Source organism: Meles meles, chromosome 11 (assembly GCF_922984935.1).
Source record: "Meles meles chromosome 11, mMelMel3.1 paternal haplotype, whole genome shotgun sequence".
NCBI lineage: Eukaryota > Metazoa > Chordata > Mammalia > Carnivora > Mustelidae > Meles > Meles meles.
The window spans coordinates 57,176,730-57,320,908 of record NC_060076.1 but is presented as its reverse complement, the minus strand read 5'-3'; the positions used below and the strand labels follow the sequence as shown (position 1 = coordinate 57,320,908).

The 144,179-nt window shown below is 34.4% G+C and overlaps 1 protein-coding gene across 1 annotated transcript; it reads left to right on the top strand.

The window, feature by feature from the left end:
* The first annotated feature begins 54,112 nt into the window (after positions 1-54,112).
* On the top strand, positions 54,113-108,948 carry LOC123952586 (60S ribosomal protein L10a-like). Its single transcript, XM_046021847.1, has 3 exons — positions 54,113-54,239; positions 57,134-57,250; positions 108,406-108,948. Exons 1-3 carry the CDS (start codon positions 54,113-54,115, stop codon positions 108,930-108,932), a joined length of 771 nt encoding a protein of 256 aa, XP_045877803.1. The 3' UTR covers positions 108,933-108,948.
* The last annotated feature ends 35,231 nt before the right edge of the window (positions 108,949-144,179 follow it).

Genomic DNA, 144,179 nt, shown 5'->3' with positions numbered 1-144,179 from the left:
TCTCTGACTCTGGGACTCACATTAAGTATATGTTGGGATTCTGTTATTTTTTTCTTAATCTTTACCTGTCCTATTCCTCAGATTCAATCTCACTTGACCTATCTTAAAGTTTGCTTATACTTTCTCCTGCTCTGGAACTGCTGACGACCAACATCTCCAGCAATTTTTCCCCCTTTCAGCTTTGTAATTTTCAGCTCCAAAATGTCTATTTCATTCTTTTTTACATCTCCTTTTTGATATTCTGTTTGGTGAGGCATTATTCTCCTTGTTCCTGTTAGCTGTCTGTGGGTTGCTTGACCAATCAGAGTATATTCAAGATAGGTTATGTAAAGCACTTGTTTATTGAGTCCAACACCTAGATTTCCTCATGGATAATTTCTACTAATTTCTTTTTTCTTGACTATAAGCTGTACTTTGTGTTTTTTTTTTCTTTTTTCTCAATTTTTTTTGGTGTTGTTGAAAACAAAATATTTGATGGTTGTTGCTTGTGTTGTGACTTTTCTTAATAGCTTTTGAAATGTGTTTCTTTTTTATCTAGCCACTGAAGTTTGTGTCCCAATAGTTTAGTGATGTGCTAGTATTTTGACAGTTTCCTTATATATATGGATCCATAATTATTTTTTTTTAATTAGAAGACTTAAAATGGTATCAACTCTTGATCTGTGCTTGAGGCAATATACTCTAGATGCCGTTCAGAGCATCTAGCAGTTATGTTTCTTAAACTATAAATCAGATCATGGCACTTATCAGCATGAATCCACTTGGAGTTTCATATTAACCTCTGATACTTTAAATGATGCCTCTATCTACCTCCCAATCACATTATAACCTTCTTCATTTTCATCTTTTAGTTATTCAAACATACTGACCTCTGTGGGTTCCTTGAATAGGCAAAATGTGGAAGCATGTTCATAGTTGATTTTAAAAAATAGAAAACATAACAAATAATAACAAAAAGTCAAATTATCACTTGCTTTCACAATTCCAGATCAAAATATGCTTCATCATAGGCATTGAATTTAAATTGATCTTTTATAGAAGGTTAATTTTTGACCATTCAACAAAAGTGTTATGGAAATAAAGTTTACAGCCCCCAAATTTTCAAGTACTTATCTGGAAGAATGAGTTACAAATGCTCTGGCTTCCTTATTCTTTGCTCTTACACAGTATCATTAATCTATCACAGCAATCTTTTTAACTGTATACAACCTCATAGTCCTTCTCAATATAGTATTCTGGGCATCCATTACCAATTGATAATGATATTAATTAACCATCTTTAATTAATAAATTATGGTAAATGGTTTGATTGATTTTATGTTAGTGATGTATAGTAATCAGAATAACTGCAAAAGGTTGATTTGGAAAAAAATATGGAGAATTTTGAAAAATCAAACTTTTAACTGTAAAAGACTACATATTATAGCTTACAGTACTCGGTAAAATGAACAGATACCTTTTATAAAATGTTATGTATGAAATTTCAATGTATCATTGAAATTGGAAATTGATTTTGTTAATATATCTTTTGAGTATCAGAATCATTTAAAAAAATAAATACAGGATAACAGCATGGCACTGGGTAGTTTTAGAGGCTTCATATTTACACAGTTGGAAAATAGGAAAAATTACCTTCATGAATAATTATTTATGTGAAAATTTGGAAACTTTAAATTTCAAATATTTTTATAGTATCTTTTTAGCAAAGTGAAGTGCAAAGCAAATTTCTATTAATTCATTCATATTTTACCATTGATTATCATCATGGGAGGAATGTTGTACTGGGAAAAATATTTCTCTAGTCCAAAATGTCTATGTGATGAGATGATATTTGCTGTAAAAATAGCAGCTAAACACATTGTGCTAGCAAATATGTCAAGAAAAGTGAAGTTACCTTAATATGGGGAATACTGGAGCATATGATCCTAAAAGGAAAAGGAAATTATTAGCTGAGAATGAATGAAAAGTCAAGCCAGCTGGGTTTGAGAACCTCATGATCAGAGTCACGTTCTGTAGACAAGCATAGACTGACTTACCAACCAGTAGATTTCATGAATGAATTATCATACTATATGATTCTCTACTGCTTCTTCTGCTTATGTCTGTTCAGCAAGGCTGAAACTCCCACTCTTGTAAAATAGCTACCCACTTTTCCTTTAAAATTTGCAATCTTATTTTCAGTTAATACACTTTCAAATATATCCTAGTGAAGTACTGTCAAATCGAGATAATTTCTATTTTGGCCTAAACAGTATAGTATGATGGATAAGATCATCCATTCAAATTGGTTCAGCCACTTACTTAATATTCTACAACAAAGATAATTTCTTTTACTAGCACTTTTCTACTGTGAAAATGTGGATATCAATATCTTAGAATGTTAAGTTGTTTATAGGATTCAATAATAAGTAGAGAAACTATGTACTGTAGTGACTAATCTATAATAACCTGTAATTATCAGGAACTATATAACTATAATAAATGCAAGCAGGATATCTATTATCATTTTTGTTACTTCTATTAACATAGTTAAAAAAGTGAACTCGATAGTATTATTATATAGCTAAGCAAATAGTAACTATATATTTGCTTATACTTTAAAGTTGTAACATTCAACTTCATTCCAACATTACTTTGATTTGTAAATCAAAATTTGTAAAACAAAATCCTTTTATAAGTACTAAATATATTATTAAAATGTCAGTAAATATAGAAAATCTATTCTTGGAAAACTTGTATCTTTTATTTCTGCCAGGTTTTTGGAAGAATAATAGCTGTATTAAAGAAAAGATGAGAACCACTGTTCTGAAGCATTCCCCCATAGTGGAGTATTTGAAACAACTTTATATTTGATATTGGAAATCCTGAGGTATAAATCCTGTCTTAGCTATTGCCAGTATTGTGGCTTTGGAAACGAGCTTAACCTCTTCAAATCTCTTTTGTATTATTTCTAAATAGGAATAATAATTATTGCTTACCACGCAGGGTTGTGAAATCATCAATTTAATTAAGAAAATACATTGTGTGCTTTGATACAATGTTATTTTTTTTCTTTTGATGATGTAATTAGATTAAAAAAATTAGAGTCAAAACTGGCTGAGGTTCTAATCTTGACTTTAATTACTTACTAGTTACCTAAATGCGAGCACATATTAGACCTAATGATTTAATGTGTAAACTACAGTTAGTTATATGTTCTTGCTGGGTTACTGAGAGGATTAAATGAGATAAATAATATATTAAAAGGTGTGTCTCTTAATAAATAGACATCATTGCTATAGTTGTTTATAATTGTGATTGATAATATTGTTATTACCCACCTGTAAAGACTTTTCACTTTAATTTATATTCCTACTATTTGATAATTGGTTGGGAATGTCATTTCAGTCATATGTTTCTACGCAAGCAGATAAAGGTTAGGCAATGTCCACTGTTTTGTGCTTTATTCCTCATTTGTTTCACTAATGTAAAATGCAAAGATATACATCCTTCCCATGTACTTAATGACAAAATAATGTGGTATTATCAGCTTAAGGTCACTCAGTTCTCATAGCTACATTTTACTTATATTGACAAATGTTAAAAATAACCTTTATATAATTTATAGAATTTGGCTCAGGTTCATTATTTTTACTTGCTCACCATGCAGCGCAATATACAAAATTAATCGAAATGTTTATTACTATCTCTGCCATTCTTATTTTCTCTTGGATATCCTTTAATTGGAATCCTGGCTAGGGATAATAATAGTTTCCTACTTGAAGTTAAAATTATTCCCTTTTCAGTCTTATGTGTGAGATTTTTGCTTTTTAACACAAACCACAATAACATATTTGTGAAATTCATATCATCTTTTGAAAAGCTCTACTTGGTGAAAGCATTGTAGGTTGTTATCTAGAGACTGTCTTCTTGTCTTCATTGGCAATGGTAAGGTTTAAGATGAGCAATTATTGCTCGCTCATGAAAGCAAATGTACTGAAGTGTCCTTAAGATCTCAGTAGAAGTGATTTTTACTTATAATAAGGGAAATTGTATTCATTGTGTATATCCCAGTTTTGATACAATTTCTTTAAAAATATAGAATGTGGAAAAATGGACTTGATTCTGGAGGAAGTTTCCTAAAACCTGGAAAACAGTAGCATCCCTGTTATTTTCTCAAGGATCAAAATGAAAAATAGGCCTTTTTCAATACCACATTCTGCATGTTTTTAGGTATACAACGTATTAAATGTACCAGAATGCACCAGATAGTGACACTACTGTTCATTCTGCCCTGTCTGTTGTTCAGTTATGGGCACTTCTAATACAACAGTGGTATTTTAGTGCTTTTTTTTTTTTTAATTGCATGGTGTCCTGGTATAAAAATAATGTTCTCTCGCCGGAGTATCAATCCCTATGCCTGTGTGATTAGTGCTTCCTGAAGGGTAACTTCACTGTGCTTAGAGATTAATTGCCAAGTTTTTAATTTAGCAGAGAGATACCTGAAAGTGTTGTACCACATATAGGTCATAGATTATTTGTTCAGAAAAAAATAAACATTAAATAATAAAGATCTATAATAAAAGTACTCAGGATAGTATTAGACTGAACTAATAGTCACATTAGGTAGTCTGGTGAAATTTAAACCAGAGTGAGACTGTTAAAGTTCAGGAGTCAGTATCTTAGCTTCATCTTGATTTTAAGAAAAGATGCTCCTGTTGAAATGATATGCCATTTCTGAGGTTTGTGGCATTTATGGTGCCCATAAAACTGTACAACCATAAAATATCAAAGAAATTTTACAAAATTAGCCTCAAGGAACAATTTTAAATCAGCTGGTTGAATGAAATTATCTTGGTGATTTTTTTTTGTTGTTGTTGTTTTTAAGACACACAAGAGCCAGAGAGGAGATTAAATGGAGGTTCAATTTCTTTCTTAAGTCTCTAAATGTCATGATTCCTACCTAATTGTCTTCAGGTTTTATTCTCCTCTGTATCACTCTTCTAAAACAAGTAATTCATTTGGAAAATACATTGTAAAAACTACATTTTGCCAAAATCCTTGGCCATCCCTGCTTTGCAGGTAGTTAGAATGACTTTATTCCTTTCCACCAGCCTGGGAAACTTTCAATTTGAGGCGAGACAATAGAGGGAAATTCATATCCTCTCAAAGCTTTGAAGGCATTTCCAGTTTACGTATTTCAGGGTTGTTTTAAACTTTTGTTTATACCATATATATGGTATATAAATGGTATGTGTATACATACACACACAGTATATATAATTACAGTACACATATTTTATATTATATATATACATGTATACTCTCTATCTACATATGCATTAGAGAAAAAATATTTATCAGAAAAGATAAACTCCATATACAAATGCACATCCATTTCACAAAGGATAAGAAGTTATTTCACCTTAACTACACATACCAGTGCTAATTATGAAAGGAAAAACTTAAAATATACTAAACATCTTATAATAAATTAATAATTAAAATGACATATTCAAATGAATACAAACATTCATGGCAAATTTTCTATAAAATTTAATTGTAGGAGGGTGCCTGGGTGGCTCAGTGGGTTAAGCCTCTGTCTTCAGCTCAGGTCATGATCCCAGGGTCCTGGGGTCGAGTCCTACATCGGGCTCTCTGCTCAGGAGGGAGCCTGCTTCCCCCACCAACTCTGTCTCTCTGCCTACTTGTGATCTCTCTCTCTCTCTGTGTCAAATAAACAACAACAAAAAAATCTTTACAGTTTAATTGTAGGAAAACAAATTAAATGCCAGATAAAGGGTTTATTTGATATGATGTTAATTTTGTTTAAATTTGTTTAAGAATGTGTAAATGTAATAATGATTGCTTTTGACCATAGGAGTTATAAAATCAATTTTCTTACTTGTATTTCTATTAAGTTCACAATATCATGCATTAAAAAATGTTTAAAAATCTAAATAAATGATTTCATTGAAAGAAAACTCAGAAACAACTAATAATGGTAAATGTAATGTTATTTTTAAGTATTTAAATTGTATGGATGTCCACCAATTATATGATTGGATTAAGAAATTAAAGTTATATGTGTTGCTTTCTATATATTTATTTGAAATTGTCTTTTTTTTGTCATTACATCCTGTTTCATTAATTCTACACAAATATTACTAATTAAATTTAGTTGCAAATTTGTTTCTATTAGACATTAAAATTAATATAGCCATGATTCTATAGTACAATTTTTGTGGTTACAAAGTTTTGTGGTTACCGACTCAGCTGCTTATTAGGAAAATCTGGTACATTTTTACACACATATTTTACATAGATGGTGTTAAAGAAATGTTGCTTAGAAGTTATTTAACTTCAAATTTAGTTTAAAAATAACACATGGTTTTACAGAAGTGTCCTATTTTGTTTGTTGCCAATAGCTATTTTTTCACTAGATTGGATTTTGAATCTGTCATGAAAATTGTACTTTGAAAGGAAATTCCAATACCTAGAAAATAACTTACTCTACATGAGATGTCTATAATTTGGAATGCACTGTTGTGTTATTCAGAATTAAACAGTGACTAAAAAAAAAAAAAAAAAAATATATATATATATATATATTTTTTTTTTTTTTTCCCCCCAGATGGATAGCTGCACAGGCAGGAAAGACAAAATTTTGCCATCAGATTTGTAAAATGATAAGCATACCACTGGACTGGAATTAAAGAAAATGAAAGAGTAAAGGAAAAAAAAACATTTTTATGCTAAAATGCATCTATAGAAAGTGTTTTACAACTATTTCAAGATGATTTATTCTAATCAAGATTCATTTTTCATTTTATGAACTTTAATGTCACTGGTGACTAGGAATAGATATAGAATATATAAATCATATTTTACTCACTTGAGGTAAGTTTAAATTTCTCAATTATAACACCATGAAAGAAATTTTAAGTAAAAAGCATATTTAATAGCATTGAAAATGTTTTAGCACTTTAAAATTTGCCTGAAATATGTTGTGTTTAATTTCCAAAACATCTCTTTGGTGCTTTAGGGCAAGTGTTATTTTCACCATTTCACCAATGAGAAAACCAATAAGGCACAAAGAAGTTGAAACTTGTGGCTTCAAATGAGGAATGTTTTCATATCTATATCACTAAAATTCTTGATTATTCTATTATTATAAAAAGTCCAAAAGGTAAGGTTGCTGGGGGGAGGTGGTGTTGGGAGAGGGGGAGGGGGGTTATGGACATTGGGGAGGGTATGTGCTATGGTGAGTGCTGTGAAGTGTGTAAACCCAGCGATTCACAGACCTGTACCCCTGGGGATAAAAATACATTATATGTTTATAAAAATAGAAATAAATTAAAAATATAAAATATATATATATATATATTAAAAAATAAATAACATAAATGGCATGCAATGGTTGCTTATGTATATGAGAGGTAGTTTGATTTATTTCCTCACCACAGGGGAAGACAACACATGATAATCTCTAAGCTATTTCTAGTAGAAAGCCTAGAATAAATAATGGAAATAATGCTTGTTAAATGAATTAAATAAGTGTTTTCCCATAACTTGGAGTAAAAAATGGAATCCTTTCATCAAAATTCCTTTTTTTTAAAGATTTCATTTATTTATTTGAGAGAGAGAGACAGTATGAGAGGGGGCAGGGTCATAGGGAGAAGCAGACTCCCCACTGAGTGGGGAGCCTGAAGCAGGATTTCATCCCTGGGCACTAGAGCCATGAAATGAGCCAAAGACAGACCCTTAACCAGCTGAGTGACCCATATATCCTCAAAATTCCTTTTTTCCTATATTCTGGTTCATTCAACTAGATATCATGAACAAAACATTGAGAGCCCAGATACAAGTTCAAGTTGTATATGGTGTATAGAAATTTGACCCACCTACTCTGTATGACAAGTATGACTACTATAGATCTCAGGATGCTCTTTAACCATCAGCCTACAAAATGTGGGCTAAGGATGGGGGGACAGTTCTCCAGCTCTACAGCTATTATTCCTCTTTTGAAGCATTATTTTGACATTGGTAACATTCAATTATGTTTGTGTCCTTTGATATTGGTAGAATTCTTAAACATAAGTTGCTTATTTTTAAAGGAAAAAAATGGCACACAGTATGCACTAGGAAACTAACTTTGGGTGTTGAATGGATTCTTTGAGAATACAATGCAAATAGAAATATTTCAAATTTAGGGGAAATAAAGCTTTTCCACTAGAACTGAATTTCTAAAACTAAGTTTAATAGAAACTGGATTTCTTACAATGTTAGTAAATGTCAAGTTCTCTGGGAAAATTTACAAAAATTTCACAGAATTTTATTTACAATTATTTTCATGATGCACTCAAGCCATTTTTAAAGGTTCTGGGAAGATATTCTTCATGTAACTCAGTTAAATTTAATTTTCAGCTCTTCAAATTCATTATCTAGGTATATACCTCTCCTCTTTGCTTTTGTTTTTGTTGTTGTTTTTAAATGTATGGAATTCCTTTTAGTAGCTTCAGAATCCACTGCTGCTTAGATCATGGGTTGGGAAGTGCGGCTCTAGCAGCATTTATGATATAAAACCTCGGTTTGAATCATAACTCTGTCACTTAAATTTGTTCTATGGCTTTGACCAAGACACAGCTCTGAATATCAAATTAGAATATTACTTTCTCAAGATTTTTTTTAACTTTGAAATTAATTTCTTTAAACGTTTAACATATGCATGTATATGTGGTAAATATATATATGTATATATATTTTTTTCAAGTATTTTATTTACTTGAAAGAGAGAGCATGAGTAGGGTGGTGGGAAGGGCAGAGGGAGAGAGAGAAGTAGGCTTTCTACTGATCATGGACCCTGAGGCAGGGCTCAATCCAGGACCCCAGGATTATGACCTGGACTGAAGGCAGATGCTTAAGTGACTGAGCCACCAAGGTTATATATTTGGGATCTATATTTATATATCTACACACTCATCTATAAATGCATACACATTGTATATGTTTATATGTCTTAATGTCTTTCATTCTCTTTTTAATCAACATATAACACTGCATTAGGTTTAAGTGTAGAACACAGTATATAAATATATATACCACATGTAGAGTTGACCATTGAACAACAGGGGTTTGAAATACACGTAGATACATATATTTTTGATAAATACCGTACTATACTATAAATGTATTTTCACTTTCTTATGATTTTCATAACATTTCTCCCTAGCTTACTTTATTGTAATATAGTATGTAAAAAATATGTCTTAATTGACTTATAGGAAAGATTTCTGATTAACAGTAGGCTATTAGTAGTTATATTTTTGGGGAGTGAAGAGTTATACATGCACTTTTTACTGTACTCAGGGTCAGCTTCCCAACCCCTCCACTTTGTATAAGAATCAACATTGCAAAATGATTAACATAGTAAGTTAATATCTATAATTACCACATGTATTTTTTCTCATGATGAGAACTTTTAAGTTCTACACTCTTAGCTATTTTCAAAAATACAATGTTAACTGTACTCATCATGCTGTACATTACATCCCTGAGACTTATTTATTTTATGCTGAAAGTTTGTACTTTTTGTCTACTTTCACCCATTTTGCTCCCCTCCCATCCTCATCTCTGGTGATGACCAATATATTTTTTATATCCATGAGTTGTTTTGTTTGTTTTGTTGTAAAGACTCAACATAGAAGTGAAATCATACAGTATTTATCTTTTTCTGATTCATTTTATTAAGCATAATGTCCTCAAGTTCTAACCATGGTGCTCCAAATGGCAACATTTCCTTTTCCATGGCCAAATAATATTCATTGTATATAAATATATATACCACATCTTCTTTACCCATTCATCCACTGATAGACACTTACTGCTGTTTCCATGTATTGGGTATGGAAAATTATACTGGGAATAACAGGAGTGCAGATTTTTTTTGAGATTCTGAGTTTGTTTCCTTTTGGTCAATAACCAGAAGTATAAATGCTAGTTCATATGTAGTTCTATTCTGAAATTTTTGAAGAACTTCCATATCATTTCCACAGAAGTTTCACCACTTCACTTTCTCACCAACAGTGCAGAAGAGGTTGCCTTTCAATACTTGTAATCCCTTGTCTTTTTTTTAATTGTATATTTATAGATTTATTTTTTTATTTGAGTTTTGTTGACACACAATGTCACATTACTTTCATGTGTGCAACTTAGTGATTTGACAAATTTACACATTATGCTATGTTCACAAGTATAGCTACCATCCGTCCCATTAATTTACTATTACAATATTGTTGACTGTATTCTTTATGTTCTGCTTTTTACTCTCATTGATTTACTCATTCCATAATGAATGCAGGTCTGTATCTCTCTTTCTCCTCATTCATTTTGCCCAATCCCTTACCCCCTCCCTTCTTGTAACTGTCAGTGTGTTCTCTGTATTTATAGTGCTGATTATGCTTTTTGTATGTTTGTTCATTTTTTTATTCCATTTATGAGTGGGATAATATGGTATTTGTCTTACTCTGACTTATTTCACTTAGTATAATACCTCTATGTCCATCCATGTTTTCTCAAATGACACAAGCTTATCCTTTTTTATGGCTTTGTAATATTCTAGTCTATATATATGTTCTAGTATATATATTTGTGTGTGTATAATATATATATATCTGTGTGTATGTGTGTGCATATACACACATATATATACATGTTTTATATATACATATGAAAATACAAATATATACATTATATATACACATATATTCATCCATTGATGGACACTGAAGTTGCTTCCGTGTTTTGGCTATTATAAATATTGCTTCAGTAAACATAGGTGTGGGTGCATTATATCTTTTGGAATTAGTGTTTTCATTTTCCCTGGGTAATATGCAATAGTGAAATTATTGAATAATATGGTATTCCTATTTTAAATTTTTTGAAGAACCTCCATACTTTTTTTTTTTTTTCTACAGTGGCTACACCAATTTAGATTCCTACCAGCAGTGCACAAACATTCCTTTTTCTCCACATCCTTACCAAAATTTGTTTCTTATCTTCAAGATAATAGCTATCTAAGAGCTTCAAGATGATATTCCATTATGCCTTTGATATGCATGTTCCTGATGATTAATGATGCTTAGCATTTTTTCATCCACATATAGGCTCTCTGTACCAATTCTTTGGGAAAATGTCTATTTAGATCTTCTGTCTATTTTTTATCTAATTGTTTCATTTTCCTACTGAGTTTCATAATTATATATTTTGGATGCTAATGTCTTATCAGGTATATGATTTGCAAATACCTTCTCCCATTCCATATTTTGCCTTTTATTGTGTTGATGGTTTCCTTTGCTATGCAGAAGTTTTTAGTATAATGCAGTCCCATTTGTTTGCTTTAGTTGCCTCTACTTCTGGTGTCATATCAAGAAAGTAATTTTCAATACCAGTATTGAGGAGTTAACTGTCTATGTTTTCTTCTAGGATTTAATATAGTTTTAGGCCCAGTAATTCTTTCATCCATTTTTGGTTTTTCTTATACGGTATAAGATAATGGTTCATTTTCATTATTTTGCAGCTGTTGTCTATTTTGCCATTACCATAGTATTCTGATTACCATATGTTGTAATTTAAGTTTAAAATTAAGAAGTGTAATTCTTCCAAATTCATTATTCTCTCTCATGATTGTTCTGGCTATTCAGTGTCCTTTGTAGTTCCATACATATTTTAGGACTACTTTTTCTGTTTCTGTGAAAAATGCTATTGGGATTTTGATAGGGATTGCGTGAGTCAGTGCAGACACCGTGACAACATTAATTCAACAGTCTATGAGAAAAGGTTATTTTTCTACTTATTTGTGACTTCTTTAAATTTTCTTTCTGATAGTCCATTGATTTTGTATCTTAAAACTTTACTGATTAATTTGAGTTTTTAAAATTATATTTATTTATTTAACTGACAGAGAGACAGTGAGAGAGGGAACACAAGCAGGGTCAGAGGGAGTGGGAGAGGGAGAAGCAGACTTCCTGCTGAGTAGAGAGCCCAATGCAGGGCTCAGTCCCAGGACTGGGGATCACAATTGAGCCAAAGGCAGATGCTTAAAGACTGAGCCACCCAGGCAACCCTAGTTTATGACTTCCAACAGTTTGTTGTTGTTGTTTTAATCATTAGGGCTAGATAAAGAGATAGATACACAATTTGCATCTTTACAAATCAATATTACACAACACAGCTGTAGCAAACAAAGAGGCAGTTTTTACTTGGCTATCTGCCCAGGGTTCGATGCAGAAGAAGCAGACAAAACCATTCATCTCTCATTATTTCCCTGAAAATGCTTTATCTAAATATTTTAAAAGTTGCTGAGAAGCTAGCTGTAGTCTTTCCCAAAGACTGGATGTCATATTTCCCACCTTTTCTCTTTATCCAGCATCTGTGGAAGGAGCTTGTGCATATGTTTGGCATCAAAACTTTTATCACTGCCATCTGAGAGACAGGCCTCTGATCACCAGCTTGATAGTCAAAAGGGTCTACATTAACAAGTCCCACAACACTGTAGAAAACTAAGAAGCAGTTCTAATAGGTGCAGGAGTACTACTTCTGTAGCTTTATATCTTAGCAGGCAAAAATTTCCACCTCCTAATTTCTTCTGGGTGTTAGTGATATCTTTCCTAGCAGGTATGAGGGTCCAGCCTCTAATCAGTTTTATAGCAAGGTGCTGATTATAATTATACCCTAATGGATACTGATGGATCTTAAGGCACTCTTACCTACTAGAAGCCTCTAAGAACAAAGGAGCCACTTAATCACAAAACTTTGAGAGGTGAGTAGGAGCTCAAGCTAGGCTAACTAACACAATTCATCTCCAACAAAAGACCATTCTATCAAGACTGGGGGAGATGAATGTTTTATCTAGTACACAGAAACTAAACCAGATATTTAAGGAAAATGAAGAAACAGAAGAACAATTTCTAAACAAAGAACAAGAGAAAACTCCCAAAACAGATTTTAAAGAAACAGATAAGTGATTCACTTGAGAGCGATTTCAAATTAATGGTCAATGAAGGACAGGAGAGTTGTGCCTAAACAAATTAAGAATATCAACAGAGAAAAAATATTTAAAAATACCAAACAGAAATCACTGAATAGAAAAATACAGCAATTGCACTAAAAATTATAATAGTTGGATTCAAGATCAAGCTAGACAAAAAAAAAAAGAAAGGGTCTATGAATTTGAAGACAGGGCACTAAAATTTGTTGAATCATAAGAGCAAAAAGAAAAAGATTTTAAAAAGAGTGAAGATAGAATATGGGTCTTATGAGACACCATCTACTGATCCAATACACTTATTATAAAGTGTCCCAGAAAGAAAAGAGAAAGATAAAAGGCCAGAAAACTTATTCCATGAAATAATTGCTGAAAAATTCCTTAACTTAAAATTCCTTAACTTCTTCAAATGAAAACTGAAAGACTTCTTGAGGAACCTCTATACCATTTTCCAGAGTGGCTGCACCAGCTTGCATTCTCACCAACAGTTTAAGAGGGTTCCTCTTTCTCTGCATCCTTGCCAACATTTGTTTTTTCCTGTCTTGTTAATTTTAGCCATTCTGACAGGTGTGATGAAGTATCTCATTGTGTTTTTGATTTGTATTTCCTTATGCCAAGTGATGTGGAACATTTTTTCATGTGTCTGTTGGCCATTTATACGTCCTATTTGGAAAAATTTCTGTTCACATCTTCTGCCAATTTCTTGTCAGGATTATTTGTTTTTGTAGGTGTTGAGTTTGATCAGTTCAGATTAAATGATAAAGAAGTGGCATATATATATATAGAGAGAGAGAAAGGTAGAAGTATAGATATAAGGAGAGATATAGATAGATATATGTGTATATATATCTAGATATATGTAGATATACATGTATCTACAATGGAATATTACTCAGCCATCAGAAATGATAGTTACCATTTATATTGATGTGGTTGGAACTGGAGCATATTATGCTGAGTGAAATAAGTTAATCAGAGAAAGACAATTATATGGTTTTACTCATATGTGGAATATAAAAATCAGTGCAGAGGATCATAGGGGAAAGGAGGGAAAACTGAATGGGAAGTCATCAGAGAGGGAGAAAAACCATGAGAGACTCTCAACTATAGGAAACAAACTGAGGGTTGCTGGAGGGAAGATGGGGTGACTGGGTGATGGGCATTAAGGAGGGCATGTGACCTAATGAGCATTGAGTGTTACATGCAATTGATGAATCATTGAACACTGCATCTGAAACTAATTAGGTATTATATGTTGGATAATTTAATTTAAATAAAAAAAGAAAACCAAAGGCTCTCAGTAACATGAAATGCATAAAAGTATAAAACTTGTGGTAAAGAAGTGAATTCCTTATAAATCTAGTATGAAGCTTAAAAAACAAAAGTATTAACTATAATTTCAATAATTTGTTATGGAAACTACATATAAAATGGGATATATTATGACATCACAAACCTAAGATCAGGAGAATACATATGGCTTTAGTTATGTGTTCAAATTTAAGTTGCTAATAGCTTAAAATAGACTGTTATATCTATAATATGTTTTATGTAAGCCAAATGGTAACTATAAAGCAAGAACCTACAGCAGATTCACAAAAGATAAAGAGAAAGTAATCAAATCATACCACTAGAGAAAATCATCAAATCACAAAGTAAAAAAGCAGGACAGAAAATAAGGAACAATGCAACTCCAAAAAAAAAACAATAGGAAAACAATGAACAAAATGGCAATAATAAGTACTTACCCACCATTAACTACTTTAAATGCAAGTAGACTAAATTCTTCAATCAGAAAACAGAGTGACTAAATGGATCAAAGAGACTTAATTGAAATCTAGGGTCACATATAGACTGAAAGTACAGAGATTAAAAAAAAAAAAAAAGATAATTCATGCATGTGGAGACCAAAAGAAAGAAGAGGTTTTGATACTTAAATTTGACAAAATAGACTTTATGCCAAAGAATATAACAAGAGGCATTGTCATTATCAGTGATAAAGAGATTAGTTCATCAAGAGGGTATGAAATATCCAAATATTAATAGACTAAGGAGAGAAATAGCAATACAATAATAGGAGCACATTTCCATACTCCAATTTCACTAATGAATAGATCATCCACACAGAAAACCAAAAGTTAACTTGTATTTACACTACACTTTAGACCAGATGTACCTAATAAACAAAACATTCCATATAACAGCAGCAGAGTACACATTCTTCTCAAAAACACATGAAAGATTCTCTAGGCTAGATTATGTTAAACCACAAAACAATTCTTACTTAATAAATAAAAATAAAGTCATACCAAGCATATTTTCCAACCATAAGGATATGACACTAGAATTTAATTTCATAAAGAAAACAGAAAGAAGAATCACAAATATATGGAGATTAAACAACTTGCTCCTGAAAAGCTATTGAGACACAAAAGAAGTCAAAGGAGAAATAAAAGAATAAGCTAAGACAAACAAAAATGGAGACACAGCCTGCCAAATTTTATAAGTGGCAGCAAAAGTCATTTAGCAATAAATGCTTATGTAAATAAACAAGAAAAATTTCATATAAATAACCTAAGTTTATACATCGGAGAGTTAAAATAACAAGAATAAATGAAACCTAAAATTAGTAAAAGGAAGAAAATAAAGATCAGAGAAGAACTTAAAACTAAAAAGGCAATAGAAAAGATCAATGAAAATAAGAACTGAGGTTTCTTTGTAAATAAAAAATAAAATTTTACTAGATTTACCAAGAAGTGAGGGACTCAAATAAAATTACACATGAAAAAGGATATATTACAACTGATACTGAAGAAATACAAATGATTTTGAATCTAGTGTTACTAGAACATACAACCTACCAAAGCTGACTTTAAGAACTTCTTTACATATAAAAATATTTTGTGTTTAATAAGAAAAAAAGTAGCAATCCTTTATGGTCTCAAAAAAATGCTGTCTTTTTGGATAGAATTGATAGGATTTGTAAACTTTAGCTAAGGCAAAACTTAAACAATTAATTAAATATGAAAAGCTTTTTGAGTAGACTTTGCAAGAGTTTGAAATTCTATAATTATAAGCAATCTACAACTATACAAACCTGATTATTATTAATAATAATGGACAGATGTGATCTTTCAGGCAAATATTGCCAACTTAGAATAAAATTATGAGCATCATTTCCATAATATAATTTACCTTAAGTGATTTCTACCCATCAGTAAGCAGTTAAAAACAAAATAGAATGCTATAGGATTTCAGTGGCAAAAGAAATTTCTAGCTTATATGTAAAAGGAAAGTTTCTTTGTAACTGAAAAGAATTGGAGTCTGTATCTAAACTTAGAGCACGTTTAAAAATATGGTGACATATATTTATTAATTGGGTGACTTTTCATATATTTTTACCACTACAAACATTATAGAATACTTGTTATTATACACATTTGGGGGAGTGTATATTGATAGTTATCTTTCCTCTAGAATTTGAGTTTCTTGAGGAGTAGAACCAGAAATGTTTAATGTTACAGACAACGAAATGATGATTCTAAAAAAAAGAAAATTGCCTAAGTAAATTAGAGAAATAATAACAGCTCCATGTTTTTAGATCTTATTATGTTCCAGGAGACTTTTTTTTTTTTTGGCCTTTATCTGATAATCAACAATTAGTTCTCATCCACATTAACTGTCTGAAGATTTTTGAAAGTGGTGACAGATACATAGATAAAAAATGTGTAGAGTTTGTTTGGTGAATCTTCCCCCTCCTTAAGTTTTCTGGACAACCGCACAAGGGTACAGTATGCAACATTCCTTATTCTTTTTTTTTTTTTTATTAAGGTCTTTATTAGAGTTTATTTTTTTTCCATTTTATTTATTTTTTCAGCGTAACAGTATTCATTGTTTTTGCACAACACCCAGTGCTCCATGCAACACGTGCCCTCCCTATTACCCACTACCTGTTCCCCCAGCCTCCCACCCCTGACCCTTCAAAACCCTCAGGTTGTTTTCCAGAGTCCATAGTCTCTTATGGTTCGCCTCCCCTTCCAAAAATTTTTTTTTTTATAAACATATAATGTATTTTTATCCCCAGGGGTACAGGTCTGTGAATCGCCAGGTTTACACACTTCACAGCACTCACGATAGCACATACCCTCCCCAATGTCCATATTCTTTTGGCCCAGGCAACTGTGCTGAGCCTGGTGTCAGTGCACACACCACATCTGGAGTTCCAATCTCCTTGTTAGCAAATTTCCAGATCTCTTTGAATACCCAGGGGCACACTTCTTGAAACCCACTCCATGAATGTGCTTGTGAATGTTGATGATGTATTCTCTGGCCACTACTTGTTAACAATAGGAAGGCCCTTCTCACCACCCTTCTTCACGGGAGACATGCTGCCAGCCCTGGTTGGAAAGAAGAAAGCACGAGGTGTTATGGGAGAGGGAAAGCAGCTTTGCAAGCCCCAGAGTGTATTTTTTTTAAATGTGGTATAAAATTTATCTCAACTTTTGCAGGTCACAGTGTAATTATCTGTACAATGAATCTTTAGAAAGAGATGATGTAAAAAGACTGCCTAGTTATGTTCTGGAACTCTGTATATGAGCAGAGCAGCAATATCCATGCCTGAGTAAAATATTATTACTGACAAAACTTTTCTCTTTATTGGTAACTTACAATTGCTAAAGCACATTCATATTCACTGCTTCATTAAATCCCTACATCAAACCTATGAGGTAGATTTTATTACCTGTCCTTAGTTTGTGAATGACTGGGATTGAAAGATGCTTGGTTTGATCGAGGTTATCCACTAAGTAAGTAGAAGATAATTAAATTAAATGCTGTTTGTTAAATTCAAGACCTAGTCTTTTACTAATATACTTATTGTTTTTCTTGTTTTTATTTTCTGGTTACAAATTACATATTTGTACAATGTTTTCTACTGTCTTATACTTGCTTATATTCTCTGGCTATATCATGTACATAGAATTTATTTTTTTAATCAAAATTAAGTATCTTGGGAATAGGGACAATTTCTCTTTGTATATATGTGCATATTTCCTGGTTTATTTCAGCATGTAGTAGGTATCCAGTAGAGGGTTGCTGGATTAACATCTGATGAAAGTGCTACTCATTAATTTTATGTTTAAACAGTTTTACTTGGAGCATTTTCATGAATTAAGGAGGTTAAAACTCTGAAATATATGAAAAAAACAATTTCTCTTTAAAAGAAAATCAGGTGGGCTTATATTCTTTATGGCAGGTTAAATTAATCTTGATTCAGCTCTGGTAGAGCATGCATTTTTGAACTAGTTGGGTTATTTCATTTGCTTTCACTGCCTGTAATTTGATAAGACCTTTTAGTCTTCTCAGGGCTTTAATGGTATTCATGGGAAAGCAGACTGAATTTTTTAAAGCTAATGAGGTGTCAGCTTCCTCAGTGACTCATTTTCTCTTTTGTCCGCTATTTTCCATTCTTTGCCTCTGAGACAATATATAGTAACTAAAGCATGAGACTATTAACAAGAAAGCATTTGAGAACCTCACTAAAACACTTAGTAAAAATCAGAACCAAGACTCAGCATTAATTTTAACAACTACTTAATATTTTCCTCAATCTCTAATTTAAATCACAGAAAGATTGCTTATTTATAACCAGTCATCTAATGATGATCTTTCAGCTCCATCAACATTTTATCATCTTAGCTCTTCTGATGCTCTGGTAATAGATTGAGCCTCTGCCCACTAACACTAATTGAAGTTTTCTAAAAAATTCTCTTATAAGCAATAGATCTTCTCTTTAGCCATTGTTGTCTGAAATTTTTATATTTTATTCTTATTACTCTGAGTAAAATTTTTATTAAAATGCAAGTATACTAACTTGGAATTAACATACACATCTATTTATATATTAGCACATATTAACCAACACATGAACAGAATGATTTGGAATGAATGCTTGTGACTGACATGATTTTTCTCCTAAGAAAGGGCCACTAAAGGCAAATTCAGAAATCAAAAATGATGGGTGGTGATGGAATTAGGAGTACCACAAGCCATAATTAGGCGCTCTCTTCATTCACATACTGGGGTGCAAATATAGTGACATCCACAAGATCTTAGGCATTGAGGATTTATCAGTCAGTGTTGACTCTGTTAGCAATTGCAAAGGCTCATAACAAAGAAAAATTTGTATTTTTTTTTAAAGCACAACTTTAAAAAGCATGTTTTATGACTGGTATGGATAAGAGAAACAACTGTTTAAAAAAATGTGTCACTTAATTTGACAAGGGATTATGTCCTATCATCAAAAATCCAGTTTCATTCTTGTTTTTAATTCCTATTTCAGCACAAGTTTTAACTCATTGTTTATTTCTTAATTTCTAAGCAGGTTAGATTTTTGTAGGACTGATATTTTATTATGTATTTCTAATTTTATTTTATTATGAGTTGAGAAAATGACTCATAATATCTCTAATTTTGACACTTTAGGTTTTCTATCTTTCTTCACAAATATACATATAAACAATATCCCTTGAGTTTATTATTATTTGGGTCTTCTTTGTCATTACTTTATTGTCTACAGATTTGGTCCATTTCGTTGAGCATTGAGACAGTTCTTATATAATACTTCCAATTAAGTTGTATTTTTAATCACAAGCTGTCTTTTTCTTTCATTATATTTATCTCATCTATTATCTATCTATCTATCATCTATCTATCTATCTACTTTCCCCTTAATGGACATTGAATATACAGATTTGGGACGTTTTTCATCTCAAGAATGGATTATTTTGTTACTTTTTTACTTTTTACATCTGTTCCATTTGTTTGATTTTATCCTACATCTCCAACTAAGCATTAGCTCCTCTGGAGTGATCCTCCAGTTTTGTTCTTTCCTATTCCTTACAATTTCCAAATATTTACATTTTTCGGGGCACCTGGGTGGATCAGTGGGTTAAAGCCTCTGCCTTCAGTTCAGTTCATGATCCCAGGGTCCTGGGATCAAGCCCCACATCAGGCTCTCTGCTTGGCTGGGATCTTGCTTCCCTTCCTCTCTCTGCCTGTCTCTCTGCCTGGTTGTGATCTCTGTCTGTCAAATAAATAAATAAAATTTTAAAAAAATTTACATCTTTGTGTACTGCTTTGAGATATTTTCTATCTTTGATCTTTCATTCTGTACATACCAGTTTATAAAATACTTGGCTCATTCAATTAATCCACTGCATTTTTTTTTAATCTTTAGAAAGCCTTGTTTGGGGTATTATTTCTTCTAATTACTCCAATATCTTTGTGTAGGTTTGTCCTATCTTAGTTCTGGTCCTTTAGAATTGTGCTTACTTGTTCTGACTGATTTTTCTCTTTGGTTGATGAGGAAACTTTAATGGTTCCACCATGTTTTTGTTTGCCCACAAAAAAAGCTTAAAGTCTGAGATGGTTATTAAAAGACACTGTGTTTGGTAGAAGACAATGTGTTTGTTCACCAGCAAACTACTGGGTAGAAAAGGTAGCCCCTCCTGAGGAATCTGAAAGAGGTCACTTTTCACTAGAGTCTTTTAAATAGCCTCTCAGCCTCAAAGAAGGTAGGACTCAGGCCACAGTGTAAGTTCCTTCATCCATATGGGACCAGACACATGAGATACTTTATGAAAAATTAATACAGACTTTCCCTTGCAGTTCCCAGATCACCAAAGGTCATTTCTATGTAGACTTTATTTCTTATGCCCTAGAGTTCTATCGTGTTCTGAAATGGACACCAAACATTATGGTAAAAACCTGACACACGGTCTCCCTGCAGGGTCTCTTGCAGAGCTAAGGCATCACTTGTACCCAGTGGGCTGTCAGCCCAAACAGCAATTTTGCTCAGAGAGGAAGGTAATTTGGAGTTGCAGGGCAAGTTGGATTGGAAAGAGAGTTCCATCATGTTTAAGCCCTAATTTGATCCCTGGAGTCACAACAGCAAATAAGGAAACCATATTTCCTACTCTAATGATTCCTGTGTTCTAGTTGAGAGAAGAAGAACACATGTAAACTTACATATGGAAAAAAAAGTTAACAAATCTCAGTGATATACTATGAAGATAATCCAATAAGTGATAGGATATGCCCAGGAGATTTCAGAGTTGCATATTATTGGATAAGGAAGGCAGTGATCTGAAACAGATAATAAGCTAAGAACTACAGAATGTGCAAAATTCTGGGGTTATACATTCAAGGAATAGAAATGGCAAAGGCAACAGACCCAAAACAGGATTGGACTTATGTGTTAGAAGAATAAAAAGGAGGTCAGTGGAACTGGAGCATAATGGCACAAGCATACTGATTGGTACAGATAAATGCAATAACTTAAAAAGGGATAAAAAATATCTTTGTCCAACAGTGTTCTCAAAATGAGGTCAATGGCAAGTATTGACATTAATATTAAATAAAGATTTCTTAAAAAGAAAGAAAAAATTCTATATCTGACCTAATATTAAGAAAACTGTTACATAAGCACAAAAATATTTAAAAATATAAAAAGTTGGGACACCTAGGCTGCTTAATTGGTTAAGCATCCAATTCTTGGTTTCAGCTCCAGTCATGATCTCAGTATCATGAGATCAAGTGCCACATCAGGCTCCACATTCAGTATAGAGTCTGCTCAAGGTCATATCTCTCTGCCCCTCCCCCCACTCTCTCTCAAATAAATAAATAAAATCCTTATAAAAATAAAAATACAAAAATGTATTTTGTAAAACTATTTCAAATAAGTGTATAATTCTTTGCACAGAAAGGTTTTCATTATTGAAAATATATACCACAAATTTCACTGAGATATCTAAATATACAAAAATTTGCATATGATGTTAATTATCAGAATCTATAATATTTATACCTCCAAAATATCAGGCAATTTCATATTTTTATTCTATTCTATTTATACTATTCCTTTAGAATGATAAACAATATTTTTATTTTCATCTCCCTTAAAAATAAATTTCAGGACTAAAGACCAAAATGGACAAATAGTAGAATCTAGCCTCTGTTCTCCCAACAAAGATCAACAATTAAAATACCCATCATATATATATATATATATATATATATATATATATATACACACACATACATACATATATATATATAAATATGACATACACACACAATGGAATATTAGCTAATGGAAAGGATGAATATTTACCATTTACATCAACATGGATGAAACTGAAGGGTATTATGGTGTGCAAAATAAGTCAATCAGAGAAAGATAATTATCATACGGTTTCACTCATATGTGGAATATAAGAAACAGTACAGAGGATCATAGGGGGAGGGAGGGAAAACTGAATGGGAAGTCATCAGAGATGGAGAACATACATGAGAGACTCTATTTTAGGAAACAAGTTGGCAGAGAGGCACCCAGAGAGAGAGGGGGAAGCAGGCTCCCTGCTGAGCAGAGAGCGTGATGCGGGGCTCGATTCCAGGACCCTGAGATCATGACCTAAAGGCAGAGGCTTTAACCCATTGAGCCACCCAGGTGCCTTAAGAAGAAAATTTTCTTATACAGGAAACCTCCATAAGTCCATACAAACTTATGAAGCTAATAGAACATATAAACTCAATGCAAAAAGACCTTCTTCAAGATACATTATAATGAAACTTGTCAAAAATCAATGATAAAGAATTTTAGAATTATATGGGAAAAAAAGAAAAGTAACCTATAAAGGAAAACCCATTGGCCATCAGATTTCTCAGTAAAAACTACATGCCAGGAGATAATGAAATGACATATTCGAAGTACTGAAAGATAAAAATTGCCAGACAACACTACTGCTGTACTTGACAAAAGTTATCCCTTAGAAATGAAGAAGAAATAAAGGTTTTCCCAGATAAACAAGAGCCAATGGAGTTCACCACAACTAGCCTTGACTTGCTAGAAATGCTGAAAGTAGTTTTTTAAGCTGAAATGAAAAAGTCTTCTACTAGGGACACACAAGTAAAAGAAATAACACAAAACTCTGATAAAGGTAACAAATAGTGACTCAGTTGGTTAAGCCACTGCCTTTGGCTCAGGTCATGATCCCAGGGTCCTGGGATCAAGTCCCACATCAGGCTTCTTGCTCAGCGAGGATACTGCTTCTCTCTCTGCCTCTGCCCGCCACTCTGCTTGCTTATACTCTCTATCTCTCTCTCTGACAAATACATAAATAAATAAAATCTTTAAAAAAAGGTATCAAATAGTAAGGATTAGAAAACTGTAACTATTTTAGAATAGTGTATTAAACATTTAATTATACCATAAAGTTTAAACAAAAGAACATCACAAAATGTAGCCACAATTTGTTAGTGAATTCACAGCATTAAAAGTGATAATTTGTACTATCAAAATATAAAAGCAAGGTGAAAAGGGTAAAACCTTTGTAGGTAAATGAAAATAAACTTCTATCAACATAAAAATTGATAATTTTATCTATGTTATTTTATATAAATAAATAAAATCGATAATTTTATCTATGAGTTATTTTATATAAACTTCACTCAAGGTAACCAGAAAGGAAAAATCTGGAACAGAGGCACTTTATATAAAAGCAGTAGTGACTTAGGAACTCACCATGGAAAACCATCATTTTACAAAGTTAGACAGAAACAGAAGGAAAAAAAGATACCATGGAGGTACAAAATAACCAGAAGTCAAAAGATAAGATGATAGCATTAAGTTCTTACATATCAATAATTATGCTAAATGTGATATACTGAACTTACCAATCAAAAGATATAGAGTGTGTATGGGGTGCCTGGGTGGCTCAGTGGGTTAAAGCCTCTGCCTTCAGCTCAGATCATGATCCCAGGCTCCTGACATCAAGCCCCGTGTGGGGCTCTCTGCTCAGTGGGGAGCCTGCTTCCTCCTCTGTCTCTCTCTCTGCTTGCCTTTCTGACCACTTGTGATCTCTGTCTGTTAAATAAATGAATAAAATCTTTAAAAACAAACAAACAAACAAACAAGATATAGAGTGTGTAGAAGGAAGAAAAACTAAAACACAATTATAAGCTATGTGGAAGAGATTCATTTCAGCTTTAAAGACACACAAAGGCTCAAAGAGAAAGGAAGTAAGATGGTTCAAGCTAGTTGAAACCAAAAATGAAGCAGGAGTAATGATACTTCTATATCAGATAAAATAGACATGAAGCTAAAAATGGTAACAAAAGACAAGAAAGGCCAGCATATAATGATAAAGAGAAAAAAATTGAGAAGAAAAACTAATCATAAATATATAAACTCCCAAACTTGAACACCAAAATATATTATGCAAATACCAAAAGATATAGAGAAATAGACAATAATAGTAAAAGACTTCAATACCCCAGCAATGGATAGATCATCCAGGTGGAAAATCAACAAGGAAATGTAGGAATTGAATCATACTTTAGACTGGGGGGGCGGGGAGAGACTGAGAACATTCTATCCAACAGCAGCAGAACACACATTTCTACTCAAGTGCACATGAAATTTTTTTTCCAGGATACATCATATCAGAGAACATCAAACAAGTCTCAACAAATTTAAGAAGACTGAAGTCATACCAACTCTCTTTTCTGACCACAACTGTATGAAACTAGAAATCAGTAAGAGAAAAGTAAGAAAATATACAAATATGTGGAAACAAAACAACACACTTCTCAACAATCATGAGTCAAAGAAAAACTCAGTATCTCAAAACAAATGAAAATAAAAATACAATACATAAGAACATGGAATGCAGCAAAATTGTTCATCGAACAAAGTATATAGCAATACATGCTTGTACTAAGAAATTAAATCCCAGCCTAATTTTTTACCTCAAGGAGCTAGGAAAAAGCACACTAAGGCCAAAGTTAGCAAAAGGAAACATGATAAATGTTGGAGAAAAAAATAATGAAAAAGACATGAGAAAAACTATAGAAAGGATCGTAAAGATAAGAACCTTCTCTTTGAAAAGGTAAAAAAAAAAAAAAGATAAGTTTCTAGTTAGATTCACACACGCACTCAAAAAGACAAGTTTCAAATTAAGAAATAAAGTGGAGGCATTAAAATTGATACTACAGAAATACACCAGATCATCAGAAACTACTATGAATAAGTATATGTAAACAAATTTGATAAATTAGAAAAAAACATGTCCACTTCTAGAAACACATGACCTACCTGGAATGAATCTGGAAAGAATAAAACATTTGAATAGACCAATAACAAATAAAAGATTGAATCAGTAATCAAATAAGTCAAGTAGAGAGAGTCAAGTATCATATGGTTTCACTTATTTGTGGAGCATAACAAATGACATGGAGGACATTGGGAGATGGAGAGGAGAAGGAAGTTGAGGGAAATTGGAAGGGGAGGTGAACCATAAGAGACTATGGACTCTGAAAAACAACCTGAGGGTTTTGAAGGGGCAGGGGTGGGAGGTTGGGGAAACCAGGTGGTGGGTAATAGGGAGAGCATGTATTGAATGGAGGACTAGGTGTTGTGCAAAAACAAGGAATACTGTTACGCTGAAAAAATAAATTAATTAATTAAAAAAACAAACAAACAAACAAAAAAAACCTCCCAACACAGAAAACCTTATGATTAGACTGCTTCCTTAGCAAATTTTACCAAATGTTTAAAGCTGATTTAAATGAAAGATGTAATGTAATAAAAATACATGATCACCTCAAAAATACAAAAAAAAAAAGTTTATTTGACAAAATACAACATCCTTTCATCAAAAATCCTTGACAGACTGGATATAGATGGAATATACCTCAACATAATGAAGGCCATATATAAAAAAAAAAATGCTTCCTATTATATTCAAAGGAGAAAAAAAAGAAGGCTTTCCCTATAAAATCAGGAATAAGATAAATCGGCCCACTCATACCACTGCTATTCAGTTTAGTATGAAAAGTTCTAACTATAGCAATTGTTCAAGACAAAGAAATAAAATCCATCCAAATAAGAAGGGAAGAAGTAAAATTGTCACTACTTGCAGATGACTTGATGTTATATATAGAAAACCTTAAAGATTCCAGTAAAACTCTGAGAACTAATCAACTAATTAAGTCATTTAAAGATATAAAGTCAAAATACAGAAATCAGGTGAATTTTCATAAAACAATAATGAAATACCTGAAGAAGAAATAAAACTATCCTATTCACAAAAGCATTAGAAAAAATAAAATACCTAGTAATAAACTTAATGAGGGAAGTGAAAAATCTGTACAATAGTACAGTTTTATAGTTTTATAAGAAGTTGTTGAAAGAAACTTAAGAAGATACAATTAGATGGCTGGAGTACATGGATTGGATTAGAAATATTAATATTTTTATCAGTATTGATATTAAAATACCAAAGTCATTCTTTACAGAAATAAAAGAAATAATCCTAAAATTTGCTTGAAACCACAAAAGACCCCAAATACCCACAGGAACCCCAGGAAAATAAAGATATAAATATCACACTTCCTTATTTCAGAGTATACTGCAAAGGTTTCATAATAAAAACAGTAGGGTACTGGCACAAACCATAAAGCAATGCAACAAAATAAAGATCCCAGAATTAAATCCGTTGATTTAATTAATATTTGATAAGGGAGCTAAGAACACCCAATGGGCAAACAATAATCTCATCAATATATAGTGCTGAAGAACTGGATAAATACATGAAGAACCATAAGTTGGATGCCCATCTTATGCCACTCACAAAAACTAACTTGCAATGTACCAGAAGATATAAACATAAGATTTATTACTCTCAAACTCCTTGAAGAAAATGTTTGGGAGAAGCTTCTTGTTGTGGGTCTCAGTAATGATTTTTGGGTATAACTCTAAAAGCACAACAGGAAAAAAAAAATGAATAAATCCAAATTCAACAAACTTAAATGTTTCTATAAAGAAAAAAAAAACTACTTTCAGAATCCATAGAGTTTTTTGAAAACCATATACTGGATAAGGGATTTATTTCCAAAATATATAAATAACTCATATATTTAGTAACAATGAAAACATAAAATATGATTTTTTTTGGGAGAGAGAAAGATGTTGGGGGACAAAGGGAGAGAGAGAATTCTTCTTTTTCTTTAAGATTTTATTTATTTATTTGACAGACAGAGATCACAAGTAGGCAGAGAGGCAGGCAGAGAGAGAGGAAGGGAAGCAGGCTCCCTGCTGAGCAGACAGCCTGATGCAGGACTTGAACCCAGGACTCTGGGACCATGACCTGAGCTGAAGGTAGCAGCTTAACCCACTGAGCCACCCAGGCACCCTAAAATATAATTTAAAAAATGGGAAGAAGTAAAGAGGTATCTTTTCAAGAAAGACATCCAAATGACAAAAAAGTACATGAAAAACTGCTTACCATCACCTATCATCAGTGAAATTCACATCAAAACAATAATGAGCTATCACTTAATACCCATTTCAATAAATATTATTAAGATAAGATAAAACAAGTGACATGATGTGGTGAAAATGAAACCCTTGTACATTTTTGGTGGAAATGTAAGTTGGACCAATCACTATGGAAAACAGTATGCAGACTCCTCAAAAAAAGAAAAAAAAAAAAAGAAGAGAGATCTACCATATGATACAACAATTTCACAAAGAAAATGAAAACAGGATTTTGAAGATATAGATCTACTTCCATGCTGATTGCATCATTCATAACAGTCAAAATATGGAATTGACTTAAATGCCCATCAACACCACTGGATGAAGGATAAAGAAAATGTAGTGTGTGTATATTATACCTGTATACTATTATAATAAAATATTATTAAACCATGAGCAAGGAGGACATTTTATCATTTACAAGTCCATAGATGGAACTTGAGCACATTATAACAAATGAGATAAGTCAGAGGGATATAAATACTGTATGATATCACTTACATAAAGAGTTTTATAAAAGGAAAACTCGTGAAACAAGAATAAAATAATGGTTGTAATTGGATGCAGGGGTAAAGGGTAATGCTATTTAAGAGTAAATAGATGCTCTTTAAGAGTAAAAACTTGTAATAAGTAATAAGTAAGCAACAGAGATCTAATAAATAACACAGGTTTGAACTGTGTGAGGTGACTTATGTGGAGTTTTTTGATAAATATCAGTACAGTAAATGTATTGTCTTTTCCTTATGATGTTCTTAACATTTTTTTTCTATAGCTTACTCTATTATAAGGATATAGTATATAGTAAATACAGCATATAAATGTATGTTAACTGTTTATGGTAGCAGTAGGGCTTCTGGTCAACAACTATTAGTAGTTAAGTTTTGGGGAAATCAAAAGATATAAGTCGATTTTTGATTGCATGGAGTGTTGGTGCACCTAATCTTTCCACTGTTCAAGGGTCAACTGTATAACGAATATAGACAACACTTTGTGCTATAATCATCAAGCCTGCTAAAAGACTCGAACTTAATTTTTCCAACCATTAAAAAGTAAAGATAATTATGTAATGTTATAAAGGTGCTAAATATTCCAGTGATGGCAATCCTATTACAATACATAGATGTATCAAATTAACATTATGCATCTTAAATTTACACATTATATGCCAAAAAATTAAAAATAGTCATAATTACAATATGTTAATGGATCTGCAACATAAGTATGTCAATTATGACATTTAAACATAAAAAGATGGGGAGTAAAATGTTGAAATTTGATGTGAGTGAAGTTAAATTGCTACCAGAATAAAATACAGTGTTATATCTATATTTTATGTAAGACTCATGAGAACCATGAAACAAATGGCCAAAGATTTAAGAGACAAATGAAGGCAATAGAATACTACAATAGAAAAATCATTAATTTGTAAAAGAAGGTAGGGGCTTCTGGGTGGCTTAGTTGGTTAAGTGCCTGTTTCCTGATTTACAGTCAGGTCATGATCTCAGGGTTGTTAGATCAAGTCCTATGTCAGGCTCTGTGCCAGGAAAGGGGTGGGGGGGGGAGAGAAAATAAAAGAAAAGGAGAGGAGGGGAAGGGAAGGGAAGGGGAAAAGAAAGAAGCAAGAGAAGAAGAAACAAGGGATCTACATATAGTCAGAAAACAATAAGATCCAATTTAAAGGTTTTACCTAATCAATAATTATGCTAAATATAAATGGAGTGAACTCTCCAAGCAAAATAGATATACAAAATAGATATACTGCTGCCTAGATAGATTAAAAAAATAAATAAATAAAACCCTACCATATGCTGTCTACAAGAGACTTACTTCAGCTTTAAGGCTTAAAACATATAGGCTTTGGGGCACCTGGGTGGCTCAGTGGGTTAAAGCCTCTGCTTTCGGCTCAGGTCATGATCCCAGGGTCCTGGGATTGAGCCCTGCATCTGGCTCTCTGCTCAGCAGGGAGCCTGCTTCCCTTCCTCCCTCTCTGGCTGCCTCTCTGCCTACCCGTGATCTCTGTCTGTCAAATAAATAAATAAAATCTTAAAAAAAAAGCCATATAGGCTTTACTAAAAATATAACAAAGACACTCCATGCAATATAAACCAAAAGAGGGTAGTAGTAGTTATACCTTTACAAGACAAAATTGACTTCGTCAAAAAATTATAACAAAAAAGTCATTATATAATGACAAAGGGCCAATTCAACAAGAGAATATGACAATCATAGATATTAATGTACCCAACATTGGAACACCTAAATATATTAGGCAAACCAGAGGAGCTCAACAAGAAATAAACAACAAATAGAATATTAGTAGGGAAGTTTAATACACTACTTTCACCATAGATAAATCACCCAAACAGAAAAATCAACAAAGAGATGTTATACTTGATATATACCTTGCCTAGTGGACCAAACAAATATATACAGAACATTCCATCCAACAGCGGCAGAATACACATTCCTTTACAAGCATATATGAATATTATCCAGGAAAGATCTCATGATCATTCACAAAAGTCTTAGCCAATATAAAAAGATTAAAGTTATACCAAGTATATTTTTCTAGCACAGTGGTATAAAACTAGAAATCAATTACAAGAGGAAAGCTGGAAACTTTACAAATATGTGGAAATTAACACACTCCCAAATAACCAAAGGGTCAAAAAAGGAAGGAATCAAAAGTGAAGTCAAGAGTCATTTATGGTTTGTCTCCCTCCCAATCCCATCTTGTTTCATTTATTCTTCTCCTATCCCCCTACCCCCCCATGTTGCTTCTCCGTGTCCTCATATCAGGGAGATTATATGATAGTTGTCTTTCTCCGATTGACTTATTTCACTAAGCATGATACGCTCTAGTTCCATCCATGTCGTCGCAAATGGCAAGATTTCATTTCTTTTGATGGCTGCATAGTATTCCATTGTGTATATATACCACATCTTCTTTATCCATTCATCTGTTGATGGACATCTAGGTTCTTTCCATAGTCTGGCTATTGTAGACATTGCTGCTATAAACATTCGGGTACACGTGCCCCTTCGGATCACTATGTTTGTATCTTTAAGGTAAATACCCAGTAGTGGGAGGTGGGATTGGGAGAGGGGGAGCGGGCTATGGACATTGGGGAGGGGAGGCGAACCATAAGAGACTATGGACTCTGAAAAACAACCTGAGGGTTTTGAAGGGTCAGGGGTGGGAGGTTGGGGCAACCTGAGGGTTTTGAAGGGTCAGGGGTGGAAGGTTGGGGGAACAGGTGGTGGGTAATGGGGAGGGCACGTTTTGCATGGAGCACTGGGTGTTGTGCAAAAAGAATGAATACTGTTACGCTGAAAAAATAAATAAAACGGAAAAAAATAAAAAAATAAATAAAATGGAAAAAAAAGTGAAGTCAAAAATATCTTGAAACAAACAAAAATGGAAGCAGAAGAGATGAAGCCTTATGGGATACTGCAAAGGAGTTCTAAGAGGTTAAGTTAAAGCAATACAAAGAGAAAAGAAAGGTCTCAAGGGAACAACCAAACTTTACAACTCAAGGAAGAAGAAAAACAAGAATAAACTAAACACAACTTTAGTAGGAGGAAGGAAATAAAGATCAGAGAAGCAATGAATGGAATAAAGACCATAAAAAACAATATAAAAGATCATGAAAATTAAGACTTATTTTTCAGAAAGATAAATAAAATTGATAATTTTTAGACTAAATAAAATGATTTGAATTTTTAAAAACAGGAAATGAAAGAAATCATTAAAACTGACAAGTTAGAAATACAAAGGTTGGAGCACCACAGTGGCACAGTTGGTTATGTGTCTGCCTTTGGTATGGGTCATGGTCCCACGGTCCTGGGATCCAGGCCCATGCTGGGATCCCAACTCACAAGGGAGTCTGCTTCTCCCTCTGCCTTTGCCCTTCCAACTGTCAATGCTCTCTTTCTCACTCTTTCTCAAATAAACAAATGAAATCTTTTTTTAAAAAAAGGAAATACAAACATTAATAAGAGACTATATGTACAATATTACACTAAAGTAGATTAACCTAGAAGAAAACATGAAAAAATAGAAAATGTGAATACACATAAAATGAGCATGGAGATTAAATTATTGCTCAAAAGCCTCCCAACACAGAAAAGTTCAGGACTGCATGGTTTTCCTGGTAATTTCTACCAAACTTCTAAAGAAAAATTAATAACAATTCTTCTCAAGCTCTTCCAAAAAATCGAGGAGATGAAGAAACCCTACAATACTCATCTTACTGGAACAGCATTGGCCGTATAACATAAACACATAGGGACATTATAAGAAACCTATACTACAAATCAGTATCCTTGATTAATACAGATGCAAAATCATCAACAAAATATTAGCAAACTAGATTCAATACCACATTAAAAGGAACAAACACAACAATTAAGTGAATTTATTGCTGACATGCAAGATTGGTTCAATAAATTCGGTACACCATGTTACAAAAATAAAGGATAAAATCATATTATTGTAATAGATAGAAAACGTTTGAGAAAAAAAATCTTTTTATTATAAATCAACAAACTGGGTATAGAATCAACACACCTAAGCAGTTATAAGGGACATATGTGAAAATCCCACAGCTAACATGGTATTTAACATTTAGACATTGAACACTTTTTCTCTAAGATCAAGAACAAGATAAGTATGTCCACTCTTACCACTCCTGCGCAATATAGTAGTAGAAATCCTACCCAGGGCAATTAGACAAGAAAAAGAAATTAAAGACCCAAATCTGAAAGGAAGAAATAAAATTGTATTTGTTCGCATATGATATATATAGAAAATACTCAACCCTCCTCAAAAAAAAAAAAAAAAAAAGAAAGAAAGAAAGAAAAGGAAAAACAATAAAACAATAAAAAAGGAAAAACAATAGAACCAGTAAACAAACTCAGTAAAATTGCAAAAAACACAATCAATATAGGAAAATCAACTGCATATCTATACACCAGCAAGGAAGCATTCAAAAAGAAATAAAGAATACCATTCACAATAGCATCAAAAACAATAAAAATCCTTAGGAATAAAATTTATTAAGGAGTAGAAAGATCTGTTCACTGAAAACTGTATGATGTCAATGTCATTCATCATGATAAAGAATCCACAATTAAAAAAAAAAAAGAATCCACAAATAAATGGAAAGACAGTCATGTACATGAATGAGAAAAAAAATATTATTTGAATATATGTACTAACCAAACCAAGTATAGATTCAGTGCAATCCCATCAAAATTCCAAAGATATTTTTCATAATAATAAAAACATCCTAAAATTTATATGGAATCACAAAAGAGACCAAATAGCCAAAGCAATCCTGAGAAAGAACGATGCAGGAGGTATCACGCTTCTCACTTCAAAATATACTACACAAAGCTATAGTAGTAAAAACAGTGTGCTACTGTAATACATAAAGAATCATAAACCAATGGATTAGAATCAAGAGCCCAGAAACAAACTCATACATATACAACTGATGGAACTATGAATACTAAATAGGGAAGTGATAGCCTCTTCAATAAATGGCATTAGGAAAACTGGCTACACATGAAATTGGAATTCTATGTTACACCACTCACAAACCTGACTTGAAATGGATTAAAGATTTAAAAATAAGACCCAAAGTGTGCCTGAGTTGCTCAGTAGGTTAAGCCTCTGCCTTCAGCTGGGGTCATGATCTCAGGGTCCTGGGATATAGCCCCGCATCAGGCTCTCTGTTCAGCAGAGGCCCTGCTTCCCTCTCCACCTCTGCCTGCCTTTGTGTCTACTTGTGATCTCTGTCAAATAAATAAATAAAATCTTTAAAAAAATAAAAATAAGACCTGAGACTATAAAACACCTAGAAGGAAACATAGTAAAAATTATCTGAAAGATTGGTATTGACACTGATTTTTGGACATGATACTAAAAGCACAAACATAAAAAAACAAATTATGAAGTGGGACTGCATCAAACTGAAAAGCTTACGCACAGCAAAAGAAATAACAATGAAAATCCAACCTATGGAATAAGTGAAAATATTTGTCTTACTTAAGACCTGAGGGTCCTGGGATTGAGTCCCACATCAGGCTCCCTGCTCGGTGGGGAGCCTGCTTCTTCCTGTCCCTCTGCCCCCTCCCCTGCTCATGCTCTCTCTCTCAAATAAACAAAATCTTAAAAACAAACAAACAAAGACATGCAAGTGGCCAACAGGTACATAAAAACATTAGGGAAATGCAAAGCAAAACCACAATATCACCCCACACCTGCTAGAATGGCTATCATAAAAAAGACCAGAGATAACAAGTGTTAGGAGGATGCGGACAAAGGGGAACCCTATGCTCTGATGGTGGGAATGTATATTGGTACAGCAACTATGGAAAACATTATGGAGGTTTTTAAAAAAATTAAAAATAGAATTACAGTATGATCTAGCAATACTACTTCTGCATATATAATCAAAGGAAATAAAAATAGGATCTCAAAGAGTTTTCTGTACTCTCATGCTTATTGTAATATTATTGATAATAACTGAGTATTGATAAGTATCTGTGAATGATGAATGAAAAAAAGTGGTGTATATACATAGTGGAATATTACTCAGTCATGACAAAGAAGGAGATCCTATTTGCAACAACATGGGTGGATCTTAAAAACATTATGCTAAATGAAATGAAACTGACAAAGAAAGACAAATACAATATAACTTATACTGTGTATCTTAAGAAAAGGAACCCATAGAAATAGAACTTAAAATGGTGGTTAGATGGGTGTGGAATTAAGGAAAAACATCAGTCAAAGGATACAAACTTCCAGTTGCAAGTAAACTAAGTTCTGGAAATGTAATAAACAGCATGATGATTTTGATTAATAATACTGTGCTATAATCTCAGAAGTTGCAAAAAATATAAACCTTACATCCTGTCATTACAAAATAGAAGTAATTGTAAGAGATAATAAAGTTGTTAACCAATCCTAGTACAATAATCATTTTGTGATATCTGTATCAATCACTTTATTATATACCTTAAACTTACACAATTGTATATGTAAATTATATCTCAATATAACAGAAAAATACTTAAAAAGAATCACAAATATTCTGTTATCCTCAGATGATACCTCATCTAACCTCTAAAATTATTTGAGTACTCCTTCCCCCCCTCCATTGGAAGTTCATGCAAACCTCTATACCATTTATAACAATTAAATGAACATAAAACCACTTCCTCCATTGTATGAGTTTTCTGTTTAAGTCATTTTTCTATACTAAATCTTAACCCCAATAACTGGCACACAGTATATGTTCAGAAAATGCTGGTAATGCATAAGGAGGAGACAATGCTAATGGAAACATTGAAAGGATAAAAGAAGGGAAGTGAATAGTGCCAAAATGTGTGGATTAAGTATGGAGGCTGGAAGGAAAAGGGAATTGAGTTCTAGAAATTAACATTATAATTGCAGCTTAGGTTGAGTCATGTACATCTGTTAGAAATTTTCATCTTCTGGATAATGTCAAAATTGTATTGTTATGAACATTGGGGTAGCGATGGCCCTTCTTTTCATTACATCTGTATCTTTGGGGTAAATACCCAGTAGTGCAATTGCAGGGTCATAGGGTAGCTCTATTTTTAATTTCTTAAGGAATCTCCACACTGTTTTCCAAAGTGGCTGCACCAACTTGCATTGCCAACAACAGCGTAAGAGGGTTCTCCTTTCTCCACATCCTCTCCAACACACGTTGTTTACTGTCTTGTTGATTTTGGCCATTCTAACTGGTGTAAGTTTGTATCTCAATGTGGTTTTGATTTGAGTCTCCCTGATGGCTAATGATGATGAACATTTTTTTCATGTGTCCTTTAGCTATTTGTATGTCTTCTTTGGAGAAGTGTCTGTTCATGTCTTCTGCCCATTTTTCATAGTAGCAATGGCCACAGTTGCCAAACTGTGGAAAGAACTGAGATGCCCTTCAACAGATAAATGGATAAAGAAGATATATACAATGGAACATTATGTCTCCATCAGAAAGGATGAATACCCAACTTTTGTATCAACTTGGACGGGACTGGAGGAGATTATGCTGAGTGAATTAAGTCAAGCAGAGAGAATCAATTATCATACAGTTTCAGTTACTTGTGGAGCATAAGGAATAACATGGAGGACATTGGGAGATGGAGAGGAGAAGGGAGTTGGGGGAAATCGGAGGTGGAGACAAACCATGGGAGACTGTGGACTCTGAGAAACAATCTGAGGGTTTTGGAGGAGAGAAGGGGTGAGGGTTTGGGTGAGCCTGGATGTGGGTGTTAAGGAGGACATGTATTGCATGGAGCACTGGGTGTGTTGCATAAACAATGAATTTTGGAACACACACATGCACACACAAATAAATTAAAATTAAATTAAAATATAAATAATGACTATTTGGAAATGAAAATATTAAATTAAATTAATTAGATTAAATTAAAACGTGTTTTAAAAATTGTATTGTTATTTTGCAATTCTAAAAATCTATTGTATATGTATTAATTGGTATGTGGGAAACTCAGAAAAATGGAATATTGAAATACTCTAAAGATTAGCACCAAGTGATTCTTTCAAAGACTTATAAACAGAATAAGCCAGCCTACAACAAAAGGGACTATTGATCAGGCTACAGGAAAACCACCACAAATAAGAGATATTTGATTGCATATGGTATATTTCTTATTCTTACTAGATCATGTTGGTAGGATTCATGTTTTTCCTGTCTTCACTCTTACCCAGTGAGTAACAGGCTACCTAAGTTAACTAATTCCTCAAGTATGGACTGCTCACAGGAAGTGGCTTTTGTTCAAATACTGCTGAATCCAAAGATGATTAAAATGCATCTCTTCTGGGTTGGACTTCAGGGAAACCTAAGTGACACCAGCACACAGCAGCTGTTTTATGAAGATAGAATACTTAGTGTTAGAAGTGCAATCTTGAGAATGTAGCATAATTGAGTTTGCAGGAAAACTAATACAGCAGACAAATAGGCCCATGAAAGGCTTGCAATAAGAGATGGAATAGTTGGGGCGCCTGGGTGGCTCAATGGGTTAAGCCTCTGCCTTCGGCTCGGGTCATGAACTCAAGGTCCTGGGATCGAGTCCCGCGTCGGGTTCTCTGCTTGGCAGGGAGACTGTTTCCTTCTCTCTCTCTCTCTGCTTGCCTCTCTGCCTACTTGTGATCTCTCTCTGTCAAATAAATAAATAAAATCTTTAAAAAACAAAGATGGAATAGTTATGAAATCTGGCTATGATCAGATAGGATGTAGAGTGAAAAACCCTGAAGACAGTATGTATTACTATGGTTAAACATCAGAAAATGAAGTTCTCAGCACCATATCAAGAGGGTCTGATTTTTTTGTGTGTGTGAGTTTATATATATATATATATATATATATATATATATATATATGAGCAGCTCACTTGAATTAGCACAGTGCATTGAGAAAAATATAGTCCAATACTTCATTAAGTTTTAGCTGGTATGTACATATTAAAAATACCTGTAAATAGGAGCTTTCTTTTATTCCAGTGTGATTTAACTTTGAAACTTCAAGGCCAAATTCTGAAATAGTATTTTAGCAATGTAATTCAGTGCCTCTTCATCCATACACATCACAATTTCTGACATTTTGCATAAGAAACTGAAATTCTTTAAGCGCCTGTGTGTATTTGTGAAACCTGTGTAATAATTGTAATATTGCACTGTTTCCAGCAGATTAAATGGTGTTTAGTACATAAACTAACACATATGCACAATTATTTATTTTTTTATTTTTAAAAGATTTTATTTATTTATTTATTTGAGACAGAGAAACAGAGATAGCAAGAGAGAGCACAAACAGAGAAGAAGAGAAAAGCAGGGCTTGATCCCAGGACCCTGCGATCATAACCTCAGCCAAAGACAGACACTTAACTGATGGAACCACCCAGGTGCCCCCACATATGCATATTTAAATAATAGCTACAGTACATACACTAATTTGATTGATCAGAAAACATGTCCTGACCACATTATTCTTTCCTCCACTTTAAAAAGGGAGCCTAAGAAATATAAGCGCTATTATTTTCAACATGTTACAGCTGGGAAAAAAAAAAAAAGAAAAAGAAAAAAAAGCATTTGTTGACATTCTGCACAATAATGTATACAAGAGTTTTGGGAGGTGGACAATGGCAAAGGATTGCAGAAAATCTGTAATGTGAAGGATCAGAAGTGGTTTATATCACTCCTCTCCTCCCACACACACACTTATCTCCATTTTACCTATGTTGAACTATATCCTTATATCTCAGAGTTGTAGCAGAATTCCGATAAAACAGAAGGGACAATTCAATCACAGAGATATCAATCTATTCAGTGTCATCCACTGCATTTCAGGTTGCAGTGCTGAATTTTTATTGCAAAGAGTGTTATAGCCACCCTATGCTCCACTCAGACCACCATTATCAAGACCTTGATTATCAGGGTTGTGCTGTTGCTACTCTAAATACCCACTTACCAGGCTCCAGTCACAGCTGTGGGAATCATTGCCATGGGCACTGCTGCTACCTTGAGCCCTAGCCCCTCTCCTGGTTCAAGACTCTGAGCTGACATTACTGAGGAAGGTTCCTGCCATGATTAGACCCTTGCTGGGGGTATTGTCATTACCCTGAGTTCTGCCCCCATAGTAGGTTGAGCCTCTCACCCACCACTGTTGGAACTGCAACTCACAGCCCTAAGTCCCTGTCCCAGACTGCGTCCCGACCCATTATATTGAGACTGTGTACACTTAAATGTCAACTACACTCATAGGCTAAAAGTAAAAGGATGGGGAAAAAATATTTCAGACAAATGGAAAGCAAAAGAAAACAGGGTAGCTCTATTTATATCAGACAAATTAGACTAAATAAAAAAATGTAAAAAGGGATAGTCATTATGTAATGATAAAGAGATCAATTCATGAAGAGGATATAACAATTATAAAATATACAAACTGATATCAGAACATATATATTAATTATTAATAGACATTAAGAGAGAAATAGACAACACAATAATAGTAGAGGATACCAATATCCCATTTTCAACAATGGATAGGTTATCCAGACAGAAAAATCAACAAGGAAATAATGAATTTGAATGACATTTTAGACCAAATGAACCTAACAGATATATAGAGATTACTCCATTCCACAGCAGCAGAACCATCATTCTTCACAAAAACACAATGAACATTTTCCAGGATTGATCATGTTAAGGCACAAAACAAGTCAATAAATTTTATTTATTTAAAGATCTTATTTATTTGACAGACAGAGATCACAAGTAGACAGAGAAGCAGGCAGAGAGGGGAGGAAGCAGGCGCCCTGCTAAGCAGAGAGCCTGATGCAGGCTCTATCCCAGGACCCTGGGATCATGACCTGAGCCAAAGGCAAAGGCTTTAACCCACTCAGCCTCCCAGGAGCCCCGCAAGTCAATAAATTTAAGAGAACTGAAATGATACCAAGTCTCTTCTGACCCTAATGATATGACACTAGAAATCAATTTCTTTTTTTTTAAAGGATTTATTTATTTATTTTAGAAAGAAAAAAAGAGTATGCATGAGTTGAGGGAGGGGTAGATGGAGAGGGAGAGAGAGAATCTCAGACAGAAAGGAAATAAGAAAGGTCACAGTAGAAATAAGTGAAAGAGATCAGAAAATCAATAGAAAAGATCAAAGACAGAGCTGGCTCTTTGAAAAGATAAACAAATTGACAAATATTTGGTCAGATTAACTAAAAAAAGAGCAAAGATATAAATAAAATCAGATGAAAGAGAAAACATATTTGATACCAATAAAATACAAAGAACCATGACTGATTACTATGAACAACATATGTCGGGACGCCTAGGTGGCTCAGTGGGTTAAGCCACTGCCTTTGGCTCAGGTCATGATCCCAGAGTCCTGATATCAAGTCCCGCATAGGGCTCCTTTTTCAGCAGGGAGCCTGCTTCTCTCTCCGCCTCTGCCTGCCTCTCTGCCTGCTTGTGTGCTCTCTCTCTCTCTCTTCCTCTCTGACAAATAAATAAATAAATTAATAATCTTAAAAAAAAAATGTCACCAAACTGGGTAATCTAGAATAAATAGATAAATTTCTCGGAACAAAAAACATACCAAGACTGAATCATGAAGAAATAGTCTAAATTAAGAATACATAATAGGAGATTGGATCAGTAATCAAAAACCTCACAACACAGAAAAACATGGAACCAGATGGTTTCCTTGGTGAATTCTACAAACTTTCAAAAAAGACTTAACACATATAGCATCCGGTACTCAAATTAACACCAATTCTCACACTTTTCCAAAAAACTGAAGTGGAAGGGGTACTCTCAAACTCACTTTAGAAAGCCATTATTACTCTGTTATAAAAACCAAAGATACTAAGTTCAGCATCACTTAGTGTAACTGAATTTAACATAGCCTTCACAGGGCACCTGGGTAGCTCAGTCAAACACTCGACTGGGTGGCACCTGGGTGGCTCAGTAGGTTAAGTGTCTACCTTCGACTCAAGTCATGATCCCAGGGGCTGGGATGGAGCCCAGCATTGGGCTCCCTGCTCAGAAGAGAGCTTGCTTCTCCCTCTCCTTCTGCCTGATGCTCCCGCTGCTTGTTCTCTCTGTCAAATAAATAAATAAAATCTTTTGAAAAAAAAAAAAAACAACAAAGATAATGTAAGAAAATGAAGTTAGAGTCCAAAATCTTTGACGAATATGATGAAAAAATTCTCAACAATAACCAAACTGATTTCAGTCACACACTAAAAGGGTCATTTAATATGATCAAGTAGGAATTATCCCCTGCAAGAATAATTGTATGCAAATCAATACATGTGATATACTTCATTAATAGAATAAAATACAAAAATCATATGACCATCTAAGTAATTGCATAAAAAGCATTTGACAAAATACAGTATCTTTCATACTAAAACTCTCCAAAAAATGCACACAGAAATAATGCTCCTTAGAATAATAAAGGCCATACAAAAACCTCATAGCTAACATCATACTTCATGATGAGAAGTTAAAATCCTTTCCTCTAAGATCAAGAACAAGCCAAGGCTGCCCAATCTCACCATTTCTTCAGTTAGGGAGAAAAAGAAATACCAGGCACCTATACTGCAAAGGAAGAAGTAAAATTATCTCTGTTTGCAGATGAGATGACATGTCTTTTTTTTTTTAATTAAATGACCTGATTTTATATATGGAATTCAATAAATTTCAGGATACAAAATTAAAATGCAAAAAAAATAAAAAATCTGTTGCTTTTCTTTATATCAATAACAAACAATCAGAAAGAGGAATTATAAAATAATCCCATTTATAATTGATTCAAAAAGAACAGAATACCTAACAATAAATTTAACCAAGGAAGTAAAGGACTTGTAGGTTGAAATCTATGAAATTAATGAAAGAGGGACTCCTGGGTAGCTGAGTCAGTTAAGCATCAACTACTTTGGCTCAGGTTATGATCCCAGTGTTGTGAGCCCCATGTAAAGCTCCATGCTGGGCTTGGAGTCTGTTTAAGATTCTTTGCTCCCTCTCTTGCCCCTCCCGACTCCCTCTCTTAAAAAAATTAAAAATAAATAAATAAATAAAATCCAGAATAAAAGAAATTGGAGAAGAACCAAACTGGGTGTTGTGCAAAAAGAATGAATACTGTTACGCTGAAAAAATAAATAAAATGGAAAAAAAAAAAAAGATATCCCATGTTCCTAGATTGGAATAATTAATATTGTGACTATGTCCATACTACTCAAAATGATTTACAGGTTTAATGCAATCCTGATCAAAATTTCAATACATTTTTTATAGAAATAGAAGAAAAAGAACTATCCTAAAATTTGTTTGGAACCACAAATTAACCCAATGGCAAAGCTATCCTGCAAAAGAACAAATTTGAGGTATCAAAATATCTGATGATTTTAAGGACTATTACAAAGCTATAGTAATTAAAGCAGTACAGTATTAACATAAAAACAGACAGATAAATGAAATAGAGAGCAGAAATAAACACATGCATGTATGGTTGACTAATTTACAGCAAAGGAGCCAAGAACATATAATGGGGAAAGAACAGTCTCTTCAATGAATGGGGCTGTGAAAACAGAACAGCCATAAGCAAAAGAATGAAACTCAACCACTATCTTATACCATACATAAAAATGAACTCAAAATGGATTCAGAACTTGAATATAAGACCTGAAATTATACAACTCCTAGAAGAAACTGTAGGCAGTAAGGTTCTTGACACTGGTCTTACCAGTGAATTTTTTTAGATCTGACACCAAAGCAAAGACATTAAAACAAAAATAACCAGTGGGACTACATCAAACTGAGAAGTTTCTACAAAGCAAAGGAAACTTAAAAAAAAAAAAATTCAAAGGCAACATACTGCATGAAAGAAAATATTTGGAAATTATATATCTAAAAAGGGATTAATATCCACAATATATGAATAACTCATACAACAACAAACAAACAAAACAGATAAACAATCTGATTTTAAAATAGGCAGAGGAATTAAAAAGACTTTTTTTCTCCCCCAAAGAACACATACAGAAGGCCAAGAGGATATTACATATGCTCAAGATCACTAATTATCAGGGACATGCGTATGGAAACAATGAGATATCACCTTATACTTTTCAAACTTTTATAAAAAAGATGACAAACAAGTGCTGACAAATGCTGGTAAGGATGTGGAGAATTCTACAAACTTAAAAAAGAATTCACACCTATTCTCAAGCTTCTAAAAATAAAATAGAAGTGGAGGAAGCGCTCTCAAACTCATTTTAAGAGACCGTCATTATCTAGATACTAAAGCCAGATGAAGATAATGTGAGAAAAGGTTACAGACCAATATCCTTGATGAATACAAATGCAAAAAGAAAAGCAAGAACTTTGAGAAAAATCTCTGATGAAAAGGATTAGAAATGGCTAATATCATTCCTTCCCTCTCCCCTTTCACTGATCTCCATTCTTCCTAGTTTACTGACTTATTTTTGAGAGTTGTGGCATAATTTTACTGATAAAAACAGAAGGGATAATAGAATCACAGACATCGATCCAGTTGTCAAGTCTACTGAAACTGACTTCACAGATCTCTAGCTGTGTGTAAAAAAATAAACAAATAAATAAATAATTTCTATTTTAAATCACTTTAAGTAAGGTTTTCTGATATATACAACTAAATTTAATACAAATTGAGAAAAATATTAATTTTAATATTATTTTACTATGGAATTAAAACTCCTCACTGTAGTAAACTTCACCTTCCCAAATAAAAACATGGATTGCATGCTTAAGACTTAGCAGGACACTGTGACAAATAAATGGCTGTATTGACAGAACACTAAAAATGTAAATAATGTTATAGGAGTCTATATGTTAATGTTAAATATCAGAAAAATATAAACAAAAGATATTACTTACACTATGTATTTTTTTATTTAATTTTATTTTTTCAATGTTCCAAGATTCATTGTTTATGCAACACACCCAGTGCTCCATGCAATACATGCCCTCCTTAACACCCACATCCAGGCTCACCCAAACCCTCACCCCTTCTCTCCTCCAAAACCCTCAGATTGTTTCTCAGAGTCCACAGTCTCCCATGGTTTGTCTCCACCTCCGATTTCCCCCAACTCCCTTCTCCTCTCCATCTCCCAATGTCCTCCATGTTATTCCTTATGCTCCACAAGTAACTGAAACTGTATGATAATTGATTCTCTCTGCTTGACTTAATTCACTCAGCATAATCTCCTCCAGTCCCGTCCAAGTTGATACAAAAGTTGGGTATTCATCCTTTCTGATGGAGACATAATGTTCCATTGTATATATCTTCTTTATCCATTTATCTGTTGAAGGGCATCTCAGTTCTTTCCACAGTTTGGCAACTGTGGCCATTGCTACTATGAAAAATGGGCAGAAGACATGAACAGACACTTCTCCAAAGAAGACATACAAATAGCTAAAGGACACATGAAAAAAATGTTCATCATCATTAGCCATCAGGGAGACTCAAATCAAAACCACATTGAGATACAAACTTACACCAGTTAGAATGGCCAAAATCAACAAGACAGTAAACAACGTGTGTTGGAGAGGATGTGGAGAAAGGAGAACCCTCTTACGCTGTTGTTGGCAATGCAAGTTGGTGCAGCCACTTTGGAAAACAGTGTGGAGATTCCTTAAGAAATTAAAAATAGAGCTACCCTATGACCCTGCAATTGCACTACTGGGTATTTAACCCAAAGATACAGATGTAATGAAAAGAAGGGCCATCGCTACCCCAACGTTCATAGCAGCAATAGCCACAGTTGCCAAACTGTGGAAAGAACCAAGATGCTTTTCAACAGACGAATGGATAAAGAATATACAGTCCATATATACATTGGAGTATCATGCCTCCATCAGAAAATATGAATACCCAACTTAAAAAATATATATTTATTTGACATACAGAGATCACAATAGGCAGAGAGGCAGGCAGAGAGAGGGGGGGAAGCATGCTCCCTGCTGAGCAGAAAGCCCCATGTGGGGCTCAATCCCAGGACCCTTGGATCATTACCTGAGCTGAAGGCAGAGGCTTTAACCCACTGAGCCACCCAGGTGCTCCCAATTTTTGTATCAACATCTATAGGACTGGAAGAGATTATGCTGAGTGAAATAAGTCAAGCAGAGAGAGTCAATTACCATATGGTTTCACTTACTTGTGGAGCATAAGGAATACTATGGAGGACATTGGGAGATGGAGCAGAGAAGTGAGTTGGGGGGAACTGGAGGGGAGACAAACCATGGGAAACTTCAGACTCTGAGAAACAAACTGAGGGTTTTGGAGGGGAGTGTGGTGGGGGTTTGAGTGAGCCTGGTGGTGGGTATTAAGGAGGGCATGTATTGCATGGAGCACTGGGTGTGGTTCATAAATAATGAATCTTGGAAAACTGTAAAAAAAATAAAATTTAAAAAATAGATAAAAATAAAAGCTGAATACCACTTCAAAAAAAATTAAAATGGTCTAAATGCTCCAATCAAAAGACAGAGGTTGACTGAATTGATACAAATAAAAACTCATCTATATGCTGCTTACAACAGAACCACTTTAGAAGTAAAGACATATGTATACTGAAAGTGAAAGTATAGAAAAAATTGTATGAAAATAGAAGTGAAAAGAACTGGGGTAGTTCAAAATACAAGAAGAGCACTGCATAATGATAGCTGGAGATAATGGAGATAAGTCCAATAGGAGGCTATAACAATTGTAAATAACCATGCACTTAACATCAGAGCACCTAAATATATAAAATAGTTACTAACAAATATAAAATGAAAAAAAATTGTCAGTGATAAAATAAGAGTCAGGGCCTTTTACATTGCACTTACATCAATGGAGATATCATTCAGGGAGAAAACTGATAAGGAAATAATGTATTTAAGTGATACCTTGGACCAGATGAACTTAACAGATATATTTAGAATATTCCATCCAAAACCAACACACTACATATTTCTTTAAAGCAAACAGGAACATTCTCCAGGAAAAATCACATATTAAATCACAACAAATGTCTCAATAAATTTAAGAGGATTGAAATCATATCATGCATCTTTTCTGACACAGTGGTATGAAACTAAAAGTCAAGCACAAGAAAAATCTGGAAAAAAACACAAACACATAGAAGCTGAACAACTTGATACTAAGCAATTGATGAGCCAATAAAGATACTAAAGAGGATAAGAAAATGCATGGAGACAAATGAAAGTATGAACAAACAATCCAAAATCTTGAGACATAGCAAAAGCAGTTCTAGGGGGAAATTTATAGTAACATAGATCTACCTTAAAAAAAAATAAATAAATAAAACTCAAACAAACAATCTAACCTTATAGCTTTATAGCCTGAAGAAGTAGAAAAGGCACAAACAAAGCCCAAGTTTAATATAAGGAAGGAAATATAAAAATCAGAGCAGATATAAAGAATTTAAAAAAAAACAGTAAAAATGATCAAGGAAACCAAGAACTGGTTATTTGAAAAGAAAACATAATTGATAAATCTTTAGCCAGAATCATCAAAAGAAAAAGAGAAAGGGCTTAATAAAATAAGAAAAGAAAAAGAAGTAACAACTGACAGCACAGGAATGCAAAGGATTATAAAGACTATTATAAGATATTATATGCTAACAAATTGAACAACCTGATTATAAAGACTTTTGCAAGAAATTATAGGTCAACAAATTGGACAACCTAGAAGAAAAGGATAAATTCCTAGAAACATACAACCTTATAAAACTGAATGTGGAAGAAATAGATCATTGAAACAGACCCATTCCTAATAACGAAATTGAATCAGTAATCAAACTGCCAGTTAAACAAAACCTATAACTAGATGAATTCACCAAACCAAGGTGCATTCTCTAAGCATTTAAAGAAGACTTGATAATTATTTTCCTCAAACTATTCCAAATAATATAAAAGAGAAGGATAGTTTCTTAATACATTCTAAAAGACTAGCATTACACTGATAACAAAGCCAGAAAAAGGCAGTGCAAAAAGCAAAAGACTACAGGCCAATAACACTGGAGAACATAAATGCAGAAATCCTCAAGAAAATATAACAAATTGTATTCGTTAATATGTTGAAAGGATAGTTCACTGGTATCAAGTGAGTTTTATTGTGGGAAATCAATCAATGTGATACATCATGTTAATGAAACAAAGGATAAGAAAATATATAGTCATTTCAATGATACAGAAAAAGCAACTGACAAAAGTCATATCCATTCATGATAAAAGCTCTCCACACCATGAATATTAGGGAACATACGTCAACATACTAAAGACCATATATGAAAAAAACAGTTTTTACTCGTTGGTGAAAAACTGAGAGATTTTCCTTTAAGACCAGGAATAAGACAAGGATGTACCCTCTTATCATTTTTATCCAACATGGTACTGGAAATCTTAGCTACAGAAATCAAACAAGAAATCACCAAATTATCAAGGAAGTAGTTACACTCTTAATATTTGTAGATGACATGATATTGTACATAGAAAATTCTAAAGACTCCACCAAAAACTATTAGAATAAATGATTTTGGTAAAGTTACATGATACAAAACTAATACACAGGCTTATGTTGCATTTCTATATATTATTAACATAGTAGTAGAAATGTAAATTAAGAAAATAATTCCATTTACAATAGCACCAAAAAAGATAAAATACCTAACAGTAAACTTGATCAAGGAGTTGGTCAACCTATCTTCTGCAAACCATGACATTGAAAGATGATACAAATGAATGAAAAGATATCCTATGTTCATGGATTAGAAGAATATTGTCAAAATGTTCATATTATTCAAAGCAATCTACAGATTCAATCCAATCCCTATGAAATTACCAACAACATTTTCCACACACTAGAACACTAATACTAAAACTTGTACAGAATCACAAAAGACCTGGAAATTATCAACAAATAAGGCAACCTACTGAATGAGAAAGATGTTTGCATATGATATATCTAATAAGGGACTAATATCCATAAAGGAACTTAGAGAACTTAAAACCAGAAAACAAAACAAATAATCTAATAAAAGAATGGGCAGAAGACCTACAGATGGCCAAGCGATGCATGAAAAGATGCTCAACATCACAAATCTTCAAGGAAATAAAAATCAAAACCAAAATGAGATATCTCACTCCTGTCAAAATGGCTAGAATCAAAAAACAAGAAATAAAAAGTGTTGGCAATGGTGTGGAGAAAAAGGAACACTCATGCAATATCGGTGGGAATGTAAACTATGCAACTACTGTGGAAGACATTATGGACATTCTTCAAAAAATGGAAAATGGAAATACCTGAAGATCCAGTAATTCCTCTTCTGAGTGTTTACAATAGAAAATGAAAACACTTTTGGAAAATATTTATGCATCCCTATGCTTCTTGCAACATTATTTACAATATCCAATTTATGTAAGCAACTTAAGTATCTATCACTTGATGAACAGATAAATGGGTAATTAAATAAAAAAGATGTGGTACACACACACACACACACACACACACTTACACAATGGAATATTACTCAGCCATAAATGAGAGTAAGTTCTTTCCATTTGTGACAACATGGATGGACTCAGAGAGTATCATTCTAAGTAAATAATTCAGGCAGAGAATGACTAATACCATGTATTCCATTTATATAGAGAATATAAAGAAGCAAAATCAACTATGATGCAATGAGAAAATGAAAATCAGAAATGGATCCATAAATACAGAGACCAAACTGATGGTTGTCAGAGAACATGGGGAAGGGGTATGGACAAAATGAGTCAAGGGGAGTGGGAGATAGAGCTTTCAGTTATGAAAAGAATAAGCCCTGACAATAAAATATACAGCAATGATATTATAATAGTGATGGTGTGTAGATGACAGCTACCCTTGTGGTGAGCATAGCATAATGTATAGGCTTGTTGAATCATTATGTTGTACACATGAAACTAATCTAATATTGTGTGACTATACTTCAATTTAAAAAACCCACAATACCATTCATAGTCTCACTCTAAAAATGAAATACTTACTATACATATAACAAAATATGTACAATACCTATAGGAGAAAAACTCCAAATACTGATGAAATACATAAAATATATTGAGAAATATTCCATATAAATGGACAGAAAGACTTAATAGTGTCTAGATTTCAATACTTCCCAGCTTGGTGTATAAACTCAATGCAACACAAAATTCCAGCCAATTATTTCATGACTACTGATAAGCTAATTATAAAGCTTATATGGAGGGACAAGAGATCCATAATAGCCAACATAATATTTAAAAAGAACAAATTTGTGGGACTAAAACTATCTAATTCAAGACTTACTTTAATGTTACTATAGTAATCAAGAGAGTGTGGTATTGGCAAAAGAATACACAAATAGATCAATGTAACAGAAGAGAGAGCCAAGAATAGTCCCACATGAATGTAGTTAACTGATCTTTGACCAAGGGGCAAAGGAAATACAATTTAAAAAAGTACTCTCTTCAACAAATGGTGCTGGAACAACTGGACATCCACATGCAAAAGAAAATCAGTCTAGACACAGACCTTATATTCCTCACAAAAATAATTCCAAGTGGATCAAAGATATAAATTTAAAAATGTAAAACTATAAAATTCCTAGAAGATAACATAGGATAAATTCCAAATGGCAATGTCTGGTATTGACTTTTTAGATATAACACCAAAGGCAAGACAGCATTGATGAACTAGATTCCATTAAAGTTAAATAGCTCCATGATGAGAAAGCACTGCCAAGAGAATGAAAATAAATACCACAGGCTGGAAAAATATGTTTACAAAAGACATCTGATAAAGGACTATTGTCCAAAAGACATGAAAAATAAGAACACAAATAACTCAATTTAAAAAATGGGCCAAATACCTGAATGGACACTTAGCCAAAGAAGATAACAAGTGACAAAAAAGAAAATGAAAAGATGTTTTATATTTTATATTATCAGGGAAATACAAATTAAAGCAAGATATCACTACATTCCTATTAGATTGGCCAAAATCCAAAACATAATATCAAATACTGGGAGGATGTGGAACAACAGGAATTCTCACTCATTACTAGTGGGCATGAGAAACGTAAAACAAATTTGAAAGTTTGGCAGATTCTAACAAAAGTCAATATATATTTTCCATATGTTCTAGCAATCATCCTTATTTACATTTACATTTACCCAAAAGAGTTGGAAACTTATATCCATATAAAAACCTGTGAATGGTTATTTATAGAAGCTTTCTCCATAATTGCCAGTACTTGCTAACCACCAAGATTTCTTTCTTTAGATGAATGAATGAATAAAGGGGTATACTCAGATAATGGACTATAATTCAGTCCTAAGAAGAAATTAGCTATCAAGTTATGAAAAACAATGGAGGAAATTTAAATGCATATTACTACATGAAATGACCAGTCTGAAAAAGCTGAAAAGCTACATACTACACGTACGATACTAACTCCATGACATTCTGACAAATGCAAAACGATCAAGATGCTAAAAACATCAGTGTTCCAGTACCATGCTGTCTTGATGATGACAGCTTTGTAATAGAGCTTGAAGTCCGGAATTGTGATGCCACCAACTTTGACTTTGTTCTTCAATATTCCTTTGGCTATTCGAGGTCTTTTCTGGTTCCATATAAATTTTAGGATTATTTGTTCCATTTCTTTGAAAAAAATGGATGGTATTTTGATAGGGATTGCATTAAATGTGTAGATTGCTTTAGGTAGCATAGACATTTTCAAAATATTTATTCTTCCAATCCAGGAGCATGGAACATTTTTCCATTTTTTTGTGTCTTCCTCAATTTCTTTCATGAGTACTTTATAATTTTCTGTGTATAGATTCTTCGTCTCTTTGGTTAGGTTTATTCCTAGGTATCTTATAGTTTTGGGTACAATTGTAAATGGGATTGACTCCTTAATTTCTCTTTCTTCAGTCTTGTTGTTGGTGTACAGAAATGCAACTGATTTCTGTGCATTGATTTTATATCCTGACACTTTACTGAATTCCTGTACAAGTTCTAGCAGTTTTGGAGTGGAGTCTTTTGGGTTTTCCACATATAGTATCATATCATCTGCGAAGAGTGATAGTTTGACTTCTTCTTTACCAATTTGGATGCCTTTAATTTCTTTTTGTTGTCTGATTGCTGAGGCTAGGACTTCTAGTACTATGTTGAATAGCAGTGGTGATAATGGACATCCCTGCCGTGTTCCTGACCTTAACGGAAAAGCTTTCAGTTTTTCTCCATTGAGAATGATATTTGCGGTGGGTTTTTCATAGATGGCTTTGATAATATTGAGGTATGTGCCCTCTATCCCCACACTTTGAAGAGTTTTGATCAGGAAGGGATGCTGTACTTTGTCAAATGCTTTTTCAGCATCTATTGAGAGTATCATATGGTTCTTGTTCTTTCTTTTATTAATGTGTTCTATCACATTGATTGATTTGCGGATGTTGAACCAACCCTGCAGCCCTGGAATAAATCCCACTTGATCGTGGTGAATAATCCTTTTAATGTACTGTTGAATCCTATTGGCTAGTATTTTGGCGAGAATTTTTGCGTCTGTGTTCATCAAGGATATTGGTCTGTAGTTCTCTTTTTTGGTGGGATCCTTGTCTGGTTTTGGGATCAAGGTGATGCTGGCCTCATAAAATGAGTATGGAAGTTTTCCTTCCGTTTCTATTTTTTGGAACAGTTTCAGGAGAATAGGAATGAGTTCTTCTTTAAATGTTTGGTAGAATTCCCCTGGGAAGCCGTCTGGCCCTGGGCTTTTGTTTGTTTGGAGATTTTCGACGACGTGGATGGAACTAGAGCGTATCATGCTTAGTGAAATAAGTCAATCGGAGAAAGACAACTATCATATGATCTCCCTGATATGAGGACATGGAGAAGCAACATGGGGGGGTAGGGGGATAGGAGAAGAATACATGAAACAAGATGGGATTGGGAGGGAGACAAACCATAAATGACTCTTAATCTCACAAAACAAACTGGGGGTTGCTGGGGGGAGGTGGGATTGGGAGAGGGGGAGCGGGCTATGGACATTGGGGAGGGGAGGCGAACCATAAGAGACTATGGACTCTGAAAAACAACCTGAGGGTTTTGAAGGGTCAGGGGTGGGAGGTTGGGGGAACAGGTGGTGGGTGATGGGGAGGGCACGTTTTGCATGGAGCACTGGGTGTTGTGCAAAAAGAATGAATACTGTTACGCTGAAAATAAATAAATAAATAAAAAAAAAAAAAAAAAAAAAAAAACATCAGTGTTTGTCAGAGGCTAGGTGGGAGGGAGGGATGAATAAGTGAAACACAGAAGATTTTTAGAATGGTGAAAATATGCTGAATGATACCATAATGATTGAGACACGTCATTATATATTTGTCCAACCCTTTTTTTTTTTTTTTGGTTTCCAAACTTTTTTTTTTCCTTTTTTAAAATTTATTTATTTATTTATTTATTTATTTATTTATTTTTATTTGTTTATTTACAGCATAACAGTGTTCATTGTTTTGGCATCACACCCAGTGCTCCATGCAGTACGTGCCCTCCCTATTACCCACCACCTGGTTCCTCAACCTCCCACCCCACCCCACCCCCATACAACACACAGGGTGAACCCAAGGTAAACTATGGATGTTGGGTGATTATCGTGTCTCAAAGTGGGTTTATCCTTGACAAAAAGAATGTACTATTCCAGTTTGTGATGTTGTAAGGAAGCAGGGTGTGTATGTGTGGGGGTAGTGGCCATATTGAAAATCTCTGTACTTTAATCTCAATTTATATTAAGCCTCCAATTGTTTTTAAAAATAGTCTTTTTTAAAAAAGATCAGTGGTTGTTGGTGGGAATGCAAGTTGGTGCAACCACTCTGGAAAACAGCATGGAGGTTCCTCAAAAATTGAAAATAGAACTACCCTATGACCCAGCAATTGCACTACTGGGTATTTACCCTAAAGATACAACATAGTGATCCAAAGGGGCACGTGCACCCGAATGTTTATAGCAGCAATGTCTACAATAGCCAAACTATGGAAAGAACCTAGATGTCCCTCAACAGATGAATGGATAAAGAAGAGGTGGTATATATACACAATGGAATACTATGCAGCCATCAAAAGAAATGAAATCTTGCCATTTGCAACAACGTGGATGGAACTAGAGGGTATCATGCTTAGTGAAATAAGTCAATCGGAGAAAGTCAACTATCATATGATCTTCCTTATATGAGGATGTGGAGATGCAGCATGGGGGGTTAGGGGAATAGGAGAAGAATAAATGAAACAAGATGGGATTGGGAGGGAGACAAACCATAAATGACTCTTAATCTCACAAAACAAACTGGGGGTTGCTGGGGGGAGGTGGGATTGGGAGGGGGAGGGGGCTATGGACATTGGGGAGGGGAGGCGAACCATAAGAGACTATGGACTCTGAAAAACAACCTGAGGGTTTTGAATGGTCAGGGGTGGAGGTTGGGGGAACAGGTGGTGGGTAATAGGGAGGGCACGTTTTGCATGGAGCACTGGGTGTTGTGCAAAAACAATGAATACTGTTACGCTGAAAAAAATAAATAAAATGAAAAAAAAAAAGATGGGATTGGGAGGGAGACAAACCATAAATGACTCTTAATCTCACAAAACAAACTGGGGGTTGCTGGGGGAAAGTGGGGTTGGGAGAGGGGGAGGGGGTTATGGACATTGGGGAGGGTATGTGCTATCGTGAGTGCTGTGAAGTGTGTAAACCTGGCGATTCACAGACCTGTACCCTTGGGGATAAAAATACATTATATGTTTATTAAAAAAAAAAAATTGGAAGGGGAGGCGAACCATAAGAGACTATGGACTCTGAAAAACAACCTGAGGTTTTGAAGGGAGGTTGTGGGAACCAGGTGGTGGGTAATAGGGAGGGCACGTATTGCATGGAGCACTGGGAGTTGTGCAAAAACAATGAATACTGTTACGCTGAAAAAAATAAATAAATTTAAAATGAAAAAAAAAAAAATCAGTGGTTGCCAGAGGTGAGCAGAGAGGGAAACATGAATAAGCAGAGGACAGAATTTTTAGGGAAGTAAAATTACTCTGGATGGTGAACACATGCCATTACATATTTTAAAAGACATATAATGTGCAATATCAAATATGTACCCTAGTGTAAAATATGGACTTTGGATGGAAATATCATGTCATTATTGGTTCATGAGTTCTGACAAATGTATCACTCCGGTATGGGATGTTGAGAATTAGGAGGTTTTGCATATGCGGGTTGAGAGGACATGAAAAATCCACATGTCTTCCATCCAATTTTGTTGTGAACTTGAAGCTGCTTTAAAAATAGTCTATTTTTAAATTTTAATAGTAAATATAATGCTCTGTGTGTGTTTGTGTGTGTGTTCTGTGAATTTTTCTAGTGAATTATCAAACTTTCACAGGTAGTGGGAATTCTGATTCTATGGTCTGATGATCATATGTGACTCTCTCAAGAGGGCTTGAGAACATCCAAACTTTAAGCTGGTGTCTGAAATAAAGTCTGTCTTATGAGGGGGTATACCCCCTAACATGTGAAGTTTGGCCTAACTCCAAGTAGTTGATTTCAAATGTAATCACAGATTGAAATAGATAAAATAGAAGGCAACGAAAATTGAGCATTGAATCACTTCTTAAAAGTTTGTCTTTATTTTAGATATTCCTAAAATTTTATCTTACTGACCTTCTGTTTCAAAGGGTAATTTGGATTTTCCGAGAGTGACATGACATGATGAGGGTCTTACCCTTCATTTTTTAAGACTCCCAATGAATAATTTGCCTTCATTGTCTACATTCATTCACCCTTTTATCTACAGACCAGCTTCCACATTCCAGCAACAGTGAATTTTACAAAATAGAAAAAGTCTTTACATGATTCCATGGGGGAAAAAGGCCTTTAATAGTTTCTCAATGCTCTAGAGATAAATATCTTGACTTAAGACGGTTTCTCATTCTCTTATCATAGAGTTCTTGGATTTTTCCTTCAAACTCATTCTTACCAAGTCACAAATATCTCCCTACACACAGGCCACTGCAGCCTTCTTTCTGATCCACAATTATGACATGAACTTGCTCCTCTATGACTATCTTCCTAAATTCTGTCTATCTTTGGAGTCAGCCATCAGGAGGAGAGAGCCACACTGGCAACATGATGAGGCCAATATGAAATATGGGAAAGAAGAGATGACAGGTACTTCAGAAGTAAAAGAGACTGTCCCTAGTGACAGACTGTTTCTGAGGAGCAATTCACCCCAAACAATGATAAAAATGGAACCAACTGCTATGAAATGAGATAGTATGAGCTCAGCTTTCCCATAATTAATGTACTGGGTGAATGCCTAATTCTCTCACATTTTTCTTTATTCAGTTTAGTGAAAAAAATGATTGAATATTAGAACAAAAATTAAAAATTCCTTCCTTGGTATAAAGGCATTATTCACCTAACATTTTCCCTGACACCTTCTCCAGTAATCTGAATATATTAATTAGGCTTCACTATAGACTAGAAAAATAAAGACATATTTGAGTTATTATAATCACATGACATTATTTTAAGAATTATAATTATTAAAAAATAACAAAAACCTATAGATTATGCCTGAATAGCTGTTTGAGAAATACTACCTTGTAGTGATTTCTTACTTTTGATCAAAGTCTGGTTACTGAATGAAAGATTTGTCAACTAGACAACTAGTCTAGTTGTCTACTAGATGTCTACTAAATGTCAACTAGTAATTTTTACTAATATTCTTTCTACTAAACACTTAACTATAAACAAAGGTAGCAAACATGGATGTTACAAAGCCAAAAAATGCAGTGGCAATAATATGTTTTCTAGTGTTAGAATCTTTGGGAATGGAAAATTAGGACCTTGTTAGTCTTCTGCTGTTATTATTTTAAAAAACAAGGCTTCCATATGTCTTCTCCTCTCCAGCCCTCTCCCTCCAAAGGGAAGAGCAAGGGGTCTCATTTCCCCAAAGTCCCTCCTGCCTAAACAACCTAAAGATGTTGCTACAAAAAATAGGCTTAATAAGTAGACTTAAAAATTAATTACATATTGGGGTACCTGGGTGGTATTGGTTGAGTGTCCTGATTTTGGATTGGGCTCAGGTCATGATTTCCAGGTCATGAGATTGAGCCCTTGTCAGACTGTGCTCAGTTCTGTCTGCTTGAGGTTGCCTTTCCTCCTCCCTCTGCCCTTCCTGCTCATGCTTCCTCTCTCTTTCTTTCTCTCTCTCTTTCTAAAATAAATAAACCTTTAAAAAATTACATATTAAGGTAAAATATAAAGGAAATCAAATTACATAAATTATTTTTTTCCAGAGAATGATATATTTTTTCTTATATGGTCTCTTGACTCTGGATTATACAATAAAATGGGTGAAAGAGTTCTTTCAATTCTTTAAATGCTGTCTTAAGCCATAGTATATTTTTTATTTTTTAATTATAAGAAACAGATTTTTTAAATTAATTAAATATAAAGATGATTATATATAGGAAATTAAATTGCATCTACATTTTTTTCATAGCTGGTTTATGCATGTATCTTTCTTTTAAACTCTGGATTATGAACTTATATCAGTGAAAAAGTGATTTAATTTTTTAAAACTCTTTGAGCCTTACATATATGCATATATTTTTAATTTCTTATTCTGAGGAATCAAAGATACAACCCCCAAACTCTATGAAAGGCAACATATTTTAAGAAGATCTTTTAGCTACTTATACTATTCAATGAAAAACAAAAACAAGGCTTAATCAAATTACACACTCTAACAGTGTACACATGTAGTGAAGGTCATAAGAACATCTATTTGAAGGGCAAGCTAAACCTAATATATCCTTGAAGTGTATCCGCTTCTTTTGAGGATAAAAATTTTGAAAGATCTCAGATACATTAGAGAAGAAAGGTCTTATTTTTTATTAAAAATCAATATTACTTATTTCACAAAATATATGTAGGCTGGGTCCATTTAGAGACCTGCCAGTATCCTCCAAACTCATATTACAAAAGTTTAAATCTCTCTAGAGGGCAGGGAAGGGAGTAGGAGATAAACATTACCTGCTGAATCCCCTTCAATTCTTGGACAATATACTGACTGTGTACCTGGCAGTGTACCCAATCATGGTGTATGAAGCAATAAATACCATGGGTTCATGACCTGAAATTAGCTGAAGAGTTTTGAAAAGTTAATGTGGTTTACTCATAGAATGATTTAGAAGGGAAGTCGGTCCAAAATACGTTAAGTATTGACTGCAAAAGCAATTCCACATTGTGGGAGCTGTGCCAGATTGTAGAAGAGGATAAAAGTCTGGTCTCCACTGCATTCCCCAACCTGTAATTTCTGAAATTACAAGAAAAAAAATGACTTTGAAAGTATTTCAGAAAGCCCATATGGAGAAAAGTACACTATGGAAAAGGCTGACTTAACAGTGAGATTTTATATGTGATATGTTTGATGCTAAATATGGAAATAGCATCTTTGCTGTAATTAGGGACTTGGGACACATCTAGCAGATTTCTGTATATTTTAATAATATAATAAATAAAGGATTAGATATTCTTTGTGCTGCTCAAAATTTCTTCAGGAGAAATTTATCAGGGTTTGGATCTGTGTAATACAATGATGATTATGAAGAATACCTGTACCCAAGACAAGTGCCTGACGGGGATTTTATTTTCCATTTTGTATTTTACTATTAATGTTAGGATAAATCAGCCATTTCCTCATTAAGCAGGAATTACTCTGTCCAAATGCTGAAGGTGTTAGGGTCCATGATCAAAGGAACGAGACTGACACAAAGCGAAAATCAAACAAAGCTTTATTTCGTGCCATGCATCAGAAACCAAACTGACCAGTAGGTGCCCAGGCCCCATGCATTAGAAACCAAACTGACCGGTAGGTGCCCGAGCCTTGCTGGGGGCCACCTCCTCCCTGCCCTGGGGTCCCTCCTGGAGGCTTCCTGTCCCACCCTCACTGTACCACAGGCAGCTCCCTGTGAGGCCGCTCCCTGGACAAGGCCGCAGCCAAGGAGGCTCCCAGCAATGCTGCTCCTGATGAGGCTGCATTGCCGGCTCCTGAGAGGCTGCTCCCGGTGGCGGCACTGCTCGAGGCGGCGAAGCCGCCCGCGGTGGCACTGCTGCTGCTGGTGCTGCTGCTCGGGGCAGTGAGGTCGCTTGCAGCGCCCCTGCTGCTGCTGGTGCTGCTGCTCGGGGCGGCGAGCCTGCTTGTGGTGGTGCTGCTGCTGCTGTTGCTCGAGGCGGCGAGACCAATGAGGCTGCCCGAGGCGGCGAGGCTGATGAGGCTGCTCCCAATGGCTCCCGTACTGGCTACTCTGACTCCTCCTGCTATCTCCCCCTGCAGCCTCACAGACAAGCTTTTATAGAGGTGGTTGAGCCCGGCCCACACACAGGTGGCCAACGGGATTGCAATACACAGAGAAAACTGCACAGTCATGCTAGGTCTGCCACACACAGAAAAAAATCTGCTAGTTAACACAGAGGTGGCCAACTGAATTTTAATTTGCCCTAGTAGATATATGTGGTCCCCACTGATTGGATGTCTTCACCTGGCCTGACCCACCCTTGTATCTAGGCTTTGCAAGTAAGTTCCTCTGGGAGGGGTGGGGTCAATCTTAGTTGACTACATAAACACAAAATGATTCCCTCTGGCCAACCAAACCCTTACAGAGGGTGCTATAACTAGGCTTTTAATGCCATAAAAGCTTTGAGAAATAAATAGCTATGAAGTATCACTTATTCCTCTTTTCAGGTATTGCTTGGTAAAAATCAACTTCTTTTCACTTAGTCCCTTCATAATCCAATTATAGCTTCAAAGTTTATGTTATGTGTACTAACAAGAATATTCACAGAAGAGACATGTAATTTTCAAGTTAAAAACTTAATATAGAAATAAATTATTTGAAACTTGACTTTTATTTCCTACAAAATTATAGGCATTTTGATACATTCAAGACATACAAAATACAGAACTGGTTTTGGTGGCAGCCATTTTATATCACTTGATAACTCTTTCTGAAGATCCTGCCATGTCTTGAAGAGGTAAATACCTTCTGCTTTTACAAGAGATAAATTGAAATTTTTGATTTAGTCTAAAACCAGATCGTGGGTCAATTGAATCACCGTGTGGCCCTGAACAGTCATTCAGATGTCGCTATTTCCCGACATTTTATTGTGGTGATGTATGATGATTAATTAAAGGAGGTTATTTCTCAAAAAGACAAATCCTGACACTTCCTCCTGCTGATTCCAAAACTTTTGGAAACCTTAGCCTTATAACTAAATTATAGTGTCAAAATGTGCTGATGACCTTTGCACTGAAGAGAACTATATGGAAAATAAAAGGAATGAGCTATTTATACTCTAAATATCTTACTAATCCAAGCATGTACTATAGCCAAGAATAATGTATTGCAAGCATTTTATTATCACAAGGAGTAGAAGATTTGCTTAGTTAAGCAGTCAATGCACAAATATTTGCCCATCCTTATCTTCAATATATTCTAAAAGAATTAAAATATAAAATAAAGCAAAAAAATAGAAATATACCATTTCTGTGGATTCAAAGTGCAGAAGGAACGTGGCCAATTTTAACACACTTACACACACCTATGAATGAGCACACACACACACACACACACACACACATACTGGATGTAAATTATTGTCTCTTTTATCTCTTCCCCTTTTCCTCAGTTTCATTTTTTTGATTGGACTCTACCAATTCCATAGTTAAAAAAAAATGTTAACTGCAGGCATTTATTGTTGAAAATTAATGCTGCTAATAAAATGGTTGATACAACTAGATTTTAATTTCAATTAGAGTATCTAATTTTATACTATAAAACAGCTAATTGTTTTTAAAGTATACATAAAGACTCTAAGGAAAGGAGGGTTTGGGAGATGTGGAAAGGAAAGAATTAAAAAGTAAAAGAGCAAATAAAAGAGTGAAAAGAGAAACTTTGAGAGGAAGGACTGTGCGGGCAGTAAACGTGCTTTGGCAGAGGAAGGAGGCACAACTGGCACATGTGCAAGCAGAAGACACACACTTAGAGGAATTCCAAGTAGAAAAGTTGTGCATATATAGAGAGACAGCTGTCTCCTGGAAAAATTTATGTCTCCTTGGTAACCCCCAATTGCTCCAGGTGCTCCATTCCTCAAAACCTGAAAATTATCTGCTTGATATCTAATTCCATCTAATTAAGCACAATGTGGATTTGTTCCCTACCACTCTGCCTGGTAGAGTAGGGGGCATATTTCGCTTTCTCTGACTGGTCCTAAAACGGAAGGGTGAAAAATTAGGCAAACCAATAGTTATGGCCTAAGTCCTTTAGTCTATAATTCCAAAAACCAGTTGCTGCAGATTGAGGGCCAAAGTTCAATTGGTATATATGATTTGGTCTTGTCAGTTTGTTTCTTTGGTCTCTCGATAGCTGCTCAGATTACTGCTTCTTTCTTCACACTATCTCCCTGTGAACAGGATACTGAGATATAACTGACCTGTGAATGAATAACTATGCAGTAACTGCCCATATCTAAATTGCATCAAGTAAGATATAAGTGCGTGGGGACAACAATGACCATGTTCATAAATTGTTTATCTAGATTGATAGTTAAACATCAAAGTTGTAAATAAAACCTTTTTCTTTAGAATGCATATACTCAAGAATGCAGGTTACCCCCCCCCCCCTTGAACCTCAGTTTCCGTATCTATAAGAAAAAGTACTTGAAACACAGGATACCTGAGCCCCTGTCTAGCTCTCACACGCTATGCTTATGTGAAGCAACAAACTTTCAGACACTTTGGAATTTTAAGGATGCCAGTTAATTTAGACTTCCAGTGGGATTATTCCTTTGGCATTCAGTTTTCTGTTTGCCTTTTGAGTAATAGACTCCATCTGAATGAGCCTGCCCCATTCAACAGCATCAGTGGGTTAAAGCCTCTGCCTTCAGCTCAGGTCATAATCTCAGGGTCCTGGGATCAAGCCCCACATCGGGCTCTCTGCTCAGTGGGGAGCCTGCTTCCTCCTCTCTCTCTCTCTGCCTGCCTCTCTGCCTACTTGTGATCTCTGTCTGTCAAATAAATAAATAAAATCTTTTAAAGAAAGGTCACAAAATAATAGTAAACATGGCATATGATCAGTTATAAAAATATTTGACAATGTGATAGGTGACAATATCCCATTTACTTTTTTAAAGGGATAACTACCAAAAAAACAAAAAATAAATAAACTAAATAAAAAGGGGTAACTGCTACCAAGTGATGTAGAGCACTTTTTCATGGGTCTGTTGGCCATCTGGATGTCTTCTTTGCAGAAATGTCTGCTCATATCCTCTGCCCATTTCTTGTTTGGATTGTTTGTTCTTTGGGTGTTGAGTTTGCTAAGTTCCTTATAGATTTGGAACACTAGCCCTTTATCTGATATGTCGTTTGCAAATATCTTCTCCCATTCTGTCAGTTGTCTTTTGGATTTGTTAACTGTTTCCTTTGATGTGCAAAAGCTTTTGATCTTGATGAAATCCCAATAGTTCATTTTTGCCCTTGCTTCCCTTGCCTTTGTCGATGTTCCTAGGAAGATGTTGCTGCGGCTGAGGTTAAAGAGGTTGCTGCCTGTATTCTCCTCAAGGATTTTGATGGATTCCTTTCTCACATTAAGGTCCTTCATCAATTTTGAGTCTATTTTCATGTGTGGTGTAAGGAAGTGGTCCAATTTCATTTTTCTGCATGTGGCTATCCAATTTTCCCAGCACCATTTATTGAAGAGGCTGTCTTTTTTCCATTGGACATTCTTTCCTGCTTTGTTGAAAATTAGTTGACCATAGAGTTGTGAGTCTATTTCTGGGCTCTCTATTCTGTTCCACTGATCTATGTGTCTGTTTTTGTGCCAGTACCATGCTGTCTTAATGATGACAACTTTGTAATAGATCTTGAAGTCCGGAATTGTGATGCCACCCACTTTGGCTTTCTTTTTCAATATTCCTTTGGCTATTCGAGGTCTTTTTTGGTTCCATATAAATTTTAGGATTATTTGTTCCATTTCTTTGAAAAAAAAAATGGATGGTATTTTGATAGGGATTGCATTGAATGTATAGATTGCTTTAGGTAGCATAGACATTTTCACAATATTTATTCTTCCAATCCAGGAGCATGGAACATTTTTCCATTTCTTTGTGTCACTTGGCATCAGGGAAATACAAATCAAAACCACAATGAGATATCACCTCACACCAGTCAGAATGGCTAAAATTAACAAGTCAGGAAATGACAGATGCTGGCGAGGATGCAGAGAAAGGGGAACCCTCCTCCACTGTTGGTGGGAATGCAAGCTGGTGCAACCACTCTGGAAAACAGCATGGAGGTTCCTCAAAAATTGAAAATAGATCTATCCTATGACCTAGCAATTGCACTAATGGGTATTTACCCTAAAGATACAAACGTAGTGATCCAAAGGGGCACGTGCACCCGAATGTTTATAGCAGCAATGTCTACAATAGCCAAACTATGGAAAGAACCTAGATGTCCATCAACAGATGAATGGATAAAGAAGAGGTGGTATATATACACAATGGAATACTATGCAGCCATCAAAAGAAATGAAATCTTGCCATTTGTGACAACGTGGATGGAACTAGAGGATATCATGCTTAGTGAAATAAGTCAATCGGAGAAAGACAACTATCATATGACCTCTCTGATATGAGGATGCGGAGATGCAACATGGAGGGTTAGGGGGATAGGAGAAGAATAAATGAAACAAGATGGGATTGGGAGGGAGACAAACCATAAGTGACTCTTAATCGCACAAAACAAACTGGGGGTTGCTGGGGGGAGGTGGGATTGGGGAGGGGAAAGGGGGTTATGGATATTGGGGAGGGTACGTGCTATGGTGAGTGCTGTGAACTGTGTAAACCTGACGATTCACAGTCCTGTACCCCTGGGGATAAAAATACATTATATGTTTATTTAAAAAAAAAAAAAGAAAGAAAGAAATAAAAAATGTTTAAAAAAGGGGTAACTGCTAAATCACATTTCATTAGTCACTAATATGTTCTGGAAGGTCTTGAAGATTTTATTTCTAAAATGCTATAGTGGCTACACATTATTACTCTGACTATTGAGGTAAATAAAAACAATTGTGTAGTAATGTTCCAAGTTTGCAGTAGCATTAATTGCTTATATTCCAACAATGATATTATTTCAAACCAGGAATATAATACTACTCAATTGTACCATTCTGAAAATGTCTGGGGTTTCTCAAGAGGAATTTAATGGCTTCAAATTTAGAAGCTTTGAATTCTGTCTCCATTTTTAGATCCTTTCTCTGAGTTCATTCACAGAGTAACTTTGATTAGTTTTTATATTTACTGGGATTTTACAATATACAGCATGAACTTGGCAAGATTTATCCCACATGAGTTCTGCTTCCACAGTTAGATGAGGTAGAATAATTATTAGAATTCTTCATAAAATTTCTTTATACCAAATTGGCAGAATTTGGAGCACATTATAACATTATTGTCCTTTGATGCTGAATGGCTAATATTTCACCTACTACTTTCTTTTGTGTAAAATTAATGATATTGAAGGCTGTAATGTTAAAATGAAACAGAAAGATGAATGGGACATAAACATAGAAGATCTGAATTATGTTTCCAATTTTGTCACTTACTCCATGACACCTGAATATGTTAAAATTTTGGTACGTTTAGAGGTCTTTCCTCAAAGTGAGTAACATATCTTTCTTAATTCAAATTACAATAGTATCAAAAAGAATAACATACTTAGTAATTAACTTAACCAGGGTGGTGGAAATTTGTAAAATGAAAACTCAAAAACGATGCTGAAAGAAATTAAAGAAAACATAAATAAATGGAAAGTCATCCCATGTTCATTAGTTGGAAAATTCAGTATTGTTGTCAGTACTATTCTAGGCAATCTATAGATTCATTGAAGTTCCTATCAAAATCCCAAGGATATTTTTTTGCAGAAATAGAAATATCCACTCTAAGATTTATTTGGAATCTCAAGAAACCCCATGTAGCCAAAACAATATCGGAAAAGAGAACAATGGCTCTGGGGAAAACTGAAAATTCACATACAAACAAAAGAATGAAGTCAGACCCTTATCTAACACCACATACAAAAATGAGTTTAAAATATCACAGACCTAACTTAAGAGATAAAACTATAAAATTCTTAGAACAAAACAGTGGAAAAGCTTTATGACATTGGTCTCAACAATGATTTCTTGGATATAATGCCAAAAGCATAGGCAACAAAGAATAGACACATTGGATTTTATCAAAATTAAAAACTTTTGCACATCAAAGGATTCTATCAACAGAATGAAAAGACAATCCAAAGAATAGGAGAAATATTTGCAAGCTCCCTATCTGATTAGGGATGATATCCCAAATATACTAAAAACAAACTCCACAACAACCAAAAACCCAATTAAAAAATAACCAGAGATGAATAAACAGTTTCCAAAGACACACAAATAGCAGCTCATGAAAATGTGCTCAACATCACAGTCAGAGGAATTCAAATCCAAACCACAGTGAGACACTCATTAGGAAAAACAATATTTTAAAAGGTAATAATAAGTGCTAGTAATGATGTAGAGACATTGGAACCCTTATGCACCGGCAGTGGGAATGTAAAATACTGTTGTAGTCACAATAGAAAAAGTAACACAGTTCCTCAAAAAATTAAAAATAGAATTACCATATGATCCAGCAATCTCACTTCTGGGTTTATACCTAAAATAACTGAAACCAGGGACATGAACAGACATCTTTACATCCATGTTTATAGCAGCATTATTCACAATTGACAAAAGGTAGAAGCAACCCAAGCATACACTGTCATTTGTATGTGTAAACAAAATATGGTACACTCATAAAATGGAGGGTTATTCAACTTTGAAAAGGAATGTAATTCTGATACATGCTATCACATGAATGATCTTCAAAGACATTATGCTAAGTGAAATAAGCCAGTCAAAAGAGACAAACACTGTATGATTTCATTCATATGAGGTACCTAGGGCAGTCAAATTCATAAAGAAAATAGAATGGTGCTTACCATGGGCTGGATGAAGTAGAGAATAGGGGTTTGCTTAATTGGTCCAGAGTTTGTTTTACAGGTGAAAAAAGTTCTAAAGATAGATGGTAGTGATGGATACACACCAAGATGAATATATTTTATGTAAGTGTAAATTTACACTTAAAAATGATGAAACTAGGGGCACCTGGGTGGCTCAGGTCATGATCTCAGGGTCCTGGGATTGAGCCCCACATCAGGCTCTCTGCTCTGCAGGGAGCCTGCTTCCTCCTCTCTCTCTGCCTGCCTCTCTGCCTACTTGTGATCTCTCTGTCAAATAAATAAATAAATAAAATCTTAAAAAAAATGATGAAACTAAATTTTGTTATGTATATATTACCAATTTTTTTTAAAAAAATCAAACATCATATGCTGCAAAAGAAGCATTTCAAATGGGACAGAGTTCAAGCTAGTGTAATACCAATGAGTCAATGTTTTGAAGCCCCTCAAGTACTTAGGCAATTAAAATAAAATTAGGGAAGGGGAAGAAGAGTATTCCTTTCAAATAATCTCTCTGTTGGCTTTTTAGGAAAACAAGTAACTGCTAAAAGGCTGAGTCATCAAAACGATTACTCATATTTACAACTTTGAAGCTTGCTTATAAAGTTTTCATTTGAAAACTTTACCTGACATAGTCAGCAGTGAGAACAATTACGGTTTCCAATAAAAATCTCATGTTTTTTGTATTTTGAAAATATACTAACAAAGTGGAGGAACTCAAGACTTGTAAATACAGACAATTCAAATTGTCACACTGGCATTTTGTTATTTTCCTAATAAATATAACTAAAGGAGTTACCTGTAAACTCATTTTTAAAATGCATTTTGGAAAACTAAAACAATCACAAAACTAAATGTGTTGAAATTTTTTTTTTTTTTAAATTAGAATGCATGTGTGTGAGTTTAGCCCCCTTGAGGTAGGGATATATAGGAGAGGGTATATAGATTTTTTTTTTCCTTCTTAACAAGTAAAGTTTTTATCTTATTTTTGTGGAAACAGTTGCTATATAGAATAGTGTTGGATTCTTAGTTTCAAGTATTGGAAACATACTCTAACTTCAGTAGGAAAGGAAATTATTAAAAAATGTGTGACTTAAGTCTTCAGAAAAATCAAAGAATCAAGTTTGGGAGTTACATATCTAAGAGAAATGCTATAATAATGCCAAATAACCCTTGAATTCTCTCCTGACAGCTTGTACTCCTAGACACTGAGCTAATATTTCCACTACTACATTCACTTGCAATTGGATGTGTCTCCTGCTGCCATGCTTTCTGAGATGTGTTATATTAATCCCCAGCTGTTCACCTAATTTGTAATTTCTATCATGGGGTGGGCATAACTGACTTGAGTCCTCAGAATATACTAAGTCTTATAAACATGGAAGGTCAGGAGAATAAAGAACTGGTATTATCAACTTTAATCATGAGAGATGCAGAAGTGGAGGTCAGATATTAAACAGTGGAACAAAATGAAAAATACCAAGAGGGTTGAGCACTAAAAAAAAGAGAGAGAGGGAGAGATTGATTCAGAGGGCTATGTCAAAATTAAGTTTCTATTATTAGTCTGCTGTATGATATTTAACATCTGACCAAGGTGGCCTTAATGTTCTCCTCAGCTTGACTAAAGCTTTAGACAGGTTTCCTCCTTATCTAAGTCCCTTAGAACATTAACTCTAGAAAACTTGAAAGTGTAAATTATTTCCTCTCTGTTTGGATGTAAATCTTTTTTTGCCTCTTGCCAGTTTCATATCTGAGGATTGTCATTCTCAAGGACACGGGAGCCATTCCTTTGAAATACAATCATCTAGAATGTTAGGGCCTCTATCTCCGGCTCTCTGTGGAGGGATCCTAACTTCAGTAAGTACCAATTAGCAAACACAGATGGGCTTAATCATATGACAAATTCCCCATGTTCATTCTACTGTTTCTCCACTAGCTCACCAAAGCATTTTCACCTTTTATGTTAATGGATTTCAACCTCTCTCCCTATTGCAATAGTTTTGATCCTTATTGCAATATCTTTATTTTTTAAAGATTTTATTTGCCAGAGAGAGAAAGAGTGCACAAGCAGGTAGAGCAGCAGGCAAAGGGAGAAGCAGGTTTCCTGCTGATCCAGGAGCCCCATATGGGACTTGGTCCCAGGGTCCTGGGATCACAACCTGAGCCAAAGGCACGCCCAACCAGCTGAGCCACCTAGTCATCCCATTACTACAGTAATCTTGAATAAAGTCTCCCATACCCATTTAATTTCATGTAGTATAATGTTTCTCTGACACAAATTATTAAAAGATGTATAATTATATCAAAGAGTAAATACAGATATGATATATATGATAATTGTATAATACACACATACGTATATTACATGGCATATCTCTTTACCTATGTCCTACTGAAATGTAATTTTCATAAGAGGATAAGATCATCACTCACATGCAGATATAAAAATGAATTCTGTGGAAAAACACATAAATAACATTTACTCTGTTTTTTTTTAAAATAATGCTAAAAGGCTGAAGTAAAATGCAAGTAGCTATAAATAAATGAATCTATTATTTCCTTTTGTGTACACAACAAGCCTCTTTTTCTGTTTGGCACCTCTGTCATTGTGCATTCTAAATATTTTACATAGCTTTCTCCAAGATTGTGTTTTATCAACCTTGTGGCAGGACTGGGAACTTGCTCATTTCTGCTTCTAGTATATATGTTGCTCGGATTTTGTTGTTTTGTTTCGTGGAATTTGATACAATGGAAGAATGGCATATACCTCTAGGGAAATGGGCTCCTGAGTTGACCCACAAAATAGCATAATGTTCTTTGAGTTTTGCTTTCTTAGCCTTGCAGTGGAACAATCTGAAAGGATATTTCATTAAAAAATGTACAAAATAGTAAGAGAAATTATATTGTCAACAAAGGTATGGTGAATGTTTTACTTAGAGTGTGTGAGTGCTATAGTTCTCAACGCAGGACTGTGATATTCATGTCCAACTCTGACCCAAGAGAATGTATGCAGTGCATTTCTAATTAGATTTTCTTGCATGGAAGTTATGAATCATAATTTTAATTCTTGATATATGGCATTTTATTATTCTGACCTTTCAGTAAAGGTACATGCTTGATTAGAAAACATTTGAAACACCCTTGCCATTGGAAGGCAGAGTTGTAAATGGTAAAAGCAATGAAATAAGCCCCCAACTCAATATAGACTCTCCAAAGGTCAAGATGAAGCAGCCCGTCTATTTAACTGCACAAATATATGAGTCATTCATTGAAGTACAAGGCAGTTTCATGACAAAGATCATAAAACAAAAGCAATGGCCTTATATTGAGTTTATAGTCTGTATTAATAAGATAAAATTCCATGTATTTTAATATATATATATGTAATATTCTAGAAACTATAATTCTTTAGGTGACGTGACAGCAATTTTTATTCTATAAAGTTTGACAGATATTCCATTATTTTAATTTAAGAAGGCTGCCAATGAATTAAAAAAGTTTCATCAGCAACAAAGGCATTCCTAATAGCTTCTTAAAAAGCAAAAACAAAAACAAAACAAAACAAAACAAGCCTTTCCTTATTCAAGTTTGTTGCTGTTTTGCTTTTCTGTGAGAATTAATGGAGTGTTTTCTGTTCTCTTGAATTATTAAGCTTCCTGATATACTTTCTTTAAGCCACTGTCTGTAAAGGCTACCTTCAGAACTGTTACCTCAGCACAAATAAATGAGTTTGAAAAATCAAAACAAAACAAAAAACTATTGACTTAAAAACCGATATATTTAAAGGCGGGGGGGAGGAAATAATGTTATCATTAGACTTTTAGTGTTTATAGTGTTTATACTCTTAAATCATATATTGGGACCTGACTAAAATAATTCTAGTTACCTGAAGGGGACTTTTTAAGTTTTTGAAATATTTTTGTTCATCCAATTTATAAAATGGGAAAAGCTAATAGGGTTTTTAAAAAGTATTAAGTATTTCAATGAAAGAGTGGAGATACAAGTTCCTAAATCCTAGAAATTGTTGTTTAATCTATTTAAATAAGGCTTTGTTGAGTTTTAAAAATATAGTTTTCCTTATATTAATTTGATATATACAAATGGACCACTTGCTTCAATTCTTTCCAATTTTAGTATATGTGCTGCCGAAGCGAGCACACTTGCTTCAATTCTTATTCCCCATTTAATCATACTACTGAACAAAAGTTCTAAAAAGCCTTTTGCCATCATTCACAAATATTTTATTTTTTTAATTTTTTTATTTTTTTTAATATTTTATTTATTTATTTGACAGACAGAGATTACAAGTAGGCAGAGAGGCAGGCAGAGAGAGAGAGGAGGAAGCAGGCTCCCTGCTGAGCAGAGAGCCCGATGCGGGGCTCGATCCCAGGACCCTGGGATCATGACCTGAGCTGAAGGCAGAGGCTTTAACCCACTGAGCCACCCAGGTGCCCCATCACAAATATTTTATATTTGAAAATCTATTACATCAATATTCCTCTACATATCCTATGTACTTCTTATGTAGAGCTAACTTATCTCAATATTTAATTGTCCTTTTCTGGCTTTCAAGGAATAAATTAACTTGACCTCATTATTTATACCTTTGACCTTCATGTAGGTCAATGGGATTTATGTGTGATGTTCACTGGTACTGTTAAACAGGATGCTCTTTTCTAACATGAATGAGACATTCAGAACATTTTTTTTCAAGTCTCATTGCTTCGCCATTCATGAGAATGAAGTATCTTAATGGGATATAGGAATAAAGGGAAAATTAGCAGTATTTTTAATTATAATACAGTAAGATATCTTCTGGGGGAAAAACGTGAATTATGTACATTCCTCAAAGATAAAATAAAAGCACCAATATTATAGGATCTTTACAGGTTTCAAAACACTATAATAATATTGCCTCATAAAATTAAACAAGATTGCTGGAGTAATATAGTAAGACTATTGTGCCCATGTTAAACAACGAGAACACAGAGAAAAATGAAGAAAAAGAAAAAAAAGGAATAAATGACTCACAAGTGTCTGAAAAGCAATTTAGTAACTGAAGCAATCATTTCACAATGGCACTAGGTGCAAAAGGTTCAAAACATCATTTTCTTTCAAACTTTCAGACTGTTTCTAGTCTATACAAGTTAACATAAAGGAGACTGCAAGGAGAACCAGGAGTAGTAAGTTTTTAGTGTGGGGAAAGTAGTCTGTTTTGGAAGTAGATGACTCAAGATTGCTCCCACTCAAGAGGAAGAAAAAACACTGTGATTCAGTTTGTCGCTATTAAAATAGCTAAGTTCATTTTAGTTTTAGAGAGCGGTCTCCATATGTAAAAATCTTAACCCCTTCTTTGACACTTTACCCATTTCCAGCATATCATTTAGGAATCAAGTTTGCTTTTTTAATGAACCTGACCTTATCAAAAAGCAAGTCGACAATTACCAGAGGGAGTTTAGGCATCCTTGGCAAAGAAGGTTGAATTAATAACCACTTCATTGAAAACAAGACTAAAAAGACAGAATTTCTGACAGTATATTAGAACAGGGAAGGGCTAGGGAGCAAGTGGAGGGCAGCCTGGTGTGAGGGCAAGATCCCAGCTATAAAAGGCTGATTAAGCACTGGATACTTGGAAACATGGAATGAATAAATGGAATTAAAATTTTGATTCTCGGTACAATGGTTAAAGAATGTCTTTAAGTCTCTTATATATCCTGTAGATGACAGCAAAGGCCTATTTATTCTTTTTATTCTTTAGAGATTTTCTTTTATTTAGGCATGTTAAAATTTATTAGTTGTCTTTTTTAAGATAAGGTTTTCAGTTAATTCTTTTCTATATTACTATGTTTTGTTGAACATGTTTTACTGGTTGTCCCCAGAGCACAAAAGTAATCCCTATTCCACCCATAATTAATATGGATGTCCAAACCCATGATACCACACACATGCTAATGAGATACAAAAAGATCTCCTACTCATATATTGAGGTTTTCTGAGGAGCTGAGGGTAGCCACCCAAGCTGGTCTGAATTGGCTTGAGCAAGGAGTATGTTTCTGATTGCAGATGGGCAGGGGAGTAGGGGGAGGGGAGGATGTTTTTGTGGGCTCAGATTTCCATGGATTGAACTTCTTCACCAATGATAAGGGAGATACCAAGCATTCAGTATCATTTGTTCATCCAAATGTGGGCCAAGAAGGAAGTGAGAAAAGTAGTCAGCATTCAAAAATCAAAACTTGATGTGACTGTCCTTCTTAGATGGATAAATAAAAAAATACAATTCTATTTAGAGACAGAAACATAAGGAGTAAAGTAAAAGTCAAGCTATCCTCTACTTTAGTTTTCTGTTTTAGTTATGAGCCCAATAAAAACTTTCTTCTATAAAATGATCCCCTCTCATGACATATTTGAATTACACCTACTTATCCTTAATAATCACTGCTAATGACAAATGTTTTCTATTCCAAAAAGCCCTATCTTGAGTTTCCAAATGGACTTTAATTCTCCCCTCTGTGTTTCCTAAGTGACTCATTTATATATTTACTGTAACATCTCCCATTTTGTGTGAGCATTTGTTACATGTTGTTGAATTATGTTTTTCTTACTCTCCAGAATTTAGGATGGAAGTCTGAAGCTTAGACCAAAAAAAAAAAAAAAAAAAAAAAAAAAAAAAAAAATTAAGGACCTTGAGCTATCATTCATTTGATCGTTAAGATCCACTCTCCAACTTTCTCCATCTTTCTCCATTCTTCTCTCTACCCCACATGAAACACATTAGATTTTCTTGCCCTCTGGCTTTATTTGGTTTTAGCCAATGGGGAACATTGGAAGATACAGAAAGGATAATCTTGGGAGGTGTGTGGTTAACCTTGGAGTAACTGCAAACTCTCTACTCAATTTCTTCTTTAGTTTCTGATAAATGTTTCCTCCTCTTGCTTTTTTTAATGTTGTCAGAGCCCGAGGGTGCTGCTCACCCATTATGATTCTCTTCTCTTTGTTCATCACTTTGTCAGATGTACTATTATTAAACTCTGCTTGAAAAATATTGAAGATGTCATTTATTTTCTGTCAGGAGCCTGCTTTATACATATTCCAAGATTATTGACAAATGCTGCAAAAATCTGTGCAGGAATTACTAAGGGATACAACAGAACACTCAGCTTTATCACTCATGAAAGTTTTTAAGAGGAGGCCAGACATTCAGAAAGAGATTCATTGATAATTTTATGAGTGCTTTGATTATGCTCCTCTACTCTCCCAAACTCTAGATGCATGGATTGTTTGCAAGAAGGAAAGCCAGGCACTTCAGTCCTAAGTTAGAGAATTGCTGGTTGCAGAAATTATTGAACCATCTTCTTATAGCTTCTTGAATGCAGTATGGTGTATTTGTTTCCTATTGTTGCTGTAGCAAATTGCCACACTTAATGATTTAAAGCAATGCACATTATAATTTAATAGTCCTGAAGGTCAGAAATCTGAAATGGGTCTTTACAGGGCTAAAACTAGAGCTGTTTAGAGCTCTATTCCTTCTATAGCTCTCTGTTCCTTGCTCTTTTTCAGCTTTCAGAAGCTCCTTGCATTCCTTTTCCACATCACTCAAAACTCTGCTCCCATTGTCACATCTCCTCATTCTCACCTCTTCTCTTTCTATGTTATATGGACCTTGGTGATTACACTGGGCCTACCTAGATAATTTTGGATAATCAACTCCCATTTCAAGTTTCTTAAGATAAACACATATACAAAATCCTTTGTTCCATATAAGGTAACACATTCACAAGGTCTGAGTGTTGGAATATAGATATCTTTGGGGGGGTCATTATTCAACCTACCACACATGGTAACTTTGGGGGATATGTAGTATAGATATTGGGACATATGTGAGCATAGACTCTAGTTCTTGCTTACCAAGTTAAAAAAAAATATGAAGATTAATTGCAAGCTGTACTTGTTGCCATTTGGATAAATTGCACTTTTACCTTTTAGAAGAACTAGGATATGTGGCATTCTGTGGCATAATGAACTCAATGGGAATAGATGGCTTGAGTCATTACCAAGAAATCAAACTATAGGCACCTTACCAGTGAGGATGAACTTCAGCAGTAAGACGTTTTGTGTGGAATACCTTCTCCAGAACATAATATAATGTGGAGGAAGGGTGGTACCACAAGATCAGTGGAAGAGGCGGTATCCTGTCAGAGAATGGTGCAGTGTGTCAACGTAGAGAGAAAAGGTAAATACCAGTGCAGTGAAGTTACTGTGTGAGTATCTGCAATGCCAGTGGCACAATGGCTAGCAAATCTCATCTAAAAAAATAGTTAAAACAGCACAAGGCAAACAAGGGGGCTGTAGCACCTTTTTTTCCCCATCCTCTCTTAGCCATGTCCCTAGAATATCAGGGAGGGAAGAAGAAATAAAAAGCAAGCATTCTGGTGTGGACACTTTGACGCTGGTGATTCCTGAACTGCAGGAAAGCACTGTGTTAAGGAAAAGGGCATTACTGGCATTTTATGTGAGATTTGGTATTTTTTTATTATTATTAAATGGGATTGGATGTTTTAATAAGTAAACACAATATATTTCAAATTATAGAAATTGCCCTGGTATATGTTTGAGAGTGTGAACAAAAAAATCCAAGAGAGCACATTTGAAAATAATAAAATATAGCCATAGTTTATTTTTAGCTTATCAAGTATATCTCATTCAAAAAGGAAAAAACAACAACTATGCAAATTAACATCATTAATGTTAAACTCTTTTTCTCTACTTTCTGATTCTGAGTACAGACAGTACTAACAATTTGAGTGTGATAGGGTTATGCCTCTGTATATCCCTTCTTTTGTTTATTTAATTATATTCTGGAGGAAAGGGGAGACTTTTAAATTAATAATGCATCAATGCATGCTCTGATAAATGCCAAATATTACAAAAAGAAAAGTTATTTGTTTGTACATGTTTGTTTTTTTGATATATGTGAAAGACTTAAAAAAAAAAGTACAAAAGACTGCAAATACTTTCCTGGACATTCTAAACTGGGTTCAGAAAATTAGTTTTTACATTGCAGCTCACCCAGGTGGAATAAAGTTGGCAAGAATAACAATAAAAACAATAACACAAATACATGCACCATAAAACTAACAAAAAGCATGCAAATAAAAAAAAAAGACTTTGGGGCTGGTAAGAAGGTAAAGGAATAAAACTAGGGGAAAGAAGGAAAATCAGGAATAACCTTTATAAGTTAACACAACCAACTTTGGAGTAGAAAACAAAATATACATTTTACACCATTTGCCAGAAATACAGTGTATTCATCATCATCAAATAAGGCATAATAAGTACTGAACAGAAGCTTTCAGAAAATATCAAAGTTCCCATAATAAAAATGGTATTTCATGGATTTCTCTGCTTTGTATGTCATGGGTATCCACCACTTAACTTTCTAAAGCTGAGGAGTTTGCCAGCATGTTTACCATGAAAAAACATTTAAAAAAAAACTTAGGTTTTAATTAAAGCAAGGTACAAAATCATCATATCAAGATTCCAAGGGCCGTAAAAGAAAAAATAATATTGATCTGTGTAAATAGCATATATAAACATATAATTACAGAATAATTTATATCAATCATATTTAATTAGAATAGTATTTTTGCCTTTCATTGCAATTTCTCATGTTAGTCTCTCTTTTTTCATATACAGTCCTCCACATCAACATAACAATGGGGTGTAGACATATATCTCTAATCAACAGCCATGCGTTCTCCATATTTATTATCAAAAACAACAATGACAACAACGAAATAAACAAAGAAACTAAAAAGGAATAGGATAGAACAGCTAAATAGCACTCATTTATTATTATGTCTGCTTTCTGGTTTTTATTCATTGGAGTGATACATTTTTTTATGAAAAATAATGTCTATTATAGCCCACATGCTCTGTGATACAAGTATCACATAGGGTCCATGAGGAATTACCCAAACATTTTAGGTATTTTGGGAAGCTAATTTTATCAAAAAATTGTTTGAAGTATAGACTATTTCAACATTTATGTTTTACCATTAGTGTAGAAATTACAGAAAATGAAATGGGCTATCTGTTCATAACCATCAATTCATAAATTTAGTCCATTTCTTGAAGTCTTGATATCATTGTCTTTAGAAAAGTTCTTGGCAATTAAGTTTTTATTAAGTGACAGCAATTATTATATTATTACTTTAGGTGTTCTAAGTATTGGATTTGGAAAATTGAAAAAAGTTCTGTAAAATTTCACAACAAAGATAAGAGCCCTTGTTAGTGGTAAAATCACATCTTTTAGAGATTTTACAGGTCATGTTATTGTTCAGTCTGGACTTACATTCTCTGTTAGGATTTATAGATGGATTAATATGTGAATATCAACAATATTTGTCATTAAAACCATTTGACACATATGTAATTGGTTTCTCCTTGCCCTAACAAATACCTCTATTTATAAATTTATATGTTGAAAATTAAAAATAGGAAAAGTCCACAAGAGATTCCTTGGGATATTCTAACAGTATTTTAAAAAATCAAAACCCCATCTGTAATCTTAGATGTCAATGGGGAAATAAAGAAGGAAATAAACATTACTTACAGGAAGTGATCAGGTGTAGAGACAAATTACCTAATTTAGACAAGGCATTTAATTGGGTGGAAGAGATAACTTACCTTGCAAAGGGTCTTTACTTCCAAAGGGAAGAACACGTTTTTCTCTCTGTAAAATGATGCTCGCATCTGACAACAATTAAGAGAAATGGTACCATTTAGCTTCTTGAACTGCAACAATCACAAGAGAGCAAAGAATTGGAGAAAGAAATGCTAAATGATTGAGTGCAAATGAACCACTGTATGAAGCAATTCAGATAAAATATTTCAGATCCAAAAATAATGTTTTCAGGGAACAGTACTTTGACTACTTATTATGTAACTCATAACTTACAGAGACAATGACCCTGACTTCTGAGATTTTGTGAGCAATTTTAATTTAGAGGTATATAGCTGGAATTCCACACAGTTTTCAGCAAGTCAATTAGAAACAAACAGGAAGTTCCCCTAATAGACTCACAAATTATAGTGTCTCTTCCCAGTACTTTTGATTTAAGTAACATGTATTATGGGCTAAGCAAGCAATATCATTGTTCAAATTTTTCTCAGTCCATTTTTTTCTTAACTCCAGAGAACTAATGCTGCCAAAGATGTCTCAGAACATGTGTCTATAATTCCCTTACATGACTCCTGGGTCACTGGGAAACTGTTAACATTTAGTGAACTTTACACAATTAGCTCTGTCCTTTGGGTGTTCAAACACATTTCCTTTATCCTTACACTGTGTTTGGGAAAGGAAAATTTACAGTGGAGATGTAGTCATGCAATCTTCTTCATTACAGTCTCCCAGGGCACTTTACAATCATTAAAAGTTATAATTAGCACTGAAGTACATTCAACTCCTAAAAGGATCATTTTTTAAACTAATAACTTTTCTAACATCTGTATTTTAAAATCTCAAAACAGTTTAAGAGCTCCCAACCTCAAAAGATAATGACTTCCTAAGCATAGAGAAAAGAACCCAAAATGTTTTTAAATGCTCTGAAACATATTTCCTGATCCCCTCTAGATTCTGCTCATTGAAAACAGTAAACAATTTATGCCATTTAAATATGTTTTTTTAATTATTTTAAAAAGTGTCAGGTAAGGAGATGAATAAAACTATAGTATTTTGGCAAAGGAGACCGTGGTAACAGTTATGAATTTTATTGTTGTAAGCATATTATTAGTTAAAATTAGGCCTTTATGTTAATCTCTTCTGCATGTTTTTTAAGGAGTTTAGCTTCATATGTTATACATTGCTGGTTGGAAACTCAAGCTGTATATACAGTCTTTTCTCCCTAACCATCATCCAGGTGGAGATATATATGTGACACAAATCTAGCCAATGTCATTTTCAGGAACTCCAAAAGATCTTATGCTATTTGTAAGCTAACGAATTTGCCCATCACAGTTTCACAGATGATAGTAGAAGACAACTCTCCTGGATCAGAGGACAGTCCTGGATCAAGGACAGTTCACAACAGCAGTAACTAAGCATCATCAATTTATTTTTTAATTTAATTTTTTTCAATTACTGAGAATTTTATTTTTACTATTATTATTGTTTTTATTTAAATTCAATTTGCCATCATATAATACATCATTAATTTCAGATGTAGTGTTCAATAATTCATCAGTTGCATATAACACCCGTGCTCATCACGTCACATGTCCTCTTTAATCCCCATCACCCAGTTGCCCCATCCTTCCCCACCTCCTCATTTGCAACCCTCAATTTGTTTCCCTGAGTCAAGAGTCTCTCATGGTTTGTCTCCCTCTCTGATTTCCTTCCATTCTGTATTCCCTCCCTTCTAATTTCTTATTAAGGCAAAGCTGAAAAATTTGACCAGTAAAGGGCAAGACCTTTAAAGACTGAATCTATTTATTACATAGATAGCAAAAAGAAAGAAAGGCAAAGGCGCCTCCTTCTGTGCCATTTGTCCCTAAATACAACGAAACTAAAGGGGACAGATGCCATGACAATGCAGCCTGAGTGTTGGGAGACCCCATGCTAAGGGAGCTGATGTGCTGCAGCTAAGCAATTTTAGAACCTGCAGCTGCCCCCAAAGAAAGCAAGGCAGATAGCCTCACAGTTCATCATGAACTGGAAGCCTATGAAAAAATGTCTTATGACAGCTTCCCTGGGGATGTGCCAGGCAAGTGGAAAGTGGCCTGGTAACAACTCTTCATAAACTTCTCATGATCTCATGAGACAGAAGATCAGAGGATATTCTGCGAAGACCGAAATCTCTTGTAGTCGAGTCTTGCCTACATAGTCTATGTAGAAGTGTGCAAGGCCATAAGGGTACCACCACTCATGCCCACAGATCACTTCCCATAGACAATACAGTAAGAGCCAGATGTACCATGCACTCACGGTGGGTTACATTACAGGAGATGGACTTTCTGTTTAGGAAACCCCAAACTTTTATAATGGTTGCAAGCTAATATGTGTATCCTTTATCCCAGGAGGAGACACTATCTTGACTTTACAGGACAGAACACAAACTTCTCCTCTACACGGGGGAGAATCTATTTCCAAGTCTGTTCACCGTATAAATAACTGAAAGATTACAGAAAATGAAACACTGTCAGTGACTTTGCATACATGCAAAAGTATAAGAGACTCACGGAGATTTGTCTCCAAATAGTCATGCATTAAGAAGTAGCAGGTGGCATTTCTCAGTAAAGCTTCTCAGAAAGATTTTGCTTTCCAGACTAAAATAAACAAACAACAACAACAACAACAAAAATAGCTTCAGCAGTTCCAACTTTGAATTCATAGTCTTTGCACCTACTCCCTCCCTCCAATAGAAATATAATGTACGGTATGGACGAGGGGCAGAGGACAAGAAGATTATACACAATACAGATAGTAGAATGGAAAAATAGAACCCTATTTCAACAAAATATTGTTAAAGAGTTTTCATTGCTTTGGACTGCCCTCCTTCCTTTTTTATATGAATTGTTTGTGTGTGTGAGTGAGTGTGTGTGTACGTGCACATGTGAACATGAGGAGAAGAGAAGGAAGATGGTATTTGCTTAAGCAACTAAGAGGTAAATATTCTGCTTTTTGTATGTGAAAATATTCCTAATCAAAATAGCTTGAATTCAGAGGAAAATATATCATGATTCCTTGATATTGAATACAATCTCAAATCTCCATTATTGAATAGAGCCAAACTCTCAAGTGATGCTATTATTTCTAAATTGACATTACTGCCCTATGCTTAGATGTGTGACTTTAGGAAATATACTTAATCAATATTGGACTATTTCTACTTTTGACACATTTGGGATAACAGTATCTAGTTGTGGTAGGAATATTAAGTTATAATCATTATAAATATATCTCCTGAGGCCCATATTAGCTTAATAAATATCTGTTTCCTTAGAAATTGCTCCTGCTAATCTCCTGTGAATATAATGATGATTGAGATTTCTTTTATCCACATTCTGCTTCAAAAATCTTTTTACTAATTTCTAAGCATATCATTTAAATCAAAAGTTTAATAGGGTTTTTTACATATATTTTATCCCCATGTTTGGTAATAATTTATGTTCATAGACTTTTTTAACTGTTTTATCATGGAACCAAACATATCAGCAGTAATTTGGTTGACTTTTATTCTACTGGAAAATAGGTTTACTTAATTTCTTTTAACAAATCTTGGGGGGAAAATAAATATTTTAATTCACCTATAAACAAAGCAATATTTATTTTTTGTTTTGTCATCTTTGTTGTTTTAATAACCCCATAACATTTTAGGTAGATATTTAGGTAGGTATTTTGGATAAACATGTTTATCTATAGAGGGAAAAATAAGAATGCTTTTAAAACAAGTGGTAATTTGGGGGCGCCTGGGTGGCTCAGTGGGTTAAAGCCTCTGCCTTTCACTCAGGTCATGATCCCAAGATCCTGGGATCGAGCCCCGCATCGGGCTCTCTGCTTGGCAAGGAGCCTGCTTCCTCCTCTCTCTCCCTCTGCCTGCCTCTCTCCCTACTTGTGATCTCTATCTGTCAAATAAATAAATAAAATCTTAAAAAAAAAAAAAAACCAAGTGGTAATTTGGAGTTTGAGTGGAGTAATAGATTTTTGGAACATTTGTCCATTTTTGGATTCAACTTGCAAATATTTTGTTGAGAATTTTTGAATCAATATTCATAAGAGATATTGGTCTGTAGTTTTCCTTCACTGTAATGTGTATCTAATTTTGTTTAGGGTAATGATGGCCTTATAGAATAAATTATGAAGTATTTATTCCACTCCTAATATCTAGAAGAAATTATGGAGAAATAATATAATTTTTTCCTAAATGATTGGTAGAGATAATCTCTACAAATATTAACTATAAAAATATGTGAATGAGCTCATGATCAGTGTACAGAAGTTGAGGAAAAAAAAAACTATAGCCCAAAACAGCTGAGCTATAAAAAATGTTAACAATGACTATAAAATCACAATAACTAATTACTAGAACATTAATTATAATAGTTATTTAAAAAGAATGATATTATTCTAGTATACTAATCAAAATAAACTGCGACATAACATATTTCATGAATGACTCATTGGCCATAAGAGTGCAAGTGTGAAGGACTGAGTACGGTGTTATCAGCATTTGGGCTGAATTCAAGACCTAGCCAAACGTCAACATGGTGCACTAAAGGAATTTGTACCCAGTGATTGAATATTATTTGTCAAAGGCATTGCTAATTATGACAGTAATCTCATTAAATAGTGCTACTCCAAGTCTCCATATTTCACAAATGATAATGTGCTTGAAGAAAAAGCTAACAATTTTGAATTTTTTTCACTTCAGCAACCCGCTACTCCCACAAGACACTATGCTGATTCCCTGGATCCGAAGATAGAACTCTCTGTAAAGGCATCAGGTGATAGGATTTAGGAACCTTCTGCTAATTTATGATAAGCTTATCCTAGTCCTTTAGCATTAATACTACACTTATGCTAGTATTAGTGATTGGAAGCCTGAATGAATGGAAAGATAGATAGGTGGAGTCATATTAGAAACAAGCGGTTTTCAAGATCCTCAGAAGAAGTTTGGATATATTTTTCATTTCCTATCTCTCCTGAGCAAGAAATCCCATTCTCCCTGATCCTCAAGATCTCAAATTAAAGTCCTAGAGAGAAGGCAATAGAATTAAAGCCAAAGGACAAGTCTCTAAGATGTTATAAACTTGAAGAGCTACAGCATTGTGTCTCCTCATATAAATAAGGTTGGAACTCAGGTTGGGTAGAGTTATTTTTTTTACTTCATCAAGATTAGTAGACCTTAGCAGTACTGGCATGAGGACTCTGTAAATTCATGATTCTGGTTCTAGAAATTTTGGCAAAGTTAATCATCTTCAGTTATGCAGTATATTAATGTGGGACAATTCAGATGGATGTTAATGGCAAAATAACCATTTACAGTAATAGTGGCAGCCCTGAAAGCTGACTTCATAAAGGGTTATTGTCAGGTTTCTTGGTAACTAAATGGAAATGAAACCGCCAAGACAAGCGAGGGTCCGAGAACAGATCTTTATTGTGGGCGCCCTCGGGCGAGGTTCTGCAACTCAAAAGAGGGCAGTGAGTAGGGAAGTCGCGTGCAAGACAAGGTGGCAGGGGTTTACATAAAGTTGAAAAGCAGAACTGTTTCCTGTTGGTCGGCTCATATGCAAAGAGAAGATTGTAAAATGACCAGTCGGGATTACTTCCTCTATGTAAAGGAAGGATTGTAATCTGGCCAGTCAGAGTTACTTCCTCTATGCAAAGGAAGGATTGTAATCCAACCAGTCAGAGTTACTTCCTCTATGTAAATGAAGGATTGTAATCTGACCAGCCAGAGTTACTTCCTTTTCTGGGGTTTGAGGGGTATTGGGTTCAGTTGGGGAAGTCCAAAAGGAGAGGTGTAAGGGTCTGCCTTGAGCTGTCAGCAGGTCATTGATTCATTGGCGTCGGAGAGGAGGTGATGATGGGAACCTTGGCCATTTTGGGGTATCCACCATCTTGAAGAGTTTCCCTTCCTGCCTGGCCCCAACAGTTGTAAAATGTATATATTGCTTTTAAAATACATGAAGAATTTATTTTCTGTAATTTATTTGAAATTCTGTAAGAGCTCCTGCCCTATTCATTGGTAGCAGGTGTAAGGAAAAATGGTGAAGACACCAAAATGACCAAAAATGATTACTTCCCCACTGAGTGTCCCTTCCAGGTTATCTTTGCTTTTCATTGATTTAACCATTTTAAAAATTTGAAAGTTGTATAAATAATTTAAAAATTAAATATTTTTGTCCATAAAAATACAAATTGTGCCTGTTGAAGACACATAAAAATCACCTTGCGGATATTGACTAACGTTTTATAAATTAATTTTAGCCTTCCTAATAGCCATTTACATGAATGTTTTAAAATACTCCTTTGAACTATGTATGACATCTATTGGTTACATCATTAATTAATGAATTGATAAAAAATCTTTGAGACATAAGAAAAATGTGTTTTTTCCTGCAAGTAAAATAATTTATTTAGATCTTGTACTTTTTTGATGATATGTTAATTATTTGATTTATAGATCCATCCAGATTATCTGTTTCTCTTTGCATGAATTATGGTAGTTTGCATCTTTTGAGAAGTTGATCTACTTCATACAAGTTATCAAATTTAAGAGCAGAGATTTGTTCGTAGTATTGCTTTGTTATCTTTCAATGTCCACAAATCAGTAATGATGACCCATTTTTTATTTCTTATATTGGTATTTGTGTTTTTGTCTTTTATTAATTGCCCTAGATAGAGATTTATCAATTTTACTGATCTTATCAAAGATCTTTCTTTTTTACTTTTCTCTATTGTTTTCCTGTTTTAAATTTGATTGATTTCTGCACTTTTTTCCTCCTTCTGCTTAGTGTGAGTTTTAATTGCTCTTATTTTACTAGCCTGCTAGAATGGAATATTTGGTACTTGAATTTTTATTTTCTTACACATATATCCAATATTATGTTTCTCCTCTAAACACAATTGATACTATGGTTTACAAAATTTGATCAGTTCCCTTATTATGTTCATTTACTTCAAATAATTTTTCATTTCTTTTGAGGTTTCTTTGACCCAAGGTACTTAGAAGTGTGATTTCATTACCACCTGCTTATCACTATTTTACTCTCCCTCCCTTTAAAACAAAAAAGTCATCTCTATTTGTTTCTCCCAAGTGTCCAATTTCTGTTCTTTCCAAATTCAGTCAAATTGTCCAATGTTTGTTACATTATGGTTCTGATTGTCCCTATTTACAGATGACATAATTCTTATATAGAAAGGCTTGAAGACTGCATGCACAGTTAGAATTCAGGACAGTGGCAGGATACCAAGTCATCAACAAACAAAAATCAGCTATGTTTTTATGAACTAATATTAAACTATCTGAAAAGAAAGTTAGGAAAGCAATCTCATTCACAGTAACATTCAAAATAATAAAAGACTTAGGAACAAACTTAACCAAGGAGATGAGAGACTTGTATACTTAAAACTACAAAGCCCTCATGAAAGACATTTTTTAAAATACAAACAATGAAAACCATCATCTGTTTATGGATTGAAAGACTTAAAATTTTAAAGTGTCCACACTATCCAAAGTGACAAAAAATTGAATGAAACCCCTATCAAAATTCCAATGTCATTTTTTACAGAAATAAAGGGATAAAACAATTCTAAAATTCATACAAATCAGATCCCTGATAGTCAAATCAATCTTAAGAGAGAATAACAAAGCTGGAGGAATCAGATATCCTGATTTTAAAATATATTACAAAGCTACAGTACTTAAAATAGTGCAGTACTGTCATAAAGACAGACATATAGAATGATGGAATAGAATTGAGACCAAAAATAAATACTCATCTATAAAATCAACTGCATCTATAAAGTCAGCTGATTCTTTTCAAGTGTGCCAAGAATGTACAATGGGCAGAGTCTCTCCCGTTAAATTATTTTGGGGAAATTGGATATGAACAAGCAAAATAAAACTGGACTCATTTTAAACCATAAACAAACAAAATTCAATTCAACAAACAAAAACAATTCAAAAATGAACTAAAGACTTACATGTAAGACCTGAAATCATAAAATTTCTGGAAGAAAGCAAAGGGGAAAAGCTCCTCAACATTGGTCTTGGCACTGGTTTGGTAGATATGAAACAATAAGCACAGTCAACAACAACAAAAACATAAAAGTAGATCAACATTTAACAACAAAACATTTTGGGCAACCCATAATCACGGAAGTAAAAGGCAGAATGGGAGAAAATATTTGCAAACCAGATATCTGATAAAGGATTGATTTTCAAAACTTATAAGGAAGTGCTACAACTCAATAGAAACAAACAAAAAACAACTTAAAAATGGTCTATATGCTTCAATAGACATATCTCTAAAGAATACATAAGAATAGGCATCAGGAACATGAAAAGATGCCTGGGGTATCTGGTGGCTCAGGTGGTTATGTGTCCAACTCTTGATTTTGGCTCAGGTCTTGATCTTGAGATCCTGAGATCAAACCCACATGGGGGTCCTCAGTAAGAAAGGTATCTGCTTCTCTCTCTTTCTTTCTCCCTCTCCCTCTTCCTGCCCTCCTCATACATGTGCACTCTCTCTCTAAAACAAATAACTCTCAAAAAAAAAGAAAAGGTGTTCAATACCACAATCATCAGGAATATGCAAACCTAACCATAATGAGAAGACATCTCACTCCTATTAAAATGACAATTATTGGGGCACCTGGGTGGCTCAGTGGGTTAAAGCTTCTGCCTTCAGCTCAGGTCATGATCCCAGGGTCCTGGGATCAAGCCCCACATCGGGCTCTCTGCTCAGTGGGGAGCCTGCTTTCTCCTCTCTCTCTGCCTGCCTCTCTGCCTACTGTGATCTCTCAGTGTCAAATAAATGGATAAAATCTTTAAAAAAAAATTACAATTATTTAAAAAAAAATTAGATGTATGGGCAAGCATGTGGAGAAACTGGAACTCTTATTTATGTGGTGGGTATCTGATATAGAAAATAGTATGAAAATTCCTTAAAAACTAAAAATAGAACTACTGTATGATCCAGCAATCCCACATTTGGGTATATATTCAAAATAAGTGAAATCAGAATTTTGAAGTGATATTAGCTTCTTTGTGTTTTTTTCCAGCACTAGTCACAATACCCAAGTTCTAATCACAATAGCCAAAAAACTTAAATGTCTACTGATAAATGAATAGAAAAGAAAATGTAAAAAAAATACCTACAATAGAATATTATTCAGCTTAAAAAAGAAGGAACTCCTGCAGTATACAACATGTATGAAAAGATATAAAAAAAACTACAGACAATATCTCTCATTAATAAAGAGGCAAAAATCCCCCCAAAATATTAGCAAACTATATCCAACAATAGATGAAAAGAATGATACACCATGACTAACTGGAATTTTTCCCAGGTATTCAAGGTTGATTTAACAATTGAAAATTAATTAATGTAATCCATCATATCAATAGACTGAAGAACCAAAAACATGATCAATAAATGCAGAATAAACATTTGACAAAAAATCCATCTGCTATTCATAATACACATTCTCAGTAAACTACAACAGAGGGAAATTTTCTGTATTTGATAAAAAGCATTTGCAAAAATCCTACTGCTAACATCATAATGAATGGTAAGCTCAAATATTTCCTAGATCAAGAAAAAGACCAAAAACAGTGCCTCTCACCATGCTTTTCAACATTATACTGGAAGTTCTAACCAAAGGAGAAGAAGAGGAAACAAAAGGATAGAGATGGAGAAAAAAGAAGAAAAAACATTGTGGTTTACAAATGACGTGGTGGTCATTTATGTAGAATATCTGAAGGAGTCAATAAAGAAGCTCCTGGAACTGACAAGTGATTGTATCAATATTGTAGCATATGAAGTTAAAAGATAAAAATTAATGTAAATGTAAGTGTATTTGGAGTATGCAAATAGTTAAAAGAAAGCAAATAGTTAAAAGTTGGATTTTTTAATGTAGAAATAAAATATGCAATAGATATTTAAACCAGGATTTAAACTGGATTCAGTTGAGGAGAGAACTTTAGTAAATTACATATAAGACTAAGGAAGACACCTGCAATGTTGCACAGATAAACAAAATTATAAGAGTAGTAAAATATTTGGATATAACATGGGGAGGTTGAGTATTCTAAAAACTATTCCAGAGAAAAATAAAATAAAATAAAAAAGAAAAAAAAAGAATAGAAAAATGTGTAAGAACATGATACTGGAAAAGATGATTTTTGAAAAATATTTTTAAATTGAGGAAAAATGCAGATTTTCAGATAAATGTACTTCAACTACCAAATTTAGCAAATAAATTCAAACCAAGATATATCATAGTATAATTGACATCAGAAAAGTTAAACAGGTACACTTTAAAGCTATAAGGGGTGGGAGATGATACAGATAATCTTCAAATGAACCATAAGGGAAGAATTTTCTCATTGGAAAAATCTCTCTGTAATATTGCAGAGATACCATACACATGTTGAAGCAAAATAACTGCTAACTAGAACTATATACATTCTAACTATCATGTATGAAGGAAGGAAGATGGATACACTTTTATATATAAAAGCTGAAAATATTATTATTCATTAGTCTCTATTTAAAATACATATTATGCAATGTAGTTCTTCATGGTGTTGACTGAAGAAAGGTTTGGAGTAATCTAAACAAAGGGTCACAGAATTTATAAGTTCTCTACTAAAATTCATTTAACTTATTTACTGTACTATAATAGTATTCACATATTTGTTGTTAAATAGATACACAATAAAATTTAAGGAAAGCTGATTTGGTGTTCAATGAGGAGTTCAAGCATATTTTAAAAATTCTAGTCAAAATAAAGGTATTAATGCTCAATAATTGTAAATTTTATTAGAAAATATGCTCCAACTTTAAAAAGTTAAAGAGAAGCACTAAAACAATGAAGTGATAAATATATAATCTATACTTTAAAAATAAGGAAAGGGAAGAAAAGAGGGAATGAAACTAAATCTAAGGAAAGCCAGAGAGGAAATCAGAATCAAATACTGAGAAAGGTAAAGAAATATACAAAATTTTAAAAGTAAACATAGGTCAAAATTAATTTTTTTATTTTAATGTTTCTTTTTTTTTATTTTCAGCTTAACAGTATTCATTGTTTTTGCACCACACCCAGTGCTCCATGCAATACGTGCCCTCCCTATTACCCACCACCTGGTTCCCCAACCTCCCACCCCCACCCCTTCAAAACCCTCAGTTGTTTTTCTGAGTCCATAATCTCTCATGGTTCATTTCCCCTTCCAATTTCCCACAACTCCCTTCTCCTCTCCATCTCCCCATGTCCTCCATGTTCTTTGTTATGCTCCACAAATAAGTGAAACCATATGATACTTGACTCTCTCTGCTTGACTTATTTCGCTCAGCATAATCTCTTCCAGTCCCGTCCATGTTGCTACAAAATTTGGGTATTCATCCTTTCTGATGGAGGCATAATACTCCATCATGTATAGGTACCACATCTTCCTTATCCATTCGTGTGTTGAAAGGCAATTTAAAAATTAACAAAATTATGTGGTACTTGTGAATGATACCTCAAGCTAGTCACTTGGAAACATTTAATCATAAACTACAAATCATTACTGAGTAAAAGTAAAGAACTAAAAAAGTAAAGGATGTTCAATATTCATATGTTGGAAAAATGAATAAGATAAAATTGTAAATTTTAAGCACAGCAAACTGTATATATAATACAATCTCAATCAAAATCAGCTCTGTGCATGTTTTTCTGTGTGTGTGTGTGCGTGTGTGTGTGGTGTGATCATAGATCTGTGGACCTTTAGAGGGGGTTCGAAAACTGATTCTAAAATTAATTTGGAAATGCAAAGGAAAAAAGTGTCAGGGAATATGAAGAAGTAAGACAAAACTTGACAATGTATACTACCAGATACCAAGATCAACTATAAAACACATTAATCAGGAAGTGCTTTGCAGGGAGGTATGCAAACTCATCACAAGAATATCCTAGAGATTCCCCAAATCTACCCATACATATATTTCACCTAATTATGGGAAGGACAACACTGCAGTACAGCTGAAGAATATTTATTTCAAAAAATAGTATTGTAGCAACTGGATCTTCAAATAGAAAAAGGAAACTGTATCGATCCATACCACCATTTTAAATGAAAGTAAATTCAAAAGGAAGTAAAAATGTAAATATAAAAGAAACAGTATAGTTTGGTAGAAGAAAACACAGTGATACATATTAATACCTTGGTTTGACAAATATTTCTTAAAAATGGCACAAAAGGCTATCAATTTAAAAGTACTGCTTCAACAGCATTAACTCTAAAAACATCTATTCATCAAAAGAAAGAGTGATGAGGAATTTCAATCCCTATAGTGATTGAGGGTATTTGCAAATGCAGCAATTATTATCATCTACAATAAGTAAGAACCTCAAAAGAAAAATAAACAAATAATTGAATAGGCACTTTACAAAAGAGATCTAAATAGTCATTAAAGCTATGAAAATATACTCAATTCCATTTTCACCAAAAAATGCAAATTTTTTGATGACACAGCTAAATGTCAACCAATGAGGATAAAAATGGAAAGGAGAGAATAAAAAGTTTGGTGATGGGTGCCTGGGTGGCTCAGTGGGTTAAAGTCTCTGACTTCAGCTCAGGTCATGATCCCAGGGTTCTGGGATTGAGCCCAGCATTGGGCTCTCTGCTCAGCAGGGATCCTGCTTCCCTCTCTCTCTCTGCCTGCCTCTCTGCCTACTTGTGATCTCTGTCTGTAAAATAAATAAATAAAATCTTTAAAAAAATTTTTGGTGAGTATATGGACAAACTAGATCCTCTGCTCCATAGTATCTGCTAAAATGAACTAATACAAACCTGGTAAGTCAGCTTCCATTCCTGAATAAACAAACATATGTGCATTAGTTTACCATACTTACATACAAGAAAGTTCATAGAAGCTTGATTCATAATTATTAAAACATGGAAACTGATACCAAAATGCTCATCATCAAGGGAATGAATAAATTGTGGCATATTCACATAATGGAATAATCTACAGCAGTAATCATTATTTAATAATATGGATTTAATAATAATAATAGTATGGATTATTTAAGTCGGTTTGGGCTGCCATAACAAAGTGCCACACTCTGCTTTGTGTCTTAAACAACATAAACAAAATTCCTTGGATTTCTGGAGGCTCTTAAGTCCAAGATCGATATTCTAACACCATTTAGTTTCTACTGAGAGTTTTCTCCTTGGCTTGCAAATGGCTGCCTTCTAGATGTGTCCTCATGCAGCAAAGAGAGAGCAATTTGCATGGTTTCTCTTTTTAGAGGAATACTATCCTACTGGACTGGAGCCCCACCCTTATAGCCTCAATCTAATCTTTATTACCTCCTGAAGGCCCAGTTTTAAATGCAGTCACACTGTGAGCTAAAGCTTCAACATATAAAGTTTGGGAAGACAAACTCAGTCCATATCATGGATGCATCTCACAAGCATGATCCTGGGTAACAGAAGTCAAAGACAAAATAGAATATACTGTATAATTCTATTGATATAAAATGCAAAATATGGGAAACATATGCTGTTAGAAGTTAGGGTAGTGGTAGTTTGCCCTTGAGGAAGGGTCTGGCACTGACCAGAGGAAGCATGAGTTAGGTTTCTGCAGCTGGTATTATCTGGTGTATTAATTTGGGTATGGTGGCATAGGTATGTTTGGGTAGTGAAAATTCATCAATTTATAGTTATAGTATATGCATTTTCTTCATACATTCACTTCAATAAAATGTTTATAAAACATTTCAGCTTTTGCTGACATACATCTATATGTCTTCACTCTTTTTAAACAGGGTACAGAGAAGACTGCTACAAAAATAATACCTGTAAATATAAAAGAATGTAGAAAGTTTGAGAATAGAGGCAAATAAGTAGATAAAAATAAAAATAAGGCTAATGTAGCAATTTTAATATCAGAATAGAATAAATATAAACATGAAGTTAGACATAAAAACGACAGCGATAAAGCACACTATACTTAAAAAAAATAAAATTGGCACTTGTTTGTTGTCAATGATAGAGTTCTCAAATATAGAAAGCAAGAAATAGATAACCTAAAAAGAGAAGCTAGCAAATTCATGACCATAGTGGGATATGTTAACATGTCTATATCGGAATATGAAAGATCCTGCTGGCAAAACAACAACAACAAAACACTATATGAAAGATCACAGAAAGAAAATTAATTAGCTCTTCAAATTTAAGACAGTGGCTACAAAAAACTCTGCAAGCAAGATACGGAGAGCATGATTTTCAAATGAAAGTAGAATATTTGCAAAACTTATCACCTAGTATTTCACTAAAAAGATACAAATATAAAATACCATATAAACTATATTCTGTGGGAGACAGCAAAAGGGAGAAAATGGTTTAAAGAGAAGCCTAAGTAATGAAGTAGAAAACAAATTAGAGTGTTAAAAAAAAATCTAGTCCTATGGAAAGAGTAATAAATCACACACTTTGCTTTAAAGTAGTTATTAAAAAAGTAAGAAAGACAGAAAGGAAAAAAAATCAGAAACAATTTTATTAGTGCCAGTGCTATCATTTATGAAGAAGCAACTAATTACATTGCTTTACATCAAGTGTTTGTGAAAAATGCATAGTTAAAATTTTAAAAAGAAAGAAATGTTTCTTCAGGTACATAGTTAAAATTAGTTGTTAGTTTGAGGCCATAATAACTTTATTATGTCTTTTCTAGCTCTCATCACAGAAGTGACCTGCAATTAAGATGTACCCTTTACCCTTATTACAAAAAATTTGCTTACCTGGGAAGAGTAGATCTCATATATGGGGTAAGGAATTAGAAAATGCTCACAAAGCATCTTTTGAGAAAACATAGAGTCCAAATCACAAGCCTCCCACTACCCAAATTGTGATTCTTTGATCAACAAAAAAAACCACTCCTGGGCGCCTGGGTGGCTCAGTGGGTTAAAGCCTTCCGCTCAGGTCATGATCTCCAAGGCTCACATCAGGCTCTCTGCTCAGCAGGGAACCTGCTTCCTCCTCTCTCCCTGCCTGCCTCACTGCCTACATGTAATCTCTATCAAATGAATAAATAAAATCTTAAAAAAAAAAAGAAGAAACACTCCTTAATTAAAATAGCCTAGGGGGGAGACAATAAGGTGGGTAAGTAGGAGCAGGCGCCGTTTCAACCTGTACCCAAAAGTGAGCTGATTACCTACCAAAGAACTCCGATCACCCATGAAATCAGCCTGAGATCAGAATTATACACGTCTGGATCTCTACGGGGGCAGAAGACAACAGTGGGCAGGTAAAGTGGAGTAGGAACATCAGACTGATAGCAGAAGATAAACAAAAGGGGGAGGGAGCCACCAGAAGTGACCCATTGGAAAGTCATACCCCAATATGAGAGTACCCTGCGACTGGGGACCAGCACTAACTTGGAGTCTGGTTGAAAGCACTCAAAAAGAGCAAAGGATCATGGGGGGAAATTGTGGGAATAGGGGTGGTTAGGTACAGGGGCTTAAGTCCCTGGACCCAGGATAGACTCACCTGGTGCTGAGCCAGAGAGAGTGTGGCGGAGAAACCAGGTCTTTGTCCTTGAGCTACAAGCCTGTCTGAGAGCACATGGGGTCCGGCTCCCAGAAGGGACTGGGAGCCTCACCACCCGGCAAAAGCACAGACTTTTTGCAGTCCCCACATGCGTGCCGTGCCATACTATCAGAGCCTGAGTCACGCCCCACACCCTCCCCTGAGAGAGGTGTGCACAGGCACCAGCCCCGGGCTCTCGGACCAGGAAAGTCCAGGCACTCCCAGCCCAGGCCATTGGGAAAAATCTCAGTGTGAGATCACTGCTTGGAACCTCTCTGGTGGTCTAGAGCTGCCCAGACAGCCACCACTTTCATGGTTATGGATACAAGCAGGAGTTCCTGTGTCCCCAGGGACCGCGACTTGGTACATGCTCTGCCAGCAGCCTGGGGTGGGGGGAACTTATGTGCTCTGGAGCACCCAGAGGGGAACAGACTGAGGCTTCTCCCTGAGAGGGAGGTCTGGGTACAGTTCGCTTACATCTAAACCTCCAAAAACCATCAAAAGCTGTAAAGGCAAGAGAAAACAAATGAACAAACAAACATAAAAACCTCCAGAGAACAAAAGCCTGAAAAACTGGTTTCCTCAGAGCCCACCCCCTTGAGGGGGGCGGGATGACTTAACTCAGGGACCACTGCCTGAAAACCCACATGGCAGGCCCCTGCCCCAGAAAACCAAACAGGAAAAAAAAAAAAAAAAAAAGACAACAAGAGAACAACCACCACTACTTCATAGATACAACTTTTATTTTTAATTTGTTCCCACTGTTCTGGTTCATTTTTTTTTACATAGATAATTTTTTAACCTATTTACCATCACAGTGAGATGTCCAGTACATCAAATTCCATAATAACCTTTTAACCTGAACTTTTTGATACATATACCCATGTTTTTCTTTTGCTATTCTATTTTTAAATTTTTTTAAAATTTGTTTAGTTTAGTTTATTCTTTTTTTATTTTTATTTTTTAATATTCATACACAGTTAAACATCAAGGTAATGCCCTTTCCCCAAACAATGCTACCCCTATAGGTAAAGCAATTTTTAATCCCCCTTTATCTTAGAAAAGTTGAATTCTTTAACAAAGATATCAAGATACATCCAGGAAGGATCAAAATAAACTTCCTCACCCTCACTGAGAATTTATAACCACTCTCCCATCTTTATCTTCCACTAGTGTTTCTGTGCATTTGTGTTTGTCCTGATAGTATATAAATGCTATACTGGGGGTTCTTTTTGATGAGCTTCTTTTTTTTTATTTTCCTTTTTTTTCTTTTATATATATATATATTTTTTTCTCTTGTCATATACTTTTATCAGTCTTTTTCTTTGTCTGTCTTTATTTGTATACTTCATAAATATTACCTTGGGGCCCATTTGGGCTGAGTATTCTCTTTTATCTTTCTTTCTTTTTTTTTTTTTTCTGTCTCTCTCTCTCTCTCTCTCTCTCCCTCTTTTGTTTTTCTTTTTTCTCTCTTTCTTTTTTCTTTCATTTGGGTGGGGACTCTTGATTGTTCAGAAGCGTTCCAGAGTGCACCTTGACTGCACCAGAGTCGATACATCCAGCTACATCCGTTCAGCCGTCTCTTACCAAAATGACTACGAGGAAGAATGCCCAACAGAAGAAAAATTCAGAGGATGGGCTTTCTGCAACAGAGCTAATGGCTATTGACATAGACAATATGTCAGAAAAGGAATTCAGACTAACAATTATCCAGGCAATAGTTAGGTTGGAGAAAGCCATGGATGACAAAATGGAATTGATTAGGGCAGGACTGAAAGCTACCAAGGATGATGTTCGCAATGTTAGGGCAGAACTGAAAGCCACCAGGGATGATGTTCACAATGCTCTCAATGAGTTCCAATCTAATCTAAAGTCTCTAAAAGCTAGGGTAACTGAGACAGAAGATAGAATTAGTGATCTGGAGGACAAACAGACAGAGAGAAAGGATCAGGAGGAAGTCTGGAACAAACAGCTTAGAAGCCATGAAAACAGAATCAGGGAAATAAATGATGCCATGAAATGTTCCAACATCAGAATTATTGGAATTCCTGAAGGGGAGGAGAAAGAAAGAAGTCTACAAGATATAGTGGAACAAGTTGTCCATGAAAATTTTCCCAATCTCAAGAATGGAACCAGCGTTCATGTACTAGAGGCAGAAGGGTCTCCCCCCAAGACTATAGATTCTTGAAAGTCCTCGAGACACCTAATAGTAAGAATGAGGAATTATAATTATAGGCAGGCCCTCTTGAAGGCAGCTAGGACAAAGAAGCTCCTTTTGTACAGAGAAAAGCCCATCAGAATAACATCAGACCTGTCCACAGAAACCTGACAAGCCAGAAAGAGCTGGCAAGATATATTCAGGGCACTAAATGAGAAGAACACGTACCCAAGAATACTTTATCCAGCAAGACTGACATTCAAAATGGATGGAGAGATAAAGAGTTTCCAAGACCGGCAAGGCTTAAAAGAGTATGCGACCACCAAGCTGACACTGTAGGAAATATTAACGGGGGTTCTATAAAAGAGGAAAAATCCTAAGAATATCATTGAACAGAAATATAGAGACAATCTACAGGAAGAAAGACTTCAAAGGTAACACGATGGCAATAAAAACATATCTATCAATAATCACTCTCAGTGAGAATGGCCTAAATGTACCCATAAAATGACACAGGGTTGCAGATTGGATAAAACAACAGGACCCATCCATATGTTGTCTACAAGAGACCCATTTCAAACTTAAGGATACACCCAGACTGAAAGTGAAGGGATGGAGAAGCATCTTTCATGCCAATGGGTCTCAAAAGAAGGCCGGGGTAGTGATACTGATATCACATAAATTAGATTTCAAACTAAATACTGTAGTCAGTGATACAGAAGGACACTACAAAATTCTTAAAGGGACTATCCACCAAGATGATCTAACAATTGCAAATATCTATGCCCCCAATATGGGAGCAGCCAATTACATAAGAAAACTATTAATCAAGATAAAAAGTCATATTGATATGAATACATTAATAATAGGGTATCTTAACAGGTCTCTCTCAGTAATATACAGATCATCCAAGCAGAAAATCAATAAAGAAACAAGAGCATTGAATGACACATTGGACTGGATGGGCCTCATAGACATATACAGAACATTCCACCCTAAAACAACAGAATACTCATTCTTCTCAAATGCACATGGAACCTTCTCCAGAATAGACCACATACTGGGTCACAAATCAGGACTCAACCAATACCAAAAGACTGAGATTATTCCCTGCATATTCTCAGATCACAGTGCTTTGAAACTGGAGCTCAATCACAAGGAAAAGTTTGGAAGGAATTCAAACACCTGGAAGCTAAAGACCACCTTGCTTAAAAATGCTTGGATCAACCAGGAGATCAAAGAAGAACTTAAGGAATTCATGGAAACCAATGAGAATGAAGACACTTCAGTCCAAAACCTATGTGATACAGCAAAGCTGGTCCTAAGGGAGAAATATATAGCCATCCAAGCCTCCCTCAAAAAAACTGAAAAATCTGGGGTGCCTGGGTGGCTCAGTGGGTTAAAGCCTCTGCTTTCAGCTCAAGTCATGATCCCAGGGACTGGGATTGAGCCCCGCATCAGGCTCTCTGCTCAGCAGGGAGCCTGCTTCCTCCTCTCTCTCTCTCTTCCTCTCTGCCTACTTGTGATATCTGTGTCAAATAAATAAATGAAATCTAAAAAAAAAAACAAAACAAAAACAAAAAAACTGAAAAAACCAGAATACACCAACTCTCTCTACACCTTATAGAACTGGAGAATCAACAACAAATTAAACCAACTCCACACATAAGAAGGGAAATAATCAAGATTAGAGCAAAGATCAAAGAGGTAGAAACTAGAGATACAGTAGAACGTAACAATGAAACTAAAAGCAGGTTTTTTGAAAGAATCAATAAGATCGAAAAACCACTGGCCACATTAATCTAAAATAAAAGAGAGAAAGCTCAAATTAATAAAATTATGAATGAAAAGGGAGAGATCACAACACCAAGGAAGTAGAAACAATCGTCAGAAATTATTATCAACAGTTATATGACAATAAGTTAAGCAACCCAGATGAAATGGATGTATTCCTGGAAAACTAGAAACTCCCAAAATTGAACCAGGAAGAAATTGACAACCTGAATAGACCAATGTCCAGTAACGAGATTGAAGCACTGATCAAAAACATTCCAAAATACAAGAGCCCAGGACCTGACGGATTCCCTGGGGAATTCTACCAAACTTCCAATGAAGAAATAACACCTATTCTCCTGAAGATGTTTCCAAAAATTGAAGCAGAAGGAAAACTTCCAGACTCTTTTTATGAAGCCAGCATTACCCTGATCCCCAAACCAGGCAAAGACCCTACCATAAAGGAGAATTTCAGACAAATATCACTGATGAATATGGATGCTAAGATTCTCAACAAGATCCTAGCAAACAGGATCCAGCAGCACATTAAAAAGATTATCCAGCATGACCAGGTGGGATTCATCCCTAGGTTACAAGGATGGTTCAACATTCACCAATCAATCAATGTGATAGAACAAATCAATAGGAGAAGAGAGAAGAACCACATGGTCCTCTTAATTGATGCAGAAAAAGCATTTGACAAAATCCAGCATCGGTTCCTGATTAAAACGCTTCAAAGTATAGGGATAGAGGGAACATTCCTGAACTTCATAGAATCTATCTATGAAAGACACACAGCAAATATCATCCTCAATGGGAAAAAGTTCACAACCTTCCCATTGAGATCAGGAACACGACAAGGATGCCCACTCTAACCACTCTTGTTCAACATAGTATTAGAAGTTTTAGGAACAGCAATGAGACAACAAAGAGAAATAAAAGTTATCCAAATTGGCAATGAAGAAGTCAAACCCTCTCTCATCGCAGATGACATGATACTTTATATGGAAAACCCAATGGACTCCATCCCCAAACTGCTAGAACTCATACAGCAATTCAGTAACATGGCAGGATACAAAGTCAATGTACAGAAATCAGTGGCTTTCTTATACACTAACAATGAAAATACAGAAAGGGAAATTAGAGAATCGATTCCATTTACTATAGCACCAAGAACCATAAGATACGTGGGAATAAACCTAACCAAAGAGGTAAAGAATCTGTACTCGAGGAACTACAGAACGCTCATGAAAGAAATTGAAGAAGACATGAAAAGAAGGAAGACCATGCCATACTCTTGAATCACAAGAATAGACATTGTTAAAATGTCTATACTGCCTAGAGCAACCTGTACTTTTATTGCCATTCCGATCAAAATCCCAACAGTATCTTTCAAAGAGCTGGAGCAAATAATCCTAAAATTTGTATGGAATCAGAAGAGATCCTGAATTGCTAAGGAAATGTTGAAAAACAAAAATAAAACTGGTGGCATCATGTTACCTGATTTCAAGCTTTACTACAGAGCTGTGATCATCAAGACAGCATTGTACTGGCATAAAAACAGGCACATAGTCCAGTGGAACAGAGTAGAGAACCCAGATATGGACCCTCAACTCTATGGTCAAATAATCTTCAACAAAACAGGAAAAAACATACAGTGGAAAAAGACAGTCTCTTCAATAATTGGTACTTGGGAAAACTGGACAGCTATATGTAGAAGAATGAAACTCGACCATTCTCTTACACCGTACGCAAAGATAAACTCGAAATGGATAAAAGACCTCAACATGAGACAGGAATCCATCAGAATCCTAGAGGAGAACATAGGCAGTAACCTCTTCGATATCAGCCACAGCAACTTCTTTCAAGATATGTCTCCAAAGTCAAAGCAAACAAAAGCAAAGCAAAAATGAACTTTAGGGACTTCATCAAGATCAAAAGCTTCTGCACAGCAAAGGAAACAGTAAACAAAACAAAGAGGCAACCCATGGAATGGGAGAAGATATTTGCAAATGACAGTACAGACAAAGGGTTTATATCCAGGATCTACAAAGAACTCCTCAAACTCAACACACACAAAGCAGATAATCATATCAAAAAATGGGCAGAAGATATGAACAGACACTTCTCCAATGAAGACATACAAATGGCTATCAGACACATGAAAAAATGCTCATCATCACTAGCCATCAGGGAGATTCAAATTAAAACCACATTGAGATACCACCTTACACGAGTTAGAATGGCCAAAATTAGCAAGACAGGAAACAACATGTGTTGGAGAGGATGTGGAGAAAGGGGAACCCTCTTCCACTGTTGGTGGGAATGCAAGCTGGTGCAGCCACTTTGGAGAACAGTGTGGAGAGACCTTAAGAAATTAAAATTAGAGCTTCCCTATGGCCCTGCAATGGCACTACTGGGTATTTACCTCAAAGATACAGATGTAGTGCAAAGAAAGGCCATCTGTACACCAGTGTTTATAGCAGCAATGGCCACAGTCACCAAACTGTGGAAAGAACCAAGATGCCCTTCAACGGATGAATGGATAAGGAAGATGTGGTCCATATACACTATGGAGTATTATGCCTCCATCAGAAAGGATGAATACCCAACTTTTGTAGCAACATGGACGGGACTGGAAGAGATTACGCTGAGTGAGATAAGTCAAGCAGAGAGAGTCAAGTATCATATGGTCTCACTTATTTGTGGAGCATAACAAGTAACCAGAGGACATAGGGAGATGGAGAGGAGAAGGGAGTTGAGGGAAATTGAAAGGAGAGATGAACCATGAGAGACTATGGACTCTGAAAAACAATCTGAGGGTTTTGAAGCGGCAGGGGGTGGGAGGTTGGGAAAGCCAGGTGGTGGGTATTATGGCGGGCACATACTGCATGGAGCACTGGGTGTGGTGTAAAAACAATGAATTCTGTTACACTGAAAAGAAATAAAAAAAAAAAAACAGCCAAAAACATCCCCCTCATTATACTTAATAATATTAATTATACTTAAGTATAGTTTGCTTTAAATCAAAAGAACTATATTCAGTATTGCTAATTTCAAACCCTTACTAACATAGTTATTTTTAACAGATGTTTTCAAAATAAATACCATATTACCCAATATTTATATCCAAATCACTATCACAAAAAAGAAGGGAGATTTTTACAACAACACAGTGGCCATTTATAAATTAGGTACTACTGACCTAATCACATTGTTTTTTTAAAGTATATTTTTTTCATTACATTTTCAAGTGATTTTTTTTCATTAAATCCAAAAGAAATATGTTGAAATCTGCAGTCTGGTTTAGAAATCTATATCAAGATTCAATCAGAACTAAATCATTTTAGATGTCAAGTGTAAAGAACAGAAAAACTTATCCCATTGTGTGATAACAGTCCCAGCTATAAACTCACTGACCTTCATGATGTGTTCCACTAATTTGCAGTAATTTTCCAACTTCATCATAGATCAGATTTAGGCTTTATTCGACCAGAAATTCAGGACAGGTTTACATTCTTTATTTTGCAAGGCTTTTATAATCACCTCTCCTTATCTAAAGGAAAATCCTTATTTTTCCCCTCACATTAGAGAACATACAGGACATAAAACGTTCATTATTACATCATCTCTTCTTCATAAAATATGTCACTTATTAAATAATAGTTTGCACAATTTTCTTTTTATCTCAATGAACAATGGTTTTGATAATATAGAATGGGATACTGCCCAAATAAGAGATTTTCTTTACTTCCTACGCATATAATGATTGGACAGTTAGGGAGAACTATTAACTTTCATAATCTCACTAAGGAACTAACAAAATCATCTTAATAAAACAGCCAAACACATAGTAAGAACACAACCAAATTATTTGGGTTCAATTTATTAAATTACAAGTTGCACCTATAATTCTTGGCTTGCTGAAGACAGAAAAATAATTATACAAGTAATCTTCATAACACTACTTTAAGATAATGCTTACATTAAATACTAAAAGTTGATTTAATAATACAGAGGCAAATGTGGAAAAAGCTATAACAAACACATTCTTAGAAATGGGGAGAAAAATTACATTCAATTAAAAATAAGGGAATAAAGGTTTTCTTTGGAAAAACTTTTAAAAAGTAAATGCTAAAGATAAATTTTATAAAGGCTAACACTGGATAATTTTCTTTAGGAAACAAATTTACTACAAACATATTTAGCTCTTGGTTATAAAGAGTAAAAACTTTTGGTTTTTACTGTTCCAGAATCACTTAAAATAATTTGCAGATAATATCATAAGTCATAAAGAGAGAAATGCAAAAATTAATAGTGTTTAAAATTGTGACACTTGATAGAAAGATTTATCAATACATTTATGAGGCTTTAGTCAAAAATATATTCTATCAAATTTGTGTAATAAAATTTATATCTGTGTTGACTAAACATGGGTATTTGAAATGTTAAAATTATTAAGGTAGCAGTACAATATTAAAAAGCTAGAGAGTATGCCAAGTTTCTTAGTGTTAATAAATTTCATCTACCATACCCACAAATACTTCACAAATACACTTACACAGATAATTTTTCCAAATGATATTTCAAATTATTTAAACTCACAATTACTTTTTAAGGTTGAATTTAGCATTTTATCTCAAAATATATAATTATAATTTCTACCAAGTAAACATACATGCTTACATATCCCTTTATACGTGCCCAGAAGTATGCCACTTGGCTCAGCCCTCCATATGATGGTTTCATTCTGATTATTTTAATAATCAAAATAATAATAAGATGGTATTGCAGGCCATGTGTATATATGCTGAGGTCTAGTTAGTGAAGACAGCTCTATTCTTATCTTTAAACAGAGTGAAATGCCTGCATAATGCCTAAATTTAAACTATAAATCAATAAAATTATAATATTATCTAGATTTAGGGGAATAATACCAAAAATGGTAGCCAAAAGTCTACCTCTGGGAAATAGAGAGGAAGGACACAAGAAGAGGGGGAAGACTTATGAAATAATTTATGTCATTTGTGTATGAAGGAAAGTTAAAATGAAGAAACACGAAGGTACATAAATCTATATCAATTATTAAATGAATCTTTTTGTGATAGTAAAAACATTATGGTATTTTCCTCATATTAGCAACTATAAACAAAGAACTCTAATTTGTGAAAAGCTCTTCTATTATGTTAGTTTCCCTCCACACATACTATAAGTTGTTTGATTTCTTTTTTTTTTTTTTCATTTTATTTTATTTTATTTTTTTTCCCTTTTTATTTATTTTTTCAGCGTAACAGTATTCATTCTTTTTGCACAACACCCAGTGCTCCATGCAAAACGTGCCCTCCCCATCACCCACCACCTGTTCCCCCCAACCTCCCACCCCTGACCCTTCAAAACCCTCAGGTTGTTTTTCAGAGTCCATAGTCTCTTATGGTTCGCCTCCCCTCCCCAATGTCCATAGCCCGCTCCCCCTCTCCCAATCCCACCTCCCCCCAGCAACCCCCAGTTTGTTTTGTGAGATTAAGAGTCATTTATGGTTTGTCTCCCTCCCAATCCCATCTTGTTTCATTGATTCTTCTCCTATCCCCCTACCCCCCCATGTTGCTTCTCCATGTCCTCATATCAGGGAGATCATATGATAGTTGTCTTTCTCTGATTGACTTATTTCACTAAGCATGATACGCAAAAGAAATGAAATCTTGCCATTTGCGACGACGTGGATGGAACTAGAGTTGTTTGATTTCTTTTGCAAGTTTCATTTTTCCCTTTGTTGCCTTCTTTTTTTTCTTCTTTCTCTTCCTTTTTTCTTTTTATATCAGCAGTTTGTTTCTGTCTATACATTGATGCTGGTCAGATCATGGGAGACTAGCTCTGGCTAGCTAATCAAGAAATATGATGAAATTTGATGAACTAAATATTTGGTAGAAGTTAGTCCAGACAATAGACAAAACCATTACAAAGCATACATTGTCTGCCCCATATATGGGATCTATTCTTCCCAAGTTAGCAATATCTGTTCACTGAAGCTATAGACTCTGCAGAAAGTCTGATTCCTTTAACTCCTTAGATGTTATGCAGACAAATCAGGTCACCTATTTCTTGCATCAAGGGATGATAAACGTTCCTTCAGAATGCACATTCTTTCCATATTTGTACAGTATATTTATTCAGGTTATATTTAACCTGGGCTAATTTAAATGCCTCCCTTTTCCCATAACATGGCTTTGCCTTTAACAGCCAGAAAGCAAAGTTTGCAAACATTTTTAAAACATGGATAGTTCCTCACTGAGGTTTATGGGACCATCAATATGTTTAATCATGTCTTTTCCACAGTTGAGTATCAATATTGATTCAACTTTCACTATTTTAACACAAACTTCATCTCATGTTTCACTAGATAGAATTAAAAAAAAAAGTGTATAATGCCAGGCTTAATTTCAGTGGCTATACTTGTGTGAATTTAATCCTGGCTATGCATTTTCTCTCTTTTTATGTGAATGTTGCTGAATGACATTTTAAGTGATTACAAGCAAAACCCAACATTGCAAACCCAGACCCGTTGGTCTCAGTGAAAAATAAGTTCATTAGTTCTGCAGTGGGGAGGAGATCACAGAAGAGTTACATCATACTTCTGATGTGACACCTGTTCTTGTTTAGTTAAATTTACTCAAATATGCATAATATATTCATTGCCTACCTCCTTCTCACATTTTTGTTCTTTTCTGCAGCACAAAATCTTAGAATACATGTGGGTATCACAAGACTGAACATGGTCTAGTTTTAAAATTTTCTCAAGTTATTTTAGGTTGTTAAAGTTTATTTTGTTAATGTTTTTTTGTTCCATACCATGAGTAGATCAAATTCCATCCACATGAATGGTCTAGATTCACTACAGAAATACCACCTACATGTTCTAGAAAGTTGACTCATTCCTTGATTCTGGGTTTCTTGGGAGTTAAATCTGAAATTAAAAATCCCAAGCTAATGCCCACATATAATTAAAAGTATTGATAACTCTAGGGGCACCAAGGTGACTCAGTGGGTTAAGTCTTTGCCTCGACTGGGGTCATGATCTCGGGGTCCTGGGATGGAGCCCCACATCGGGCTCTCTGCTTATCCCTCTCTCTGTCTGTTTCTTTGCCTACTTGTGACCTCTGTCAAATAAATAAATAAAATCTTTTTTAAAAAAGTATTAATAACTCTTTTATTTGTACTGATGTTTTTCTGACATATGGGTGTGAGAGAGTCTGAGCTCTTTCCCATCTCCTCTAGAAGGGGAACAAGAGATGTTGGCAAATCAAAACCACAATGTTCAAAAATTTTTAATCACAAAATGCATTGGACATAGAGGAACTCGTAAATAACATTTTCATTGCAATGACTCACTGGCATAAATATTTGTTATGAGAATAATTCATATGAGTGTTGTAAGACCATAAATGTTACATTAAGACTGAAAGTGTCTCTGTCCCTGAATTATGCTTTCTTTGAGACCATTTGGAATGTGATAAATGAAGGAAATCTCACTTCAAGAATTTTTAAAAATCCAAAATATTGGAGATTTATTTTAGGACCTATTGGACTTTCTCTAAGAGCATCCCACATAAAAGCAAAGACACTGAATGGCACCTGGGAGGCTCAGTGGGTTAAACCTCTGCCTCTGGCTCGGGTCATGATCTCAGGTCCTGGGATTGAGCCTCACATAAGGCTCTCTACACAGCGGAGAGTCTGCCTCCGCCTCCCTTGCCTGCCTCTCTGCCTACTTGTGATCGCTGTCAAATAAATAAATAAAATCTTTTTTAAAAAAGCAATGACACCAAATAGTGTGTGCTTACACAAATATTCTGGAGATAGTGTGTGCTTACACAAATATTCTGGTGTGTATATACAGGTGTATATAACTAAAATTATAGGTGTGTATAACTAAAATTTCAATAAAAATAGCAAGAAATCTGTGAGCACAGAGAAGGAAAAGGAATACCTGATAGTTTAAGCACAATTTTTCAATTGCATAATTAATGCAACTTTGCCTTGAAAAAATGGACATAAATTCTGCAATCTATATCCTCATTATATTTCAATGAAATCTAATGATAACACTTGCAACACATATACATTTAACATTTTATTTTCAGACAAAAACGGATTTGACAAGTCATTTTCTTGTTTTCTTTCATAGAGTCCTCCCAACTATAAATGTCAGATGTTCTAAGAAATCACCTCTGAACCGCCTCAAAATTGTTGCTAGTAAAGCACATATAATTGAAGAAGAAATAATTACCAACTTTATTAATCCATGTAGAAAACAGGTAACCTCACATTAAAAAGACATTGCTAAAAGCTCAGTTGGTGAAGCAAATTATATTTTTACCTTGCCTAAATCCTCATCATAAATCTTGCCTTGGAATTATCAAGAGCCCTTAGACAGAAGATAGATCAAACTTTTCACCTTACACCTCTGGAATGTTGTGATTAATATGGGCAGAAGATTGTGTCTAGACCAGGAAGAAAGAGGCAGAAAGAGAGAATACTGTATTTGAATTAAGGAGGATTTTAAAAAGATGTTCTGGATCTTTCCTTGAAACAAATTAGTAAAAGGTGATCACAATGTATTAAAGATCACATTCAAATCAATCATCATAAGCATGTTTCTCCTTTGGGGAGGATGAGTTAACAAGATAGAGTTCTTACCAGGAATTCCATCTCTTGTTCCAGAGGCTAGAATCTGGAGAGAAACCATCAACAGTCCTTCCAACCCTAGCATCCTTTTCCAGTATTTCTGTCATATTAGATTATTTGCATAACTATCTTGTTGGTATTAGGAGAGCAAAACATTTATTCAACATTTTTATTCAATATTCATTATTATCAACATTATTCAACCTTTGTCTCAATGGTTCAGTTTTCCTCTACTGTTACTTTAGCATCTTTATTGGTCTTTAAGAACACTGGTCACTAATGTGTATATATATATATATATATATATATACACACACACACATATATATACATATATATATATATATATACATATATATAGACATAGACACACACACACATAGGAAATCAGATTGAACATTTCAGTAATGGGTGAGAGAAATGAAGTATCAGGGCAACTATTCAGGGCTCATCAAGAGAAGAAAAGAGTGTGTAAAGAACTTTTATTTCTCTATAGAACAAAACACCAAAGGCTATAAGAGCCCTTGTATATACAGAATAGAGCAATGCTGTTTTACTCCCAAACAGGTTTCTGGATGGTATAAAAAGACAGAGAGGGGCACAGAGAGGGGAGTGAAGAGTGTGCTCCCTGCAAAAAATGAAGGGTAGAGGGGGAGAGGGATCTTCTCTCAGCTCTAGAGGCAGGAGCTGGAGACACACTCAGGGGGCAGGTAGAAGGTCCCTGCAGGTGCTGGATGTACATGGGGGAGCAGGCAGATGCAGAAAGCTGAGAGTGTTCACCTGCCCCAGCCTCTCGGCTCCCAGCTCTTTGGACTTCAGCTTGGAGTGGGTTTCTGAAAGGGGACAGAGGCCAGGTGGACTAACTGGCCAGACAGATGTGAAATTTAGATTTCCAAGAAGATTGGCAATGTTGGGGCAACAGGGTGGCTAGTCAGTTAAGTGTCTGCCTTCAGTCGAGGCCCTGATCTCAGTGTCCGGGGACTGAGCCCTAGGATAGAACCAAAAGTTTTTAGCCTTTATAAACAAAAATGTATAAATACATTGGGGGGGGTCCCTACTCAGCAGGGATTCTTCTTATACCTCTCCCTTTTCCCCTCCCCCTACCTGTATTCTTTCTCTCAAATAAATAAATAAACTCTAAAAAAAAAAATTGCAATGTTTACATTTCTACCAAATTTGTATTTTCTTATGTGTGGGCATGTGTAAGAGATTCTTATTTTAATATACAATCATTACCCAGGAATGAATACTCTGAGCTTTTGATACTATGTTCTATCTGAAACATAAAAGGAAATAAAATGTTAGGACCACTATCTTCTTTTTCTTTCAAATCATTTCCCACTTCTCACTATACATGGATCTCTAGCATATTAGAATGTTGAATAAGGAGAAAATGAAAGTCTTGAGTCTTGGTCCTCTTGGGCCCTCACTGCTACTTGTATACATATTTCCATAAAATTTAATACTTTAAGAAGTTTGTGAACCCAGACTGTAAGAGGCTGGGAAGTTGCCAAGCTGTGCTAACAAGTAGGAAACTAAACAAATAGAAGATCAACAATTCTTCTTAGATCCTTAGAAGTGAGTACATAAAGTACTACCTAAAAAACAAGAGATACAGGTAAATACAGAGAATCACAAATTACCAGAGAAGAAACATCCACCTAAACAATTCCAGGTAAGGAAACCAGAAATATCACAGGCAGGGGCACCAGGGTGGCTCAGTCGGTTAAGCATCTGACACTTGATCTTGGCTCAGGTCCAGATATTAGGGTTGTGAGACTGAGCCCTGCTTTGGCTCTAAGCTGGGTGTGGAGCCTACTTAAGATTCCTCTCTGTCCCTCCCCATCTCTAAAGAAAAAAAAACAAAAACAAAAACAACTATTACTGTCAAATTGTTGGAGGCTCAGAGTGGATTACCATGAGTTAAAAACAAAAACAAAAACAAAACAAAACTGGGGGAGACCCAGTAATTGGAGTTCTACTTAGACCCTGCTTCCACTACAGGGAGAGCAAAAGGGACTATTTTGAAATATACCAAGACATTTTATACTTCTTTAAGAGATCATCCTTCAGGAGAAACTAATTACCTTGATCTTAACCAGCTGGAGTACTATCAGAGCTTAACTGATCCAGGGTAACAGAAATAACCAACTCTAGATGGCTAACCTTCCTGGTCAAAGAGAGAAAATGACCATTTCCTGCCCATTCTTTGCCCAGCCCACTCCTTGTCCTACAAGGAAGGGGAACACTGAAGAGCACATGTAAAACTCACAGTATAGAGGCACAGACTCACTGAAAAACTGAGACAGAATCATAGGATTAGAGAATGCTTCCCTTCCCCCAATACCACACCACCACATTACTAAGGCCTATTTACAGCCATTCTTCCACTGCTAAATCATGTAGAGGTATGAAGAAAAAAATATAAGGCACACCAAAAGGCCAAAAAACAAACAAACAAACAAAGTGCAAAATGAGGTGACAGGGCAACCATTAGAACCAGACATAGTAGAGATATTAGAATTATCAGGACTGGAATTTAAAACAATTATGATGGGTTGGCTAAAATCTCTAATTGATGGAGTAGACAAGATGCAGGCAGAGAGATGGAAATCCTAAGAAAGAATCAAAAAGAAATGTTGGAGATCAAAAACACTGGGATGCTAGAGAAGAAATGAAGTGCCTTTGCTAGACTTATTAGTAGAGTGGTCACAGCTAAGGAAAGTATTCCTGGCCTTCAGCACTTCTCAATAGAAACCTCCAAAATTGCAAAGTAGAGAAAAAGTATAATAATAATAAAACAAACACAAACAAACAAACAAAAACCCAGAATATCCAAGAACACTGGGATAGCTACAATAGGTAAAAATATACACAAAATGGGAATACTGGGAAAAGAAAGAGAAAAAGGAAAAGAAAGAAATATTTAAAACAATAATGACTGAGAATTTCCCCCAAAAGACACCAAACAATAGATCCAGGAAAGTTAGAGAAACCAAGCAGAATAAATACCAAAAACAATATACTTAGGCACATCACTTTCAAACTATTGAAAAACAAAGGTAAATAAAAAAAAAATTGAAAGAAGACAGAGATGGGTATAAAAGCTTTTTTATAGAGAAACAAAGAATTGAATCTCACATAGAAAAAAAATATACAAACAAGAAGAGAGTAGAGAGAAATAAAGTGTTGGAAAGAAGAAAAAGAACGCTTCAGTGTGAAATTCTGTTTCCTGTAAAAATTATCCTTCAAAAATGAAGGGGAAAAAAAAAACATTTTTTAGACAAACAAAAGTTGAAGGAATTTGTTACCAGTAGTTTTGCCTCATAGGAAATCCTTAAAAAAAAAGAACAATGAAAATGATATAGATCAGACATAGATATACACAAAAAAAAGCACTGGAGAATGAATAAATGAAAGTGAAGGAGAAACTTTTATTTTATTCTTAGTTGATCTCACAGGTAAGAATTTGTTCAAAATAACCACAATGTATTAAATTATATGTATATATATTTATATATTTTATATATGTGTATACATAAATGAAATAAATGACATCAATGATGCAAGGAACCAGAAGGAGAAATTAGAATTATTTTGTTATCAAAATGTATATGTATTATCAGTAAAGTAAAGTGAAAATGAACTTGGATTAGTTATAAACATGTATCACATACTCTAGGACAACAATTTGAAAAAGTAGAAAAAGTGCAACCAAAATATAAGCTGAGAAAGGAATAAATATGGAACCATATCAAATCTCAACTGAAACCATAAAGGACAAGAAAAGATAAGAAGACAAGTATAGGAAAAAAGCAAGAACAACAAATAGAAAGCTAACAAATACTGTAGATATGAGTCCAACTATCTTAACAATTTCTTTGAACATAAACAGTGTGAATGCACCAATTAAAAGATAGATTATAAAAATGGATCAAATACAAACCCAACGATATGTTGTTTACAAGAAAACCACTTTAAATATAAAGACAAATAGTTTTATATACCACATCTTCTTGATCCATTCATCTGTTGATGGTATATATACACAATGGAATACTATGCAGCCATCAAAAGAAATGAAATCTTGCCATTTGCGACGATGTGGATGGAACTAGAGCGTATCATGCTTAGTGAAATAAGTCAATCGGAGAAAGACAACTATCATATGATCTCCCTGATATGAGGACATGGAGAAGCAACATGGGGGGGTAGGAGATAGGAGAAGAATAAATGAAACAAGATGGGATTGGGAGGGAGACAAACCATAAATGACTCTTAATCTCACAAAACAAACTGGGGGTTGCTGCGCGGAGGTGGGATTGGGGGAGGGGGAGCGGGCTATGGACATTGGGGAGGGGAAGCGAACCATAAGAGACTATGGACTCTGAAAAACAACCTGAGGGTTTTGAAGGGTCAGGGGTGGGAGGTTGGGGCAACCTGAGGGTTTTGAAGGGTCAGGGGTGGGAGGTTGGGGGAACAGGTGGTGGGTAATGGAGAGGGCACGTTTTGCATGGAGCACTGGGTGTTGTGCAAAAAGAATGAATACTGTTACGCTGAAAAAATAAATAAAATGAGAAAAAAAAAAAAAAAAAAAAAAAAAAAAGACAAATAGTTTTAAAGGAAATGGATGGAGAAAGATGTACCGTGCTAACACTAATCAAAAGAAAGGGGAAGTAGCTATACTAATTTCAAATAGAGCAAACTTTATTTACTTTTAAAGATTTTATTTATTTATTTGAGAGAAAGACAGATGATGTCCTCTCAGCAGGACCCTCCCTCAATCCCAGGACCTTAGGTTCATGACTTGAACCAAAGGCATATGCTTGACTGACTCACCAAGATGCCCTTCAAATAGAGCAAGCTTTAAAGAAAGAAATGTTATCACAAAAAATGAAAGATGTTATGTAATAAAAAAGGAGTCAAAGTTCCAAAAACACTTAATAACTTCTAAAGTATCTGTGCCTAACAACAATATTGAAATATATGAAGCAAAAATTTAACACATAAAACTGCAAGGAGGAGGCAATGAATCTATTATTACAGTGGAGACTTTAACTCTCCTCTAGCAAAAACGGACAGACCCCAGAATGCAGAATATGAGTAAAGATATAGTGAAACTCAACAATACCATCAATCAACTGAATATAGTGGAAATTTACAGATCACTTCATCCAGTGGCAGCAGACAACACTTTATTCTCAAGCTCATAAGGAAATTCATCAAGATAGGTTACATTTTGACGGACCCCCACCCTGGGTCTTAAAATAAAAGGGGAGGCATGGGGAGGCCTTGGCCGAGCCCGCCGGCTAGTTTGAGAAGTCAGACTAGCTGTTGGTGAATGTGGACGTTCTGGGCTTAAGTCCACTCCCCGCCCCAAGTTCTCCGTGTGTGTTTTGGGGGACCAGCAGCACTGTGATGAGGCCAAGGCAGTGGATATTCCCCACATGGACATTGAGGCGCTGAAGAAACTCAACAAGAATAAGAAGTTAGTCAAGAAGCTGGCCAAGAAGTATGACGCCTTTTTGGCTTCAGAATCTCTGATCAAGCAGATCCCACGAATACTGGGCCCAGGCCTGAATAAGGCTGGCAAGTTTCCTTCCTTGCTGACCCACAATGAGAACATGGTGGCCAAAGTGGATGAAGTGAAGTCCACCATCAAATTCCAGATGAAGAAGGTGCTGTGTCTAGCAGTGGCTGTTGGCCACGTGAAGATGACAGATGATGAGCTTGTGTACAACATCCACTTAGCAGTCAATTTCCTGGTGTCCTTGCTCAAGAAGAACTGGCAGAACGTCCGGGCCTTGTACATCAAGAGCACCATGGGCAAGCCCCAGCACCTGTACTAAGGCACAGTTCAATAAATCCTAGTGCTACCGTTAAAAAAAAAAAAAAAAAAAAAAAAAAGATAGGTTACATTTTGGGCCATAAAATATGCCTTGACAAATTTTTCATTTATATTTATGTTTATTTATGAATTAACACATTTGCCAAGAAAATATCATTTTGTAGAAAAGCTTGTTTATTTTTCATTTGTGCTGTAAGAAAAATATTTTGCATATATCTGAGGTCTACCTTAATACGTCATCATTTTTATAACTTGTTTTACTTATTCTGCTATTTTGTGAACCTATCAAGGCCACTAAAAACTCCCATAATTTTATGTAAACTCTGTGAAATGAATGGATTTCAGGAAAATAGCATAAATCTAATTAATATAAGGGATATGTAAGAATCTATATTTTAAAATGATTGAAATAGTAATAAATATTTTAAGTATATTATACATAAGGAAATTTAGTTCTTAAATTAGGCAAGGTAGGCACTAATATATAATTTGACTTTTAGGATTTTGGATAAAATCTCAAATTCAAATATATTAAGTCATAAATGATGCATTATCTCAAAAATACATGATTGTTACCTGTCAATATATATAGTAATTTTATTTTCACTATCATATCAAATAAAAATACATTTGAAAGTATATTTAAATTACTCTTCCAAAATGAAACTTTTTTTTCTATCTTTTTTTTTGAAAGTCCATAAATTTATTGAAACTAATTTTTATGTTAAATTGCATATGGTAAATGCATTTTAAGTGGGTTAAATCTTAAATTTATCAAAAAGTTTCAAAGGAATAACTTTTTGGAAACTTTTTGTATTAACACGTAAATCTATTATTGGGAATTACAAAAACTCCATGTGAAACTTTCTAATTTTAATACTCTGTAACTCATTTTACAAGAAAACTTTTATGAATAGGATTACACTTTAAGGTTACATTTAGAGTATTTTGTTTTTTAATCTACCATTTTTTGATGTTTTAATGATGTTAATAAGCATTCTTTTATTTCCATTCAAAGAGCTCCCTTTAACATTTCTTCTTGTAAGGCAGGTCTGGTGATTATGAGCTCTTCCAGCTTTTGTTTGTTTGGGAAATTATTTATCCCACCTTTCTTTCTTCTTCTTCTTCTTTTTTTTTTTTAATTAACATACAATGTATTTTTAGCCCCAGGGCTACAGGTCTGTGAATCGCCAGGTTTACACACTTCACAGCACTCACCATGGCATATACCCTCCCCAATGTCCATAACCCCACCACTCTCTCCCTGCCCACCTCCCCCCACCAACAACCCTCAACCCTCAGTTTGTTTTCTGAGATTGAGTCTCTTATGGTCAATGGTTTGTTTGTAGAGCTGGTTTGGTGTTTACAGATTCGTTTAGTTTTTGTTTATCCTGGAAGCTTTTTATCTCTCCTTTTATTTTCAATGATAGCCTAGGTGGATATAATATTCTTGGCTGCATGTTTTTTCTCGTTTAGTGCTCTGAATATATCATGCCAGTTCTTTCTGGCCTGCCAGGTCTCTGTGGATAAGTCTGCTGCCAATCTAATATTTTTACCATTGTATGTTACAGACTTCTTTTTCCAGGCTGCATTCAGGATTTTCTCTTTGTCACTAAGACTTATAAATTTTACTATTAGATGACGGGGTGTGGACCTATTCTTATTGATTTTGAGGGGGTCTCTCTGTGCTTCCTGGATTTTGATGCTTGTTCCCTTTGTCATATTAGGGAAATTCTCTACAATAATTCTCTCCAATATAACTTCTGCTCCCCTCTCTCTTTCTTTTTCTTCTGGAATCCCAATTTTTCTAATGTTGTTTCATCTTATGGTATCACTTATCTCTCGAATTCTCCCCTTGTGGTCCAGTAGTTGTTTGTCTCTCTTTTGCTCAGTTTCTTTATTCTCTGTCATTTGGTCTTCCATATCACTAAATTCTTTCTTCTGCCTCATTTATCCTAGCAGTAAGAGCCTCCATTTTTTTATTGTACCTCATTAATAGCTTTTTTGATTTCAACTTGGTTAGATTATAGTTTTTTATTTCTCCAGAAATGGCTTTTATATCTCCAGAGAGGGTTTCTCTAATATCTTCCATGCCTTTTTTGAGCCCAGCTAGCACCTTGAGAATCGTCATTCTGAACTTTAGATCTGACATATTACCAATGTCCGTATTGATTAGTTACCTGACCTTCAGTACTGCCTCTAGTTCTTTTTTTTTTTTTTTTGTGGTGAGTTTTTCCACCTCGTCATTTTATCCAGATAAGAATATATGAAGGAGCAAATAAAATACTAAAAGGGTGGCAAACAACCCAGTAAAATTTGCTTTAACCAAATCAGAAGAGACCCCAAATTGTGGGGGGAAGACAGGGAGTAAAAAGAAGTTCAGAAAAAAAAATTAAAAAAAGAAAAAAAAAGAAAATATATAGAAAAGAAAAAATATATATATATGTATATATATATATATATATATATATATATATATATATATACACACACATTAGACTGGCGACTAGAAGAGTGTCACCCACTTAATTCTGGGAGTATTTTGGCCTCTTAGAAGAGACTACCTCCCAAAATTTTAAAGAATGAAAAACATATATAAGGGTAAACATGATGAAAGGATGGAATATGACTCTAAAGATGAAAATGAATTTTTTTTTCTAAAAAAATTAGTTCATAAGATAAGTTGGTTGGGGGAATAAAGAAAAAGAAAGTGGAGAGAATTTGCTCAGGCTGGAGATTAGAACAAAGCCCTGTGCTAGATTTAGGATATATTTTGATCTATTAGAAGAAGTTGTAGCCCACATTTTTTTAGAAGAAAAACCCTATGTGTAAAAAAAAAAAAAAAAAAAGTTAAAATCAATGAAGGATAAAATATGAGTATAATAATGAAGGTTCAAAAAAGAATTTTTTTGAAAGGTATTGTTAAGATAAACTAGTAAAACATTAAAAGAGGAAAGGGTAAAAATCTAAAAAATAGCAGAAGAAAAAAAATATTAAAAAAATTTAATTAACTCTGCAAGAGCAAAGAATCATGGGGAGAAGCATGAATTCCATGCTTTGCTTTCTCCTCCTCTAGAATTCCGCTGTTCTCCTTGGTAAGTGAACTTGGTTGTGGCTGTATTTCTTGCTGATCTTCTTGGGGAAGGGCCTGTTGTAGTGAATCTCAAGTGTCTTTGCCCAAGGCAGAATTATACCACCCTTACCAGAGCCCAGGCTAAGTAATCTGCTCAGGTTTGCTCTCAGGAGCTTTTGTTCCCTGAATGCTTTCTGTAGATTTCAGGAGGACAGGAATGAAAATGGCGGCCTCCCAATCTCAATCCCAGAGGAGCCGAGAGCTCAAGGCCCCACTTCTCAGTGCACCCTCAGAGAAAAGTGCTCAATCACTCCTGTCTCCCTGGCCTCTGGCTGTGCTCTGAGCTCACCCAGCCTGTGACCAAGCGTCTCTGTCTCTGGTACACAGTCCCACCTGGAGTCTCCAAACCCTGCAGATCCCTGCGCTCTTCCAGAGCTTTCTCCCTGGATCTTGTGGGGCCACCACTCACAGAGCAGTGGCCTTTGCCAGAGGTCACAATTTAAGGTAACCCTGAGTTGAGAGCTCACTCCTCAGCTCTGTCTCTATAGCCAGCTTCCCTGCTTCTGTGACCCTCCAGGACCTGAGACTGTGCTGTCCCCACATGGGCTTCACCCCAGTTTAGTCTCTGAAGTGATGTCCCTCAGTGGAGCAGACTTTTAAAAGTTCTGATTTTGTGCTCCATTGTTCTGCTGCTTGCAGAGAGCTGGCCCCAACCCCTGTGGTCTATCTTCCCGCCGCTTTGGAATCACTTCTCCACAGGTCCTACTTTTCAGAAAGTGGTCAATTTTCTGTTTCTAGAATTTCTGCTCTTCTTCTCTTCAATCTCCGGTTGGATTTGTAGGTGTTTGGAATCGTTTGATAAGATATCTAGCTGATCTCCTGCTACCTGATGTCATCTCAGCCTACTACTTCTCTGCCATCCTGACACTTCCATTCTACCCCCAATCTACTATTTTTTGGTGACCATTTAGAAGCCTACTTTCTTTTTTCTTACATTTAGCAAGTTAATATTTAATGTGCTATGTAACAATATTGTCAATTGTTATCCTTTTCTAGTTTGTCTTTACATTTTTTTTAAATGAATTTTCATTCAGAAGTTTGTTTGTTTGTCTTTTCCTTTTTACATTTACCCATTTCTCCCACACTTCTGCCTCTGGTAACCATCAATCTATTCTCTAGATCTATGAACTTGTTTTTTAGTTGTTCATTTGTTTATTTTGTTTGAAGGTTGAACATATAAAAGAGATCACATTGTATTTGTTTTTCTCTGACTTAGCCTAATGCCCTCAATGTCCATCTTTTTTTTTTTTTTTTTTTTGCCATGACAAGATTTCATTCCTTTTTTATGGCTGAATGATATTCTATTGTATGTGTATGCCACACTTTCTTTATCCATTCATCAATCCATGGACAGTTCAGTTGTTTTCACATTTTGGTTATCATAAATAGTGTTGCAATAAACATGAGGGTGCATAATATCTTTTTGATTTAAATATGCATATAAATTCTCAAAAGTGGAATTGCTGGATCAGATAGGTACCCAAAAGTGAAATTGCTACATTATAATGGTAGTTCTATTGCTATTTTTTTGAGGAACATCCATAGTGGCTACACAAATTTACATTCTCATCAAGAGCTCACAAGTTTTCCCTTTTCTCCACATCCTCATCTATCTATCTATATAAAATATATATTATATTATATAATTATATATTATATAATACTATATTATTGCTTATCTTTTGATAATAGCCATTCTAACAGGTGCAAAGTTATAGCTCATTTGATTTTGATTTATATTTCCCTGATGAATAATGATGTTGAACATCTGTTCATGTACCAGTTGAGCATCTGCAGGTCTTCTTGAAAATATCATCTCCCATTCAGTAGGTTACCTGTTCATTTTGTGGATGGTTTCCTTTGATGTGCAGAAGCTTTTTAGTTTGAGGTAGATTCATTTGATTATTTTTTTGTTTTTGTTGCTTTTGTAGTTGGTGTCAGGATGAAAAAAAAATCATTACCTAGACTTAGGTCAAGTATCTTACCACTTATATTTTCTTCTAGGCATTTTTTGGCTTCAGGTTTGACATTCAAGTCTTAACTCATTTTGTATTGATTTTTAAGTGTGGTGTAGGATAGTGATCGAGCTTCATTCTTTTGCGGGTGGTTATCCAGTTTCCCCAATGTCATTTATGGAAGAGACTGTTGTGTTTTATTTTGTTTTTTTTCCTATTATATAGTCTTGGCTCCTTTGTCATATATTAATTAACTATATACACATGGTTTATTTCTGATCTCTCTCCTGTTCTATTGATCTATGTGTCTGTTCTTTATGCCAATAGCACACTGCTTTCATGACTATGGCTTTGTAATATAGTTTGAAAACAAGGAGCATGATGCCTCCAGTGTTGTTCTTTCTCAAGATTGCTTTGGCTATTTGGCATCTTTGGAGTTCCAAACAAATTTTAGGATAATTTGTTCAACTTCTATGGATGGTTAATGTTATTGTAATTTTGATAAAGAGTACATTGAATTTGTAGATTGCTTTGGCTTGTATGGATGTTTTAATACTTGAAAGCAATGAAGATGTTTGTCAGTAGGTAAATGGATATACATACTGTGATATACCTAATGCGATATTGTTCAGTGCATGCTAAAAAGAAATGAGCTACCAAGTCATGAAAGGAAGTGAAGTAAACTTGAATGCATGTTACTAAGAAGCCAATCTGAATAAACAAAATCCTGTATGATTCCAGCTAAGTGACATCTGGAAAACTCAAAACTATGGAGACAGTAAAATGATCAGTGTTTTCCAGGGCTTAGAGGAGAGGGAGAAAACACAAAACATTTTTAGAACAGTGAAAATACTCTGCACTATATTATAATGATGGAGACATGCCATTATACAAATGTATAAGCCTTTTGAATGGAATTTGAATGGAATATACAATACCAAGAATGAACCCAAAAGTAAACTGTGTATTTGGGATGATTATGATGTGTCATTGTAGGTTCAGCAATTTCAACAAATGTATCACACTAGTAGGGGATGTTAACAATGAGGAGGCTATCCATGTGTGGGGGCAGGAGGTAAATGGCAAATATACCTACTGTTCAGTATTTTGGTAGACCTAAAACAGCTCTAAAAAAGAATAGTGTTAAACCTTAATAACTTACATGAAGAAATATGAAGATAGCAGACACAAGCCAAAATAACTATGCTTATTATTTTCAATAATAAACAAGAGCATACCAAGAGTTTAAGATTTAAAAAAAAATGGGTAGAGGAAATTATAAAATGGGTAGAAGAAATTATATGTCCTACAATGTACTGGAATTACAAAACTAATTTTAAAAAACTTTTTTGTCACTGAATCAAAAAGCTCTACAAATCTGAAACAGGATTAACACAAATAAAGTGCACCCAGAAATATCATATGATAATTGCTGAAAATAAAACACTATATGAAAGGAGGGGGAGTGGAGTCTCTGGAGAAAAATTTTGAAGGAACATCAATAAAGTGACAGCTGGTATCTCAAAAGAAAGAATGGAAACCAGAGCCCTATAGAATTATATTCCTTATGCTTCAAGAAAATAACTTTCCAGATAAAATGAAGCCTAAATAAAGACACTTTCAGCCAAACAAAATAGAGAAAATTCACCAGCAGCAGACCTCCTCCAAATATAATGGAAAAGAACAGTCTTCACTCAGAAGGAAACATAACCTGAAAGGGAGTTTGAAGGAAAAGAACAAATATGAGAAACAGAAAATTTTATATAGTGGCAAATTTAATAAAATATTTACCAATAAAACAGTAATTAAAATATTTGTGGAGTTTACAACATGGAGATAAATAAAATGCATCACAACAATCACATGTAATTTAAAAAGAGAATGCATAATATTAAAGTGTTTCTAAGGTTCCTCATTATCCAGGAATTTTTTTTAATTATGTTATATCCAGGGTGCGTGGCTCGGTGGGTTAAACTTCTGCCTTCGGCTCAGGTCATGATCCCAGGGTCCTGGGATTGAGCCCCGCATTGGGCTCTCTGCTCAGCAGGGAGCCTGCTTCCCTCTCTCTCTCTCTGCCTACTTGTGATCTCTTTCTGTCAAATAAATAAATAAAATCTTTAAAAAATAAAATAATAAAATAAAATAAATAAATAAAATTATTTTACATTCAAATTAATAAATATTGCATGATGTAATTCCTAGGGGATCCATTAAATGCAAAGTGAAAGCTTACATGAGTAAAAACAGATAAGGAGAAACAATAGTCAAAACATAAGATAATTTTAAAAAGATAAAGATCATGTGTAGAAAATAAATAGTAAAATTATACACTCAATCTTAAATTATATTGGTAATAATATTAAAAGTGACACAACTAAACAAACCAGAACATGCTAATTCCAAGAGCTTTTCCTTCTAAAGAAAAAGTTTCATTTAATCCAAAGATGAATGAGGAAGCATAAACAAAAATATATTTAAAAACACTGGTTATATATAATTTTAAGGCCAAGCCAAACTTGAGAAGAGTGTAAAAGAATTTCAGAGACTTTGGCAGTGTTGTTATTGTGTACATATGTGCACACGCACACGTACACATAAATACTATATGAAAAAATAGAGTAAACTCATGGACAACCACATGGGAGATAGGGAAACACTGAATACCAAAGAAGAAAAGCCACAAATCAAAGAGTGAGAGTCTATACAAGGAAAAGTGGGCTTAAGCATCAGATAATATCATTAGTTTAAAAGTAACCATTATAACATAAGTAGAAACATTCTAATACCAAAATACCTTTAGCAAGCAGTGAAAAATTTAGGCTCTATAGTAAAAGCATACATGCTAAATATACAGTATTTTTAACATACAACTGAATAAGAGAGCTAATGGCAAACATAAATTCCATCAATAAATGTAAATTGGCTTAACTCATTATTCAGAAGAAGAAAAACACAACTCTACATTCTATATAAAAATACACTAAAAGCAAGGTATTACGAATGGATTAAAAATCAAAGAATGAGCAAAATATATCAGACAATTTAAACAAAACTTACACAAGTATAAATTTTAAATCTGACAAGGTGAGCTAATTTTAAAAAAAGTAGAATATTTTATAATTACCACAATTCTCAGCAAAGATAAAAATTATTGGCAGTTGTACACTAAAAAATCAGTAGCCATCCTCAGAAAGCAGAGGCTACAGGACATGCAAGTAGAAAGATATAGAAACTGCCCAGAAACTCCTGCAGCATTGAGAGACCTTTCCCTAAACTGTTTGGAGTACAGCCAACTGCCAAATCCCAATTCTTAGCTCTCTCTAAAAATTTTCTTGGCCAGAGGGAGTTGGGTCTTTCAAGAACAAACCCCCTTTCTGGTGTCAGTCTACATCCAGAGATCAATCAATATAAAAGTATAAGTGCTTGCCCCCATCAGTGTAACATGGAACAATTCTGAAGGGCCATTTCAGCTTCACTGTCTAGGTTTGCTAGCTGAGCCTTTGTGGATACTGCATGACATCCCAACTACTTCCTCTGGCCCAATCTGGCTTTTTCCATTTCTATCTATAATTACTGATGTTAAGGCCACTTCTTAGTAAGCCTCCTGCACACTATTTTTTCTCAAATCAAATGGAACCAATATTAAGTAAAGATGAAATTCATCTAAAAGCAATCAATAGGAGGTTCACATTGATCTATCCAATTATGCATACTAATAGTATAAAGTACAGCTACTTTTTATGTGCCTGTGGAACATTATTCTATTTAAAATTCAAAAGAAATAAAATAAATGTATAAGTATTGTAATCAAAAATTAAAACTAGGGGTGCCTGGGTGGCTCAGTGGGTTAAGCCTCTGCCTTCAGCTCAGGTCATGATCTAAGGGTCCTGGGATAGAGCTCCATATCAGACTCTCTGCTCAGCGGGGAGTCTGCTTCCCCCTCTCTCTCTGCCTGCCTCTCTGCCTACTTGTGATCTTTCTGTCAAATAAATAAATAAAAATTTAAAAAAAATTAAAACTAATGAAAACTGAATTACAGAAAAGGCAACAGCCAAAGGAAGAACTTGAACAAAATATCATCTGTTGATATTACAGACAAAACCTTAACATGACTACTATATAAAATACTCTGAAAAATGGAAACAAAAGAGCAAGTTGGGCAAAAAAATTATAAGTAAATGTGAATAGGAGGAAAAAAATAGGAAAATATCCCCTATTTACATGAAATTACATTTTAATATAATAATAACCACAACACATAAAACTTCATAGTAATAGCATTTCTCTTTTATCAGATTTATAAAATCAGAAAGCCTGACAACATACTCTGTTGGCTAGGTTGTAGAAAATAGAAATTTTTATATTTTGGAGGATTTCAAAATGTTATAACTTCTACTGAGTGGAGTTTGATTCACTTCTACAAATATAAAACAGCATCATGCACAGGAATATTGTTATACTGTTATTTATTATAGCAAAGTTTTGAAACAATCCACAACTTTAACACCACAACAGGTAACTAGTTGAATAAACTATGATATGGGCATACAGGGAAGGATGAATTAGTAGATGATAATTATTATTAAAAGAAATAAAATGTTCATTTTGGGTTTATTTCTAGGACATATTGTTAGGGGAGGGCAGGAAGAATGAGTATAAGAGATATAAATGAAAGTAATATTTCTCTGAATATGCCATATTTTAAAAGTTCGTTAGTGAACCATGTCAGTGTTTTGCATAGTAAAAAAATTAAGATTCAATTTTCAAGAAAAAATCAAGCCTAAAATTAAAATAAGAGAAAAAACAAACAGAACTATGTATCAATTAGTTAACAAAGCTCCAAAGAGACAGTAAGTGTTTTGTAATAAATCTGAATACAGTAGTCTGGCTGCACAGGCTTTGTGATACATATTCCAAGGACAAAAGTTTTTGACAAGAAATCTTGAGCTACAATAGTAGTATTATAACTTTAAAATTTTTTGAGAATATAATAGGATAGCACAAATAAATATGTTAATATTTCTAGTAAAAGAAATGTTCCATATTAAAGAAATGATAAATATAAAATCAATAAAGATATGAAAAATATTATAGTATTGCATTTAAATTGAAAATATTAATTAAAGTGTAGCTTTTAAAAATACAAATCCATGATTTCTGGCTTAAGTGCTAACACATAAAGAACTTGGAAGTTTTATATTCCTTCTTACAATAAGAAACAGCTGAACAAACTGGAAATCGATGCCCTGTTGTGGACACATCAAAGAACTGAGTTTGCAAGGGAACTGCCACTTGGAAAGCCAGAGAGACAGGCAAGTCCGTGAAGTCACAGCTGGGAGTTAGCTCCTAACCTGGAGAAGAAATGGCAGGAGCCATAAACTGGTAGGCGGAGTTTATAAAAAGTAATTTTGATGAAGTGCCAGAGGATAAATATAGACTATGAAGGTAAGTGTGAGAAACTCTTGGGGCTAGAGTCTTGGAAGAACACAAACTTCTGTGAGTTTCACCTCCAGAAAACCAACCAGTCTTCTGAAGAGTTGCCAAGAAAACTCCCTTCATGAATCTGTCAGAGGAGGGAAAAGTAACCATTATAAAATAGGTTTAGAGCTTTCTCTGTAACACAGGGAATAGACTTATCAAAGCCTTATTGGATCTGGGGAAAGGTCATTTCCCCAACTTTGTGCCCTATTGGTCATTCTGTCTCACCCTAGGTGGGGAGGGAAGCTGAGCAATGTTTACAAATGTACAACTTGGACACATTGCCACTAGAATGCTGAGATTTAATCATGATATTATAGGATTCTTCTCCTTCCCCATGCCTAGCCACGACACCAACAGAAACCCAGTATGGTAACAGAGATTACAGTGAAGACCTCTTCTAAAGAGCAGTTCTTAGGAAATCCCAAAGAGAATACAGAGACCAATGCAAGGATACTGGAGAAATTTGAACTTTCTGTTGCCTACAGTCATAGAAAATGTTACAAACACCCTTAAATTCTAGAGAGACATAAATACTCACAATAAAGCTGAATTAGCTCAATTTCTATTTTCTGATACATCATGTCTGACATTCGACAAAAAATTTTAAGACTTAAAAGGCGTATTAAAAGGCAAAAAAGCAAAACAAAGCAAACAAACAAAAACAAAGTCTGATGGCACAGCATAAGACACAAACAGATCAGATGTTGGAATTATCAGAGAGGGAATTTAAAATAATTATGATTAATATAATAAAGATTCTAATACAAAAACACTTTGGAAGTGTTTGGAAGTTTCTTTCAATGCTAAACATACTGTCATCATGTGATCCATTAGTTGCATTTGATAATAATATTAAGAGTATCATTTAATCATAAGAGTATTTGAGTATTCAGAGAGGAAGAATGAATTAATTCATGAAAAGCACTTAGAAATGTGCCTAGTACTTAATATACAATTATATAATTATTACTTAGTGATAATCCCAAAGTCAAAATGGTTTGAAAGATTATCTTCATGTAGTATTTTTTTCATTACTACCTATTCTCTAGCTCAGTTGTTTTAAAATCATTTTTTCCATAAGCATTACTGTGCATATCTATAGCATATGTTGTAGAATATTTAAAAGACATACAGATGTAATTTTTTACCTTAGTAATTTTCGCCGTAGTTTTGAACCTAGCATTCAAGAAATATGTGATTCTACAGAATATAATATTTTTAAGAACATTTCACTATTTTTATTTCATCACACAACATTGCACTGGTATTATTGTTTATACATTAGGCTTGTTTCAGCAAGTTAGAATTTAGAAAATGTGATTTACTTTTCCCTATAATATAACATTACTGGGTACATAGAATTACATGTTCAATGAAACACTTGCAGTTTCATTTTTTTTTAAAGATTTTATTTATTTATTTGACAGAGAGAGATCACAAGTAGACAGAGAGGCGGGCAGAGAGAGAGAGAGAGGGACGCAGGCTCCCCGCCAAGCAGAGAGCCCGATGCGGGACTCGATCCCAGGACCCTGAGATCATGACCTGAGCCGAAGGCAGCAGCTTAACCCACTGAGCCACCCAGGCGCCCCTGCAGTTTCATTTTTATAAAAATATGTGTTCAGTGTTCTTTTTTCAAGTCATCTAGAGCAAAGTCACTGTAAACAGAATGACTAGTGTTTGTGTAAATCACATGTAAGTGAACATCACCAATTGAATATTAAATAAAGTCTTTAAAGACTTTATTTATTTATTGGACAGACAGAGATCACAAGTAGGCAGAGAGGCAGGCAGAGAGAGAGGAGGAAGCAGGCTTCCCACTTTGCAGAGAGTCCCATGCGGGGCTTGATCCTAGGATCCTGGGATCATGACCTGAGCCGAAGGCAGAGGCTTTAACCCACTGAGCCACCCAGGCACCCCACCAATTGAATATTGAATCTCTAAGATGTAAACAGTGATTATTTGTGTTTTAATAAAACTTTCAGATGAACAGCAAAGTTTTTCACTAAGGTGAAAAAAATTATATATGTGCAACATAATATAGTTATCATATCATATCAATAACAATTTTGTTCTACACATTTTTATTAGTTGCAATTTGTGTTGTCATTAATGAAACTGTTTTTCACAAACTGACCCCACCACAGGGAGGGGAAGGAAGAACTGAAGAAAGGGACTGCTCCAGGCTGCTAGGTGGCAGGTATATCAAGCAAGGGAATTTAGCAGGCTGTCTTGGGCAGCTACAAGACAAGTCGATGATGCACCCTCCCACCAGAATCTGAAAGTTTATGCAGAGGCCTTAACTGGGCTGAGTCACATATACCATCCAGATGATATCAACATACCACCATCTCAAGTCTGTGTGCTTGTGCAGCTTCTAGTAAGCAGAAGGCCAGTGGAGTGCAGATTCCAAGGACAGGGGAGACAGTGAGTAGCCTCTCATTGCCAGGGCCCAGCTCCCAAGTAAACTGGAGGTCATGTCATCTCAATGAACTCCTCCAAAAAAATCTTTTGGAATACAATTTTCCATTACTTTTCACTATTCACCATGGTGAGCAGAATGTAGGTGTCAGGTGTTTGACTTCTTATACTTGCAAATTTCCATGCATTGCCTTGAAATTCCCAATACTGCAAACAGAAAGAAGAAAAAATCCTTTCATGCATTTCTGTTAATTTCTAAGAAATACTTACTCTAGGTCAGTAATTATCCACCTTGGAAGCCCAACAAATTTTGCAGCAATTTAAATAGCAATTTAAATAGCTGCTCCAGATTAATGGAACACAGCCACTTAGGGTGAATCCTATGTATAGGTCCTTAGTTAAAGTTCTATAAGTAATGCTAGTCTGTAAGGATGGTTGAGAGTCACTCCAGTGTTTTGACTTGATTCTGTTATCTTTATGTGGTACCATATTGATTTCAACATGAAACTCGGGCAATTTTTCAGATTCTGCATTGTGTATTTAGTGCATATTACTGAAACTATTATACTTTATCAAACATTATCTATTAATGATTTAATTATATATTTGAAGATGAGATAGCTTTTCAAAGAAAATTTGGAACTGACAGGGTTACATTGTCTATTTTCTGTGTTTCTTTAGCGCTTTGCATATGGTTCTTAAAAAATGCACCACCTTCCATTGTAATGATTTGTATAATTGCCATATATTGGGAGAATTATGCAAGCAGAGATCTTTGTACATCAATATTCACTATGTTTCCAAATAGGTTTAGTTCCAGGCATAAAACTATGCCTCAACTATGCTGGATGAATAAATATGTGAATGAATTTACACAATTCTGGATGGATTTATTTTTTTCCCCAAATGATTTTCTTGATAGCCAAAATATGAACACAATTGAGAATCTTGCACAGTAGTTGGGTATCTATTTGTATGTGACAAAACCCCAATTTAAATAAACATGGAAAAATTGAAAATCTATCTGTTCTTTATTCCAAACAAAAGACTTGAGCTTCTATCAATGATAAATTAAACCAAGGACATGAAGATATGTACACTGCTTTCCTCCTCCTCTCTCCATCTCCCTTTCTTTCTCTCTTTCCCTTTGTCTTTGTTTTTCTCTCTTCCTCTCTCTCTCCACTAATTATCACCTCATCTTTCTGGATGTGGTTTTTATTTTGCTGGATAGACTATCTTCACGAAGATTACCCATAGCAAAGAGAGAGGCAAACCATAAAATAGACTTTTAACTATAGAGTACAAAATGAGGATTGCTGGAAGAGAGGTGGGCATGGGATAGGTTAAATGGGTGATGGGTATTTAGGAGTGCACTTGTGATGAGCACTGGGTTTTGTATGTAAGACATGAATCACTAAATGCTACACCTGAAACTAATATTACACTGTATGTTAACTATCTGGAGTTTAAATAAAAACTTGAAACCACACTCACACACACACAACAGGGGATTACCAATCACTACATTGCTAAAAGCAGTTCTGGATTACAGGTTTTCTTCAAAGCAAAAGGAGAGCCTTCCTTGCCATCTCTGGATAAACACAGTAAGTAATTAATCAGGTTGGTCCAGTTTAGCAAATGAACTCAACCTGTCATCAAGAGTTAGTCTGAGAGTAATGATTGGCTCAAATTTTCAGATTTATTCAAAGAGGCAAGTCTGTCACTGGAAGGACAGGGAAAGCACAGGCATAGTTATGAGAAAGTGGAAACGTTGGTAGTAATTTCAAGTTTTTTCTATTGTATCTGATAAAACTTACATTCAAAAGCTACAAGACCACTGATAAACTAAAGAGAAAACATAAAAGAAAGAAAACCATAATATTTTCATATTCTAAAAGTAAAACATATCTGCTAATAATATAAAAATTCTAGTTTTACAAGGAGGTGCTTTAAATTTATATAGTTATCACCATTCTATTTAATGTGATACTCTAACAAATGTTTGGACAGAACAAGTAAGTGTTTTCAATATTATACCAATGATTCTTAATTTCATGGCTTGGATAAAAACTAAATATTATTTTGCCTAGCTTCAATATCTAGGAGATTAAAAAAATCAGTCAATCATAACACTTCTATACCTCTATGTCAATTTTTAAGGAGATGTGACACACACAAACTGTCACCACTGTTAAGCAAATGAACAAATAAAACACTTTGTAATACATACAGAAGGGAATAAACTAGGATTTGTTAAACCTTTTCTTGTTTTTGTAAAACTTTTCAGAAAAACTGAAAAGGAATAGTATATGAATCTTCATGACCTCATTATCTAGTTTCAGCTAAACAACCTTATGTCTTTTTTATTTCATTGTACCCCATCTTATTTCTGAAGTATTTAAAATACATTGTAAAAAATTTAAATCACATATATTTTATATACTATGAATACACACTTTATATAGTATTTGTGCATATAATATATATACACATATTATATATAGACTAATACATTGAGTTTTTTAAAAATATTGTCCAAATGATTAACACAAACAACAAAATTATAGTTAGTCCGTTACTGTGAGTTAAAAATCTCCATTAATTTATTGCTGATAATTTTATAAATATATTTAATTTAATTTAATTTTTGTTTAGAATTTAGATCCAAATAAAATCTGTACATTGTATTTGACTTATCTTTTTAGTCTGTTTCATTTTCCCTGTGGTATTACTTTATTTAAGAAAACTTATCACATGTTACAAAGAATTTTCCATATTTGGGGGGTTCAGCTGATTGTATCTTTACAATGTTGTTAGTTTGTTTCTCATGTTTTTTTCTAAAGTTATGTGGTTAATAGTGTGATTCATATTCAATGTTTGGAAAGAATGTCATAGGTAGTATTGTTTAATGCATATTGTATCATATCAAAAAATAAATCATGTTCGTTTTTCTATTGTTTAATCATTTTAACACTGATGAGAGATTCGAGCAATTAGTCTGATCCTCCTATCATAACACTCCACATCAATATGCTGCAATGGGTAACAGCTGTTGATGAGTTATCAGTGTTTATTAGGGGTGATTCCTCCAGAAAGTTGATCTTTCCCTCAACATCTGGTTATCTTCAAATACTCTCCATACATGAAAGGCAGGATAAGTACTTTATTTCATTCATAAATGATGTTATACGTTATTAGATCATACATTATATATATATAATATGTATGATTCTATATATGACAGGTACAAGAGCAGGGCAGTTGGATATGAAGTTCAGAAAAAGTCATGGAGAGAGTATTTATTAGTTTGTCATTTTTTTGTGTGTGTGAGAACTGGAGCCATGGGAATAAGTGATATTGACCAAACACAGAGAAATGAGAACAAAATAAATAGAAGGACAACAAAAATATCTATAGGAATACTACATTTTTAGCACAGAATGCAGCAGAAATTGAAGAGGCAGGGAGACAGAAACCATTTGGCTTGAGAGCCAATGAGAAAAGTAGTGAATATTCACTACTTGAAAAGTAAAAGAAAATATTTGCATCAGGACAAGATTAATGGTTAGCAGATTCAAATATTAGTCAAAATTTATTAGTTCAAAATTTAGTCCAGGTAGGACTAAATTTAACATGAAATAAACATTAATATTTGAAAAATAATATCAGTAAAATAGAAAAGGCCTACAGTTAGATTTATATTAGTCAGATTAGAAATGTACAGTTAGGATTAAAAATGTTGGATGTGAAGCTGGAGGTATTGAATATTGATTATTAATTTTTAGAGTTTTAAAATATAGGAAGTGCCTATTGGTTTAGTTGGTTAAGTCTCCAACTCTTGATTTTGTCAGAAATGACAATTTTAGAGTGGTGAGATTGAGGCCCACATCAGACTCTGTACTGGGAGCAGAGTCTGCTTGAGTTCTCTTTTCCACTCCCTCTCCTTCTCTCTCTTTCAAATAAATAGATAAGCCTTTTAAAAATAAAATAAAATAAAAGTAATAATAAACTGGATAATAATTTCTAAGGGGAGCACAAAATATAAGACTTAATTTTTTAATATTAAGGGAATTTTTTTTTAAGTAGAGATATAATATATTGTCAAAAATTGTCTAGACAACAAAAATGCCTATAAGACTTGATTTTTTTCCTTTTTTTGGTTGGCAACCATGACTTTCGTCAAAACTGAGTAATAGCCCATGGAAAAAGCATCTGTGTCTATACATATATATCAATATCTACCTATCTATAAATAGACATATGTTCAGGAAAAGACAATGTGTGTGCTTGAAAAGATATGTGGCTGGGGCACCTGGGTGACTCAATGGTTAGGAGTCTGCCTTCAGCTCAGGTCATGGTCCCGGGGTCCTGGGATGGAACCAGCATCAGGCTGTCTGCTCAGCGGGGTGCCTTCTTCCTTTCCCGTTCCCCCTGCTTGTGTTCCTTCTCCCTCTCTGTCAAATAAATAAATAAAAGCTTAAAAAAAAAAGATATGTGGCTAACTGTTGTCTTTTTCTATACAATTACACAAAAAACTCATTGGCAAGCTTCTACTGAAAAATGCTTCACAGAGAGATGTGTCCCTATATATTTGCTTGGTTTTACTTATCTATTTTGCTAAAACCAGTAATGACTTAAAATACCCGGAGAAAATCATTTCAACAAAAGCCATTACAAACTATTCCAGATCATATGAACTTATCTAATTATTACATGCTGCAGGAAGCACAAAGTGCTGTAAGTATATTATTACAGACTCTACCAATCACTTATGCCTTAAGAATATAATTTTATTTAAAAAAAAAAATTCCTCGGTGCACCTGGGTGTCTCAGTAGGTTGGGTTTCTGCTTTTGGCTCAGGTCAGGATCTCAGGATCATGGGATGGAGCCCTGCATTGGGCTCTCAGCTCTGTGGGGAGCCTGCTTCCGCCTTTCTCTCTGTCTGCCTCTCTGCCTACTTGTGATCTCTCTCTGTCAAATAAATAAATAAAATCTTTTTAAAAAATTTCTTAATGGAGAGGTAATGTGATTGTCTGAGTTTTATGGAATAACTTCATGATAACAAATTTACCATAGGAAGGATAGCCTTTATTATTTCACATTTATTTTGTTCAAATTATTGACTCTCTCCATGTCCTCATTCTTTGTGCTTATATTGAAAGACTGTTTTTCAAATATTTTCATATAAAAGCTGCTTTTCACATTTTAATTTTTAGCATCACAAGATGACCAAAGTCTCATTTGTTTTCTGCCTACTAGGGTGCTTTAAACATATCCCATAAAGTCACTATTTCTCTCAAGTTGCCCTGCTAAATACCTCTCATATGACAATATACAGGGAATATCTGAAAGCTGCAGGAAAATAAAAATTATCCTTTTTCATTCAGTTGCCAAGAAAGCTCAGATTTTAATGTAAAAATATTATTTCTTACATTAAAATAAATCAATATATAGGGAAATAAAAATTTCACATGAATTTACAAAGAAATTTTTAAAGCTCAAAAAAATTAATGGTTGGCTTTACTGTTTCTGGATATTCCCTCCAGACTCTTGTAGATCTTTGCTTACTTTCTTCTAATCTGATGATTTCTTCAGGAAGGAAGGAGGAAAAGAAAATAGATGTGAATAAAGATAGATGCATTATGATTATGTTTGTAGATTTTTTGGTCCTTTAAATTACTCCTCAAATTTACTTATTCAGGATTCTGTAACTAAATTTACTTTTTGATGAAGTCCCATCCCCTTGCTTAAAACAGTTTATTCATGCTTCCCAGATTTGTAATTTGTCTATGTGATTTCTTGCTTATTTTGAAAAATTGGTGATAGTTGCAGATGGGATTAAGAGAAGGAAGAGAAGATAAGGGAAAGAGATGAAGAAAAAGGAGAAAGAGGAAAATGAGGAGAAGGAGGAGACAAGCTATTTCTTGTTTTATCCTTGCTTTGCAAGTCTATTCCATCTTACATGAGATGCTAAAAAAATGTAACAATCTTAAATTTACATCTCCCCCAAATCTGTTTTATTCTCTTTTTTTTTTTCCTGTAATTGCATGCATCCTTCTGGGGGAAATTGCTGAACAGTTTTCAACTTACTACACTCTCCCTATCAAAGTTTTTATGCATGCATTTTTTCAACCAACTGTCTATCTATATAGGAAATATTCATTGATGATTACCTATATGTAAGCTCAAATACATCCCTAAGGTAGCAATCTCAACACAGGTGCAAATTTTATCTAAAATTTCTTCACTCCATTTTTAAGAGTGTTGTGTGACTATCCTAACTGATTTTTAAAATATTTCTAATGATATACTTTATAATATTTCCATTAGGAAATGTACCAAAGAGCTTGGCATATTTTGCATTACAATCTGGACATTTTGGAAATGTAAAAGAAGTATGGTTCTCAAACAATTTATAATAACTAGATAGTACTCTTATTATTAAGACTAAATATATTCACTAATCCATGACACAACTTTAACATAAAGATTAATACATTGGTAGCAAATATACTCATGAATTAGCTATTTCTTTCAATATTTATTAAAACACACACACACACACACACACACACACACAAAACTTCATTAAACACATACTTTTTTCACTGCTTGCCTGAAACTGAGCTAGGTGAGAAAACCAACAGAGTAAAAAATAAAATAATCTCCCTGCCTTAGAGAAGTTTATAGAGTGGTAGTGTGTACTAGGATAAATGAATTTTGGAGCCTCTCATCCCATAGCTGTAGGCCACTTGTATTATTTATTTTTTGTGCTTAGTGTCTCAGAATTAATCATATAAATGTCGTGTATGGGACGATGTTGTTTGAAACTACTGTGTGATCACTCATGCCTCAGAATCTCCTGGGTTAAAAAAATATATATATGAAACAGTGACAAGGAAATTACAAAGGCCAGATCAGAGAGATATGAGAAAGGTCAGAAAATTTTCCAATAACAGATTGTAGGAAAACTGACTCATGAAGGACTGATTCCCTCTTTGCGGATTACCATTTGGTGTCTAAAGCAAAAGAGAATATCCCGTCTATGATTATCAGAAGCTAATCATTGAATACGTGTCACCAATTTGCCAACTTAACAGAGTTTGGCAGTGGCAGTCATGATACTCCAGTGACAAGTGACTAAGGAGGTATTCCAATCTATCTGCAGTTTTTCTCAACGTCTTTCTGGAGGATCGTGATATTAGAGATTTCTGACTGGAGTGGTTTCCTACCTTAAAGGAATGGGGGTAGATTTTGAGAAGTTTAACCACATGATCAGTTACAACACTGCAAACCCATAGAATATTTGGCTTTAAGAAACAGAGTGCCAAGAATATTTGAGTTGAACAACTTTAAGGAATTATTAATAAAGGAAGAAAACATCAGAGGAAATAAAATAATTAAGCTCTTTATGGTGTCAGAGGTGATACAAATATTAAGAAATACTATTATCTAAAATGAATAGCTCAATATTACAGGAAATTTTGAGAATAGGTGAGCTAAGAGAAAGAGTAGTCAATGATGTTGTGGTATATCTGCCCTGTGTCCCGTTCTCTCCAATACCCTTTTGTTCTACTTAGCCCAGATTACATACAACTACATGCATGAATTCATTACAATGAGTTTACTTGTAAAAGTTCCATTACCTGTTTCTAACTTTTTATATTTTGTACTTCCTTACTTATAGTGCTTACCACGTTTGACAATATATTGTCATATTTCGACCCAACAGAAAGGTATATGTGAAAGAGTTTTGAAAAAACAAACAAACAACAACAACAACAAAAACCTTCTTTATAATTTCTGATTACAAATTTTCTAGTTGTGTTTTATCATGTACCTTCATTTTGCTTACCTTTGCAATGGGCTTTTAGGTCTATGTACTTTATTTTCTTGACAGAAAGTGCATTATGTAGCCCGCACAACACAGACTTTCTCATGCATTTCAGAACAGTCTGACTGCTTCCAAGGAATCTTATCAAGAAATGCTTGGGGTCACTATGTTTGTATCTTTAGGGTAAATACCCAGTAGTGCAATTGCTGGGTCATAGGGTAGTTCTATTTTCAACATTTTGAGGAACCTCCATGCTGTTTTCCAGAGTGGTTGGACCAGCTTGCATTCCCACCAACAGTGGAGGAGGGTTCCCCTTTCTCCACATCCTCTCCAGCATCTGTCATTTCCTGACTTGTTAATTTTAGCCATTCTGACTGGTGTGAGGTGATATCTCATTGTGGTTTTGATTTGTATTTCCCTGATGCCGAGTGACGTGGAGCACTTTTTCATGGGTCTGTTGGCCATCTGGATGTCTTCTTTGCAGAAATGTCTGTTCATGTCCTCTGCCCATTTCTTGATTGGATTGTTTGTTCTTTGGGTGTTGAGTTTGCTAAGTTCCTTATAGATTTTGGATACTAGCCCTTTATCTGATATGTCGTTTGCAAATATCTTCTCCCATTCTGTCAGCTGTCTTTTGGTTTTGTTAACTGTTTCCTTTGCTGTGCAAAAGCTTTTGATCTTGATGAAATCCCAATAGTTCATTTTTGCCCTTGCTTCCCTTGCCTTTGATCCGAAGGGGCACGTGTACCCGAATGTTTATAGCAGCAATGTCTATAATAGCCAGACTATGGAAAGAACCTAGATGTCCATCAACAGATGAATGGAAAAAGAAGATGTGGTATATATACACAATGGAATACTATGCAGCCATCAAAAGAAATGAAATCTTGCCATTTGCGACGACGTGGATGGAACTAGAGCGTATCATGCTTAGTGAAATAAGTCAATCGGAGAAAGACAACTATCATATGATCTCCCTGATATGAGGACATGGAGAAGCAACATGGGGGGGTAGGGGGATAGGAGAAGAATAAATGAAACAAGATGGGATTGGGAGGGAGACAAACCATAAATGACTCTTAATCTCACAAAACAAACTGGGGGTTGCTGGGGGGAGGTGGGATTGGGAGAGGGGGAGCGGGCTATGGACATTGGGGAGGGGAGGCAAACCATAAGAGACTATGGACTCTGAAAAACAACCTGAGGGTTTTGAAGGGTCAGGGGTGGGAGGTTGGGGGAACAGGTGGTGGGTAATGGGGAGGGCACGTTTTGCATGGAGCACTGGGTGTTGTGCAAAAAGAATGAATACTGTTACGCTGAAAAAATAAATAAAATGGAAAAAAAAAAAAAAAAGAAAAGAAATGCTTGGGGATGGGCGCCCGGGTGGCTCAATGGGTTAAGCCGCTGCCTTCAGCTCAGGTCATGATCTCAGGGTCCTGGGATCGAGTCCCACATCCGGCTCTCTGCTCTCTGCTAGGCAGGGAGCCTGCTTCCCTCTCTCTTTCTCTCTGCCTGCCTCTCTGCCTACTTGTGATCTCTTGCTGTCAAATAAATAAAATCTTTAAAAAAAAAAAAAAAGAAATGCTTGGGGCACCTGGGTGTCTCAGTCTTTAAGTGTCTCTCTTCACCTCGACTCATGATCCTAGGGTCCTAGGATTGAGCCCCACATCGGGCTCCCTGCTCTTCGGGAAGCCTGCTTCTCCCTCTCCCACTCCTCCTGCTTGTGTTCCCTCTCTCGCTGTATCTTTCTCTGTCAAATAAATTTAAATAAAATCTTTAAAAAAAGAAATGCTTAATTTTCTTCTCTGTTGTTCAAGTAGCCAGCTAATAAGCTAATGCATTCTGATGTAATCATGGGAATGTCCATTATTAACAATATATCAATAGAAAAATTAGTATGTTAGTGTGGCACCTAACATCTTAAATGCAGTGATTTTAAAAGACTTAGAGAAGTCTAGGGTTTGTTCTGTGGAAGTACTTTGTAATCACTGTGAATGATAAAATTGGGTGAGATTTGGTGAAGAAACAAATAAATGGACTACTCCTCACCCCGGCTTCAATCAGTGAAGCTCAGTTCTTAATTTGATTTAACTTAGGCATGTTCAATTCAATTAAAAAAATCAACTGTTAAAAGTAGCTTGAAATCCATTGGAATAGTGATTGTAACAAAGGTAGTATCTGCCTAGCTCTGCCACTTAGAAGCTTAATGACCTTGAGGGCGCCTGGGTGGCTCAGTGGTTTAAGCCGCTGCCTTCGGCTCAGGTCATGGTCTCGGGATCCTGGGATCGAGTCCCGCATCGGGCTCTCTGCTTGGCAGGGAGCCTGCTTCCTTCTCACTCTCTCTGCCTACCTCTCTGCCTACTTGTGATCTCTCTCTGTCAAATAAATAAATAAAATCTTAAAAAAAAAGAAGCTTAATGACCTTGAAATATTTGTTTTTTTGCCCTATGAGGATCAGATGATTTATCCTGCCTTCCTTCTTCCGGTCACATCTCATGGACAATTTCCCATTCTTTCCTAGAAATATTTGGTTCACCAAATATGGCTCACCAGTTGAGGATTGAAAATTCCTATTTGCATTTCTGCATCACTGTACATGCCCTATAATCCACCAGCTGAAGAAAATTCTAAATTTTGATTATTTCCTATGGAACATCATTTTACCAAGTAGAAACATGTTGCAGTTTGCTTTCTGAACCCCAAGACATATCCTCTATGATTTCTGAGTCTAAAATTTTCCCATGAAGACACAATCAAACCAGGTTTTCAATATCACCCTTTCCAAATGTTATTACTTATTTGACTACTTGCAGTAACAGCTTAGTGACTGCGTTTACAAGGATATGTTTTAGAAAAGGCTTTATAAGATATCTTTCATTGGGGGCAGGAATAAAAAACAATCAGTGTCTTAAGTGGATCAAATGCTTAGTTTTACATAGAAAATGATAAATCGAGATAGACTCATGATTTTGACATCTAGTCTGAAAGAAATTTCTATTTTATGTAAATTAGCTTTAACTTGTAAACCTAATGGCATGTACATTCTTTGTGACAGTGTAATTGAATGTTTTATATCTAAGCCTAAAACCATTCCTTTCAATCTGAAATGAAATACTTAAATAACAAAGTTTATATTTAAGTAAGGGGAAAAATAAGCTTAAAAATATATACATATCTATATTTTGTGTTAAAGTCAGAATGAATGAAATATTCACTACTTCATATTCAAAATATTTTGGTATTAAATCCCATACTTAGCCCTTAGTGTTTTTCTGAAGACTGTTGATGAGGAGGAAATGGTCATGATGTAAAATGATGCTATTATGACAAGATGCTAAAGTAAATTTAATAAATGAGAAATCATTTCTATCATACTGTAACAAGAATTGGAAATATAATGAAATAATAAGTAGAAATATTATAATCCAAAGGGCCAGTTATTTTTAAATATCTGCAATATAGCAATGTTACATGTTATATAATTTTAATAATACTGCAAAAATCTATATATTTCTAATAGAAATAAGTCATATATCGGGTATAGCATTCTCAAATTCATGCTCCTCACTCATACCTCATTTTGTCATTGTCTTATAGCTATCCAAGCCCTTTTTCATAATAATCGTGAGCCAGATTACCTACATTGTTAAAGTGGATGCCATAATTTCTTTTGGCAGACCTCATTGATTTCAAAGTTACATGGTCATTAATTGCCAGTAGTATCTTCTAATCCAGGTAAAATTGATCATAGTTCAAGCAATTTTTCTGTATTGCTTAAGAAGCTACTGATTCTAGTCTAGAGGCCGTGACATTATTTTGTTCCATTGCTCTCGGGCTAATTAATAATCAATTTTCTTCCTCTTCCTTCTAATCTATGCCGTAACAAGGACAAAACTGTCAGCTTTGTGTGCAGGTAACTATACTACAAATTAGAATCTTTCATGTTAACAGAAATCCTTTGTTTATGGTTTTGGTTTTCAAAATACAAAAATAAGAATTATGTAGTTTAAAATCAGTTTTAAAATCAATTATGTAGGATGTACCAAATACCCTTTCATTTGAAGTACATATTCATAGCAACTCTATTGATTGCATCTGTTAGAATTGTCCATAAACCAAAAATACATCATTGGCTTACTTTCGCATTTAATCCAGCAGGTCTAGAAAGTATCAGGGCAATTTTCTGCAAGACAGAGAAGAGAAAGGCTATTTGTTTTTTTGTTTTTTTTTCCTATTCACTGATTTGATAGCATTGAGAATGGATTTAAGTCTAAACATGCTTATATATCATGTTTTCTTTAAGACTTTAAAGATTTCATGAAGGCAAATGGCATATTAATTTCTTTTTAAAGTCTACCACTGGCATTGTTTAAAGCCCTATTATTGACAATATTTAAAACTATTAAGTGACAAAAGTGGAAAATACTATTTTACTTTTAATTTCATTGTCTCATTCTGCTTTCATGACATAAAACCATAACTTTATGAAAGTTGAAGTTTATAAACTTGAATAATAAAATAAACTTAAAGTTTATATATTGGCAATTAGGGGAGTGGGGAGATAATATTATACTTCCCCCTGCTGCAAAGAGACATGTTTAAAACATATGCTAGTTCTCTCATACCTAAGGGATTTCATTTGCACTTCAATTCTCTAATTCTTTTAAACAAATATTTATTTATAAATGACTTCTTAAATTCAATTAATTGATGCTAAGCACAGAGTCCTTAGTTATATTTTCATCAATCCAACTACCTTAGAGACAGGTGTTACAGGACTGAATATTAACTTGAAGAGCAAACAAAGAGTCTGGATTTCTGCTCCAGTCATAATCTCAGAGTCCTAGGATTGAGCCCCGTGTTGGACTCTGTGCTCAGTGGGGAGTCTGTGAATTCTCTCTCCTTTTCCTTCCGCCCCTCCCCCTGCACCCTCTCTCTATGAAATAAACAAATAAATATTTTTTTAAAAAAGTTTTAAAGAGCAAACAATGTATATAGTGGAAGAGAAATCTGTCCAATAGAATATGTCTTTAAAAACTTAGTCAATCAAAAGGGAAGTTATTTATTTATTTATTTAGAATGGAAGTTTAAGAACTTCTTGCATTAACTACTATGGATATTTAAAGAATGTCATTTTAACAATGTTTGTTCTTCCAATCCAAGAGCATGGAATGGTCTTGCACCTTTTTGTGTCTTCTTCAATTTCTTTAATGAGTGTTCTGTAGTTCCTCAAGTACAGATTCTTTATCTCTTTGGTTAGGTTTATTCCCAGGTATCTTATGGTTCTTGGTGCTATAGTAAATGGAATCGATTCTCTAATTTCCCTTTCTGTATTTTCATTGTGAGTGTATAAGAAAGCCACAGATTTCTGTACATTGACTTTGTATCCTGCCATGTTACTGAATTGCTGTATGAGTCTAGTAGCTTGGGGGTGGAGTTGTTTGGGTTTTCCATATAAAGAATCATGTCATCTGTGAAGAGAGAGAGTTGACTTCTTCATTATCAATTTGGATACCTTTTTATTTCTCTTTGTTGTCTGATTGCCATTGCTAGGACTTCTAATACTATGTTGAACAAGAATGGTGAGAGTGGGCATCCTTGTCATGTTCCTGATCTCAAAAGGGAAGGCTGCAAGCTTTTTCCCATTGAGGATGATATTTGCTGTGGGTCTTTCATAGATAGATTCTATGATGTTCAGGAATGTTCCCTCTATCCCTATACTTTGAAGCATTTTAATCAGGAACCGATGCTGGATTTTGTCAAATGCTTTTTCTGCATCAGTTAAGAGGACCATGTGGTTCTTCTCTCTTCTCTTATTGATTTGTTCTATCACATTGATTGATTTACGAATGTTGAACCATCCTTTTAATCCAGGGATGAAACCCACCTGGTCATGCTGGATAATCTTTTTAATGTGCTGCTGGATCCTGTTTGCTAGGATCTTGTTGAGAATCTTAGCATCCATATTCATCAGTGATATTGGTCTGAAATTCTCCTTTATGGTAGGGTCTTTGCCTGGTTTGGGGATCAGGGTAATGCTGACTTCATAAAAAGAGTCTGGAAGTTTTCCTTCTGCTTCAATTTTTTTGAAACAGCTTCAGGAGAATAGGTGTGATTTCTTCTTTGAAAGTTTGATAGAATTCCCTAGGGAATCCGTCAGGTCCTGGGCTCTTGTTTTTTGGGAGGTTTTTGATCACTGCTTCAATCTCGTTACTAGATATCAGTCTATTCAGGTCGTTAATTTCTTCCTGGTTCAATTTTGGGAGTTTGTAGTTTTCCAGGAATGCATCCATTTCATCTGGGTTGCTTAGCTTATTGGCATATAACTGTTGATAATAACTTCTGATTATTGTTTCTACTTCCTTGGTGTTAATTGTGATCTCTCCCTTTTCATTCATAATTTTATTAATTTGAGCTTTCTCTCTTTTCTTTTGGATTAGTGTGGCCAGTGGTTTATCGATCTTATTGATTCTTTCAAAAAACCAGCTTCTAGTTTCATTGTTATGTTCTACTGTATCTCTAGTTTCTACCTCATTGATCTCTGCTCTAATCTTGATAATTTCCCTTCTTATGTGTGGAGTTGGTTTAATTTGTTGTTCCTTCTCCAGTTCTTTAAGGCATAGAGACAATTGGTGTATTCTGGATTTTTCATTTTTTTAAGGAAGGCTATTTCTCCCTTAGGACCACCTTTGCTGTATCCCATAGGTTTGGGACTGAAGTGTCTTCATTCTTATGGGTTTCCATGAATTATTTAAGTTATTCTTTGATCTCCTGGTTGATCACATTGATTGATTTGCGAATGTTGAACCATCCTTGTAACCCATTTTAACATTGTTAAAATGTCTATACTGCCCAGAGCAATCTATACATTTAATGCCATTCTGATCAAAATTCCACCAGTATTTTTGAAAGATCTGGAGCAAATAACCCTAAAATTTGTATGGAATCAGAAGAGACCCTGAATTGCTAAGGAAATGTTGAAAAACAAAAATAAAACTGGTGGCATCACGTTACCTGATTTCAAGCTTTACTACAAATCTGTGATCACCAAGACAGCATGGTACTGGCATAAAAACAGCTACATAGACCAGTGGAACAGAGTAGAGAGCTCAGATATGGACCCTCAACTCCATGGTCAAATAATCTTTTACAAAACAGGAAAAAGCATACAGTGGAAAAAGACAGTCTCTTCAATAAATGGTGTTGGGAAAACTGGACAGTTATATGTACAAGAATGAAACTCAACCATTTTCTTATACCATACACAAAGATAAACTTGAAATGGATAAAAGACCTCAACATGAGACAGAAAGCCATCAGAATCCTAGAGGAGAACATAGGCAGTAACCTCTTTGATATCAAGCACAGCATCTTCTTTCAAGATATGTCTCCAAAGGCAAAGGAAACAAAAGCGAAAATGAACTTTTGGGACTTCATCAAGATCAAAAGCTTCTGCACAGCAAAGGAAACAGTCAACAAAACAAAGAGGCAGCCCATGGAATGGGAGAAGATATTTGCAAATGACAGTACAGACAAAAGGTTGATATCCAGGATCTATAAAGAACTCCTCAAACTCAACACACACAAAACACATAATCATATCAAAAAATGGGCAGAAGATATGAACAGACACTTCTCTAAGGAGGACATACAAATGGCGATCAGACACATTGGTTTCACTTATTTGTGGAGCATAACAAATGACATGGAGGACATGGGGAGATGGAGAGGAGAAGGGAATTGAGGGAAATTGAAAGGGGTGGTGAACCATGAGAGACTATGGACTCTGAAAAACAATCTGAGGGTCTTGAAGAGGTGGGGGGTGGGAGGTTGGGAGAACAAGGTGGTGGGTATTTGGGAGGGCATGTATTGCATGGAGCACTGGGTGTGGTGCAAAAACAATAAATACTGTTACGCTGAAAAGAAATTTAAAAAAAAAGGGACAGACAAAAAATAAAGAAAGAATGGCAACATCTAGTGTAAGAACAGTGGTAAATAAAAACAAGGCAAACAGTGCTAAATAAAAACAAGGCAAAAAATATAAATTTATGACTTGAAGAGTGTAGAAATAAAAGTGGGTGTGTGTATAAAAATTTATTAAACTCTCTTTCTCGGAATATTGCTTTAATCTTGCTTTCTCTCTCTCTTCTCTCTCTCTCTCTCTGATACTCCAATTCTTAGTCTATTAGACCTTTTCACTGTATCCCAATGTTTCTGACAATCTTTTATTGCTCTTTTTTTTTGTTTTGTTTTGCTCTCCATGATTCAAACTGGATATTTCTGTTGACGTCTCTTTCATTTCACCAATCCTCTTTTCTGATGGCTCCTATACTATTACATACTGAATTCTTAGTTGTTGTGTATATCAGTTTCAGGTTTTTCTTTTCTATTATTATTATTATTATTATTAATTATTATTATTATATTACTATTTAAATATATAATCCAGTTCTTTGGTGAAGTTCTCTCTCTTATGCCCTTTTTGATATACTTATCAAAAGTGCATCAAACTTGGGACTTATAACTGCAATTATTTGGGTAATCTGTCAATGGCTTTGTTTCTTGGTTTTGATTTTTGTTCTGTAGGGTAATTTTTGATAGACTAGAATCATCTTTTTTGAGAAGGGCTGAATCCTATTCTCTGGTATAGAAATAAGATAGGAATAGAACATCTTAATCTAATTAGAGGATGAGCTGATTAGATTCTGTGCTGGAGTTTTTGTTAAGTTTGGTTAAGCTCTGCCTACTCCTGTATAGTACCCCAAGGGCCCTACCTGAGAGTTTAGGGAGTTAGCTATGTATTATCTTCCTTAGAAGTTCTGAATTCCAATATTTTTTTTTCTCGTCACTATAAGGCTGTCATAAACTATCTGTTTCTACATCATTCTGCTTTGTTTGGCAGAATTAACAATTCTGTAGAGGCTCCTGGGAAAATCTGCTCAGGGTAGGGCTCCCTTAACCTTCATCTCCATTCTCACTGGACTAACGACTCCCTCAAGTCCTGTCTACCTTGGGAGTGCCAGATTCCTTTATTTGCTTTTCCACTTGTATGAGACCACTAAGACTTTTGGTTTGTCAGCTATAACTACTGGATTTCTCAGTATCTGTCCTGATAAATGGCCAGAAAGGAAATCTGCTTGCAGAATTTCAACTTAACACTGTTATTCTTTTCTTTCTGCAGAAACATTTTTGTCTCAGCAGCTCTCTGAAGGTAGCTTCAAATATGTCTTTTCTACTCTTTCTTGGTAGGATCATTAGGCTGATAGAAGCTACTCATTGTGTCCAGAAGCAAGGGTACTAAAAAATTCATATTTATTTATAACACTTGGGAAGAGACTGATTGATAAAGTAAGAAAATTGGGATTGTAATGGATCATGTATGCCATGTTCAAATATACTATCTTTATAATGATATTCTGTTGAAGATTTTTATTTTATTTTATTTTATTTTCTGTTGAAGATATTTTAAGCAAAGGAGAGTATATGGAATTTACATTAAGAAACACAAAGGTACCACCATGGAGTATTGTTTGGAAGTGTATGAGAATAGAAGCTTTCTATGAAAGATGATCCATTAGATTTATAAAGGGAACTACTGGAAAACTACCATGGAGGACATTAGGAGAGGGAAGGGAAAGGTAAGGGAGAGGAAATCAGAGAGGGAGATAAACCATGAGAGACTGTGGACCCCAAGGAACAAACTGAGATTTTGGGAGAGGAGGGGGGATGAAGGGATGGGTGAGTCTGATGGTGGGTATTAAGGAGGGTATATGTTGCATATATATATATATGATATGATATATATATATATATGCATATATATAATATATATATATATATATAATATATATATATATATACACACACTGTATATATATACACACACTGGGTGTTATACACAAACAATGAATCTTGGAACACTACCTCAAAAAATAGTGATGTGCTGTATGGTGACTAACATAACTAATTTAAAATAATAAAAAAATTTAAAAAATGGGAAACTATCAAAATCATTTTGGGGCAGTGGTTTGTTGTTGAGTTTTTAATGGAAAGGGAATTTAAGAGAGACTAGGAGAGTCATTATTTGGGAATTTTGTAGACAGGAGAATATTTCTTTAGAAGATATATTTCTTAGTGAGAAAACAATATAATTTTCTCAAAAGGATTATTCTAAAATGTTAATCTGTCATCTTAAAAAGATAGATAAAAATGACAAAAGAAAGCCATAAGTAATATCTGGAAATAGATAAGTACTAGCATTTTCTTAAACCATATTTCTCTACTGGAAATCTCAAAACTGAAATTTTCACATATTTCTTACTCAAATTTGTAAAACAAATTAACTCACTCCACTTGGGAAAATAAATCACATAGTGTGAGAATTGGTAAATGTAAATTTTGGTTTCATTATAGAAATATCACAAAAATTAAGTATTACAGTAAAATAAATATATATCTTGGTAAAATAGAATTTTTATATTCACAGATTATATAAAGTCATTAAAAATTCAAGAAGAATCCATGTATTTCTAACTTCAATCTGTAATTCTAATCATTTTTTTTTAAGATTTTATTTATTTTTTTGACAGACAGAGATCACAAGTAGAGAGGCAGGCAGAGAGAGAGGAGGAAGCAGGCTCCCTGCCGGGCAGAGAGCCCAATGAGGGGCTCAATCCCAGGACCCCGGGATCATGACCTGAGCCGAAGGCAGAGGCTTTAACCCACTGAGCCACCCAGGTGCCCCTTTAATTCTAATCATTTAAATAAAACTTTATAGACTGCAATATTTCAGTTCAGTACCCATTTCCTTATTTCTTCTACTAAATCCCCAACTTAGAAACATTTGGATGATGTGACTTAATTGCTATAGATTAATAACACACGAAATGGATTCACTATTCATACTATTAAGAAAACACCATTATTATTATTTTCAAATGATTAGTACACACAATTGCTAATAGGGCCAGCATATTCTATTAAACCCCTTTCATAAAAGACAATAATTTATAAGTAGTAAATCCTTTGTCTATAGTAGCACTTAAATACTATTTAAGAATACATAATGGAAAAAGCTATTTTAATCTTGGAAGAACACTGCACAACTCAGGACTCTGGATAACTTGGCAAGAAATTATGTGAATAAAAAAGTTTGAAACCTTTCCTGGAAAAATCAGTTAATAAGTTTTTCTCCTACTTTGGATTTGCCCAAGAAAAATTTAGCACATAATAATCATAACTGTGCCATTTTTCTTTGTGTATTTTAGTTGTGATAACATTTGTTATAAATTCAGCTGTCATCTGCTTTATGTTATTAAATTTCTTAGAAAATGTTTCTTTCATAAAGTAACAAAAATGGAAATACAGCAAAGGAAAAGAAAAAATGCCAGCACATATGGTGTTTAGATTTTTAAGAAGTCCAAAATTGATTGAATAAAATAATATTGTAATGAAATTTTACATTATTACATAACTGTCTAGTTTTATTAATCTTCTAAAGTCAGCTGGTTGGGAAATGATTTGATAAAATCATTGATACTGAAAACAAACAAATGAACAACTGTTATCAGTGCTAGGGTCACATCCTAAAACTTAAAATATGAAATGCTATTTAACATCATTTGCTAGTATTTGGTGGCAATAATCAGTTTAACAATTTTTGGAGATGCAGAACATAATACAATGAAGATAAAATTTAAATATACAAAAATAATTTTTGTATTTAATATTCAGAATGCACATGTTGATCTTTCACTCCATTACTATTATCATTATGACATTAGCCAGTTGTTCTTTAAACATACAAAATATGAATTATTAGTTCATTTCAATTTAACTTAGGAATAAAGTGTATGTACAACTTCATTCAAACCCTACATTTCTATTATTTTGATAAGTTTATACAAATGTATTCCAATGATTGCCTTCTAAAAATTTTTCAACTTTAAAGACTATAATGTCAACGTATTTACTAATATTAAATGCCAACAATATGAATATTAACATATAAACCAGCTTTTAAAAATTCTGATTTCATTTTTTGTAATCAATATCATGGGCAAATATGACTTATGCTTACTTCAGTCCTGAATGAATGTTTTCCAAAATGACATTATTATGACCTTTAGATAGCAATTTCATTACTGTAATTCTGAGAATTATATAAGGGTTTAAAATTTACTTTCCATTAAGTTATATTAATTATGCTGCATATTATATCAGTTTACTAATTACCTGAATTCAGGCACTCATAAGCAAGCAAATCTAGAAATGAGAAAATTTAATATCTCAAATATTAGAAAATGTTATACATCAAAGAATGTAAATTAATTTACACAAAAAAACAAAAATAAATAAAGACCAAATGACTGTTTTTCTTTGGGAGACAAGAGGAACACCTCCTTAAACCATAATGCATTATAATACACATGGTGCTAAACACATAAGTTATTTTTATTATTATTCTCTTTTTTTTAGAGGGGGAAGGAGCAGAAGGAGAGGGAGAGAGAGAATCTTAACAGGTTCTATGTCCATTATGCAGCACTATGCAAAGCTTGATCTCACTGCCCTGAGATCATGACCCCAGCATAAATCAAGTGTCAAATGCTTAATGGACTGAGTAACAGAATTATTATTCTTGTGGTCATACTGTATTAATAGAAATAATCAGATAAAAATAAATTATAACACATCATGTTTGAATGAGTCTTTGTCAGTGGCAACACACTCTAGTGTCACAGTGATAAAACTAGGCTTGGTTTGGACTCTAATTTTTTACTGGTATGAAATTGAGAAATTTCATTAATGTCTGTAAGAGAAAATTGTTCAACTATAAAAATGGGTATAATATCCACCTATTGTGATTAAGTTATGCTTGAAAAACAATGAAACATTGTATGTGGCCTGAAACAATTTTAATCAGTCAGAAATAAATGCAAGCAGAAGATAAACTGAAATAGAGAAATGCTTTATTGTTTAATTTACAAATTTCAACCAGAACCTCTTGCCTCAAATTCATTGGAATGTTGAGTGAATTTGTGTCAAATATGAGAAAATAAAATAATATACTTTTATAAAATAATTAGGGTCAGTACCCTCCGAAACAGCATGGCAAGTTTGTGACCTCAGAATTAGAAGTAAGGTTATTCTTTGTATCTTCAGAATTTTTCATTGAATTATACACACAGGAAATGTGAAACTGTGATTAGTGGACTCATACAATATGCACTTATTTGTGTTTGGCCACTTTTCCCTCCATATCTTGTGAGATGCATGTAGTTTTTTTATGGTGTGAATACACCATAGTTAAGCAACATACCACTGATGGAATCTTAGGCTATTTTCACTCTGGAGAATATATGTAATTCTGTTAGGTGTCTAAGAATGGAATTGCTAGGTTATACTTCCAAACATTCTATCCAGGCTATTTGTACAAACTTACTCAGCTTGACAATTATAATTCTATTTTCCCCACATTTTATCAATATTTGGCATTTTCCACCTTTTTAAAATTTAGTCATTCTAAAAAAAATGTAGTCATTCTTCTGAGTGTATAGTAATTTGCATTATGGTTTTAATTTACATTTCCCTTATGACTAATAAAATTGAGTTCTATTTCAAATGTTTGTTTACCATTTTTTTTTTTCTGTTATGTGAAGTGCCTTGTGATGTGAAGGGTATTAAAATATATTATGGACTTGAGTCTTTTGAAATGTATGTATTAATGTTTATGAATAAATATATATTTATAATGGACATAAAGTTTAGTATATGAATCTTTTTAGTCATTTTGTGATATGGTTTCAAAAATGGAATTTCTTAATTTTAATATAATCTAGCCTATGTTTTGTTTTCAGTATTTTCTGTCCTATTTGAGAAATCTTTATCCACACCAAGGTCGTCCTTGTTATGCACCATAAAATACCACCACATAAAACAGCCCTTTGATCTAAACAGAACTGTGTGATAGTCTAGGATTTTTTTCTTCTCTTTTCATCAGGATGAAATTGAATGGATGAATCATGGAAAAAATAAGTGATAATTAAATTATGTTGTGGAGAAAATGTTTACCCAAGTCAAGTGACTACAAATCTAATTTTCTTTTTTTTTTCCTGAAAACAATTATATATTTTTTTAAATATTGACTTTTACTTAGTGTTATGCACATTAGCTGCATTAGGTCTGAGTTTCACACAATAGCTTGTTTTAGTTCAGTACTTGTGGTCAGAATCATAAACTTAAAAATTACAATTCAATATCAGAGTTGTGAAAGAGTACTTATTTAACCCGCATCTCTGCAATTGAATTGCATGAAGCACATTACTCTAAGGAAGAAAAGAGACATTTTCTTTTGCTTAAAAAATTCAAACAAAAAACAATAAAATTCAAAAATAAATGTCTGCTATTACCAATGGCTAGAAGTAATTC

What these genes read in the sequence shown, in the direction of transcription:
- LOC123952586 (XM_046021847.1), top strand. Translation starts at nt 54,113, where the DNA reads ATGAACTTGCTCCTCTATGACTATCTTCCTAAATTCTGTCTATCTTTG. An exon ending in TGGGAAAGAAGAGATGACAG is followed by an intron (nt 54,240 to 57,133) that starts GTACTTCAGAAG and finishes CCGGCTCCTGAG; the next exon opens with AGGCTGCTCCCGGTGGCGGC. An exon ending in CAGCGCCCCTGCTGCTGCTG is followed by an intron (nt 57,251 to 108,405) that starts GTGCTGCTGCTC and finishes TAGTTTGAGAAG; the next exon opens with TCAGACTAGCTGTTGGTGAA.